Source organism: Phascolarctos cinereus, unplaced genomic scaffold, assembly GCF_003287225.1.
Source record: "Phascolarctos cinereus isolate Bilbo 61053 unplaced genomic scaffold, phaCin_HiC Scaffold_5;HRSCAF=322, whole genome shotgun sequence".
Lineage (NCBI taxonomy): Eukaryota > Metazoa > Chordata > Mammalia > Diprotodontia > Phascolarctidae > Phascolarctos > Phascolarctos cinereus.
The window spans coordinates 441,304,368-441,448,546 of NW_027555958.1; the positions used below are offsets into that span (position 1 = coordinate 441,304,368).

Here is a 144,179-nt window from a genome sequence, read left to right on the forward strand (position 1 = left end):
AGCAAAGAGGAAGAAAGGCTTTCCAAGTGTCTGTCGCACTTAATGTGTGCTCTCCACTCCAAATATTCACAGCCCGGACGTTGCTAGGGCGTCGGATAGCCAGAAGGTTAGACCTGGTTGTGCGGATAGTAAATGAGTGAATTCTCACAGCAACTTTAGGACGTGGGGATTCCTGCAGGAAAGCGACTGGCTCATCAAATAGAAATTTAGTAGCTCTCTCCCGGGGGCTACCTGGGAGTGGGGACTGTCGGGGGGTTGGGGGAGAGAGGTGGGCTGGCTGTTCAGGAAATTGCAGTTGTCCCCACCCCCTCCCATCCTGCTCCAACATCCCGGCCGACTGGGCCCTCCTTCTCTCGGGGTCGCGGACTCGGCCAGGAGAGAAGGGAAGGCAAAGGGTCGGGGGGATTATCACCATTCCCGACCCGGGAAAGTCCTAGGGGTTCCTACCATGGCCATTTATAGTCCCCGCTTCTCCCTTCCTTGCTTCTCCTTTGGATGGAGAGGTGGGGCGGGGGGTGGCCGCCCAAAGAAGCCCCCGGCTTTTCCTGGCATTGTTCGGGGATGTGGGATCTTGCACAGAGAGCAGCCGCCGCCTAATCACCCACACCCAAACGAGGGAGGGGAATTGGGGGGGGGGACTCCAGCTCGGGAAGGCCGGGAGGCTCGCGCCTAGCAGCCCTCCAGCACACATAGCTGCAGCCACCGCCTACTCCGCTTCCAGCTCGGTGCTGGGGGTGCTTGGACGAGCGGGAAGGATCCCCCTGGAACGCCTGCTTGCGTCACGACGGCCAAGGCGCAGGAGTGGGTCCCGCTGATTTCAGCGCGCCACCGCGGGTGGGCAGGGGGTGGGAGCCAAGACCCGCCCTCCCTGGGGGGCCGGGCGCTGGGCGGCGCTGGCCTCAGGAGCGGCGGCGGCGGCGGCGGCGGCAGCCCCAGCAGCAGCAGCAGCAGCAGGAGCAGCCACCGAATCAGAGCAGCAGCAGCAGCAGAGACGGCACGGGGCCAGGCGCCGGGTGACGCTGAAGGCAGCTTCATCAGCACCGGCAGCAGGAGAAGGAAGGAGGAGGAGGCAGGGGAGAGGGCTGTTAAGGGGTAGGGGCGTTAGCTGCGTCCTGCCTCGGAACCGGGAGGAGGAAGCAGCAGTTGCCGCCGTCCCCGCCGCCGCATTGCTACCACTGAGACAAGCCATGAACCGCGCTTCTCGGCGGCCTCCCGGTGGCCCCACCGACGACCCCCCCATCTTGGGAGTCTAGCTCGGAGCGCCCTCGCCTCGCCTAGTCTCATCAGCTCTCCCGCCCGCCCAAGGACCCAAAGGTAAAGGAGATGGGGCAGTCAGGGCCAGTGGAGGAGAGGATGGAGAGGAGTGCCAGTCCCAGCACCGCCCTCCTGGCCCTGGGGACTGGGAGGAGGAGGAGGGTGACTAGTCAGGCTCCGTTATAACGTATGACTACTACCAGAACTTACCACCACCGCCTTTTCCTTTTCCTCCTCCTTCCTTGCTCGCTCCTCTCGGCAGCAGCATGCCACCGCCTTCCTCTGCCCAGCCTCTCTGCTGTGACTGTGCCGCAGCTGCAGCCAGCCAGCCGCCTAGTGTGGCTGCTCCAAAAGCTGGCCTCAACCTCTTTGGCCTCGCCCCTTCGCTCTGCCTGAGCTGGCGCCCCCGGTTCCCCAACCTGCTGTGCACTCTGCTTGTGGGCTGCAGGTTCTGGGAACTGGAAGATGGAGGAGGAAGAAAGGCGGTGGTAGGGATGAGGAGAGGTTAGCATCGTTTTCGCTCACCTTGGGCACATTCCTCTGGGGGCACAGCAACTGCCTTCTCTCATCAGCTTTCCCCCACACCTAAGTCCGAAGTTGAAACTCATTAAAAGGAAGAGAAGGGAGTGGGAATTAAAGATTAGTGATGGCAAAGGGGTGTCTCAGAGGTGTCCATTCACCAGCTTCCCCAGCCGGCGGGAAGAAAGAGGTGATAGCCCGACCCTTGAGGACGGGGAGGCGCCCAGTGTTCGGAGGCAGAGGCTGCTCACCTCTTCCCACCAGATCCGCCAGGCTTGTGAGAGGGACCACTCTACCCCCCTCCTCCTGCTAACTTGTTCTTTCGGTAGCTTCTAAATCTTTGCTCTCTTTAAAGATTGCAAAAATAAAAAAGGGTGGTTACGAGGGGAGTTTGTACTTGCACCTTCCTTTTGTCACAGCCATCTCTTTTTTTTTAATCCATTTCCAAGTCACCCTCACGAAACCACACTCAATTTTAGAGCATCCCCATATATCTATCTCACATCCTCCCATGTGGGTCTTTCAGAATGTTGCTGCCAAACTTTACTTGGGTGTTGAAGAGTCCTTAGGCTTTTAAAATTTACAAGAGAGCTTGGGAGTATGAGAAAGGAATGATCTCTCATTTCTTTGCTTAAGCTTTTTTGGGGAATGGGAGTGGTCAGTTCAGATTTTGACAAGTTGAGGCTTTAATTAATGTATCACTGTCTCTTGTGAGTGTGGTTTCCCTAAAAGACCTCAGTCTAAGAAATCTACACCTTGCTGACCATCAGTGGTTCCTGCTAGATAACAAATGATTTCCAAAGCAATAAGGCCCCGGCAAGCCTATTTCTCTTAATGTGTAAACTAGCAGAAACTGGGGGTGTAATTAGGTCTAGGACCTCTGCCCTAGAAATAATATTGGTATCTGCAAAAGTTGTACTCTTGTTTAGGTATATTACAAAATACCCAAAATAAACCAAGTTAATGAATTCAAGTTTTTATGGGATTTGGGAGGTCACAAATAGGCTGCACTTCAGAAGTTTTGCTGAGGTCAGTACACCATACTGGAAACAGAAAAAAAATAGCAGATCAGATTTGTACTGTAAGAAGTGTTTTAGGTATTTTGCTTTAGATGATAGGAGGGTCCAAGATGAGAAGCTTATGGGTTTCTCTATGGTCAGTAGTTAAATTACATACCCTGCCTTAAATCTAATTTAGAGGAGAAAAACAAAAACCAAAAAACAAAAGTGTAGTTTTTCTAGAGTTGGTGTCCAGGCTGTTGCAAATGGCCTGAGCTATAATGTGTAGTATGCAAAGCAAACCGGTCTAACTCAAAATCTTTTTAACTGATACCAAGTCGATTGAACTAACACCTTACTAATAAAATGAACAAAGTCTTTTTGTTATTTGTAGGTGCCTCTTTTCTCCAGACCAGCTAAATATTTAGTGTAATATGTTTGACGATGAAAACACTTTCAGAGAGTTGCATAACCTATTAGTTACTATAATAGATCAGTTATTGATGTTTATGAGAAGCTCATCTTTAAAAAACAGACCCCCAAATCCCAAAGCTTTGAAAGAGTGGTCCATTGTGGTACAGAGGAGACAGCACTGAGCAGTCTGGAAACCATGGATTCAAATCCTGCCTCTGTTCCTTATTTACCTGTGTGACCTGTTCGAATGACTTGCCTAAAGTACCTTTCTGGTCCACACAGGCAGCATTTCACTGTTTACTTTACAAGTGATAGTATCACTTATATTAGCAACTACTGACTAATTTTGTGTGTAAATAGCAACTAGGGTCTTGGTTTTAGCACTGATTAGATGTTTGAGGTCCCTTCCAGCTTTAAAGCCACGATCCTAATGCAAAGCAGTTAAATTTCTAAGCTGTTCAAATTGTTGTTCAGTTGTATCTCATTGTGTCTGACTCTTCACGCCCCCATTTGGGGTTTTCATGGCAAAGATACTGGAGTGACTTGCCATTTCCTTCTCCAGCTCATTTTACAGGTGAGGCAACTGAGGCAAACTGGGTTAAGTGATTTGCCCAGGGTCACACAGCTATTAAGTGTCTTAGGCCAGATTTGAACTGTGAGGATGAGTATTCCTGATTCCAAATTGTGCCAAATATTTAAACAATCTGTCGCATTATGTGTGAAATTAGTTTTAAAATGTTGCTCTTGAAACTGACCTGCCATTTCTATTACATGTGTGACATGATCATATCACTGCTTACTATGTAACAGCAGATTGGCGGAGGCAGGATAGTGGATTGGTTCTGAGCTTGAAATCAGAAAGACCTAGGTTGGAATCCCACCTTACTTGCAACCCCATAAGACATCTGCTACATCACTCAAGAGTGTCCATCTGTGGAGGGAGTTTCCCCGAATTGATGAAATCAGAACTTCCTGTATTACTATATGCTATACGTGTGTGAATATATATTGTATATGTTCACAGCCTGATGAGTAATCAGTACAAACAGTGATTCACTTTTGGGACTGATGAATGATTAGGTCATTCTACAAAATCTAAGATGTTTCAAGTATTTTTCTCTGTTGATTTGAGCCTTGATTCCTGTTACTGAACAGTAACTCTGTACATGTCTCTGAAACCTTAAAAGTAATCTAAAAATTGTAAATTTTGCAACACCAGATTGTGCCAGCACCTGAGACCCATCTTCTTCAGCTGTTTGTTTAACTTTGTTTTTTTCTGTTTTTTCAGTTGATGATTGGATCATTTAATCCCTACTTCCATTGCCATATTTTGAGTCTACTTAATTCTTGAATTCATGTTAAATCATTTTAGTTCACAATTCCCTGAAAATCTCATTTGAGGAAATTAACTGCTTCTGAATATGAAATATTCTTACAGCAATTCAGTCTTCAGTTGCCATGTATGTTAAAAAAAAAGTCAGCAGTTGCTAAGATACATGATTCGTGAAAATAAGCAGAGAAATGCTGCCTTTTATGAGAGGCCAGAAAGACACTTCTGGCAAGTCACTTAAAAATTTAAAATTTACATAAAAATTAGTTAGCAGTTGCTAAGCTACTTGAAACTGTCGTTTATAAAAATGAGCAATGAATTGCTGCCCTTTATAAGAGCAGAAAGGTGCTTCTGGCAAGTCACTGAATGTTTTTCTGCCTCATTTCGCTCATCTGTAAAATGGGGATAATAATAGTACCTCCCTTACTGAATTATTGTAAGCATTAAATGAGGTACCACAATGATTATTGCCCGAGGGCACTCACCATTGGCCCATCCCTTCTCTTTTCTTTGTATATCTTCCCCAAGGTTTAGCACAGTGCCCAGCATTTAGAAAATTAATCTGTATTAACTGAATTGAATACCAGCACCCTATTATCTCTTTTCTGTACTAATGGCATGGTATACTAATTGGTCCCTGGTCCTTGGTATGCCCCACCTCTCCAACTATCCTGCATGTATCTGTGAGTTTAATTCAATAAACCTTTAATAGATACCTGTTATAGAGAGAACCTTGTGCTAGGTGGGGGGGGGGGGAAATAATTAGGTTCACTAAAGCACTGGCATTGTACTTGTAGAGTTTATTGTCTTCCAAGAGCATGTGATGGTAAAATGTAAGCTCTCTGAAGTCAGGGAATATTTTGTTTTTGTCTTTGTCTTGGCTTTAGCATAGTGCTAAATATAAATGGTAAGCACACACTTTTTTTTTAAAATTTCTAACTGAATTGCATTTAGTTACCTGCACAAGAAACTATAAAAAGTTAAGGTATATATAAACAAAGTGCTTTGTGAGATGACCTGAGGTGAATGGCCTTGGGGCAGGGTGTGTGGGGAGAGGTGTCAGGGAAGGTTTCTTGGAGGAGGTGAAATTTTCTGGGCTGTAACAGATGGGGTAGCACCTCTTGATAGAAGTGACGAAACTAAATGCAGAATGAAACATATTTTTGGACAGGACTAGTGTAAAAACCTATTTTTCCGGACTATGCATATTGGAAATAAGGATTTTGTTTTTCTTTTCATTTAGGGGTAGGAAGGGAAGGAAGACTAGAGAGAGTTGCCAAAAAAGAAAAAGACAAGAGATCATTGAAATATTTTTTTAATACATAGAAAAGAACAAAAGGAAAGTGAAGAAGAATCACTGACAAGCTGGACAGCTTTGAAAGTTACAAGATGAATGTGTCATATGCTTAAAAGGAAAAACAGCCTTTAGAGACATAGAGCTTCACTGGTGGCAGTGGGAATAGAAAGGAGGATACAAATGGGAAAGAAGCTGTCAGATATAGAATGTAGGAAGGGAGTGAAAATCCAGAGCTTCCAAGCATTTCTACTAGGTGAGTAGTGGTGGCCCTGATCAAAATACTGCGGTCAGAAGAGAGAAGGTAGTGTGGAAAAGCTGATGAGCTCAGAGGTGTTGGTGCCCTTTGGGAGAGTGGTGGGGATTGGAGTCAGGTTGTAGGTGCTTGAGGGGATAGTGGGAAGTGAGGGAGTAGGAGGATGGGCCATAGGCTACTTTTTCTGTGAATTTTGGAAGAGAAGAGGAGAGACATGGGACAGTAGCTGGAGGGGGCATCAGGAGTTAAGGAAAGGCCCTTATACTAGAACATATTTATAGGTGGCTGGGAGAGACGGAATACAGAGAAGGGGGTTAAGAGGGAGTGAACTAGCAGTGTTAAGGGCTGGAGGAGATGGGGTGAGGGGTGGGGAGGAGACAGGAAGAATTGGGTTTAGGAAGGTTCAGAGGGACAATCAATACCAACTACATGCCAGGCACCATGCTAGGACTGCAAAGACAAAAGCAATCTCAGCCTTCAGGGATTTTGCAACTCTGTGCCAATTCCCCCCCACCAAGGGGACTTAACTGGCCTATGAACTTTGTAATCCACAATGTGAAAATGATTTTTGTTGTGGTTTCGTCATTTTTTCAGTCATGTCCAACTCTTCATGATGCCATTTGGGGTTTTCTTGGCAAAGGTACTGGAGTGGTTTGCCATTTCCTTCTCCAGCTCATTGTACAGGTGAGGAACTGAGGCTAACAGGCTTAAATGACTTGCCCAGGGTCACACAGCTAGTAAGTATCTGAGGCTGGATTTGAACTCAGGTCTTCCTGACTCCCAGTCTAGCTCTCTATCATCTGTGTCACCTAGCAGTTATGACAGATTCCTCTGAGCGATAGGACAGACCCGGGTTGCCACCTAGAAGAGGGGAACTGAGAGAATTTAATTCAGAAAAGAGCTCATGATTATTTCTTAGTTAAATAAATTACAAATCATCATTTAACATTTTTGCACTCTTTGTATTTTGGCACCCTGGCACAAAGCTCCAGCTATCCTGCCCTAGTTACTGCTCAAGTGTATATTAAATCAAGTCACTCAAATAGATATTAAATGAACAAATAACTCATGAAAGAAAAAAGTAACTTCCATTTTTTCATCCCTATTTAACCTTATTATGAGGGGGAAAGAACACTAATCTCTATAAAGTGAGAATGTTGCTGGTCACATCTTGGGCTTTCCTTCCTCTGTATTTTGAGAATTGTTTCCTTCATTTGTGCTTCCTTCCCATTAATTTGAATGGAGCCACGAGCTTGTTTGGAACCTAAATTCCCCAATGTGTGGTTAGCCTGATGCCTGTGATTTTCATTTAAATGTCCTTGATAACCCAAGTCTTTCTCTCTAAGGTATACTCCCAAAGATTAATATGTATTTTGTTATTGTTAAGATGTTTAGCTCCTTTGGCAATATAGTATCCTCTGCAGGGTTACAGTATGAATGTATATTATTTATTTAGTAAGTTGATAGCATTCAGATGTTAGAGCATCCTTGGTAGGGAGTAATGTTTTAGGAGGAGCACCTGCTGCTTTGAGACCATATTTACTTTAGAGAGAATGGAATAATCTTAGCTTAGAATCTTAGCTTAGCAAAAGAAGTTTTGAATTAGAGAAGTTGAAACCAGGAAAGGACAGGGCCTGGAGGGAAGGTAAATGGGGCTTGTACAGAGCACTGAACTTGAAATCAGGGAGCTTTGAGTTCAGATCCTGCCTCAGACACTACTTGTATGACCCTAAGCAAGTCACTTAAGCTCTGCTTCAGTTTCCTTGTCTGTAAAATTGGGACAATAATATGAACTACCAAACAGTGTTGTCTGAGATAACACATATAAAGTGCTTTGTAAACCTTACTGTGCTATATAAATATTAGCTCTTCTTCTTCTTCTTCTTCTTCCTCCTCCTCCTCCTCTTCTTCTTCTTCTTCTTCTTCTTCTTCTTCTTCTTCTTCTTCTTCTTCTTCTTCTTCTTCACTATCTTGAAATATATCCACCTTCCCCTTCCCATGCCTGGAACACACCCCTTCCTTACCTCTGCCTCTTAGAAAGTTCTAGCTAAGGCTTGGGGAACCTGTGGCCTTGAGGTCACATGTGGCCCTCTAGGTCCTCAAGTATAGCCCTTTGACCAAATACAAATCCCATTAATAAAAGGATTTTGTTCTGTAAAACTTGGACTCGGTCAAAAGGTTGCACTTGAGGACCTAGAAGGCCCCATGTGGTCTCCAGGCCACAGATTCCCCACCCCTACTCTAGCTTGTTACAAAGCCCATCTCAAAGACTGATTTCGCCAAAAGAAAAACTAGAAAGAAAGATTTACATGAACTGATGCAAAGTGAAGTGAGCAAGAACATTGTACACAGTAACAGCAATTTTGGATAATGATCAGCTATGAGTGACTTAGCTCTTCTCAGCAATACAGTGATCCAAGACAGTCCCAAAGGACTCATGAAAAATGCTATCCACATCCAGAGAAACAACTGATGGTGACTGAATGTAAATCAAAGCATACCATTTTCCACTTTATTTTTTCATGGGGTTTTTTTCCCCCTTTTGGACTGTGTCTTTCACAACATGACTAATACAGAAATATGTTTTGCATTGATTACACATGTATAACCTATATCAAATTGCTTACCATCTCAGGGAGCGGAGAGAAGAGGGAAGAAGGAAGAAAAAATAGAACTCAAAGTTTTTTTAAATGCATGTTAAAATTATATTTACATATAACTGGGGGAAAAAATAAAATATTTTCTTAAAAAGTAAAAAAAAAAAAGCCCAGCCCAAATACTACCTCCTATGAGAAACCTTTCCTTGTCCCCTAGATAGTAGTGTTTTCTGTGCCCACCAAATATTCATCTCTACACTTCTCTGTTTACATGATGTAGGCCCTGCAATAGCATCATAAGCTCCCTGAGGGCAAGGACTATTTTATCGTTTGTCTTTGTGCCATCAGAGGAGTACAGCATCTTGTACCTAGTGAACACTAAATAAATGAGTGTTGGGTTGGATTGGATTCAATTTCATCGAAGTGCTCACTCCTTCCACGCCTTCCAGTGTGCAGAACAACCTCTCCACACCTTGTTAGCCTGTGAAATTCTTATTGTTTTGCCTCTGTAGAGAAGACTGTGTTACATAACCCAGTGGAGGCCTTCCTTGTTCTTGGAGCATTTGGGGGGGGGGGGGTCCCAGTGAGCTGACTATCTCTTCCTTCCCATTCTTGATACATGAACGGGCCCACCTTTGGCCACACTTACCTTTTGTTATCTAAGCTGATGTCATATGCCAGTCTGCTTGTGTCTGTCATGCCATGTCCTCTGGGTTATGTTTTCATTCATCATTAGCTCCTGGTGTGGTAAGATTCTAAGCCATAACATGGCACCGGGAGAATTTTAGTGTGAGAGACAGACTTCCCTGGAAGTAGTCAGCAGTTTAGACTTATTGAAAGCACAGCGCAATTTCCAAAAACATGCCAGCTGGCTTTCTCCTTGCCCTCCATTCCAGGACCTATTTGCCACTTATCTATAGCATTTGTCCAAGATAGCTTCACATGTTAACAAACCAAGGACCAATTTAACCCAGCTTCCCACTAAATTGTTCTATATCGTCGATTACTCAAGATGAACTTTCCACCCATTTTATTTTTTTCACCATTGATGGCTAAACCAGTCTCTTTCGTCCTTATGTACTTCTTGGAGTTATGGGGGCTTTCACAGATGACATCTCTACGATGGAAGGGCCCTTGTGAGCCATCTCATCCCAACCAGAACATGAAAAAAGAACCCCCCTCCCCACAACCACATACAATAGAAATGCATGTTATCTAGCCTTAGCTTGAAGACCTCCAGTGATGGTAAACTCACCATTTCTACAAGCAGCAAAGTATACTTTGGGAACAGCTCTAATTGTTAGGAAGCCTTTTCTTACAGACAATCAACTTCTGGCTCTGTGTAAATTCCACCCACTGCTCCTTATGCTGCCCTTTGGGACCTAGGAGAAAAACTCTAATCCCTCTTCTGTGTAGTATTGTTTCCCAGGCTTGATACAATTAAGTAAGACATGTCAGCAAATAGGAATGTTGGAGCACCTCTCATCAATAGGAAATCCTTCCTTTGTTTGTCTCTTGTGAAAGATCTCTTCCCCTACACAACACCTTTTCCTCTACCCTCTAATTTGGTCTGTGTGCTTAAACCTAAGAAATAGGAGGGCTAGAAAAACAGTTGAGTTAAGTGAATGATGAAAACTAAACAATTTTAAAAAGAAAAACAATTGCGTTTCTGAGTAGATGTAGGAGGACCTGAAAAAGAGACAGAGAAAGGAAGGAAAACAGAAGAACAAAACCTTGAACAATCTAATAATATAAATATTAATAAAGGTAGGAGTAAGAGGAAAGCTTTATGACTAATGTGGCATAACTGAGGCCAGCTGGAGAACTCCCTCATAGAATTAATAGGTCTTTAAAATTCCTTCCAGATTGACATATTACGATCCTAAACTGAGACTAGGCGTAGGTAGTGTGAGATGAAGAAAGTCACTGAGCAAAAAAATTGGTTGGGTAAGGAAAGGTGGGAGGTGTGTGGTCTTCAGCTTGAAGCATAAGAACAATCTACCTCATTCCTAAGGACACAACTCAGGGGCAGATGGGAAAGTGCTGAGTTAGAATGGAGAAGGGGACCTTCAGTAGGGAGTTATCTCAGGGGAGAATGCTAGTTGAGTGGTGTTTGAACATGGCCAAGGGAAGAGGGATAAGGGTGGGGAACCTGCAGCCTTAAGGCCACACATGGCCTTCTAGGTCCTTGGGTTCGGCCTTTTGACTGAGTCCAAGTTTATAGAATAAATGCTCTTATTAAGGAAATTTCTTCTGTGAAGTTTGGATTCAGTCCAAGGGCTGCACTTGAGGGCCTAGAGGGCCATATGTGGCCTGGAGGCTGCAGGTTCCCCACCCTTGGGCTATCCCCTGGAATGCTCTGCTCCCTCACCTTCCTGGCTTCCTTTAAGACTCATCTTAAAGCTTACCTTCTTTAGGAAACCTTTCCTGGTCCCCCTCAATGCCTTCTCCTCTCAGATTGCCTGCCACTTACTTTGTATATATCTTCTATGTACCTAGTTATTTACATGTTGTCTCCCCCAATTAGAATATAAGTGCTCCAAGGGTGGGAACCAAGGTCTTTTTCTTTCTTTGCATGCACATTGCCTGGCACAGCACAGCATTCTTAATTAATGCTTGGTGACTGAATAGTTTCCTTCAGGACTCAGCTCAGGGACTATCTTTTACATGGCACCTTTATTAATTCCCTCAACTGCTAATTCTCCCATCTTGTATCTCTCTTTCATGTATAATTTCTGTCTCTCTACATGTACATGTTGTCTTTGCTAATAGAAATCGTCCCATCTTGTATCTCTGTATATAATTTTTATCTCTTTACATGTATACGTTGTCTCTGCTGACTGAAATCCTCCCATCATGTATCTCTTCTTCATATATGATTTCTGTCTGTCTACATGAACACTTTGTCTCCCCTGATAGAATGTAAGGTTTTTAGGAGCAGAGACTGGTTCAGTTTTGTCTGCATATCCCCAGTGCTTTGCACACATAGTAGGTGCTTAAAAAATAAATGCTTGTTGATTAAATATCCAGAAAAGAAATAGGAAAGAGTTAATCAAAAAGTCAGTTTTAGCAAAGCATATTTCAAGAAGCTTAAGGGATTATCTAAAAGTCCCACAGGGTAGAAACGTTTGGGGTCAGAGGCATCCAAGAAAACTGCCTGTTCCTTATGGAACAGCACAGTAAGGGTCCCAAGAAAAGCTCCCTCTTACCCATGAGAAAGTGAGGATGACAGGAGGAAGCTGAGTTGGCTAAACCCAGAATTGTACCAGGACCTGAATCCCCACTAGCAATGTCTGAGAAGTTAGAGGCAGGCAGGGTTATTACATGGGAGAAGTGCAAAAGAATCCTGCAGTTAGGGTTGATAATCTCAAATGGGGAATATGAGACGTGATGGAAAGTTATGTAGCTGTATATATGTGCAGTTAGGGGGCAGGGAGTCCTTTAGACCTGTAATATCCACTGGCACCACTTGTCTCCCACTTGTAGTAATTACCAAGGGCATGGAGAAGTTGAACAATTTACCCGGGGTCGCATAGCTGGTATGTGTCCGAGGCAGAACTGAACCCAGATCTCTATCCCCTTAGCTATATTGCCTCCTGTATACATTCAGTGCACATGATGATTATTCCATTAACAATTCCTCTGAATTGATGAATTAAAAAGCTTTTAATTAAGGCTTCCCATGCTCAAAGTACTGGGGATACATATAGAAGAGTGGACATAGTCCCCGTTCTCGTTGGAGCTCATGTTGTCATGGAGATCACACATAGAAGAGGTAGCAGTTGCAAGTCAGATGGAAAGAGCTGTGGGATGCAGTGTCAAAGCAGAAGGTCCTGCCTCTTCTTTGATGTTATTTCCACTGATAAAATCGTATACATTTCTGATGCTGAAGAATTTGGCAGCACCAAGGACGTTAGTTAGAAGAGTTTTTTCTGAGCCTGGAGTAGCTGTGACTGCAAGCCCCTGCCAAGACAGTTGCCTGGTCTTAACTCCACAGGGACAGGGGCTGCTTTGGAAGGATGATGGTCTCAGGGATTGGGCTGGAAGCAGGTCCAATGGTCTGGAAGGCATGGGAGCTCTTGTGTTCACATTCCCTTTGATGAAATTTGGCCCTAGGTTGCTGTTGGTTGGTTAATTGTCCTTTGCTCTTGAAGAGGACCAAAATGATATCACTATGTTAGAGTCAAGTTACAACGTGTCCAACTGTGGCTGATCAGACCGACACGATCTAGGAATGCTCTACCACAGGTTGGGTGCACATAGTCCATGTGAACATTTGGAGTGGATTCTCTAAATTTGCTCATCTCATGTTTCTTTTGAGCTGCTTCAATTCTGCTTTGCTCATAGAGCACAGCACCTTCTCTGATGAGGGTACGCCATACTTGGTGTTCCTGTGCCAGTGTCTCCCATGTCACACAATCAATTCTGCAACTACGATGGGCTGGCCATTTTGTTCGAATGCCACGTTGTAGGCTTGCCTAAAAGAGTATTTTATGGAGAACTCAACACAGGGTAAGTGCCCACATGGTAGTCAGAAGAAGTGATACAAGGACACTCTTGGTGTTGGTAATACTGAGAAATGTAGAAACTCCAACTTCTGACCAGTCCCTTTATCTTTACCAGAGTTGGTATCTATCTTTAGCTACCCCAAAGTTGGCTGACCTGAAAAAAGAAGTCTTCAGAAATCTATGTATTTTTCTGACTTTTGGGAGACACTTCTGAAATCCAGGAAGTTTTTCTTCTACGTCACCAGCTTTTCCTTTGAGGAATAAGGGAGTTGGAGTTGAGGCCACATTGCTTCTTGTGTATGTACATGCACATCCTTTTTATTCCATTAATGAATCCTCTGAATGAAAATGAAGGAGTGAATTGAGTTGAATCAATGGATGAAAAAGCATGAATTAAGTCCATACTGTGTGCAAAGATACAAATAGAAAAGCAGAGAAAAGCCCTGTTCTCAACATTTCAGTGTGAGAGTCAACACATCTAAGAGGTTTCACTCTGAGGTCACTTTTAGCTCTAAATTTGTAATCCTTTGGCTCAAAAATCCCACTACACTTTAATGATGAATGCTAAAGTTCTCTTCTCTGGAAAATAGCATAATGAGGTTTCCTATATGACTTCATCGCTTTCTTGTTTCCTTCTTATTATGAGTTCCCTAAGAAACAGGGCTGTGGACATTTCGCAAAAATCGCCCATCTCCAATCTAGAACCTTATTCAGTACAGCAAGACAAGCCGGCTGGGGCCTGGCATATATTAGCTGCTTAATAAATGTTTGCTGATTCACTTATCAAGTGTCAACACGCTGTCCTGAAACCATGCTCTTTGTAGATTGAATTAGGGCAAAAGGACCATCACTAATAGATGTAAGCAATCAGAATGATGACAAACACCAGTTCTCAGGCATAGGGGACATTGACAACATCTGCTGTGCTCTTCTCCCTGTCTTCTAGGCACACTGGTTAGCTTTATTTCTCTCTCTAGTCTGGGGGTTTTAACCTGAGGTCATTGTCATTGTCCTCATCATCATCATAGTATTTTGATAACTGCATAGCATGTCCCAAAACTCTTAGTGCACTTTTGAGCTTCAATAACTTCAGAAGTAAGAAAAGCTACAAACTTACAAAAACAAATTTGTAAAGTTTATTATTTAAAATTTTAAACTATTGAAATATTTATTATTAAATTAGGAGAAAAAGGAATAGTTTACCTGTCAGATCAATGAAGAAGGGAAGAATTTAAGACCAATTTAAGACCAAACAAGAGAGCATCACAAAATGTAAAATGGAGCACCGGCCCTGAAGTCAGGAGAACCTGAGTTCAAATCCTACCTCAGACCAAACACTTGACACTTACTAGCTGTGTGACCCTGGGCAAGTCACTTAACCCCAATTGCCTAAAAAAAAAGGCAAAAAAAAAGTAAAATGGATAATTTTGATTGTATCAATTAAGAAGTTAAATTTTTGCACAAATGACAGTCATCATCACCACCATCTGAAACTATATATCACTAGCTGATTTTTGAATTTTGTAAAAACTTTCCTTAGTTACTACTACTCAGTGACTAAAAGGATTGCAGTGGTAATCCTAGCCTTAAGATCATACAGTGAAAAAGGTTTTGAAGTGTACATGACAGTTTTGATGTAACCCCACAAGAAAAAGTGTTAATGCAGATAGATCAGGTGCCTGAGGGGGCCAAGAGGAACCCATTCTACTGATCCACCAGTCTAAGAAAGTATCATCCAGAAAATTAAATTGGTTAAAAATTTATTCCTTAAAATCCACAAAAAATGCCCAAATGAAAAAAGAAATTTAAGTAATTAATCTTTTCAATAATGTTTTTGGAACTTTGTAGCATTTATTCTTCTGAAGTTATTAAAGCTTCAAACTGCACTAAGACTTTTGGGACGTGCTATATTTTCAACCTCCTTGGTTTCCTTTGCTATCCTACTTTTTTGTTTGAGGCACTCAAATGTTGTCCTGATAATATTCGATAGGCTGCCAGTAAGGACCCATGGCCCAAAAATGAGGTTGTCGCTTTCTCTAGGGACAAGCTCCCTTCTAACAACGCTGCCCTGCCTACTATAGGCAGCTATTCCCGCCATGTTTCCCAGGTGGTCTCTGAAATGTTAGGCCGCCGTCATGCTACTCTGACAGTAGTGTCATTGCAGCTCAGTTGGCATAAGTCAATTTGCAACAGCTGCAAAGGAAAGAAGGTGGGAAGAATGTTAGAAGTATTGCCAAGCTTGGAATGACCTTTTCCTGCTGAACTGAGTTGTTTGGCATTTAAGTGAATGGGACAGAGCTGAAGAGAGTTTGGAAACGGGCAATAGAAAGTGGGAGCCAGCTTGCCTTTGTTACAGGCACTCCAGGAGAGAGCAGGTAGCTGAGCACTGTTAGTGACCCACCTACTACTGTGCTGGGGTTGTTGTTTTTTCCCTCACATAATATAAGTTCTGGTAGATGTCAGAAATAATGTGGGGGACCAAGGAATGGTTTGTGTGGCAGGGTTATGCTTTGTCATAGATTGGCTGATTGTGAGATGGAGTTTATAAAAAACCAGAACCAGATATACATAATGAAAATGATGAGAGAAGCCTCAATTTCAGTGGTGTTAGGTTTTTTTTGGTTTTTTTTTTTTTTTGGCTAGGCAGTGGGATTAAGTGACTTGCCCAGGGTGACTAAGCTAGTAAGTGTCAAGTGTCTGAGGCCAAATTTAGATGTTAATTTTTTTAAGACAGAGATAAATACATTGCATATACTATCCGCCTTCAGTTTTGGCCAGTTTTCCAGAATCACTTTAAAAACAACATCTCTTATTCTTTGTAACAGAGCTGTCCCTCTGGGCAAGGGTGGAGTGGGAGGGATATGAATATTGGAATGAAGGCGATGTAAAAACAAAAGATATTCCCTCCAAATAACTGAATGAAATAGATTCAAGTAATAGAAATGATGGTAAACTGATTGATTTCTCTGATGTTAAATCTTCTCAGTCTCCCTTTCCTTCTGCTCTTTACTGCCCTAAATCCAATACCTGTCCCTAACTTCCTTATTTCTGTTGATGGCTCCATCATTCTTCTAGGCTCAGACCTCCCTTAGCTTTGGCTTCTCTCCATCCTACCCCCAACACACTCATCTGGTCAGTTACAGAGGGCTACTACTGCAAAATCTTTGATATTTCCACTGTCACTACCCTGGTTCAGAGACCTTCATTGCTTTTATTGTTATAGTAGTACCTTGAGCACTTCTGCTTTCTACCTTTATCATTCTTCACTCTCCCCCTGCCCTGCCATGCATGCACACACACACACACACACACACACACACACACACACACACACACACACACACACACCCCTTCACATTTCTGGAAGACCAGTTTTCTTCAAGTATAATATTAAAAGCATCAGAAAGTCTCTGCTCTTCTACAAACTAAATGTGTGATCTTAGATAAGTCACTGGAGTTCTCTAAGCCTCTGTTCTTCCATCAGCAAAGTAGGGGGCATTAGTATCTGCTTTCCTGTTAAGAGTTTTTTGTTCTTCTTTTTTTAAGGGCAAAGTGTTCTGTAAGGTACCAGCATATCACTGCCCTTTTCCAAAATTCCGGTCATTCTACATCACTGAATAAAGCCTGCCATTTTGGGCCTGATATTCAAGGCCCTTTGCAGTATAGCCAAGCCCTACCTTTCTAGCCTGAGGTCCCATGATCCTCCTAAATTTCAGTCAAAATAGATTACTTCCCTTCATAAGGCCTTGGACTAGATGCACTCTCTAAGGTCCCTTCTGACCCCTCCCTCTGTGATCTTGGGACTGTTCCTCCTACACAGTCTCTTTGTCCCTTGTACTTTTACTCGTACTGTTCCCTCATTCTTTATCTTGGAAAATCTTCAAAGCTCAGTTGAGCTCACACCTCCACTGTGAAGCCCTCTAGCATCTGCTCTCACCTCTGAAGCTTTTATGGCCTTTGTCATCTCCTCCCCCTAGTGGCGTTTAGCTACCCTACTCAACCCCTTAACCCATATTGCATGTTCCCAAAGGGTAGAAACTGCAGCTCATTGTACACCCCCCCACCAGCACCCAACAGAATGCATGAAAACATAGCATGAGCTCAGAAAACAAATTCTTAAATCCATAGACATCTTATTACATTTCTCCTCCAACTAAGTCCCATGTTCTTGTGTTTAAATAAATACCTTTTTAATGTTTCAATAATAACATCTGGCATTTACATAACCCTTTTAGGTTTGCAGATTGCTTTACAGATGTTATCTCATTTGATGCTGCAGCAATTCTGTGAAGGAGCTACTATTATTATCCCCATTTTACAGATAGGAAACTGAGATTTCCCCAGAGCCTCTCAGCTAGAGTCTGTTGACCACCTCCAGTTTATCCTGTATATACCTTGTTTGCACACAATGATTTGCTTGTTGTCTCCCTCTTTAGACTATAAGCTCCTTGAGAACAAGGATTGTCTTTTCCATTTCTTTATATCTCCAGCGCTTAGCACAGTGCCTGGCATAGAGTAGGTTTTTATCTTTATTTTTGGAGGTATTTGGGGTTAAGTGACTTGCCCAGGGTTACATAGCCAGTAAGTGTCTGAGGCTGGATTTGAACTCAAGTCCTCTTGCCTCCAGGATGAGTGCTCTATCCACTGTGCCACCTAGCTGTCCCACATGTAGTAGGCATTTAGTAAATGTGAGTTAGCCAACTGACTGAGGCAGGATTTGAACTGAGTCTTCCTAGCTCAACACTCAAACTACCCAATGTATTGCCAGCCTAAGAACTACAGCATGGGCTGCTGGCAGGATTCCCATGTAAAATGTATGGCTGATTCTTTCACTGAGGGCATTCCTTTAGGGCAGTAGCTGGGCTTTATTCATGTGTCTGGAGCACAGAACCTCTCCCAGATCAAGCACTCAGTAATGTTCGGGGAGGTTGCTTTGGCCCCAAATGGCGGAGGGTTTGGCCATCAGTTAGGGGAATCCATCTGAACCGCAGAGAGGATGATAGCAGCTAGTTGAGACCACTGTGGAGGTAAACTGTGTTCAGGCAAGTGCTTTGCTGTCCCAGGTACCCTGCTGGTCATTCTCAAATTCACTGTAGGGATTTCTTGAGAGGATGGGGGCTTTCCTTGGGGGCATGGGGCTGGGTGGCATTTTGAGGAGGGCTCTGGAAGGCTTGCAAAGCCCCTTCTGGCCATCATCATCTCACCTCATCCTCACAGCAGCTCTGGGAGGTAGGCATTCTTTTTTCAGGGGGTGAGATGGAGGGGACCATCCCTGTGGTGTTCCTAGCACAGGGAGCTTTCCAAGTTGTTCGCCAGCTCCAGCACCCGTTGGTTTAATGAGGGTTTCAGGCAATGGAATTGCTGGAGTCCAGAATGTGTTTGCCTCAAGCCTGGATGTTTGTGCCCATTTTCTTCTGGCTGCCCTATTTGAACTGAATCAACAGCGTTTGTTTTGAAGACCTCAGAATTCACCACAGCGGACGCTTAAAGTAGGCCAAGGAGTTGGTGTGGTAACAAATTGGTGATTTCCTGGGATCTCACAGAGACTTCAGAAACCAGCTCACCCCACCACTCCAACAGGAATCCCCCTCCATGACACAGCAAAGTGGGCTTCTGGTCCCTGTGGAGTGACCTCCAGGGAGGGAGATCCTCCCTTGCATTCCCCACCAGGCAGCCCATCTCACTACTGAAGAGCTGTGTTGAGAAGTTTTCTCTTATGTGAAGCCTATGTTTATCAGTGATAATCTCTACCCATTGCTTTTTTTTAAGGCAATTGAGGTTAAGTGACTTGCCCAGGGTCATACAGCTAGTAGGTGTCCAGTGTTTGGTCTGTGGCCGGATTTGAACTCAGGTCCTCCTGACTTCAGGGCTGGTGCTCTATCCACTGTGCCACCTAGCTGCCTTTACCCATTGCTCTTGAATAATAATAATAATAATAATAATGATAATAATAATAATAATAATAATAATAACAATAGCCAGCATCTACATAGCTCTCACTGCACGCCAGGGTACCGTGCTAAGTGCTTTACAAATATTATCTTATTTGATGTTCACCGCAACCCTGGGAGGTAGGTGCTATTATGGTCCCCATTTTACAGATGAAGAAACTGAGGCAAACAGTTTAAGTGACTTGCCCAGGGTTGTACAACTAGTTAAGTGTCTGAGGCTGGATTTGAACTCGGGTCTTCCTGGCCACAGGCCCAGCACTCTATCCACTGTGCCACCCAGCTCCCTCTTGGTTCAACTCTCAGGGGACTAACAGAAGACATTCAAAGCCTCTTTCTTAGGAGAATTTTTCAGATACTTGAAGATAGTTAACATGGTGCCCTGCCACCTGAAACACGTACTCTTGTAGCCTTCAGTTCTCCAGGTTAAACATCCTCAGTTCTCAGGAAGTGATTGTTGTTGTTCAGTTGTTTCAGTCCTGTCAGGCTCCTCGTGACCCCATCTGGGGTTTTCTTGGCAGAGATAGTGCAGTGGTTTGCCATTTCCTTCTCTAGCTCATTTTACAGATAAGGAAACTGAGACAAACAGGATGAAGTGACTTGTCCAGGGTCACACTGCTAGTCAGCGTCTGAGGCCAGATTTGAACTCAGGTCTTCCTGATTCTGGGCCCAGTGCTCTATCTACTCTACCACCTACCTGCTGGAAAAAGTGGTCCAAACAGGGTAAAGTAGTGTGGAGAAGGGCGATGGAGAATGAGGAGAAGGCCTTGATGTTTGGGTTTGGCAGCAACGTCTGCTGGTGACCCAGGAGAGAGAAATTTCAACAGAGGAGCAGAAGGGATGGAGCCAGATATCAATGGTTTGTGGAGTGAATGAGTCTTCACAATGTTCCCTGGTTTTCGTTTGGTTTGATTTTGGCTTAGCCTAGAAAGGAACAAAGCATCATCAAATGCAGAGGGAAAGAAGCCAGTCAGGGAGGAGATGGATGATGGTTGATAGATGGAGGAGGCCAGAGTCGATGGCTCCAAGAGGAAAGATTAGCCGTGGCAAGGCTGAGGGCTGCCTCTTCCAGTCAGTCAGTAAAGAGCACATTGTGGCTCAGGCACTGTGCCAAGCTCTGGGGATACAAAGAAAGGCAAAAGATGGTCCCTGCCCTTAAGCAGCTCACAATCTAATGGGGAGAAAACATGAAAACCACTACATACCAATAAGCTTTCTCTGCATAGGAGAAAGGTGGCCAGGTAGAGCTCCAGGCCTGGAGTCACAAAGATTCGTCTTCCTGAGTTCAAATCTGGCCTCAGACACTTATCTGTGTGGCTCTGGGCAAGTCACTTAACCCTGTTTGCTTCAGTTTCCTCATCTGTAAAATGATCTGACGCAGTGGATAGAACACCGGCCCTGAAGTCAGGAGGACCTGAGTTCAAATCCGGCCTCAGACCAAGCACTTGATACTTGCTAGCTGTGTGACCCTGGGCAAGTCACTTAACCCCAATTGCCTAAAAGTAAAAATAAAATAAAATGAGCTGGAGAAGGAAATGGCAAACCACTCCAGTATCTTTGTCAAGAAAATTCCAAATAGGGTAGAGAAGAGTGGGACAAGACTGAAAAACTCAACAACAACAATATATGTTAAACTGGAAATAATTAACAAAGGGAAGGCACTAGAATTAAGGAGAATCAGAAAAGATTGCTATACAAGGTGGGATTTTAGCTGAGACTTGATGGAAACCAGGAGGTGGAGATAAGAAGAGAGAACATTCCAGGCATGCAAATGGCCAGAGTTGGGAGATTAGACTAGAGACAAAGAAAAGCAGATGAGGAGGGATGTGGAGGGGAGGAAGGAGGTTACATGACCTCTGACTTCCCAGTATAGTAAATAGGAAGGTCATGCCCTGAGAAGGGTGGGGCTCTGAGAGATGTGGGTTGGAACCACTGTTGTGGGGGAAGTGCTAGGGAGACACTAAGAGATAATTAAATAAAGATTGACATACAAACACCTCGGGGAGGGTCCAGCTGGGTCGAATATTTATTTGTAGTCAGCACAGTTCCATGACTTCCTCCATAGCATTTGGCCAGATAGAGAAATAAGGGCTGAGGAAGTTCTTAAATTCTCAGAATTGAGATTTGCCCTGCAAGGATGGCATGTGGTCAACAACAAGAAGTCAAGGGAGGAGGAATCCCCTCCTTTCCCACGGCTGCCATATGCACAGTGATGCTAAGGATGTCCACTCTGGTCCTCTCCCCTCTGAAGTCCTCAGTGGCTCCCTCTTGCTTCAGCCTGACATTTAAAGTCTTTCCAAAGCCAGCTCCCAGTTTTATTTAATGTTATTCCCCTTCCCACACTCTCTGTTCTGTTCATCCTGGCTCAATAACTATGCCCCATAAATGGCCTTTTTCCCAGTACCTCTTGCCCAGATTATATGCCTTTCTTACCTCAGATTTGGGGAAGCCCCATTTCCTCCTCAGTGATAGTATGCTACCAGAGGTCAAGGCCTGGGAGAACTTAACCAGCAGGAAAGGCTTCAGGAACGGGCTGAGCAAGGGGCCATCCCAGCCAAATTCAGAACCCACTCATATGCTGCTTGGCCCCAGAGTGGTAAATCAAGTGGTCACAACAGCATTCGGAAGCCTCTTATTAAATTGGAATGAGGTCAGAGGCTACGATGTCTATGCACTGAGCCAGTACCCACACTGACAAAATCACAGAGTCTAAAGTGAGGGAAAAGTGGTAAAAGAGCTAGTTAATAACGATGACTTCATTTCAGGCCGCCACTAACAGAATACTCATCTCTTACCTCGTGAAGTATTAGGAGTAATTCTGCGAGTATCTTTATGTTTATTCTGCTGTATTGAGCAAATTTCTTAGAAAAATATGTTGATTTAGTGTAGTAAAACTGGCATTGGATAAGGACCTGGGTTCAAATTCTGGCTCTACTTTTTATTGCTTGCATGGCCTTGGGTGGGCTGCTAGGTGGTGCAGTGGATAGAGTGTCAGGCCTGGAGTCAGGAAGACCCAGGTTCAGTTTGGCCTCAGACGCTTACTAACTGTGTGACCCTGGGCTAGTCACACTTAATGCAATTTGCCTCAGTTACCTATCTGCAAAATGAGCTGGAGAAGGAAATGGCAAAACACTCGAGTTTCTTTGCCAAAAATCAAACAAACATACCCGAAGTGGGGCCACAAAGGGTCAGACACAACTGAAAACCAGATATCATGAACATGATCTTAGGCATCCATCTCATTTTCTGCATCTTTATGAGGAAGTTTGGAATAGATGCTGAGGTCCTATCCAGCTGAAAATCTGTGTTTGACCCCGGGGAGGAACGTCCCCTTTTTACAGATTAGGAAACTGAGCTTCAGAGAAGTCAAGTGATTTATTCACCTGTGGTCACACAGCTAGTAAGTATCAAAGGCAAGAACTCCAGTGGAAAAAACACTAGCTCTGGGATAGAGGACTTGATTTCATATCTTACCTCTTATACTTACTACCTGTGTGAAGTTTAAGTCATTTAATTCCCCTCCCCCACCTCAGTTTTCTCAGTCTCAAAATGAGGGCCTTGAATTTGTTGACCTCTGAGGTCACTTCTGGTTCTGATTTCTGATCCTGTGAGGAATTCAGATCTTCTGTCTCCAAAGGCAGCACTCCTAGCTAATTAATGTACTGTACAGGCACTTCCAAAGGTTAGTAACATCAAAGTGGACATGAATCCTTACAAAGATCAGCTTATGGAAAGGGCTTGCCCAAAACCCTAGACCAGAGGCTTTTTCTATCATGACTTCCTTTGGCAGCCCCTTCTCACAAACATGTTTTAAATAATTGAAGGAAATGCTAAGTTTCCATTAGTGGTTAATGAAAATAAAGATAGAATCTTTTCCCCATCCAAGTTCAAGGAACCCTGCAGTTCTCCATGGACTCCTTGGACAGGGGAACCCACACCTGCCCTCGAGAGTGAGACGTGTTTTGGGACCCCGGAATTTCTCCTCTCATCGGTACTAGTGAGAGACACAGAGTAATGTGGGAGCGAGGAGGGAAAAGGGGGAGGTGGAAGCTTCTTTTAGACTTCATGTCCATTTTTTTTTTAGCCATTAATGGGAAGGAGATGTATTTCAGCTATCTCATGGGTTAGATAGGCTTTTGTGGAAAAATATGTTAGACATTTTCAAATTAGCAATAAAACATGACCCATTTTAACTGGACATCTTCCTGACTTGGCTCCATTCTCCTGAAGCTCTTTATCGCAACCAGCTCTAATAGGTGTTTGAAACAAAGACTCAGCTCATTGCATGATGTAAGTTGGCTGAGTATTACCTGACAGCTTTTGGTTACAGTGACTTAGCACAATGCAGAAGCCAGGGATTGATTTTCTCTAGTACTTTGCTTTGATGTGTGTTTAGAATTTGCCTCATTACCAAATGAATTTTTAAAAAAATTTTTTTTAATATTTATTCATGTTGAACTTAAATACAAAAAGACAAAAAAAGAACATTTCCACATACACAGCATGACATAAAAAGAGGATTCAATATAAAACCATGAATTTCCATTTTATGCTGTTATGTGATAAATACTAAACACCATTTCCAAAGCTACCCTGCTTTTCTGTGTTTCCTTCTAAATTTTCTTTTGTTCTCTGCTTGTGTACTTTTTCTCCTTCCTTTTCCACCCTACCCTGGAGAAGGCTGCCATTAGACACTAACAGGTACACACGTGTAATTACATATATATGTGTGTGTATATATATGTGTGTATGTGTATATATACATATATGTATGTATGTGTGTATATATATACATATATACGTGTGTGTGTGTGTACACATAACACCATACTGTACATATTTCTATTTCTGGATGTTTAGAATTTCCTTCATAGGTCTTTTGCAGTTGACTTGAATATTTATAATACTCAAAAATGATTTAGTCGTTCAAAGTTGATTACAGCTTAACAAAGCTAACATAGGCTTAGGCTGCCCTAAGGGAGGTGGTGTGCCCAAGACCAGGGAAGGGATAGTCCTGCTTTCCTCTGCCCTGGTCACTCTGTAGTCTGATGCATTATGTTCAGTTCTGGGCGCCTCATTTTAGAAGCAACGTAGTCAAGCTGGAGAGCATACACATGAGCAAAACCTGATTGGTGAAAGTCTTCAAGGTGATGCCATATTGTCAGTTGAAGGAATAAAAAGAAGTGGGAGAGGGGGTGGTATAAAATGTGATAGATGTGTTAAGAATATTAAGAGCTGTCATGTGGAAGAAGGATTAGACTGTTCTATTTGGCCTTGGAGGGCAGATCAGTGGGTGAGTGCTATCAAGAAAAATTTTGTCTGCATGCCAATCAGATCCATCAAAGCACATTTATTAAGCACTTACCGTGTGCCAGGCACTGTGCTAAGCTCTGAGGATATAAAGAAAGGTAAAAACATTTCCCATCCTCAAGAAGCATACATTTTAATAGAGGAGACAATGTGTGAATAGCGAGATACATTCAAGATATAGAAAGGAAAACCCATGCTAATAATAACAGCTGTCAGGAGGTGGAATGTGCTACCTTGGGAGGTAAGGGGCTTCCCATCACTGAAGGCTTTTAAACAAAAGCTGGACGACCTTCAGGTATGCCATAGAAGGAATTGTTAGGTTGGCTGGGTACTGCTTGGATCAGATGGCTTCTGAGGTCCCTTTCTACTTATCCCTGAACTAGCTAGCTATACTCTCCTCCCTTCCCCATCATCTTAACCCCTCGGTGAACCAATTCAACTCTATACTGCCCTCTTTTCTCAAATTCCTTGCTGCCCCCCCCCCATCCTATCACCAATCTTACATTGCCAAGTCAGCCCTGGGTTATTCCCACCATCTACTGCCTTTGCTCCTATATACAATGATGCCGAATGAAACCATGCTGACTAGGTCCACTACAAATCCATGCTACAAAACTTCAATTGGCCCCTATTATGGCAAGGCAATCTTCACTGGTTCACTACACCACCCACCATGGCAGCTCTTCAAAATCTTTTCATCCCTCTCAAACCTCCCATGGCTCACCCTCTCCTGCCCTTTCAGCTCCGACCCTTGCCTCATATTTCACTGGAAAACTTGGGGCCATTCGCCAAGAGCTCCCCCTTCCCCTCTCCCATCACTGAGGTGCTTACTCTGTCTCTTGCACCTCTGGCTCCCATGAAGAAGCAGCCCTACTGTTGATCAAGGCAAACCCTTGCACTTTTGATCCCGTTCCACCTCAGTAGTTTGCCCTATCATCCTCACTCTCTCACTAACATTCAGTCTTCCCTTGGGTACTGGGAATATGCCTATGTCCTCTCATCCTTAAGAAATATCCAACATCCTTTAAATCTCAATGCTGCCTTTTGCAAGAAGTCTTTCCTAGTACTTTTTAATGCACTTGGTGCCTTCCCTCTGAGATTATCTTCAATTTACCCTGTTTATATCATCTATGTAAGGTTATTTGGATCCTCTCTCCCCCACTAGGACATGAGCTACTTAAAGGAAGAGTCCATGGTTTTTTTTTCCTTTCATTGTATTCCCAGTATTTAGCACAGTGCCTGACCATATAGTAAGTGCTTAATAAATGTTTTCTTTTCTTGACTGACTGAGCAGGAATTATAATAATCAGAAGGGCCATGAAGAATAACTGACAAATACAAATTAGAGAAAATGTTTTTAAGTGTCTCCAAAGTTTAACTGGCATTCCAATGGTCAATTTTAATTACACTGAACTTCATCTTTTCAGGAACACATCTGTTGTGAATTGCTTATTTTTATTGGGACCAACATTTAAGCTATTGAGCTAAGCAACAGCTCGACTGAATTCAGTGTCTATGAATGAAGGACGATTTAGGAAGGGCGTTGCTAACTTGGAGAACACACGGAGAAGAGCTTCTAGGGCCTCCAGCCATTGCCATGGGATAATTGATTGAAGGAACTAGAAGTGTTTAGCCTAGAGAAGAGGAGACTTTGGTTGGTGGAGTTTCTGTGACAGCAGTCATCAAGTATTCAAAGGATAGGGCTGTGTTGTGGAAGAAGGCATTAGACTCATTGTGTTTGTTGCAAGAGGGCAGAAGAACCAAGGGTGAAGGTTGCAGAAAGGGAGATTTAGCTGTTAGAAGCGGAAATATGTCCTAGCCATCATTTATTCCAAATGCCTAGAAATGTTTCAGGAGGCTATGGGTTATGGTCCTCATTGGGTCATCAAGCAGAATCTGAAGGGTAACACGACATGTTTGTTGTTGAGAGAATGCTTATGGGGGATGAGTTTGACTAAATGGCTGCTGAAATTCTCATTCTGATGGTGAGAGGGTCTTGAAGCTGTTAGCAAAGGCAGAGCTCCTAAGGCCATTTGGTAAGGAAAGCCATCAGTTACATTCAGCCCTGAATCAGGCACATTTCACATAAACCTGCATCTCAATGTCAGTACAGTCCTATGCACAGATTTGCAATTGCCATGTGAATTTAAAGAAAGACAAACATTTTCCCTCTAAAATAACTTAAGATTTTCCTCCCAAGATAACTAACTGTGCCTTCAAATAGACATTTCTTTGCTCTGCGGGCAGAAGAAAAGGCAATTTAGGGTTTTTCTCGATAGATCATTCTAAGGCACAGCTTTGACCCTTTACAAAGGATTAAGATACTTGGGAAAACAATGCATCTTTAAGTCCATGAACCCTGAATTTTGACCCCTTTCAGATGTTCTTTTAACTTTCACAGGCCTGGCTGGGCTCTGCTTCTATCAGTAACTATTTTCCCAGAAGGCATTTCATTTTGACTTATTTCTCTAGAAATCACCACACTCTTTCTCCTCTTACAATCTGCTAGGTTAATATCTATAGAAAAATGTGATCAGTTTCCATACCTCCTTTTGGTTTTCACATTCTAGGTAGGTCTTGACCTTCATAACAACACAATCAAGGCAGCCTGAGCAGGGATTAAAAAACCTCATGTTACAGGTAGAGAAAATGAGGCTCAGGGAAGTTGGGTGAGTGATTTGCTCAGGGTCACACTGCTATTAAGAGGCAGCAGAGTAAGGATTGTAAATAGACCTGTTGTACAGTCATTTCACTTGTATCTGACTCTTCTTCACTCCATTTTGAGGGCTTTCTTGGTGAGATACTGGAGTGGTTGGCCATTTCCTTCTCCAGCTCATTTTACAGATGAGGAAACTGAGGCAGAGTTAAGTGACTTGCCCACTCACACAGCTAGTAAGTGTCTGAGGCTGGATTTGAACTCGGGTCTTCCTGACTCTAGTCCCAGTACTCTATCCACCGCATCACCTAACTACCCACATCAATAATCTTCGTCTCCCAGTCTGGTATTCTGTCAGTTAAGATAACATAATCAGAGCCTTTCACAACCTTTAAAATATTGTACAAATACTAGTTATCGATTCGCTCTATGCTGTATGGCCGTAGGCTAGCTCTTCCAGGCAGTTAAGTACAGTCAGTGACTAAAGTGTAGTCACTAAACCATCCACAAGGGAAGACTCGGTCTTCTATTCTTAAAGTTGTCCACAGTTGGAGGTTACGCGCCTTCACTGAAATAGCTCGCTTAGTACTATTGTCACTTTGTGTTTTGCTTTTCGTGGCTTTTCCCTTTTGTTCTGTTTCTTCTTTCACAACATGACTAACGTGGAAACATATTTACATGATTGCACATGTATGGCCTATATCGGATTGCTCGCCATCTTGGGGAGTGGGGAGGGGAGTGAGGAAGGGAGAAAAAATTTGGAACTCGAAAGTTTATTTTAAAAAAAAGGAATGTTGACAACTGTCTTTACATGTAATGGGAAAAAAAGAAATTAAAAAAAGAAACGGCTTGTTTGGTCGATGCTTGTTGTTCCACGAATAGCAGCAACTAAAGACAGAGAATAATTTGATTGTTCTGCCCTGCTCTTTCTTCAGCTGGTCATTCATCTTGTTCCATTGGGGCGAGGGAATGCAGCACTAGGTCAGCATTTTATGGGGCTGCCTTTCAAGGAACCATGTCCCCCAGACTCTCGAAGGCACGCTGTTCTTCCCTCCGATTTACCCTCGACGTGTCTTGTGTGTACCATGGTTGTTTGTATGCTGTTTCCCCCATTAGACTGAGGTCTGGGAGGCCCAGGCTGTGTTGGTCTTTCTTTGTATCCCAGCTGCTAGCACAGTGCCAGTCGCTGAGAGGGCACTTAATCTGTACTCATTGACTGGCTAACAGTCATCAGTTCATTCTTAGAATCATAGATTCGGAAGTGGAAGGGATGTTAGGTATTTTCTAGTCCAGTCTTATCATCTCACAGATGAGGCATTTCAGCATCAGGCTAAATTAACCCAACGTATTTAACTTTTCCGTCTAGATTGTTTTCCACTCCTCTGTTAATTTGTTTTAAAATAGATGCTCATTGATGTTGTTGTTTTTTCCATCATTGGAGGTAGGGAGGAGAAGGGAGCAAGCATTTAATTAAACGCCTACTATGTGCCTTTACAAATATCATCTCCTTTGATCCTCACAACAATCCTGGGAGGTAGGTGCTATTATTATCTTCATTTAACAGTTGAGGAAACTGAGGCAAACAGAGGTTAAGTGACTTGTCCAACATCCCACAACTAATAAAGCGTATGAGGCCTAATTTGAACTCATGTGTACCCGATTCCTGGCCCAGTGCTCCATCTACAAGGCCACCAGCTGCCTTTATTAGGGTTCCATACTTAAAAGCAAAACTCTACTGATGATCTAAACTGTACTGAAGGGTTAACTTTAGGTTCCAGCATATTCCCCATTTCGGGGTCGGGTTCTCTTTTTAAAGAACAACAATGGGGCAGCTAGGTGGCATAATGGATAGAGCACCGGCCCTGGAATCAGAAGGACCTGAGTTCAAATTTGGCCTCAGGCACATTAACACTTACTAGCTGTGTGACTCTGGGCAAGTCACTTAACCCCAGTTGCCTTGCTAAGAAAAAAATAAAAGAACAACATTATATTGGTAATACATTCAAGGCCTGGCTCACTATAACCCATATCCATTACCACCCACCACCCCACCTCTACTCCTGCCTCTTTGTTGATTTGGTGATGGTAATACTGGAGTTGTGCTATTCATTCTCCAGATGGTAAATGAATGAGTATAGACATTCTCTTCTTTAGGGAGGGTTTGTGCTTCATTCTGCTTCCTCAGAATTGCCTATTAAATAAACACACACACACACACACACACACACACACACACACACGCCCACATGTATGTATGCATGTATATCACCCAGAAGATCCTAGGGTTTGGAGATAGAGACTTTAGAATCCGTTGATCCATTAATCTACAGATGAGTTCTATTCTTCCCAATCCAGAATGCCTTGGCCAAGGCTCCATGGTAGTAAAGCAGGGTTAGCTGAAATAGAGGGGACATAGAAGGACAGGGAAATTTTAGTATGTTTTATTCTGAAAGGGTAAAGTCACCCCATGAAAAAGGATGCTTGCATGTCATTCTCTTGGATATAGCTCTTTAAAACCTCCTCACTAACTATAGAGAATACTGTTCATCAGTTTTATCTACTACTGCTTTAGGTTTTTTTGTTGGATTTATTTTTAAATCCATGGCACACTGGGTGTAGAGTCAAGAAGACCTTTGTTCAAATCCTGGCTTAGACATTTATTACTGGGCAAGTCACTTAACCTCTCTCAGCCTTAGTTTCCCCATCTGTAAAATGGGGATAATAATAACACCTACCTCCCAGGGTCATTGTGCAGATTAAAAGAGGTAGTATTTATAAAGCAATAAAAGATAAACATTTATTAAGTGCCTACTGTGTGCCACCATGGAAACAAATAAGAAAACAACAGTTCCTGCCCTCAAGGAGCTTACAATCTAATGGGAGAAAATGATGCACAAAAAGCAGTTGAGAGAGGGAAGGGAGCGCCTCAGCTGGAGGGATGAAGACCCTGACAGAGTTGAAACTGAGCAGAGCAGCTGATGGCAAATGAAGAGCTGGCTGGCATTTTGAGCCCCTTGTGAAGGGAGACTATGGCAGGGACGTTTTACTCCACCTCCAGCCCTGCAAACAGAGAGGCTGAAGCAAAGGAGGTTACTGATGAAATGTGAGTGCTGAGGCTGAAGCAATTCCCATGGTGAGGATGATGAGTTTCTGGTGATGAGCTCATCCTGGGTGGGGCAAACCTTAAAGCACTACGCAAGTGCTATTATTATTGTTATTATCATTATTATTAATGTTACTCCAGAAATGCTTCAGGAAGCACACAGAAGCTGAGCTGACCTCCCAATAGTTTCCTTCAATTACAATAAGCTGTAATTCAATCCTAACTATATACAGTGGTCCACAGAGCAGGAAAGATAATAGAAAGACATAGTCAGAAAGCAATTTGTCCTTGGACTATCTCTATCTACTCCAATAAAAAAGAGAATAGCAGTGATAATAATAATAATAATAATATCTGACATTTTGTGGTGCTTTAATTAAGATTTGTGGCATTCTTTCCACATATCATCTCATTTGATCTTGACAACAGTCCTGTGAGGTAGGCACTACAAATACAGGGTGACCCCCCAAAACTCGTAGTGCTATCTTAAGACATTAAAGCTAAAAAGTGCACAAAGACTTTTGGGACACCCTATATCTATTTTTACAGTTTTCATTTCTAGATAAGGTACAAATCCCTCTTCTGACACACACACTGACAGTGTGTCCCTGAGATCCAAATTACAGATGTCTTGTTTCCATACTGAGATCTCCTTATATGGACAAAATCATGTCTGGACCCAACCCTGCCCCCCAAAACGCCCACACCCACACACAACAACAAACAAACTAAAAACCAGATGAGAAAACAGTCTGAAGAAGTGAAATGTGACATACTATGTCAAAGTAACTCTCCTACTATAGAATACGAGGAAGGTAATAATAACAGTGACTGGCATTTCTATGGTGTTATAAGGTTTGCAAAGAGTGTTATATGTATTATCTTACTGAATTCTCACAATGACTCTGTGGACAGTAGCTGTTCTTATGTCCATTTACAGATGAGGAAACTGAAGCACAGAGAGATTAATAGACTTGCCCCAGGCTCACACAGCTAGAAAGTGTCTAAGGCAGGATTAGGATTCAGGTATTCATGACTCTAAGTCCAGTATTCTTATCCATTCTGCCACCCCTTGAGGTAGGAAACTACTAATATAAATTACAGGAAAAAAATGTGCATATAGATATAGATATAGATATAGATATAGATATAGATATAGATATAGATATAGATATGTGTGTGTGTGTGTGTGTATTCCCTTATTTTAAATTATATCACCACTGAAGCATTTTTGCTTTTACAGTCTACAGAATGTGAGATCGTCTTGTCAGAGGTGATCTGATATATTTGCTCTTATTATGTATGTATTATATGTGGGTGCATATCTCCACTGAAAAGTCATCGTGTGATTTATTCTTGACACAGACTGCAGACTAGAAACAGCTAATAGTATAGTATCAAATTTCCTGTTCAGGTTGGAGGAGATAACTGGTCAGATTCTTACAGAGCCTGAAATGAGACTTTGGCTCTTTCAACTCCAAATCCAACGCCATTTCTGTACCACTGAGCTTCCTGAGGTCTTGAACCATTTATTCAATAGACTGGAGTCACAGGGCACTGGTCCCTGGGAGAAGAAAAGGATCCTGATTGCTTATACTAATGAAATCAAACCAAAATGGACCTGGGGCTCATATCTATGAAACTAGCCCATGAACTTCCCTACCTGGACCATCACCCAGACTAAGAGGTCTGATTTGTGCTTTTCTCTCCACATCTGTTATCAGTTATCCCCTGTCCAGATATTAACAGCCTCTCATTGATAAAGGGAACTCTATCAGCTAATTCAATTAATCAACAGATATTTGTTGTTAATAAGATTCTAGGATCATGGCTTTAAATCTGGAAAGCACTCCGAGGCCATCTAGTTTCCAAAGTTACCAATGATCTCTTAATTGCCAAATCTAATAACCTTTTCTCAATCCTCTTTCTCCTTGCCCACTCTGCAGTCTTTGACACTGTTGGTCACTCTCTCCCTGACACTCTCTTCTCTCTAGGTTTTTGAGATGTCCACTCTCCCTTGGTTCTCCTTCTGCCAAACTGACTATTCCTACTGAGTCTCCTCATCTAAATCACACCCTCTAACCTTAAGTGGCCCACTGGGTTTTGTCCTGGGCCCTCCTCTCTTCCTCCCCTTTGCTACTTCACTTGATGATCTCAGCAGCTCCCCTGGTTTTAACTATCATCTTTATGCTGATGATTCTCAAATTGCCTATCCTGCCCCAACCTCTCTGCTGACCTCCAATCTCACATCTCTTTTCAGACATCTCAAATTGGATGTCCAGTAGACATCTTAAACTGAAAATGTCCAAAATAAAACTTAGTATGCTTCCCCCTAAATCCTCCCCCATCTTCCCTTTTATTGTAAAAGGCAACACCATCCTCTTAGTCCCTCAGGCTGACAACCTAGTGTTATCCTTGACTCCTCCCAATCTCTCATTCCCATATCCAATCTATTGCCAAGGCAACTATTTCACATTTGCAATGTCTCTTAAATACACCCCTTCTCTCCCTTAATACTGCCAGGTGCAGGCCCTCATCACCTCACACCTGGATTGTTAAATACCATGTTGGTGGATCTGCCTGCCTTAAGTATCTCCCCAGTCCATCCAATCTCCATGTAGCCACTGAGGTGATTTCCCTAAAATGCAGGTCTGATAATGTCACCCTGCTACTGAATAAGCTTGAGTGCCTGCCAATTGCCTTCAGGATCAAATACAAAATCCTCTTTTTGGTGTTCAAAGTCCTTTATAATCTAGCCCCTCCTTCCATCTTTCCAGTCTTCTTCTGCCTTACTCCCCACTACATACTCTTTTTCCCTCATCTCCTGTTCATTTTCTGGTTTGGGGGTGTCATCTTTTCAGTATGAAAAAAAGCAAGTAAGTTCAACACAGAACAGAAACCTAGGAAGTGGGAGGGGGAAGAGCCCAAGATAGAAATTGCAGAAGTGAAAAGAATAAGAGAAAATGAAGGAAAGATTTGGTGATGGGAGTGGAAGTGTCCTGTTTACCCCTGCTCCCTTCTCTTGGAGGTAATTGATTTTGGGGGAGTGGGAGAGAATTGAAATCCTCCCCAAATGAGGGACTTCTCTGGAATTTTGGGAGTTGGAGCAATTCTCACTTCTCAGACTGGGCAAGGGTGGGTTGGTCCCAAAATGAGGGGGGGGAAGGGAAGCCCACCTCACTACATACTCTTCTGCTCCTGTGTATTCCACCAAAAAGACCCTCTATCTCTCAGCCCCAGGCATTTTTCTCTGGCTGTCCCCTATGCCTAGAATGCCCTCATCTGTACCTATTGCTTTCTGTGACTTCCTTCAAATTCCCACTAAAATCTTATATTCTACAGAAAGCTTTTCCCAACCTCTCTTAATTATAGTACCTTGCTTCTCTTAATTATTTCATATGTATCCTTTATTAATAAGTTGCCCCTTTGCCCCACTAAGCTATAAGTGCCTTGACAGTGTAAAGATTGTCTTTTGCTTCTTTTTGTACCCCCAGTGCTTAGCACACTGTACGTGCTTCATAAATGCTTATTGGACTGACTAGTTTGACATCCCTCATTTTACAGATGTGGAAACTAAGTGGCTTGCTCAATGTCACATATATGAAACTTAAGTTGCTTGCCTAACTTCACATGTATGCAAGTGAAAATAGGTAGAATTCAGACCCCCGAATCTAAATCAGCACTCCTACATCCCACTGCTGCCTCCTCTCCCCTTATTGGGGCCAGCAGAGAAGGGGCGAAGGTGTGTGAGAGAAGGTGAAATGAAATGAACACAAGACACAGACCTTGCCTTCAAGGAAGGGAACACAGAACAACAGAATCCAATCTTAGGCTTGAGAAGGCTGGGTAGTTCAAAATGTCTGGTCCCAAAGAGGCAGAACTAGGAAAGAAGCCTGGAAGGTACAAAGAAGTAAATTAAGATTTGAGGGGGATGGGGAGAAGGAAAACAAACAAAAACCAAACTTTCTAGCAATTAGAACTCTCTACAAAGCAACTGGTGGTTCAGCAGTTAGAGTGCTGGTTCTGGAGTCAGGAAGGCCTGAGTTCAAAGCTAGGCTTAGACACTGGGTGACCCCGGGCAAGTCACCCTCTGCCTCAATTTTCTCATCTGTAAAATGGGAATAATAATATTTTCACAACAATACTGTTGTGAGGATCAAAAGAGATAATAGTTGGAAAGCACTTAGCACCATGTCTGGCACATAGGAGGTGCTAAATAAAGTGTTAGCTATTGTTATCTATTCTTATAAGAGGAGTGGGCTGCCTGGGACAGCGATGAGTTCTTCTTCTCTGGAGGTCTCCAGACAAAGGATGGATGACCACTTACTGGAGATGTCACAGAGAGAAACCTTATTCAGAAGGTATGGGTTGGATTGGAGACTGCTGAAGACCTTTCCAAATCTGAATTTCTATGGCTCCGTGAAATCGTGACTATTCACATTTATGAATGAAAGAAGTTGGTGTACCTATCAAGTAAAAGCTAGTGAAACCAGTTTGCATTGGGTGTGGCCCAAAGAGACTTGTTTCTGGATCACCTTGGCATTGGTGTTTTATATAATCCAAGGAGAAACACTTGAAGTGTATTATAAAAGCCTAAATTTGAAAACTGGACTTCAGGACTCCGTGGTCCGTGTGCCTGCACAAGTCACAATGCTAGTGACTTGTCACATGAAACTTTGCTGAGCCGTGATCATGATAAACCTTATATGGTCTACCCTATGGGGGTGTAAAGCAACAATAAGGTAAATCTTACTGCAAGAATTCTCAACCTGGAGTCTGCAAACTTGTTTTAAAATGTAATTTTTGATGACTGTTTCAACGTAATTGTTTTCCTTGGCAATCCTATGTGTTTTATGTATTTAAAAGCATAATTCTGCGAAGAGGGTCCATAGACTTCAACAGAATGTCTAAAGGGCCTGTGGCACAAAAAATGTATGAGAAAGAAAGAAACAAGCATTTATTAAGCACCTACTATGTGCCAGGCACTGTGATAAGTGCTTTACAAATATTGTCTCACCAGGACAAACAACCTTGCGGAGTAGGTGCTATTATTATCCATAATATATAGTAATATTTTACAGTTGAGGAAACTGAGGCAAACTATTATTACATAATAATAATATACAGTTGACGAAACTGAGGCAAACAGAGGTCAAATGACTTTCCCAGGGTCACACAGCTTCTATGTGTTCTGAGGCTGGTTTTCAACTGAGGTCTTTCTTATTCCAGGCCCAGTGTGCCACTTACCTGCCTAATACATGCAACCGGTAAATGTCAAGGGTGCAGGATTTGAACCCCCTTCCTTCTGCTTCTAAGTCCAGACCTCTATTCACTATGTCATGGAGAGGATCTGTAATATGCCTTCCCAGCCCCAAAGCTAGGTAATTCTGTGAGGGACTGCACTCAGGGAATGACAAGGGTGGGGATCCTAGTGTTTGGCTTTGCCATTAACTAGCTGAGTGACTTTGGGTGAGTAGCTTAAAGGCCTCTCTCCACCTCAGTTTCTTCATCTGTAAAATGAGGAGGTGGCCTCTCTTGACTCCCATTCTCTACAAAGTCCGATATGTAGTTCACTGAAATGAAGCCAGATGCTTCATGAGGGCGTGAAGGGCATTCTGTCCTCTCCCCTCTGCTCTCTGCGCCAGTCTGGCCTCCTCCCTGGAGGAGGAGACAGCACATCCTCTCGTTGTGGTGCAGTGTGATTGGATGCAGACCCGAAGCTTTCAAATCCACTCCCTACCTTGGGAGAATAAATAAATGAAGTCAAAGATGTTTATGTAACAACAGATTTGCTGAATAGACAAGATATAGCATTACAAGAGTGAAATGCCAATATCATCTTTGTTTGCCTTGGCTCTGCTTTACACAATTTCAAGGTTTCACCAGCCCCTCACACAATGCTGGCAGCTTGCATCTACTCTTTCTGGCATTTTAAGCAATGTACTTGGGTATGTCGATGGAACTGTGATCTCACCTATGTGTGACTGGTGGGTGGCTTGCTATCTGCCTTGTTGGAGATAGCATACATCCTGTGGGGTCAGTCAGCCTGTCAACTAACATTATTAGGCATTTACTGTATGCCAGGCACAGCTAGTCCCTTGGGAATACAAAGAAAGCCCCTCAAGAAGAGTATATTCTTTTTTTTTTTTTTGCTGGGCAATGGGGTTAAGTGACTTGCCCAGGGTCACATAGCTAGTAAGTGTTATTATGTGCCTGAGGACTGATTTGAACTTGGGTCCTTCTGAATCCAGGGCCAGTGCTTTATCCATTGCACCACCTAGCTGCCCCAAGAAGAGTATATTCTAATGGGAGAAGATGGTCACTTGGTCAGGATGATCTTGTTTTATGGAATGTTCTGGGCTGGACTTGAATCAGACCAGTCTCCTGAGAGTTAAGGTTCCACACTGGAACCAAATGAGAGACCCTTATAGGTCATTCAAAAGTTAAGATTTATTTAGCCATTAGTAGGAGCAGAAAATTTAAAAAGGACATACACTGAGGGCAGTTGTAGTTAATTCAGCTGATTAAAGTAATCCCTTACCTGAGTTCCCCACCACCAAGCTGGAAAGCTCCTGGAACTCTTCATGGCTGTTTGTATTCAGGTGATGAGGAAAACAGTGACAGTAACCTGAGCCCACCAAGTGTTCATAATGCCTTTTAAGGGAAAAATAGCCTAACTTGCGTGGGGGCAGGGGCTAGGATTTCCCTACCACGGATTACATTGTTTCTTCAATTCAATAAGCATTGCTTAATTAAGGGCTCTCTATTTGCCAGGCACTGTGCTAGGCACTAGGGACCAAAAACAGAAATGAAAGGCTATGTCTTCAAGTAGTTAACATTCTGCAGGGGGACAGGGACTACAACACATGCACAGATAAATAAATCCAGAGTATATGTGAGGTGAAAGTGGCAGGAACCGGGAAAATATGCTTATGGAGAAGGTGGATAGCAGTTGAACTGACCCTGGAAGTCCTGTAGGTTAATAGCCTTCCTACTCAGCCTCTAATAGTGTTTTGCAAGGTGTAGTTTCATTAATTTCTCTATTTACTCCCAAAACATTGTAGTAGCTGGGGCTGCCATAAGGATCAACTGAGAGGTGCTATATAGACTTTTTAACAGCGCTCCAAGGAAAATATACCAGCTATTGTTGTTGTTACTGTTGTAACTGTTTGGAGTTCCTCTGCCTGACAAATACACCTCTGGTCAATCTGGGCTCTTTTCAAGCAATGAGACACGGGAGTCCTCTCCTGGGCGGTGTGAATGACTCTCAGAAAAGAGAAGGAAAGGCCTTGATGGTGGTGGTGGGAGGTGGAAGCAGGGAGTTGAGGCTGGAAAACAGCTGGAGAGCCACGTTGGCAGGTTGTAAGGATTCTGATGCCTTCTTAGGTGTCCCCACCTTTTTATGAGCATGAGCATTTCCAGTCTCTTGAGCATTCTTTTACCCCCTCATCTTAAAGTTGAAACAGAAAGTCAGAGGCAGTTATCCCCCTGAGCCTAGAGGAATGCATAGTCATGTGATGGCTCACTTCTTTCCCCCTCTCCAAAATACCACATTATGGACTCAGGGACCTGGGAGATTGTGGGAGATCATCTTATCTCCACTTTAGCATCCCCCCCCACTCCCTGCCCCCCTCACTTTGCTCTTTGTTCTGGCCTTTCTTTCATCATCTTCAGTCTCCTGGATCGTTATCCACAGCTGGCGCCACTGCATCGGTCTGAAAAGAGCCTCAGTCCCAATAGGTTGTGAGGACTTTTCGCTTCCTTTCTGCTAGATTTTAAACCATAGTTTTCAGATGGCAGCTTCCCTTTGTCTGTTATGGCCCACAGATAACTAATGCCCCTCTATGATGTGTCCATAGCGACTAAGGATCTCATCACAATCATGATGGGAGCCTCAAAAGTTATTTCCTTTTCTCCCCAGGGCCACTAGAAATACTCAGGCATAGGAGTCCTACTGATTACTGAGTGATAGATTATTTCATCTCTTGGCCCAGTGTCCAACGCTCCCTCCCAGAATCAGTACCTGCTGCTCCCAGCACTGAAGAGTTTATATTCTAAATGTGAAACACCACCATGTCATTTAAATGTCATCATCTTCCTTGGAAATGAGTTAATGTTCCTTTTGCCATAGACATTCTCTTATCTATTCCCCCCAGGAAGAGGATAGATGAGAGCTCTAGGAAAATAATACCAAGGCCTATTTCTGTTCTTTCTGTCAGATGGTCTTTGTACTCTTGTTTTTTCCTGTAAAATAACCAGCCCTAAGGCATGGGTAGAGGTAATAGCTTAATTTTAAAAATAATTTCTGAGTTCACCAAACCAAGCCAATTCTCCTCCATCCCTTGCTGAGGCAACAATCTCCTCTACTTCCTCCCCCACCCATTTCTTTCTGTAAGTTACACAAGGAACCTTTATTAGACTAAAGTATTTAGTAGACAGATTATGTTTATTATTTTTTAGACATATATGTTAGTATTTGACCCTCCCTATTGTGATAGTTTTTTCTCCCTAGAATGCTTTATTTAATGCTTCATTTGCTCTATGTTTTTGAGTGAACTTTGTAAGTGGTCTTTGGATAGCATGTTCTGAGTATGGAGTTTTTTAATTTTAAGGAAAGTTTTCCTGGCCTTCATTCATTCTGCATTATCATGTTCTTATTTTGTCCAAACATAACACTGTGGTCAGTTCTAAGTAATTTCACTTCCTTCTTGAAGTTATACCCGAAGGGACTTGAGCGGTTTATGTTTTTTCCTCCTCATGCTGATTCATGACCATTTTGAAAAACCCACAAATTTCTCTTTTTAGTTTAATTTCTTTCAACCACTTGTTTTCTTCTTAATTCTTTGATATCCTTTCACCATTTTTCTGTGTATCAGGACAAGAGTGCTGAATTATGTAGTAGATTCCATGTAGAAGACCTTGGAAGAAGGAAATTCTTTTTACCTTTGTATACACATTCTGTCTAGCCCTAACCTGAGCCAGACTAGATAGGGTAGGACCCAGGACCTTGCCTGGACAGGGAGGGAAGGGAAGAAGGGAAAGAAAAAGCATACAAGTACTTATTAAGCTCCTACTATGTGCCAGGCTCAGTTACAAATATCTCATTTGGTCCTTACAACAACCCTGGGAAATAGGTGCTATTATTATCCCCATTTTTCAGTGAAGGAAACTGAGGTGACTTGTCTAGGGTCACATAGCTACTAAGTAAGTGTCCGTGGCTGAGTTTGAACTCAATTCCTCCTGATTCCAGATTCAATGATCTATCTGCTCCCACACTGACTTGCCTCCAAGTGGGTAAGGGATTTGTATCATTGTCAGACACAGAAACGATACTAAAAAACAGCAAGGGTAAAGATGGCAGTTAATAGGAGGCATATTTTAGGCTTCAAGTGTGTAATTCTGGATTATAGTCAGGGAGTTGAGCTAGATGGATTTGATTTTTCACCTTAAGAGCCTCATGAGTCCCAGCAAAGCAAACTCTTCTCCTCGTCTGCCCCCAAAGCGTCTTTTAAAGTCCTTTCAGCTGGAGAGCTCTTCATGCCAAGGCCTTCATTAAACTCCACGGGATAGTGGCCAGACTGGGGTGTAACACAAATCTATAATTTATGGTATAATTGGGTTTCTTAAAAGAAAAGCTCATTTTCAGGAGGGAGAGTGAATGAAGGCTTCATTGGAGACACATCTGAGTTGGGCCTTGGGTCAGGATGGGCAGGGCTTCAACAAGTCAGAGATATGGGGGAAGCTTTCATTCCAGCCAGAGGAAATGCCACAAACAAGGGCACTTAGGTGAAAAAACCTCAGGCCTTGTTTGGGAACTGCAAGTAATCTCATTTGGCTTGAGTAGAGAAGAATGGGGCAGATAAGTGTGTAAACAGTGAGACCGAGTTTGGGCCATTCTCTGGAAAACCAGACTGAGGAGTTGGAATTTACAAGAAAATGAAGAATTAAAGATTTAGAGTTAGAAAGTACCTTGGGTCATCAATTTCAGTTTCTTCATTTGGATCTTGAGTGCGAGAGAGCTGCTGGCCTAGGGTCACACAGGTAGTAAGTAAGCGGCAGGGTCGGAATTTGAATTCTGTCCTCTTGACTCCAAAGCAAGCGCCCTTTCCTCTGTTAATCTTTAGGAAACCATTGAAGGCTTCTAAGCAGGGGAATGACATGAATGGGAAAATGTTATATAATAAAGGAAAAAAAATTGGGGAAAAAAATCCAAGTAACTGTTGTTAATTATTGTTGTTTTAGCTTTTTCTTACTTTTTGGGGTTTTTTTATTATTCTCAGCACTTCCCAATAATTAACTTCTTTATCAATGAATATGTGCACTTTTATCTTCATTCAGTAGTCTTAGATTAGTCTAGAGTGTCAAACACGGAATCCTTAGGGCTAAACCAGATTAAAATGTAACTGGGAAATAGTTAACAAAATAAAAAAATACTACAGTATTTTTTTGTATCTTACAAGACATAGGTAATATTAATATGTAGTTTTCTAAGTCAATGTGTGGCCCTTCTGGATCTTTATGTACAGCTTTAGTTCAGTCATTTTTCAGCTGTATTTGACTATCTGTGACCCCATTTGGGGTTTTCTTGCAGAGATACTGGAGTGGTTTACCATTTCTTTCTCCAACTCATTTGACAGATGAGGAAACTGAGGCAAACAGGGTTAAGTGACTTGCCCAGGGTCACAGAGCTGGTAAGTGTCTGAGGTTAGATTTGAACTCAGGTCTTCCTGACTCTAGATCAAGCACTCTATCTACTGTGCCACCTAGCTGCCCTTAAGTACAGTTTAGTGGCCCCTTTTTCTATTTAACAAGTGACTTGCCCAGGGTCATACAGACCATGGTGTGTCAGTACGCATGAGACTTGGACCCAGGAGTCCCTGACTCTATCCAATACCCCATCCCTATATCCCACGATTATTAGACATTGCCCGGGACTTGTGCCTAAATTTGAACAACTAGATTTTTTGGATTCAGAATCAACCTCAGCTGTGGGTTTGTTTGCCCGCTTCTAAACCCCAAGCTTTCCAGCTTTGATTCTGTGAAGCAAGATGAATTGTAAAGGATTAAAGAATGAACAATCTTGAACAAATCAAGGTTGGCTCAGGCATTTCAAAGACCAGGAAGCTCTGGGAGACATCACCGGTATGCAGTGCTTAGCAGTTCCAGACTCAGTCTTCCTTAAGCAGAGTTATCTTGAGTTGACTTTGACAGCCATCTATAAAGAGACTTTTAGGGAGGCTTAGGATCGTTTGATGGGTTTTTGAGAAACAGCTCAGTTGATATCCCCTTTGTTGCCTTCTTTTTGATTTTTTTTTCTGCCTGTCTCATTGTAAATTTCCCTGTAACAAGCTGGAGCATTAGAGATTAGTTTGTTGGACTTTCTGTATTTGATAAAAGGATCTTTTTTTTTTCTGGCTGCAGTCCATAAATCATTTTCTTACAGAACCATTGATTGGCCTCAAGTCTCCATGGTCCCAGCAAAGTGCTTCCTTCACTTTGTTTTGTCATGATAAAACAAGGCAGAAACAAAACCCAAACCCCACTTGTCCCCCACCCCAAAGCTTCTTCCCAAGGCCATCCGAAGGGTCCCTTTTCTACCATCCAGAAGGTTTCCCTCAATTCCTAAATGTTCTTTTTTGCCTGACTTTTCAAAGATTTTCTTCTCTTTTTAAATTTTAGCACATAGTTCTGCCCAGTTTCCAACCTTTTTAGGTGACTTTACACTTTGAAGAAATTGCTATTAAGTGTATTTGACACCTCCCAATATAACACACTTGACACTTATCACCACACATCCTTCTGTGCACCTCCTCACCTGCCGGCTTATTGATGAAGTTAGCAAATAAAGCTAACTTAAATAAAGTTAAATAAAGTCATAATGCTGATTGTTGAGTATCTGGATGCTACCTTTAATTCTACATATGTATTAGAAATATGAAAAACTGATTTTATAGCTCCATAATAAAGCTGATTATAAATAATAAGTGAATAGTAAAACAGTGACATAGTTATATATGCTTAAATATATTATGAATATTGTAGAAATATATCATAAATACATGTTATATCATAAATTATGTAATCATAAATACATTTATATTTGTATGAGTACACATATACATTTCACATATATATATATATTATGTAAAGTCACTGCTTTCATTATTTTATTTAGTCTGTTTAACCAAAAAAAGCCTGCAGGAAGTACCTGGTGTTCCCAGGCATTCTTCTAAGTACTAACCAGTCCCTATTTAGGAAAGTAAAGCTTAAAGCCATATATTGACGTGAATTGTTGCAGATGGGTTTAGTGGATTGAGCACTGGACTTGAAATCAAGAAAGGTTCTAATCTGGGCTTAGACACTTACTACCTTGGGCAAGTTACTTAACTTCTCAGTGACTCAGTTTCCCCATCTGTAAAATGAAGGGGTTAGACTGGATGACTGCTAAGGTGCCTTCATCACTTCTAAATCTCTCAATCTATGGACACTACTTCAAGTGGTTTCTTCTAGGAAGTGAGTCCACTCTGTTACTGATATATGGTCCAATTTGTTGGACCATACACTCATCTATATGCTATCTTGTTAGAGATTGTTGTTGCTAAGTTGGCACCTTGGCTCTTCCTCTCCCTTTCCCAGTGACTTTTCAGAGTCCACATCACCTCATTAATATCTTGCAATTTAAGAAAGCTGCTTCCTGATATTGACATGCTCAAGCCCCCAAGCCCTAATGAACTCTGTTCTAGGGCTCTGAGAGAGCCTTAACAAAACCAGCAGATTGGCAAAGATTACAAAAGATGGGAATCATCAGCATTGGAAGGGTTCTGGGAGAAGCTGGAGGCAATGTTGGGAATCAGTACAACCATTTAGGAAAGCCATTTGGAATTATGCAAAGAAAATGACCAGAATACTCATGCCCTTTGACCCAGAAATTCCACTTGCTTTGTCGTTGAAAAAAAAGGAAACTAAATATAAACCAAAATATTTATAGCAGCACTTTTTGTGGTAGCACTGATTTGAAAGCAAAGTTGATGCCCACAGATTGGGGAGAGGCTAAACAGAGTGTGGTCCATGGATGTCATGGAATGTTGCTGTGCTACATGAAATGACGAATCTATGATGAACACAGAAAATCATGGAAAGGCGTAGGTGAAATAGAGCAACCTGAAGTAAGCAGAGCCAAGAAAACAATCCAGTAAATGAATTCGAGATCGCAGATAAAAGAGCAAACATCCCAAAGCAATTGAAAGGGAATGTTGCAAAATGATTAAGAACAGCTGGGCCCCGGAGAAGAGACATGAAAAGATGTCCCCTCCCCACTTTTGTGCAAAAGGTAGGAGGTCCACAGGTGTGCAACACTGGTTGGTTTTGAGACTTTTTCATTGTATTGATTGGTTGATTATTTCTTCCTCTTATTTAATAATATTCTTTGTTAATTGAGATAGCTCTCTGAGAGGAGGAATACTAGGAGAAACTTAGGTGGTGTAAAGATAAAGATGAACAATAAAATCTACACTAATTTTTTTTTTGAAAAAATAAGAAAGACAGTGGGGCAGCTAGGTGACTCAGTGGATAGAGTACCAGCCCTAGATTCAGGAGGACCTGAGTTCACATCTGGCCTCAGATGCATAATACTTTGCTGTGTGACCCTGGGCAAGTCACTTAACCCCATTGCCTAGCCAAAAAACAAAAAAGAAGAAGAAGAAGAAGAAAGACTGAGAGGAAAAAAGAACTGATAGGTGTGATGGATTTTTAAACCACTGCCAGTGGTCTTTAAAAGATCATTGTGGCTGCTAGATGGTGCAGTGGATAGAGTATTGGACCTGGAGTCAGGAAGACCAGAGTTCAAATCCTGTCTCTGACACTTACTAGCTGGTTGACTCTGGGCCAGTCACTTAACCTCTGTCTGCCTCAGTTTCCTCAACTGTAAAATGGAGATAATAATAGGACCTAACTCCCAGGGTTGTTATGATGATGGAATGAATAATATTTGGAAAGTGCTTAGAACAAGGTCTGGTATCGTACGAAGCGCCTACCACATGCCAGGGAACTAAGTGGCGCACAGTGGATGGATCACGGGGCTTGGAATCAGGAGTCATGAATTCAAATTTCACCTCAGACACTTCCTAGCTGTGTGACCTTGGGCAAGTCACTTAACCCTGTTTGCCTCGGTTTCCTCGCCTGTAAAATGAGCTGGAGAAGGAAATGGCAAACCACTCCAATATCTCTGCCCAGAAAACCCCCCAAAAGGGGTCAGCAAGAGTCAGACGTGACTAAAACGAACAAATCAGCACCACCATGTGCCAGACCTCGTGTTGTATAAATATGACCTCACTTGAACATCGCAACAACAGGATTACAGAAGGGCAAATGATCTGTTTTTTTGTTTGTTTTTAAGAAAGAAAGTAGAGTCTGCAGATTATGAGCCAGTAAGCTTGACTTTGGTTACTGGGGAAATTTAAAAATATGCCACTGGAGTAGAGGTCCTTCATCTGGGGCTGGAGAATTTGTTTTCAATTTTGATTAGCATGTTTTAATCACAATCGGTTTCCTTTTTATCCTACAGATTTTATTTTATGCATTTAAAACATTCTGAGAAGTGGTCCATAAGCTTTCTGAGACTGCCAACAGGGCTTATGACACAAAAAAAGATTAAGAACCCCTGAACCAGAGGGGTGGTTAGTGAATCAGTGATGACCAGTAGCTATCATGGCTTCCTCAAGTCCAAAATGCCTGTCTAACCCTATTTCTTTTTGAGCAGGATTACTAGACTCAAATCTATGCTGTAGCTGTAGCTTACCTAGATTTTAGAAAAGTATTTGACCCAATCGTTCATACCATTCTTATGGATAAGAGGAAACAACTGACTAGTATGGTGAGGTGGATTTGAAACTGGTTGAATGGTGACACATAAATAGTATTTCATTTTATTTTTTTAGTATTTTATTTTCTCCATTTACATATAAAAACAATTTAACCTTCTTTTTTTTCAATTTGAGTTCCAAATTCTTTCCCTTTCTTCCATCCCTCCTCCCTGAAACAGTAAGCAATTTTATATAGATTATACATGGGCAATCATGCAAAACATATTTCCATATTGGTCATGTTGTAAAAGAAAACACAGATCGTTACAGATAATACTTGTTGATGGTTTTGAATAAATACTGCTTATCATTTTAAGGATCATTTATTCCTATGCTTTCTAGTTGATTTTTTAAAAATAGGGATGGATTGTCAAAAGCATTTTCTGCATCTATCGAGGTAATCATGATTTCTGTTGGTTTTGTTATTGACACGCTCAATTATGCTGATAGTTTTCCTAGTATTGAACCAGTCTTGCATTCCTGGTATAAATACCACCTGGCCATAGTGTATGATCTTTGTGATATGATGTATATTGTAATCTCCTTGCTAATATTTTATTTAAAATTTTTGCATCAGTGTTCATTAGGGAAATTTGCCTATACTTTTCTTTTTCCATTTTTGCTTTTCCTGATTTAGATGTCAGCACCATATTTGTGTCATAAAAAGAATTTGGAAGGACTCCTTCTTCGCCTACTTTTCCAGATACTTTATTTTGGAATTAGTCATTCTTTAAATGTTTGATAAAATTCACTTGTGAATCCATCTGGTCCTGAGGATGTCTTTCTTAGGAAGCTCAGTGATGGCTTCTTCAATTTCTTTTTCTAAGATAGGGTCATATAAGTATTCTATTTCCTCTTCTGTTAATCTGGACACGTTATATTTTTGCAAATATTCATCCATTTCACTTAGATTTATTGGCATATAATTGGGCAAAATAGCTCCTAATACTTGCTTTAATTTCCTCTTCATCAGGGGCAAATTCACCCTTTTCGGGGGTTTTTTGGTAGTAATCGGAAGCTTTATTTAACACAAATGAAAATGTGCAAAGTATTTTACTCATTTTCTCCACTCCTCAGTCTAGTGTTTGGATTGGTAATTTTGATGGCTAGCTGAGCTGCTCTCTCAACAATGACTTTCCGTTCTTGGAGGGCACGTTGTGAGCAATCTCGGCACAGTAAGATTTGTTGCACATCAGAAGCACTCCTGGCTCTTTGACATTGTGTACCAAAACCTTCCTGAATCCGCTTGGTAACATGTGTTTGATCTTCTTATTGCTTCCATAACCAATATTGGGCATCAAGATCTGGCCCTTGAATCACCCTCACACCCTGTTGTCAGTGCCTCTTGGTTTACGCCAGTTTCTCTTGACCTTGACTTATCTGTCGGAGTGGTGTCGCCTGAACTTCTTGATCCACTTCTTGACGATTTTAGGCTTTACGAGAAGTCTGAGGGCAGGCGTGGCGCCAGTGAAGAGACAGCGGCCCCTCCTCGGGAAGCGCTGACAGAAAGCCCCCCCTTTTCACTTTTGATACTGGTAATTCGGTTTTCTTTTTTAAAAATCAAGTTAATCAATGGATTGTTTTTTTTTCTTCATAAAAACAGCTCCTGGCTTTATTAGTTCAATAATTTTCTTACAATTTTATTAATCTGTCTTTTGATTTTTAGGATTTCCAATTTGGTGTTAACTAGGGATTTTTAATTTGTTTTTTTTCTGGTTTTTTTAGTTGCATGCCCAATTCATTGATCTATTCTTTCTCTCTTTTATTGACGTAAGTGTTTGGAGATATAAATTTTCCCCTAAGTACTGCTTTGGCTGCATCCCATGTATTTTGGTATGTCGTCTCATTGTTGTCATTCTTTAATGAAATTATTAAGTTTGTTCTTTGATCCACTCATTCTTTAGTATTAGATTATTTAGTTTCACATTAATTTTTAATTTTTCCTTTCAAGGCCTTTTATTGAATGCAACTTTTATTGCATTATAACATGAAGAGGATGCATTTAATATTTCTGCTTTTCTGCATTTGGTTGTGAGGTTTATATGCCCTATTATAAGGTCAGATTTTTTGTAGGTGCCATGTACTGCTGAGAAAAAGGTATATTCCTTTCTATTCCCCCTTTTTTAAAAAAATTAAATTTTATTTTCAGTTCCAAATTCTCTCCCTTCTTCTCCCTCTCCCCTACCCATTGAGAAGGCATGAAAAATAGAACCCATTACAAATAAACATAATCATGCAAAACAAATTTCGACATTAGCCAGACACCTAAATAGTATTAAAGGGGTTCCATGTCAGGTTGGCAGTATATCTCTGGAGGAGTGCCCCAGGGATCTGTGCTTAGCCCTGTGCCACTTAATATTTTCATCAGTGCCTTGGCTCAAAGCATATGTAGTATGCTCCCCAAATGTTCAGATAACAAAGCTAGAAGGGATACCTAAAGCTAGCATTTATATAGTGCTTTAAAAGGTTTAGAAAGCACTTTGTAAATATCCTAGTTTTTATCCTTGCAACATACCTGGGAGGTGTAGGTATTATTAGAATCTCCGTTTTACAGTTGTCTGAGACAGACAAAGTGACTTGGTCACACAACTAGTGAGTGTCTTAGATCAGACTTAAACCGGGATCTTTGTGACTCCAGGTCCAGGACTCTATGCACTGCCTTACCTAGCTGCCTCCTGACAGAATCAGGAACCCAAAAGATTTCAACAGGCCAAAATATTGGGCAGAATCTAGTTTAAAAAATGGGATAGAGTCTTAAATATATGAAGTTGATTTTGTGAATCCAGATGGCTACCAGGGGTGCCAGGGGTACCCCACCCCAGAAAATTTTCTGAAAAAAATCTTTTAGTGAATGGCAAGCTTTGACTGAGTCTTCTGTGTAATCTACCTGTGGACATGGAAGCTAATGTAATTGTCATGACCAGGCCTAGGGTGATAGTAAGCCTGGTGTGCTCTGCCCTTGGCAGCCATTCAATCAGGCAATCAGTACCTGGAGCTCAGACATCAGGAAGGACAATGAGGAGTGGGGCCATGTGCAAAGAAGGGTAACAAGGATGACTATGGGCAGTAATGGAAACCTGTGGTGTGACAACTACTTGACATCAACTCAACATGTATTTATTAAGCACCTACTGTGTTCGAAGCATTGTACTAAGTGTTAGGCATACAAAGAAAGTCCAAAGACTTGTCCTCACTCTCAAGGATCTCACAGTCTAATGAGGGAGACAACAGGTAGAAACAAGATATATACAGGATATATTGGGGATGGCCAACGGAGGGGAGCATTATGGGGAATCAGGAAAGGCTTCTTGCAGAAGGTGGGGTTTTAGTTGGAACTTGAAGGAAACCAGGAGGTGGCACGGGGAAGGAAGAGCCCCCCTGGGATAGAATGTGAAGGAACCTGGAATTTGTTTACTGTAGGAAAGGAAAGAAAAAAAGACTCAGTGGGGGCATGATACATAATAGTCTTTAATATTGAAAGGGCTACTCATAAAGGGATAAGAATGGTTCTGCTTGGGCCCAGAGGGCAGAGTCAGCATCCATGAGTACAGCTTGCAGAGAAGTTGATTTAGGAACCTTAGAAGTTTCCAAAAGTGCAGGCTGTAGTGGGGTGCCTCATGGAAGGGCTCAAGGTGGAAACTGGATGATCTCATGTGGATTAGTGATGTTGTAAAGGGAATATGTAGAGGAGATTTCTGTTCAGAAAGGAGTTGGGCCTCTGTGGTCTCTTTTAGCAGTGAAATTGTACTCCTGTGAAGATAATGAACACAGTGCTCCCCAAAGGGAACATTTGACTCCCTTCAACACTGGTCCCTGGAGTGAATCATTTGATATAAGCACCAGATGTGATTAAAATGTATTCAGCTTCATAATGACAAAATAATGACTTGAGGAAATCAAATCTTGCCATCTAATGATTCATTTGGAAGAAAGATTCCATTAAATTAATATCAGGTTTGGAACCTGTTTTTGGTTTTGGGTTTTGCTTCCTTTTTTTGCCTCTCCAAAATAATTTGTTGAATGAATATTTATCCCAAGAGTCTTGGGTTTTTTCCTTTTTTTCCTCCAAATGAGGAAATACATGATAGGGAGAGAAAAGAAATGCTTATTAGTTATTTAAAATTGTTATTTAAAAAATGGCACATTTTCCTGATGCTTCTTTTTCTTCTAACATCGGTAGCAGTGTCCCCTAGAAAGGGAGAACCAGGTGTCAGTGATTTTCTCATTATCACTAGCTGGGGGTAGCTATGTGCTAGAGCCAAAGCATCCTCATTTGGTTTTACTTGTCATGTCCAAAAGAGAAAAAAAATCTAAAGCAAAAAATGTTATTGATGGCAACACTTCCTTTGACTTCCTTAAAAAAAAAATCCAAAGGCGTTTTTTTCATTGGTCCCAGTTTCTCTGTTGCTTTTAAGAATGCCAGCAGAGTATATCTCTTAGTCTTGAGTCTTAAATAAAACTGAAAAATTAACAAGTAGCCATTGAGGCTAGATTGATGATGGAGGAGAGAAAAACAGCTGTACTTTAAAACACCGCCTTTCAATCCCATGGCAATCGTGATTAGTCTTGTGTGCTCCGGTCATGCTACGGTTTGTCTTTTTGGCCAAGTCACCTTTGCTTATCAGAATCATGCTCGTTTTTTATTTCCCCAATTACTTCTTCGTGGCTGAATGGTGGTCATTTTTTTTTCTCAACTTGCTTTTATGTTTGCTTAATATAGAAGAAATGGATTCCTTTAAGAGAAGGTGTAATAGCAGAAAATGTTTCAGTTGTGAGTTTCAGATGCTTTAGAAATAAAACTGCATTCTGGGCTTTGGTTAAGCCACATACAAAACAAACCAGATTTCCTAGGGGGAAAAGAGAAGATGAAGCTTTTCCCCTAGGAATCAGCAAATATTTTCCTTGTGCTCTGTTGTTGTTCTTTTTTTTTTCTTTCTTTTTTGCCTTTCACAAGAATTCTACAATCCAGAAGTTGTAAACAATTTTATAACTGATACTTTGTCCTTCCTTTCCACTGGGGCCAGGATTACCAGTGTACAAGATAACCCTAATGGACTTGTTGCTTCAGTGATGTGGTCATTACCTCCAGCAGGGCCCATCCGTGACCACCTAGCCTTTCTGAATCTCCTCTGGCCTTCCTCAACGGGGATCTACCCAGTGTGCCAGCGGGCTTTTTCCACATTCTCTTGAAGTTGTATGGATTCAGATAAACGAGAGGATTGGCTATCACTTATCCTGCACTCCCACTATGGGATAGGCTCACCTTTGTCTTTTTCAGTTAACATACGCATTTGGGATCTTTACACTCTGTCTTCTATGCAATTGGTACCTTGGATAGACTACTAGCTCTAAAGTCAGAAGAGCAGGATTTCAGTCACACCTCTGATAGTGGATAGAATTCTAGACCTGGGGGCAGGAAGACTTGAGTTCAAGTCTGGCCTCAGTTTCCTTATCTGTAAAATGGAACTAATAATAGCACCTACCTCCCAGGATTGTTGTAAGGATGAAATGAGGTCATAATTCTAGTGCTTAGACACAAAGCACAGTGCCTGGCATACAGTAGGTGCTCTATAAGTGTTAGCTACTATTATTATTACTACTGTCATTGTTATTTCTACTATCACTATTGCTACTACTGTTACTGCTATTACTGCTGCTGCTGCTACTACTACTTCTATTACTGTTACTACTACCACCACTCTCTACTGCAGAGAGCACAACTCCAATGGGCTGGCCACATTGTTGGAACTCACACCAGGCAAGTGCTCACATGGTGGTCGGGAAAAGCAATACAAGGCCACTTTTAAGGTTTCTCTTCAGAACTTTGGAATTGATTCCAAATTGTGTGACATGGGAGACACTGACCCAGGACCACCCAGCATAGCATGCCCTCATCAGAGAAGGTGCTGTGCTCTGTGAGCAAAGCAGAATTGAAGTGGCTCAAAAGTCATGCAAGATGCACAAATTTAGAGAAGCCATCCCAAATGTTCACATGGATTATTTGTACCTGACCTGTGGTAGAGCATTGCGAGCTCAGCCGCAGTTGGACGCATTGTAACTTGACTCTAGTATGGTGATTTCATTTTGGTCCTCTTCAAGAACGAAGGACAACAACCAGACAATGAACCAACCACCACCACCACTAGTGCTGTTGTTGTTGCTACTGCTACTACTACTACTACGACCACTATGAGACAATGACTCTATCTCCTGGCTTCTTTCAAGTCCCAATTAAAATCCTACCTTCTACAAGAAGTTTTACCCAATGCTCCTTAATTAATTGATTAGTGCCCCTTAATGCTAGCTCCTTTCCTCTGTCATCTCCAATTCATGCCATCTATATCTTATTTTTAAGTAGTTATTTCTGAGGTGCCTCTCCCATTAGACTGAGCTCCTTGGGACTGTTTCTTGCCTCTCTTTGTATCCTCAGGACTTGGCACGGTGCCTGATACATAGGAGGCACTCCACAATTTCTTGTTGTTATTTCACCTAACTTCCCAAGAGTTCTGAAAGGTCCCTTCAGGGCAGCTAGGTGGCTCAGTGGATAGAGCACCGGCCCTGAAGTCAGAAGGACCTGAGTGCATATCTGACCTCAGACCAAACACTTGACACTTACTAGCTGTGTGACCCTGGGCAAGTCACTTAACCCCAATCGCCTAAAAATTAAAAAAGAAAGAAAAAAAGGTCCCTTCAGGCTTCAATCTATGATCCTTATTTGTTACTTATTGTTTGTCGATGAATTTTCCATCCTGGCCTATGTGAGTAATTCTTGTAGCCTGGCACAGTAATGGAGAGCTCTGGGATTTGCAGGGTTAAAGCTAGATTGGAAGTAAACTTTAATCCCTTTTGCCTCCAAAGAATGGCATCTAAGCAATGCCTCGGTGATGACCGATGAGCTGCTCTCTGTTCTAGCTGTTTACCTCGCTGATGATAACATACATTTGTGTAGTACTTTTAAGATACACAAGTTCCTTTGTTCACAATTAACACTGTTTGGACAGGTATTATTGTTCCCATTTTACAGATGAGCAAATTGGGGCTCAGAGTAGTTAAAAGACTTCACCAGAGTCCCACTGCTAGTGAGTGTCAAAGCTAAGACATGAAACTAGGTCTTCTCATCCGAAGTGCAGAATTCTTATCATTGCAGTGTGCTGTCCAGTTGACACAGCTGAGAATGAAGCCCTATATGAATGGTAATTGGAAATTACCAGAACAAACAAAAAGTTTTTGAAAGATATTCCTACTGGATGAAAACATAGGCTCACTGACATCTCCAGAGAACAGAACAATTCTCCTGGAAGAGGAAGATTTAGATTTTTTTAAAAATTGATGTTGATGAATCATTTTTCAGTCACATTCAACTCTTCGTGCCCCGATTTGGTGTTTTCTTGGCAAAGATACTAGAGTGATCTGCCATTTCCTTTTCCAGCTCATTTTTTTTACAGAGGAGGAAACCGAGGCAAACAGAGTGAAGTGACTTGGCCAGGGTGGCACAGCTGGTAATTGTCTGAAGCAAGATTCAAACTCAGGAAGTGAGTCTTCCTGACTTCAGGCTGAGTACTCTATGCACTGTGCCACCTCTCAGTTGTTCATTTAATTTTATTCTGATTTTGTTAATTAACGAATTTAAACCGTATAATCAGATGAGGAGGAGGAAGAAAAAACGATTAACACCCAACAGATGCCTGCAGTTCCTAAACTGGGAGTTCAAAGCCCTGCAGAGCCTGGTTTCTCTTTATATTCTCTTCCAAGCCTATCTCTTGCCTTTCCCCTCCCATATATTTCATCATTCAGTCAAACTGATAAGGTTCACCATTCTTTCAGAGGGTCTCCCTTTCCCCCATCATGCCTTTCTTCATACCATTCCCTCTGTTTGAAATGCCCCCCACTCACTAAATGTAAGTATCTGTTGAAAACTTCTCTACCTATCAAGATGCAGGTCAAATGTCACCCCTTTCATGGAGCCTTCAATGTAAGAAACACTTATTCAGGCCTTCATGTGTGCAAGGTTCAGTGCTGAGGTGGATGGAAAGTGGTTATAACCCGCACAGATTTACAAGGAGCTTAGCTGATGCTCTACTGGGATGAATTTGATTTACCCATAGATATATATTATAAGGAAAGATAATGAACCAGAGACCATCCATAGGAGGGAGAACAAGATAGTGAAGGACCTTGGGGTCATGCCTATGGCAATTGGTTGAAGGAAGTGGGAATGAAGAGCAGTACTGGAGAGAAATACACTTAGGAAGGGCCATAATTATCTGTCTTCCAAGTATCCAAAGGGCTTCCATCAGAAGAGAGGTTAGATTTGTTCATGTTGGCCCCAGCAGGAAGGACCAGGAGTGGCAGATGAAAGTCCCCCAAAGGCTGTCACAGTGTGCCATAAGTGCGCTTGATACAAAAAGAGGGTTCGTTTTGGGGGTGAAGTGCAGTCTGACTTATTCAGGAGTGCCCAAATGGTTTCCCACTTCTGGAGTCACATGGAGGAAGACACTAATCAGGGGAGATTGCTGGAGAGATAGAAGTGTCTAGCCTAGAAGGTCCTAGGCATAGATGATTCTAGATGTTTGGGTTCCAGAGAAGGGGAGAGAGAAAGAGAGGGAGGGTGGAAAGGAAGGAAGAAAAAGGAGATGTCTCTGGAGCAGAGATAGCTTTCCAGAGAAAAATTAGGGCCAGAAAATTAGAGGTTGTTTTCTAGGCTAGTACTCAGATGTTGTTGTTTATTATTATTATTATTATTATTATTGTTGTTGTTGTTGTTGTTGTTTTGTTGTCGTTGTTGTTGTTGAGTTGTTCAGTTGTGTCTGACTGTTCATGCCCCTATTTGGGGTTTTCTTGGCAAAATCACTGGAGTGGTTTGCCGTTTCCTTCTCCAGTTCATTTGACAGATGAGGAAACTGAGGCAAACAAGTTTAGGGACTTGCCCAGGGTCACACAGAAGTATCTGAGGCCAGATTTGAACTCAGGAAGATGAGTCCTCTTGATTCCAAGCCCACCACTCTATGCACTATGGTGCCACCTAGCTGCCACTACTCAGATACTTCCTTATAATTAGAACTATCCCAAAATCGTATGGACGGCCTCAGGGAATTACTCATTCCCAACCATGTCTCTTCCGGCAAAGCCTGGACTGCCACTTATCAGCAATGTGATGGAAGAGATGCTTGCTCAGGTAGATAAGAGGACCCTTGAGGGGCCCTTCCAGCTCTGAAATTGTGCCATGCGAGGTAAAGCGTGACCCAAGCCGTAAAAGTGTCAGCTCTGATTCTCTAAAGTCCGAAGTAATGATTCCTTCCTCCCACATAACATACTGCTTCCTTGGTATCTCTCAAGTGGTTCAGAAGCATTGAGAGTGCTGGACTGAGAGCCAGGGAGACCTTGGTTCAAGGCCCACCCCTGACACCTCCTGGTTGTGTGACCTTGGTCAAATCTATTCTCGGTGTCTTGGGCTACTCTCAAGGACTGTATGGTGCAGAGAATATCAGAGATGTGCTGCTAACACTTCTAGTACAATGTTGAATAATAGTGGTGATAAAATGGACATCCTTGCTTTACACCCTTGATCTTATTGGGAAGACTTCTAGCTTATGCCCATTGCACGTAATGCCTGCTGATGGTTTTAGATAGATACTATTTATTTTAAGAAAGGTTCCATTGGGGCAGCTGGATAGAGCTCTGGCCTTGGAGTCAGGAGAACCTGAGTTCAAATGTGGCCTCAGTCACTTGACACTTACTAGCTGTGTGACCTGGGCAAGTCATTTAACCCCGATTGCTTCACCAAAAAAAGGGGGGGGGGTCCATTTATTCCTGTGGTTTCTAGTGTTTTTAATAGGAATGAGTGTTGTATTTTGTCAAAAGCTTTTTCTGCATCTATTGAGTTAATCATATGGTTTTTGTTACTCATATACTCAGTTATGCTGATAGCTTTCCTAATGTTGAACTAGCCCTACATTCCTGGTATAAATCTCACCTGGTCACAGTGTATGATTCCGGCGACAAACTGATGTCATCTCCTTGCTAATTTTATTTTAAATTTTTACATCAATATTCATTAAGAAAACTGGTCTGTAGTTTTCTTTCTCTGTTTTTGCTCTTCATGGTTTAGGTCTCAAAACCATATTTGTGTCGTATAAGGATTTTGGTAGGACTCCTTCTTTACCCATTTTCCCAAATAGTTTAATATAGTATTGGAATTAATTGTCCTTTAAATGTTTGGTAGAATTCACTTGGAAATCCATCTGGCCCTGGAGATTTTTTCTTAGGGAGTTCATTGATGGCTTATTCAATTTCTTTTTCTAAAATGGGGTTATTTAAGCATTTTATTTCCTCTTCTGTTAATGTAGGCAATTTATATTTTTGTAGATATTCATCCATTTCACTTAGCTTGGACACCATTGCATAAAAGGAATTCTAGGAACAAGTCAAATATGGATGTGAGAGGAAAAAAAGAACATGAGGTCATACTCCTTTTCATTAGAAAAATGCTTATTTCAGATTAGACTAATAGGAAGTGACTTAACCTCATCTTACCCATTCCTTCTGAATCCAAATGGTAGAAGCTGTCATCTTACATAAAGGATCCAGGATGAAGGTGCAGTATTTGTAGGAAGGGAGCCATGCATAGTCTTGAAGCTTTTTTATACACACACAAAAAAAGGAAAAACTTTTTCTGACCTCTCACCATATTCAAGAAAGAAACATCCCTGCCCATTATTTTGCGTGTAATACTTTGATTTTTGAATCTGTTTTCTGTCCATCACTTCTTAATAGGGTGTTGCTTCTGACCTGGGAAGCAGTTATAATTTGTTTTTCTTCTTAGTTCCTGAGCTGAGACATAAAACATGTATTGATCGGCATGCTTATTTCATGACTGTGGCAGAATGCTTTGTTTCAAATATCAGTGAATCTTAAAATTGAAATGATAAATAATTACTGATTTTCTTCCATCTATTCCTCAATTGCTTTTGGGGGATGTTGTTTGTATTGTTATAATGGATCATCGTCCAGCTGCAACGGAATAGATATTTTATTTTATTTGTCAGCGTCAAGAAATGGAGAATTACTACTAGTAAGGAAAGCTTTGGGCCTTGGGCCGCTTGTATCTTTTGTATTTTGTTTCTTATATTCTGTATTTTGTACCTTAAATCTTATTTTTTTAAAAAACCACATTTCCTGCTTCACTTGAAAAACAAACTGTCATTCATCCATAAGTCCAGCAACTGGTTTTTCAAACAAGCGTGGTGATGTCAAGAATGAAATATCACATCGTCCTTAAAGACTTTGAAAGTGTTTACAGGAAGTACTATGATAAATATTCTCTCAAAAATTTTGAGGGGGATAGGAAAGAAATGAGATGAAGAATACCAACATAGGACAAACTAGAGGGTAAATTTTCACCAAAGGATGACCAGAATGACGAGGGGTGTGGAAGCCTCATCTTACTAGGCTCCGTTGTTGGAGCTGAGGACAGCAAAGACTTAAGACTTAGTCATTCAGTCAAATATTCAGTTTGGGAAGAGGGGTCCTTTCAGATGTTTGAAGAAGAAAAGGGAATCTGTGTTGGTTCAGTGGGCAGAAAGAGAACCCAAGAGTAAGTTTATGGAAGGCAGATTTCAGCTCAGTTCAGCATAAGAAAGAACATGTCAAACATTGAAAATGGGTTATTTTGTAGGTAATGACTTCCATGTTATTGGATGTGGTATACCTGTGAGGGTGCCCATCACACCTTGCTTATCATGTCTTAAGACAGATATTTAGTGGAAGGTTGAATTTGATGACCTCAAAGGCCCCTTCAAACTCTAAAATTGTACTTTTCTGTGGTTTTAAGGTTATTATGCCTTAAGAGTTATTTAAATCTGATGTTAACTTACTAATGACAGAGTGCTGTCCCTCTAAACCTAATAAAAGAAATGGGCAAAAATATCTATGAAGATACATAATTGGAAGTGATGGTTTTGTAGATCTAAAGTGTCCAAGTATATAGTATTATGATATAGTTAAATGAGTCCTACATAGAGTTAGGAGACCAGGTGGTAGGCCTGGCTCTGCTGTGAACTAGCTGTTAAGACTCTTAATTCTCTGGACCTCAGTTTGTCTCACCTATCAAATGGTGGGATTAGATGGTTATCTCTGGGTCTTTTCTACCTCTAAATGCCTCTGTGATCTGTTCACCATTTTCACTTCTAATACAATGATTAATAGTTATGTTAGTCTCAGGAAGATATCTAAAAAAAACCCCAACTGCCATGTGAATGGCATCCAAATTCAAATACGTATTTGTATATGCAAATATATACATATTGGGATACACCCATGATTCTAGGGATATGAGCGTTGCTTGAACTCCCATGATTCCCTAATAGACGGTTGGTTGTGATCTGATTGGAAAAGTGGACTGATGTATCAGTTAGTCGGTGGCCAGCCCTCTGGAGAGGGAGCCTTCATGAATTTAGCTAGGCTGGTACCACCTCAGATGACAAGTAGTATGGTCTGTCACTCAGCTAGTACTGAAAACTTCTCCCAGTCCTAAGGAGCCAACAGGATTTGTGCTTTGCTGATAGAGGAGCCCTGGGACAGCTCCACCCTAGGATGAAGCACTGGACAAGAGACTTTGGAAGGGGCTGATTATGTATTTATGTGTGCTTTTTTGTGATTAGGATAAGATGGAGTCATTTTTCTTCAAATGAGAATAGTTTGTTCTTAGGTAAAGCAGTTTGTATCTAGAGAGGCAGTGTGGTGTAATGGATAGAGAATTGGCCTCAGAACTGGGAAGGCTCAAGTCTGGCCTCTGGTATATACTGGCTGTGTGACCCTTAACCTCTCACTGCTTTAGGCAATTCACTAAGGCTGTTGTTATTTGTCCTTCATTCTCCAACGGTGGGGGGGGGGGGGACCATGACATTCAGGAGGTGATGCCATGACATGCAGGTGAATTGAATTTAAGTGAGGGAGGGCTATGCAAAGTCACTAGCCTCACTTTCTCCTCTGGAGCCATCTGTTAAGCTGTAGAGAAGGTGCAAGCCTGCATTGGTGGAGAGAGTTACCTGACCTGGGAGTTCCCAAATCAATGCAATCACAGATCCATATTCCTTGTCTCTACAAGGTATTCCTTTGCCTTCTTGGTTGGTGAGTTGGGGGTGACACTTGGCCCCTTTTGTAAATAGATGCTATTGTGTGCCTGTCTTTAGTTTTGTATTCTGATTGATGAAGCATTTGGGACAAATTGAGGGGAAGAGCAGCCACTTCTTCAGTCTCCCCTTTCCACTCCCTTCCCCATTCCCTTAACCTCCCTCTAATTTCAGCTTTAGGACTTGAAGTAGCCTCTTAAAGGGTCCCTTTCTGCTGAGAGACACAGAGGTGGTCAGAGGTCAGTGTGTCCTGCGTGGGCAATGCTGCCTCCCTGGGGTGGAATATGGTAGCAGAGCTTCTCCAGAATTGCAGCATCTGAGAGCTACTAATGAGATGGTGGGCGTGAAAATATTTTGCAGACTTTAAAGTGCTATCTGAACATCAGCGGTTGTTTGGTTATTACTATGACTACTCTCAAACAACCAGCCTCCAAATCAGGAACATCTGAGTTCAAGTCCCTCTGACACAAGCTGGCTGTGTGATCCTGCTCAGCTACATAATCTCTTCAGCGGCCCCAGGCAACTCCCTGAGACTTCGGGTTGTGTAAACTGGTGCAACTTTTTGTAAATAATTGGTGTAGCTCATTGGGAGAAAGCACAGATCTAGTCCCCGAAAGGACACACCACCTACTACTGTGTATGGATGGTGATCTTTCAAGTGGAAATAGAATGACCCAGTCAGAAGAATCTGGATTCTAGGTTTGGAATTGGAAGGGATTTTAGATATCATTTAATGTAGCCCTCTCATTCTACAGATGAGGAAACCAAGGCTGAAGCTGAGAAGTAAAGTGACTTGCTTAGGGTCACTGAGCTGAGAAGTGCTGACATGTGAGCCTGAATCCCTCTCTTAGGTGGAAGTTCCTTCTACCCCATGATTCTGCTTCACGTTCAACTCTCTTCTTGAGACACTGAGATTTAAATGACTTGTCCGAGGTCAAATAGGCAGAGCTGAGATTTGAACCTCGAACCTTTGGCTCCACATCCAGTGATAGTTTCACTGTGTCACACTATCCCTTCATCCCCATCTTGGGCTCTTCTTTAAGTAAAGCGTCCTTCTCTTTACCTCTCACGGCCAATCAGATCCTGTCGATCCTGTGTGCAGCCTCACATCTGTCCCACTGCCAGCCTCATTACTTCATTACATGAAGTCTCATTACCACCTACCTAGACTTTTGCAAACGTTTCTTTAAAAGCCCTCCAGACTCCTTTCCCTGCCTCCTCCAGTATGTCCTTCTTACTACTGTCAGAAGAATTTCTCTTCTTTTATAGATACAATCATGTTATATTGATATAGTTGTTACATATATTATATATATAATATGTTTTTTATATATAATTATGTCATATTTATATACCAAATTTATTTCTAGATTAATAGAGCTAATTACTTTTCTGTTCTAAAATCTTCAGTGGATCCTTAATAGCTCCAGATTAAGGAACACATACCTTCCCTAGCATTCACAGACTTCCCCAACCTGACACTCGTCTACACATTACAGACATTTCTCACATTATCCACATGCTCTGTGGTCCGGCCGAAGCATATTACAACTGCCCTGGCACATGCATTGTACTCTCATACCTGGAGAAGTTCAGTAGGTTAAATGTAAAGTCACTCATTTGAGTTCAGGATCTCAGTTGCTCACCCTGCCCCCAAATAGATGGGGAAGACCTGCTTTACCTAGTCTGTGTATGTCTGGGCTTCATGCCTGTGGAAGATCAATTACATATGCCCATAGACTGTTCCTCTACATTCTTTTTTGTTTTCTATAACTGACCACTTAAACTATTGGTAACTTTTCGTTAAGAAATTTATCACGTGCTGATCTCTTGACCTGTATGTATATGATTGAGCTACAAAAATAATAGTAATAACATTTATATACTTCTTTAAGGTTTGAAAAGAACTTTACATATATTATCTCATTTGATGCTTGCAAATTTGAGGTAGGTGTTATTATTAACCCCACTTTACAGCTGAGGAAACTGAGGCTGAGAGTGGGTAAGTGATTTTCCCAGGGTTTGCCCAACTAATAAATGTTTGAAGCAGAATTCAAACTCAAAGTCTTCCTGCCTACAAGACCAGCACTATACCCACTGCACCACCTCATTGAATAATGTCTCTGGCTCACAGCAACACGTGGAAAACTTCTTGAAAATGGATATGGAATCATTCATAAATAAGTTAGAAGTTCAGAGATGCAAGAAGGTTGGGCCTTCCATGAAGCCCAACCGTCTTTTAGCATTAGCATTGGTGATGGAAAGTTATGTGTAGAAACTCGATAAGTAAAAAGAGGGTAGAAGTCTTCTTGTCACAGGGAGTAGAAATTGTCTAAAGGAGAGCTGTGTGGGGAGAGAGCTTTAACAGTGACCTTAGCTCTTAAAAGTTTCTTTAACAAAATGTTATTACTTCTTTACCTTCTATTATGCTTAATAGAAGAAAATGAGTTGTATATACATAATGACATTTTGTAGTGACAAACATTTTAGACTGAAAGAGGAAATGTGGTTCATTTCCTTTCTGAGAAAGCTTAGTGGGGACAGAGAAAGTAGATTAAGTGATGAAGTCTTGTTGATCTTAAATAAGCATCTACCTGGATTCCTTTCACTGTCTTTTGAGAGACCCCCTTTCTAAGAGCCCTCACAGAAGTCCTACTTTGATGCCTACTCATGGCATGGATTTTACCATGGATTATTGAAAACTCTGCCAGAGGGAGGGTAAACTCCCTGGAAAGGGAACTGGAAAGGCAAGTATGGGCCTAATATGTGGATCATGTGAGGACCAGGGTGGGTAAATTAGGAAAAGCACACCACCAGGTTGGTCACAGCCTGAGAAATGTTTTTTCTGGAGCAATTCTCAAATATCAATCAATCAACAAGTTTTTTTATTAAATGCCTTCTGTATACAAGATCCTGGGATTACCCAGATAAAAATCAAACAGTCTGCCCTCAAAGAGCTTATATTCTATCAGGAAAAACAAGTCCATAAGTAAGTAAATACAATTTAGAAACAAAATAATAATAAGTTTAAAGAAATTTTATAGAACTCTCAAACACTATCAATAAATCAGCCCACAAGCATTTATTATGCATCTACTATGTACTAGGCACTGTTCTAGGCATTGTGATTACGGAAACAAGAAATTAACCAGTCCTTGCCCTCAAGAAGCTTACTGTCTATCTGGAAAGATAACATGCACACAAATAAGTAAATATAGACAAGATACCAAGAAATGGAGGGCTCATCCTATAGGATCATAAATTTGAAATCACCTAGGGAGAGACCCTAGAGGCCATGCTTTACAGATAAGGAAAGTTAGGGAGGGGAGAAGGAAGGTACTAGCAACTGGGGAAATCAGAAAAGGATTATGTAACCTCTTTTTTGCAGTCTGTTGAAGCCTATGGACATCTTCTCAGAATAATGTTTTGAAATGCACAAAGTAAAATATAAATCATTGCAATGGAAAATAATTATGCTTGAAAAAATCACGTTTATAATCTGAAGGTTAAGAACCCTTGTTATAGAAGGTAATGCTTAAGCTGAGCCTGGAAAGAAGTGAGGGATTTAAGAGGTATTGTGAGGTTGGAGGGCATCTTACAACCCATGGGAGGCAGCTGTCTACTAGCTACTCAGTTGTACAGAGGATGCTATCTGTGTCTGGGGAGGGAATTCCCAAGGCCTGTAAAATTACAAGAGCATAAAGGAGCTAATATTCCTCAGAGAGCATTGGGTAAACAAGGCTGAGATAAAGGAAAAAGGGGAAAAAACCACAATCATTTATACTTGTGATGAAGGGGAATTTTCAAGAAGATACAGAACCTGAAATGGAGGGAAAGACTATTTAGATCCTAGTTGACTCAAAGTGAAATGATGACCTAAAATTGAGCTAAATCATTTGCTTCCCACTGAGTAGTGATTAAAAAGCAATAAATTGTAGCTGTAATGGCCCTGCAAGGCATATGTGAATATGTAGAAAACGACTCAGGAGTGAGTACGAGTAATCTAGTCCCTGGAGCAAACAGAGGCTCCATGTTCTGCCTAGGGTTCTATGGTTTCTGGGTTGGCTGACTTTGTACAGTCTTGAGGTTTGCTTTTTCGGTTTTTGTTTTTCTACTTCCCAGTCTACTTAAAGGCTGGCATCCACACTATGTTGTTGTGAAGGGCTGTAAATACCCCACAGAGGAGTTTTCATTTTCTCTTGAAGGTCGTCAAGGAGCCACTGCATTTTCTTGGGCAGAAAGTGACGTGGTTGGGTCTGCCATCTTTTTTTTCCTGAAGAGTTTGACACTCAAGAGAAGCAGTGTTAGAGAACTTTATAAAGGCATTGACTTGTTTCTACCAGCGGAGTGTAACGTCTAGCTTAAATAGGCAGTTCCAGAGCTTCGAGACAGGTGAGAATTTAGGTTGGTTTCAAGACTCACTAAGTTGTAATTATTTCTTGGTCTGAGAGGGTAGTCCTTGATGTTGTTGTTTGGCCATAACTGACTCTTCATGATTCCACAGACTGTGGAATCATGCTGCCCATGGGGTTTTCTTGGCAAAGATACTGGAGGAGTTTGCCATTTGTTTCTTCACCTGGGGATGTCAGCATTAGTTGTGAGGAGACTGACTGGGATAGGTAATTTTGGTGGAACCTGACCACTCACTTTGGTGATTACTTCTGAACCATCTCTAACTTATTAATTGAAGACAAGGATAAGCATTTGACTCCTTGTGAAGATGAAAAGAAGTCAGTATGGGCCTCAGGGGAAAACTGAATGGAAATAAATCTAATCTGAACTTTTTGGTGACATTGGGAACGTGGACAGTCCTTGGAGATCACTAACAGGAGAATAAAAGCAAATCAAAACCCATCATGCCACATAATATAAGATAAAACTAAAGTAGTCTCTGAAACTCCCTGTATTTCTTTAAAGCTTTCTACCTTCATATCTCCCCCAGCTCCCTTTGGTTGGAGAGGGTACGATCCTGGTGGACATCTGGGAACTAATCCTCTACCATTTAAGGAGAATAGCCATGGAATTCTCCTCAACTGTTCTCACCTGGCTGCTTTCCTGAACTTCATCATCTCCAGAGACTCATCATTCTGCAAAATAAGATCAACCCTGAAACTCTCACTTCCTTAGCTCACTTCCCATGCTGACTTCATCATTCCTTCCTCTTACTTGGGGGAACCTCCCCTCCCTTTCCCTTTTCAGTTTCTTTTTATGTATTGTCTCCCCATTTCAGTTGTAATCTCCTTGAGGTCAGGGACTTTCTTTTGATTTACTTTATATTGCTGGCAGTAGGCACCATGCCTGGCACACAGCAGGCACCTGACAAATGCTTAATGATTCTGATTCTGTCTCTCAGTGTCTAGTGCAGTGCATTGTGTGCTGCACAGCAGAAGTATCAAACTTGCTGCCTATGCAAAACTCCTAAGTGGGGCCTGAACCAGATTAAAATGTAATTGGAAAATGTGTAACAATTAAAAATACATTGCAATATGTTATTTTGTGTTGACGCAACAGCTATACAGTATCAATAATGTCCAATCAATTCATTCATTTATTCAAAAAAGTGGCATTTTCTTCCAAAGCTATAAGTGCTGGCTGTGCCAGGCACTAAACTAGGTACCCATAACAGACGGTCCCTGCCCTCAAAGAACTTATATTCTGTTGAAGGGAAACAAAAATTTATATAGAGAAGTCAATATAAAATGTGTTTGTTATTATTGTTCAGTTGTTTCAGTCACGTCCAGCTCTTTGTGACTCTTTTTGGGATTTTCTTGGTAAAGATACTGGAGTGGTTTGCCATGTTCTTCTCCAGGTCATTTTACAGATGAGGAAACTGAGGCAAACAGGGTTAAGTTTGTATACAAGATAAATATAAATATCATGGAGGTGAGGAATTGAGCCTTAATAGAGATTCTAAGAAGTGAGAGGAGAGAGCACATTCTAGGCCTGGGGAGGAGCCTGTGCAAAGTCTAGAAACCGAAAGTAGAATGACTAAAAGTCGTCACCTTTGGCAGCACAATAGTGCATGAAAGAAAAGTGATGTGAAATAAGCTTGGAAAGGTAGGCTGGAGTCAGACGGTGAGAAGCTTTACTCAAATAATGAAAATAAGAGATTGTTTTATATCTTAAAGGTTTTAGAAAAATGCATAAGTGCTTCTTGAGGTCAGGATGGATAGACTTTCTAAGTCTATGAAGGACAGAAACTCTTGGTGGCAGAAGAGAAAATTGATTTTTGTTCATTGAAAAATGTTTTAATTAAAGAACCAATGATAAGTGTTTATAGGTCCAAATGAAATAATGTGTGGAGTAATGTGGAAAGAACAGTGTATTGGGAAGTTAGGAGATATCTTGAGTTCAAATCTTGGCCCTGAACCTCCATAGCAGTGTGACCACTGGCATCAAGCTTGTGTCTTCATTTGTAAAAGGAGAGTAGTAGAACGTGTAGTACTTGCCTTACTCCAGGCTTTTGTAAAGACCAAATAAGCTAGTGTGTGTAAAGCACTTTGTGAACCGGAAGGGACCACATAGGTGTCAGCAATTACTACCCAGTGTCTTTACTAATATAACGTTATTGAATATTTTTGAACATCAGTTTTCTGGATCTGTGTGACCCCAGGCAAATTACAACTTCTCAGTTTCTAAGACAGCTAAGACTATAGATTGTGAGACTGCATTGGTAAAAAAAAAAATTGTTTCCAGGAATTCCTTATACCAGTGAAAGTATAGGACCTCCCTCTCTCCCTCATTTTGAACAATAGATCTACGTGACCAAGTTCACCAGAAAATTAACTGATCTAACTGCATGTCTTATACAAAATAGATATAACAGATGTTTAATAAATGTAAGCTTTTAATTGAATCTACATATTACATGAATATGACCTTTACAAAACTTAATTTTCATCACTAATGAATGAAAAACATCAGAGTTACCTATTTGTTGTTGTTCAATCATTCAGTTGTGCCCAGACCCATGGACCCTAGCATCCCAGACTCTTCTACTCTCTACTATCTCTTAAAGTCTGTCCAAGTTCATGTTCATTGTTTCCATGACACTATCCATCCATCTCACCCTCTGCCATCCCCTTTTCCTTTTGCCTTCAATCTTTCCCAACATCAGGGTCTTTTCCAACGAGTCCTGTCTTCTCATTATGTGGCCAAAGGATTTAAGCTTAGCTTCAGTATTTGACCTGCCAGTGAATAGTCTGAATTAATTTCTTTAAGTATGGACTGATTTGATCTCCTTGTTGTCCAAGGAACTCTCAAAAGTCTTCTTCAGCACCACTATTCAAAAGCATGAATTCTGCAGCGCTCAGCTTTCCTTACCTATGTGGAAATGGATTCACTGGTTAAACTCATCTGTATTTCTCCTTCTTTTTCAGAATCATGATTCCGGTAACGGAATTCAGGCAATTTTCTGAACAGCAGCCTGCATTCAGAGTACTCAAACCTTGGTGGGATGTGTTTACAGAATATCTCTCTGTGGTCATGCTAATGATTGGTGTGTTTGGCTGTACGTTACAAGTAAGTAAATAAAACCATAACATAAATCCAGGGATGGGAGACACGTTAACAAAGGAAACTTTCTTTTCTTTTAAATACGTTTTATTGGTGCCTTATATTTTTATATCATTTCCAGAAATATTATCTCTCTACCACTCTCCCTGTCTGAAAATTGAACCCTTTCTTTTAACAAATACAGTTAAGCAAAAACTCCATACAGTGAGCACAACCCACAATGAAATGATAACACCATACCCCAGTAGTTTCCCTTCTTCTCCGCTTATTCCCCTCTAAGCACTCTGCTTTCTAGTAACACTGGCCCCTTTGCAATTTTTCACATGTTCCTGGCTGAGTGTTTTCACTGGCTGTGCCACCTGCCTGGAACACTCTCCCTTCTCATCTCCAGCTCCTGGCTTCCCTGGCTTCACATCTCAGCTAAATTCCTACTTTCTGCAAGAATCCTCTTCTGGGACTTCTTAATGTTAGCACCTCCCCTCTTGGACTCTTGTACATATTTGTTTGTACGTAGTTGTCAACATGTTGCCTCCCTCCTTAGACTGAGTCAACCCCTTGGGAGCAGGGGCTGTTCTGTTTGCCTTTCTCTGTATGTACAGTGCTTAGCACATAGTAGACACTTAATGCTAGTTGACTGAATAAAAGGGGGGGAGGCATAATTCATGATCTGCAATCCAAGATCATCTTTAGTGATCCTTCACATTGTTGCCATCATTTGTGCATGTCACTCTTTGGGTTCTGCTCATTTCTCCTTGCATCTCCCCATATTTCTCTGAAATGAAAAGAAAGCATTTCAAAGAATTACCAGAGTCCCATTTTACATGTTTCCTTTAGCTCTTGCTCCTTACCTAGTTCCTGTTTGTTGCATGGCGGGGAGCTGAGCCTTTCTTGATGAGCCTCCTTGGAGCCCTGGCACTGAGATCATTAATAAATGTTCTTATACACTTTCACTGAAACTGAAAGAGGTTTTCTTTTTTGTTTTGCTCTTAAAACAAACATCAAAAACCTCCCTGATCTTAAGAATTGTTGAATGATGAAATTAAAATAATTCGCTTCTTGAATTTAGACCATAGAATCATGAGATCATAAATTTAGAGTTGGGACAACCTTAGATGCGCTACCTGGTATAACCATCCTCCCCACCCCCTTCTGGTAGAGCAAGAGTTTGAGCTCGCATCCCTTAACTTCAAATCCAGCCACTTCCTCCTATGCCACACTCCTTCTTTCAAATGGGATACTTTTCTTTTGCTTTCTTTCTTTTTTCTAAAGGTGATCAGGGTTAAGTGACTTTCCTAGGGTCACACAGTTAGTGTTTGAGGCCGGATTTGAACTCAAGTCCTCCTGACTTCAGGGCCAGTGCTCTATCTACTGCACCACCTGGCTGCTCAGATGAATGCCTTTCTGCCCAATGTGAATTCTAAGCTCTGACTTTCAAAGTAGCCTTCTATGCTGTACTATTGCAGTACTAACTCGAGCGCTCCCACACTCAAGTGGCACTGTGACCTCATCCATGTATAGACACTTCCTCTGGCAGCACAGATCGACTCCTGTCTGCTCCTTGGAACTATGAGTCTTGTGTCCTTGTTTTCTCACAAATCCTGGGATCACAGATGCAGAGCTTGAAGGGTCCTCAGAGGCCATATAGTCCAACCCCCTCATTGTACAAATGAGGAGACATCAGAGAGGTGGAGTCACTTGTTCAGGCTCACACAGCAAGTCAGCATCAGAGTCTGCACTCTCTCTCCTTTATCACATCTCCATAGGGATGAGAGTGGGATAAAGGCCTTCCTTGGGTGCCAGTACAACACTAGACCTCATTAAGTGCTCGTGAGATACAAAGATGAAAAAAGTAGCTGTCCCTGCCCTGAGAGAGCTTATGTACCATCCGTGTGCCAACAGCACCACCTGTAAATACCTTTGTCACTGTGTCACTCTGCCAGGAATATGTGACAACCCACAGAACTTGCTTAAGATGCGATGGAGTCATTGAACTTTAGATGTAAAAACAATCTTAGCAGTCACCTCATCCAGATCTCTCCTTTTACAGATGAGTATACCAAGGCCCAGAGATGGTTACGGTCAGGCAGTTAGAGGGGAGTTTGGGATTAGAAAATAAGTCTCATATGTCCAAGTCCAGGATTCTTTCCAGGTCATCCCCTATTATTTGCTTTTCCGATGACAAGATGAAATGGAGCCTAGGGAGGCTCTGTAGAAACCCTATAAATAAGAAAGAACTCGTTTATTGGGGGAAACACTGAAATTCAAGGAGATTACCTAGGAAAATAGAGTGTCAAACACAAGGTCAGCTAAGTGACACAGTGGATAGATTGCCAGGCCTGGAATCAGGAAGATTCATCTTCCTGATTTCAAATCTGGCCTCAGACACTTACTAGCTATGTTATCCTGGACAAGTCACTTAACCCTATTTGCCTCCATTTCCTCATCTATAAAACAAGATGAAGAAGGAAATGGCAAACTACTCCAATATCTCTGCCAAATGGGGTCACAAAGAGTCAGACACAACTGAACATAAGGCAGTTGCTGCCCTCAACACCAGATTAAAATATAATTGGGAAACGTTTGACAAAATAAATTAAAAATACAATAAAACATAGATATTGTTAACATTTTAAAAGTAAGCCGGTATGCACCCTCGGGAATCCTTAGTATGGGCCTGTTTCTATTTGAAGTCTACAGCATTGATTTAAAGAACAGATCTCCCTTGGGTCCAGAAGTACCTTCAAATCCTGCAGATTTGGCCTCCTTAGAACGCCCTCTAATTATCCACATTACCACAGGGGAGAGGGGAGGGAGACGATGCAGTCTCTGTGAGTCCCTGAGCTCATATGGGGGCACCTCTAGTGTGCTCTGCACTCAGGTCGAAGACTGCGGTCTTTGCTATTTTGCAATGATGGGGCTCTAGTGATGCCCTTGGGAGTCAGATGTCTCCAGATGTTTGTTGAGTTGAAGGCACTGTGCTAGATAGAAATGATAGAAGGAGCTAGTGTTAAGGAAGTAGTATAGACAACAGCAGGTAAAAATGAGTCACTTCTGCTAATTAGTTTCATGAAGGTGAGAACTCTGAGCCTCCCTTTCCTCCTCTCTTTTTAGCCAGCTGGGAGGCAGGCAGATATACACAAAAGGAACTCATTGATGATAACAGGGATCAGCTGAATGTATGTGTGCAGTTCCCATTGGTTCTTTTTGACCTTGCCCAGGGTTATGTCAAAGTGTTGTCCTGTCTGAGTATTTACTGACCTTGTCCTGTCCTCTGTGGTCTGTTCCGGCTCAGCAGACCAGTTGCCATCATTTTTCCTATAGGTCTGGAATTGTTTATGTAAGCCAACAAATGCTGGCAACGGTGTGCTGATTTGGACCAGTGTGTGGACATTTGCAAGCATGCTCTATTAGAATGAAGCTGCAGAGGAAACAACAAATCGTGTCCTCTTTATGAACGATCCCAGTGGTATACTGGGTCACACATATTATACTGTATTTATAACATGAAGATAAGGAAGGTTTAGTAGTGAGAATGGCCTTGGGCCAATTCATAGTGCATTAGATTTAGTGTCAACCCAATACATGAAAGCTGATGATGGGACCAAGAAGGATAGCTTCCCAATGACACTTGGATAAATGAATAAAGTCAAAATGAATACAAAATTACTAAGGAAAATAAAACTACCCACAATGCTTACAGGAGGAATCAGTGCCACTTGGGGAGATATATAATAGAGGCTTTTAATTTTAGTTCTGCCGAAATCATCCTATAAAATTGGACTTAATGATGATGCCTTCCTAGCCAACAAAGTCTTTTTAAGGCCATGACTTGGACCAGTAGACTTCTGTTCCCATTTCTGGTTGGCATTTATTGAACAAGTCAGAGCTGTTCCCTAGAACTCAATTTTTCCATCTGTAAAAATAGAAATACTGCAATACTTTGGCTTATTTGTAAAGTTGGTTAAAACACAAGGTGATATAGTGAATAAAGTGCTGGATTTGGATAGAAAGACTTGGTTCAAATCAAACCTCTGAAACTTAGCTATATGACCATGGGCAAGCCCTTTAGCCTCTCTGAGACTGCATTTCCCCTCTGAAGAGTTGGGATGATAATAATAATAATATCTGTTGAACCTGCCTCACTGGGGCGTTGTGAATACCAGTGAGATAATGTATGTAAAATGATTTCCACATATTAGAGCACTATGTAAATGTCAATTACTATTATTACATTTATTAAATAGAAGCTTGGTAAAGACATTTAATTATTGATTGGCAAAATGTTTCAGTAATGGAATGCTCACCTGCTAATTCATATAGGATACCATTTGATAAATTACACCTTCCAGGGCAGTATTGGTAAATCGATAATAACAACAAAATTAATAACAATAATAGCTAACATCTGTATAGAGCTTTATGGTTTGCAATGGGCCTTACATGCATTATCTAATTAAAGCCTCAAAACCCTGTGAGATAAGCAGCACAATGATTATCCTTGTTTTATGAGTCCATTTGCTTTTTTTATACTTAAATGTTTATGTATTATTTCCCTCCAGAGAATGTAAGTTTCTTAAGAGTAGGTGCTAGTTTCTTGTGTTTTGTTTTTGTATTTTTCATGCCTAGCACAGCGGCTAGGATATGATGGGTGCTTGATGAATGTTTTATAATAATATTCTAGTAGTAACACATGCTTTAGAACATTATAATAATGATACGTTTTATGATAACATTAGAATGTTATAATAAGGATTCATGTTTATAATATTAGAATATTATAATAATAATACATGTTTTCTGATAACATTAGAATGTTGTGATAATGATATATGTTTTCTGATAACATTAGAATGTTACCATAATGATACATGTTTTCTGATAACATTAGAATGTTATGATAATGGTAGCTGTTTATGGTAACATTAGAATGTTACGATAATGATACATGTTTTCTGATAACATTAGAATGTTCTTATATAACTAATAAATCAAATGTTGTTGATTGATTGATGAGGTGGCAAGCTCTAAGACATGACCTACCTTCAGGATCACATCTTGTGTCAAGGGTAGGCTTTGAAGTCACAAAAGTGACAGCCAGCACTTTGCATAGTAACTGGCAAACAGTAGGCACTTACTCATTGCTTATTGACTTGACTTTCCTACTCTGATACTTCTTATCATTATAGTTTTCATTTTTGCCAGCTGAGGCATTGCATCTATGGGCTATTTCACGAACTTTCAGATCTTAATTTCAGAGGCCAATCTAGTCCAACCCATCTCTGAACAAGAGGCCTTCTACAGTACACTCAACAATTGGTCCCATCTAATCTTTGCTAGAGGACCTCCAGTGAGACGGAGCTCACTACCTTCTGAGGCAACCTGTTCTACTATTGATTATTTCTAGTTGTTAGGAGATCTTTTTTACATAAAGCCTAAATTGGCTTCCTGGAAACCTCAACTCACTGCTCCTAATTCTGCTCTCTACAGGACCAGTAGAAAAAATCTACTCTGAACTCTTTTTCGCTGATTTATTTCTAAACAAGTGATTCTTTTCAAAGTTGCTGTAGAAAACACTGTTCCCAGCATCACACTAATTTTAAGTCAAAAACTTCTTATTCATGTAAAAGTAGACAAGCATGCAGCATAGTTCAGAGAGGCTAAGAGACCAATTGGCTAAACACCCAGATCTGTGATATAAACATTCAAAACTAATCACAATCCATGTCATAGATGCAATCCTAAGAGGTCAGCCTGTTGCTTTCTGGGAAAATGTTAGCTTTTTTAAAAAAAATTATTTATTTTGTTCTGAACTTAAGAAATAAAACAAGCATTTCCATGACAAAGTGGGGTAGAAAAACAGCATTGCACCTGAAATTGCAGATTTATTATTTACAACTTGCTATTCCTTTAAAATATATAACAGAGCTATCATGTCACTTTCTTTTTTTTCTCTCCCTACTCCCATCCCAAACTTTGAGATCCCTTCCATTGGACATAAATCTGTATGTATGCATATGTGTATTTACACACAGAGATACATATAGATATATGTGTATATATACATATGCATGTATACATATATACATACACATGTGTGAGTTCTTTTTCTGAATTCAGACAGCATCTTCTTTCATAGGATCTTTGTAATTAATTTGGATATTTATAATAGAATGACATGGTTACTCAAAGTTGTTCTTAAAACAGTACTGCTGTTACTGTATCCAATGCTCTCTAGGTTCTGTTCATTTCGCTCTTCATTATTTCATGAAGGTTTCTCCATGCTTTTCTAAGATCATTGAGCTCATCATTTCTTATAGCAGAGTAATACCATCATTAACATATACTACAATTTCTTTATCCATTTCCCCAATTGATGAGCATCCCCACAATTTCTAGTTCTTTGCCACCACAAAGAGAGCTGCTATGTTTTAGAACATGTAGGTTCTTTTCCATTTTCCCTAATCATCTTGGGAAATAGACCTAATAGTGGTATTGCTGGCTGAAAGGGTACAGGCAGTTTAATAACTCTGGGCATAATTTCAAATCTCTCTCCAAAATGGTTGGATCAGCTCACAGATCCACCAGCAATGAATTAAGGCCCCAATTTTTCCACATCTCCAACAACATTTGTCACTTTCCCCTTCTATCATTTTAGCCAATGTGATAGATGTAAAATGATATCTCAAGGTTGTTTTAAGTTGCATCTCTCTAATCAATAATTTATTGATTTAGAGCATATTTTTATATGGCTATAAATTGTTTTGATTTCCTCATTGGAAAACTGCCTATTCATATCCTTTAACCATTTATCAATTGGGGAATGACTCACGTTCTCACAGATTTGACAAAATTCTTTATATATTTGAGATATGAGACCTTTATCTGAGGAGCCGACTATAAATTTTTTCCCTCAGTTTTCTGCTTTCCTTCTGATCTTGGCCACATTTGTTTTATTTGTACAAACCCTTTTTAATTTAATGTAATCAAAATTATCCATTTTACATCTCACAACACTGTCTCTCATTTGTTCATAAATTTTTCACCTATCCATAAGTCTGATTTGTAATATGTTCCGCAGTCTTCAAATTTTCTTGTAATATTTCCCTTTATATCTAGATCATGTATCCATTTTGACCTCATCTTGGTAAGTGCTGTAAGATTATCACTCTATGCCCAGTTTCTGCCAGACTACTTTCCAGCTTTCCCAACAATTTTTACCAAATAATTAATTCTTATCCTCAAAACTTAAGCCTTTATATTTGTCCAGCACTGAGTTACTATATTCATTTGCTGCTGTAGATTTATGTCTGCTCTGTTCCACTGATCTACCTTTCTCTTTCTTAGCCAGTACCAGGTAGTTTTGATAATTACTGTCTTATAATAGAGTTTAAGATCTGGTACTGCTAGATCTCCTTCCTTTACATTTTTTCTATTAGTTCCTTTGATATTCTTGACCTTTTGTTCTTCCAAATGAATCCATTATGATTTTTTCTGGCTCCATAGAATAATTTTTTGATAATTTGATTGGGATATCATTGAACATATAGATTAATTTTGGTAAAAATGTCATTTTTATCATATTGGCCCTGCTTATTCACAAACAATTAATATTTCTCCATTTATTTAAATCTGATTTTGTGTGCAAAGTTTTTTTTATGGTTTTATTCCTATCGATCCTGGGTTTATTATGGTAGGTATATTCTCAGGTATTTTATACTGTCTAGACTAGTGTTATTATAAATGCAGTATCTCTAGCTATCTCTTCCTGGAGGATCCTGTTGGTGAGAGAGAGAGAGAGAGAGAGAGAGAGAGAGAGAGAGAGAGAGAGAGATGAATGCTGATGATTTATGTGGGTTTACTTTATATCCTGCTACTTTGCTGAAATTGTTAATTATTGCAATTAACTTTTTTAGTTGAGTCAGTAGGATTTTTCAAGTATATTATCATATCACTGCAAAAAGAAATATTTTATTACCTCATTCCTTATTCTGATTCCTTTTATTTCTTCTTCTCTTATTGCTATTGCTAGGATTTCCAATACAATATTGAATAATGATGATAATGGGCATCCTTGTTTCACACCTGATCTTACTGGAAAGGCCTCTAGCTTATCCCCATTACAAATGCTTGCTAATGGTTTTAGGTAAATGCTTCTTATCAGTTTAAAGAAAGGTCCATTTATGCCAGACCTGTACAACTTGGCAACAGGTAGGGGCCAAAATTAAAATAGACTAAAGTGCTTCAGGGCGCAGATAGGTTGGACTAGAGACAGACTGATGAAGGTTGGTTGCTGCAGGTCATGTGACAAACAGGAGTGTGCAGTGGCAACCGTACTTTGGTGGATCCCAAGTTGCCTGTGGGCCATCTGTTGTGTAGGCCTGATTTATGCCTATACTATCAAGTATTTTTAATAGAAATGAGTGTTGTACCTTATCAAATGCCTTTTCTGCATCTATTGATATTATCATATGATTTTTGTTACCTTTATTATTTGTATAATCAATTATGTTAATAGTTTTCCTTATGTTAAACCATCTCTGCATTCCTGGTATGAATCCTGCTTGGTCATAATGTATAATTTTTGTGATATATTGTTGTAATCTTTTAGCTAATATTTTATTTAGGATTTTTGGATCCATATTCATTAATGAAATTAGTCTATAATTTTTTTTCTCTGTTTTTACATTTCCTGGTTTAGGTGTCAGTATCATATTTGTTTTATAAAAGGAGTTTGGTAGGATCCCTTTTTTGCCTATTATTCCAAATAATTTATTTAATATTGGAATTTGTTGGTTTTTAAATGTTTGATAGAATTCACTTGTAAATCCATCTTGTCTTGGTACATTTTTCTTAGAAAGCTCATTTATAGCCTGTTCAATTTCTTTCTCTAGATCTATTTTTCCTGGTTTTGTGTTTTTTTTTGTTTGTTTTGCAAAGCAGTTGGGGTTCAGTGACTTGCCCAGTGTTACACAGCTAGTAAGTCTTATGTGTCTGAGTCTGGATTTCAACTGTCTCCAGGGCCAGTGCTGTATCCACTGCGCCACCTATCTGCCCTTTTAATTTCTTTTTCTAAAATAGGTGTATTTAGATCTTTTATTTCCTCTTTTGCTAAGCTAGGCAGTGTGTTTTTGTAAATATTCTTTCATTTCACTTAAGTTGTTAGATTTATTAGCATATAATTGGGCAGACTAACTCCTTATAATTGCTTTGATTTCATCTTCTTTAGTGGTATATTCATCTTTTTTATTTTTGATTTTAGTGATTTGATTTCTCTTTTTTTAATCATATTAACCAATGGTTTATCTGTTTTACTGATTTTTTTCATAATACCAACTCCTAGTTTTGTCTATTAATTCAATAGTTTTCTTACACTCAGTTTTATTGATTTTACCCTTAATTTTTAGGATTTCCAATTTAGTGTTTAAGTGGGAATTTTTAATTTGTTCTTTTCTAACTTTTTAAAAAATTGCCTACCCAATTCATTGGTCTGCTCTTTTTCTTTTCTATTGATATAAGCCCTCAGAGAGAAAAATTTTCCTTTGATTACTGCTTTTGCTGTATCCTGTAGGTTTTGATATGTTGTCTCATTATTGTCATTTTCTTTAATAAAATTATTGTTTATTTCTATTATTTGTTCTGTAACCCATACATTCATTAAGATTAGGCTATTTAATCTCCAATTAGTTTTTTTTCCTATATTTCCATGGTCTCTTATTAAATATAATTTTTATTGCATTGTGGTCTGTAAAGGAAGAATTTAATATTTCTGCTTTTCTGCTTTTAGCTATAAAATTTTTGTGCCCTAATAAATGATCAGTCTTTGTAAAGGTACCATGTACCACTGAGGAAAAGGTGTATTACTTTCTATTTCCATTCAGTTCTCTCCAAATGTCTATCATATCTAGCTTATCTAAAATTCTGTTCATTTCCTTAACTCCTTTCTTACTTATTTTGTGGTTAGATTTGTCTAGTTCTGAGAAGGGGAGGTTAAAGTCCCCCACAAATATAGTACTACTATCTCTTTCTACCTGTAATTTGTTTAATGTTTCTTTTTAAAAATGTAGATGCTATGGTATTGGATGCACATAAGTTTAGTATTGCTATTGTTTCATTATCTATGGTACCTTTTATCATAATGTAGTTTCCCCTGTTTATCACTTTTAATTAGATCTATTTTAGCTTTAACTTTGTCTGATATCATGATTACTATACCTGATTTTTTTTTTTGCATCATCTGAGGCACAATACATTCTACTCCAGCCCTTTATTTTAATATTTAAATGTTACTTGTTAGCAGCATATTGTCAGATTCTGAATTTTAACGCATTCTGCTGTTTCCATTTTATGAGTGAATTCATCCCGTTCACATTCACAGTTATAATTACTATTTGTGTATTTCCCTCCACCCTATTTTTTTCCACTATTGCCCTTCTCAGCCTCTCTTTTTACCCTATCCCTCCTCTAGTTTACTTCTAACCACTACCTCCCTATTCCACACCCTTTTAAAGAATCTCTTATCCTCTCCCCTAATCCTCCTTTTCCTCGTTCTGTCCACACCTGTAAGAGTCCCTCCCTTTTCTTCTCCCCCTACCCTCCCACATCTTAATCTATACACCTTCTAAGCCCTCCTCCTTATCCTGTACCCTCACCTTCTTATTTCTTTATTAATTTAGAAGACTTTTATACCCTTCTAGATGTATATGTTGTTTCCTTTTTAACCCAGATCTGATGAGAGTAGGGTTCCAGTATTATCAGCCCTCCACCCCTACCTGATTCTTCTGTATCAGTTCTTCCTCTCCCACCTCATTTGTATTGAGATAATTGCTCTTTTTTCCTTTTCTAACACTATCTTGCTTTTTAAAATCACCACATCATACTCAGCTTGTCCCCAATCTTCCTTTAGAACTACCCAATTACTAATGACAGTTTGTTTTTTGTTTCAGTGGAGATATCCTGAAGGTGTTTGCACTCCACTCAGGCTGAGCCTCTATCCCTGGGGGGTCTTTCCTCAGGTCTTCTCCAGTTGTTCTGGAGTATCACTGCTCTGCCCCAACTTTTGTTTATTTTTGCCCTTCTGTTTTTACTCTGAGGCACTGTTTTGTCTTGTTTGTGGAGGAAATCTGGAGAGCTTGGAATGTTTTGACCTATTCCTCCATTTTCCCAGAGATTTCAGGTTATCTTCTTACAACCAATTCAAAACAACCCAGACTCTTACCAAATATAGCTAGATGTTCTAAAATGGAAATAGGAACTAGGACACGTCCACCCTAACAGAGCCCCAAAGGGCCTACCCTTATGAATTCAACAGAAGAAAGGTATTTCCTGCTCTCTTCATTAAAAAAAAAGTCATTGAAATAATTCAAGGCTACCTTAGATGATTTGGCCCTCACAGGCTTCAGATGGTCCCTGTCACAATTTATTCCAGAAAGTTATTCTGAGATCCTGATTCCTGACATAGATTCTCATGCAAATCCAGGTCAGCTTCTACGTCTCTGTCAGAGAAGTCACCATAGACCCTCAGAAGCCCTGGGATCTAAAGCCCTGGAATTTGGGAGTGAGAGGAAGTATCAGGCCATTGGTGAGCTCTTGAGTAATTCAAAAGAGATGATATTAGAAACTAGTGTTGCACACTGAAGATAGTTGGCTCCCACATTTTACCCTTCTGCCAGATCAGATTTGGCCTCATGAAAGGATGCTCAGAAATTTTCACTTGCATGGGCATATTTTATACATTGGAATTCAGAGTGTGGATGAAATTGCAAAGGGTGCTAATGGGGATGCTTAAAATAAAACCTGAATTAGGACAGGTTTATACATATGCTGATAAAATCTCTCTGGGCCCAGGATAATTCAGCATTCTGCTCAAGTCTTGGGAAAGAAGTAGGCTAGGACATTTGAATATAAATGTTAAGAGAGGCAAATTTTTTAAAATTTTTATTAATATCTCTTTAAATGAATATACCCACAGGTTGGACCTGGGTTCAAAACTCTGATAGGCCAATTACCTATTGTGGGACAGTAGACAAGAAACAACCATCTCTAAACTGGGAATGGTAATACTGGCTCTATGAACGTCTCCAGGTCATAGGCTCATAGAGCTGGAAGGGACCTCAGAGGCCCATCTAGTCCAACTTGATCAGTTTACAGATGAGAAAACTGAGGCGCAGAGAAGTGGAGGCAGGTCATGCAAGTGGTAAGTGTCAGAGGCAGGATTTGAACCTAGCTCCTTTGACTTGAGCCAGTGTTCTTCCCACTGACTCATGCTACTGGTTACACTTTGCAAACTGTAAAAACACTGTATGAGTTTACTACCATTATCATTATGTGCTAATTCTCATTTTTTGTCTAGACCTGTGATTTCACCCATATGGGATCTCTTTCTACCAAAGTGTATGGGCAGTCCTCTGTAACCTAGCAAAGCTGTTCTCACATTTTTTGATCTCAGGACCCCTTTACACTCTTAAGAATCATTGATGACTACCCAAAGAGCTTTTGTTTATGTGGATTACCAATGTTTACCATATTAGAAACTAAAACATCTTAGTATTACTGTGAAAACAGGACCACACTTTGAGAAGCTCTGACTTAGAGAATTGCCAAAGACACTGGATGATTAAATGACTTGCCCAGGATTACATGGCTACTTTATACCAGAGACAAAAAGTCTTGGACCTAAGTCTTCCTGGCTGTAGAGTCAGCCCTCCATCCATAATCCTACTAAACCACCTCTAAGGCAGCTAGGTGGTTCAGTGGATAGAGCAGTGGGCCTGGCATCAGGAAGACCTGAGCTCAAATGTGTCATCATATACTAGCTGTGTCACTTCAACTTTTGCCTCAGTTTTCTCACCTGTAAGATGGGGACAATTATATTAGTGCCTACATTCTAGGGTTATTCTGAAGATCAAAAGAGAAAATTTATAAAGGGCTTTGTAAATCTTAAATTGCTATATAAATGGTAGCTGTTATTAGCTATTATACTATTATATATTAGCTATTACTATAATTATATGTAATATTATATATATACTATTACTAATAAATAACATTATTCTTAGGGTGATGATGCCTGGACCAAACCATTTACTTTTCATCTTCCTAGAACTTTTCATGGTGGTTCATCATTCTTTGCACTATTTTCATGTAAAGAATAGCAGTTCTTGAAGAGAATGAATAAGTTTTTCTTTTTTTTCCTCCGATCTTTGTGATTCTGCAATATGGTTCTTGAAAAGACTTCTCTTAGATCATCTGGTGACACCATTTCAATACTATGGGCAATTAACAGGAAACACATTTGTTCTCTCAGATCATTATTATGGATTTTCTGCACTACTCTTGTTGACATTATAGATTTTAGCAACACATAGCTTCCCCTTCAAATTAATAATGTAAGGCATTGCTATACAATATTGAGAATTTTCTTTGTCAATCCAATGAGAGTTCTCTGTTCTGTTGACAAAAGAGTGTGAATACTTCAAAACCTGTAGCTCAGGGTCCCTATGGTACCGAGACACCAAGTAGAGCAGAAACTGGATTTTATATACAATTATAGCTCCTGATCTTGGAATTTTCTACAACCCTAGGATCTCATCAAGAGAGGCTAGTTTTAGCAACACCTTTTCTTCTCAGTCTCCTTCTCCCTCAACCCTTCTGTGCATTCATAGGTTCCTTGTAGTGCTAAGAGTTGATAGGGACTTGTGAGAAGCTAGGCTCATTCTCTCTCTCTTCATTCATTCACTCGTTTGTTTCTGTCTTTCCTTCTTTCTTTTGAAGAAACAATAAATTCCCTATAGGTCATGAATTCTTAACTCTTTTCATGTCATGGAGCCCTTTGGTGCTCTGAGGACTATAACCTTTGCAGAATAACATTTTATTTATTTTGTTAAATATTTCCCGGTTACACTTTAGAAACTTTTAAACATTGATTTTTTTAAAATTTTGAGTTCCAAATTCTCTTCCTCCCTCTCATCCAACACCTTCCCTTTGAGAAGGCAGGCAACATGATACTGATTAAACATGTGAAGTCATGCAAAACATATTTCCATATTTGCCATGTTGCAAAAGAAAACACACACACACACACACACACAAAAGGAATATAAAGAAAATTAATAGGGTATGTTTCACTCTGTTCTCAGAGTTCATCATTTCTCTCTTGAGATAGACAGCATTTTTCATCACGGATCCTTTGGACTTGTCTTAGATCATTGTCTCAATCAGAGTAGCAAGGTCTTTCACAGTTGATTATTCTTAAAACATTGCTGTTACTATGTACAATGTTCTCCTAGTTCTGCTCACTTCACTTCTTGTCAGTTCACGTAAGTCTTCTTAGATTTTTCTAAAACCATCCTGCTTGTCATTTCTTATAGCACTAGTAGTATTCCATCACAATCATATACCACAACTTGTTCAGCCATTTCCCCATTGAGGGACACCCCATCAATTTCCAATTCTTTGCCACCACAAAAAGAGTTGCTATACATATTTTTGTACAAATAAGTTATTTTCCTTTTTCAGAATAATGTTTTTAAATACTTGAAAGAAATTTTAAATTTTATTTAGAGGTTGGTGAAAATAAAGTTGCAGGGTTTTTTCTATCCAGTTTCATGGATCTTCTGAAATCTATCCATGGATCCCAGGTTAATAACCCCTGTTCCAGGTGATTGATAGGTTAAGGTTTTTTTGTCTGTCAAGAAAAAGCTAGAATGCTAAAGCTGGAATGTTGCTGCCCCCTGTACCTCCTAACTGAAGGAAATGTAACTCCCATAGAATTTCCTAGCCTCTCCCCCATTTTCTTTAGCAGAATTTCTGGGAATAGCAATTCTGCCTTTTTACTCTTGGCTCAACATTCTAACTAAATGTGCAAATTGAAATTGATTTTCAAGTCATGTTTCATACTGTTTGAAATTTCTGGTTCTCATTTCAAAGTACTTAACTTCCTCTTTCCCCCCCAAAAAAATAAACATGAGGACTGTATCAAACACCCCATTGCATGGACTAACACTTACGATATAGTTTTTTTCTCTTTTTTTCCTTCCTGGAATCTTACTCAGTTGCTCCATTAATATTCAGGTGTCTTCCCAGCTACTGCATATACTCCTATAGAAAAGTTTCTATTGCATTTTGATGGATGTTGGGGAGAAAAAACCTGAGTTCCATAATAATAATAATAATAATTACAATAACAATAACTAACCTTTATATAGGAATTTTATAGTTTATAAAACTCTTTACAGACATTGTCTTATGATTTTCACAACAGCCCTGTGAGATAGGTGTCATTATTCTTCCCATGGCCTTATTCCCTAAGGAGACTATTGTTAAGAAGAGAGCTCTCATCTATGTCAATATATTTATAGCAGCTTTTTTTTTCTGGTAGCAAAGAATTGGAAACAAAATGGATGCCTATCAATTGGGGAATGGCTAAACAAATTATGATATGTGAATGTAATGGAATATCATTGAAATGATGAATGTGATGAACACAGAAGCATGGAAAGACTTGCATAAACTGATGCAGAGTGAAGAAAGCAGAGCCTAGGGGGGAAAAAAAAAATATATATATATATATATATAATAACAATAATGTCAGTGGAAAGAACAACCACACAGAGAGACATAAAAAGTAATTTTTGCAAATTTAAAAGAATAAGCAAGGCTCAAAAGAAGAGACGTGAGAAGACACTCCCAATTCCCACCCTTTTGCAAAAGTGTTGCACACTGTCCATATTTTTAGATTTTTTTAAAATTCTACATTATGAAAATCAGATTTTTCCTCTTTTCCTTTTCTTTTTTCTTTAAAAATATGATTTGTCATATGGGGTAGCTCTCTGGTGAGGGAAAGATACTGTGATATAAAGGATACTCGTGATATAAAAAATGAAATTTATTAGGAAATAATGTAGCAAAGAAGACCTGCTTCAGATAGTTGTATACAAAGTCTTGTGAGACAAAAGTGAACCATGTCTTCTTTCCTCCTTCATATTCCTCATGCTTATACCTGTCTCCTAACAATTTGGAGTCCAGCCCCTTTGGTGCCATACTAGACTAAGTGTGGGGCAGAGCATAATCAAGTGACTGGAATTCTAGACAGAAAAACAAGAGCCCTGAACAGCCCTGACTTGTCTCAGTTAGGATAATGGTATTTAACCTTTAGTTGCCTCTCCTTGTAATTTGCAGGGCAACTGGATGGTGCAATGGATAGAGTCCCTAGCCAGGACTTAAGATGACCTGAGTTCAAATTTGGCCTCAGACACTTAGTAGTTGTGTGGCCCTGGGCAAGTCACTTAACCCTGTTCGCCTCAGTTTCCTCATCTGTAAAATGAGCTGGAGAAGGAAATGGCAAACCTCTGTAGTGTCTTTGCGGGAAAACCCTATGGACAAGTCTATGGGGTCACAAAGAATCGAACACAATCGAATGATTGAACAACAACACATTAGGAAACGCTGCAAAAACTACACAGAAATAAATAATCATATAGCTATGAGAGAGGAACCAAAACCCAATATGCTGGTGGAGGAATAAAGCTGAGGATGTCTCTTAAACATCATACATACTTAATGGTTGTTGAGACAAATCATTACTATAATTAAAGCTAGCTATCTCAGCAAATGAATTTGTTTGTGGTGCAGTAGAAAAAGCACTAATCTTAGAGTCACAGAGCCTGGGTTCAAAGTCCAACTTTGCCACTGACTCTTAGGGGGTAGCTTGATGGCTCTGCCTCAGTTTTCTCATTTATAAAATGAGAATCAGACTAGATAAGCTCTGAGGGCCCTTTCATCTCTAAATCTATGGTTTCCCTATGTCAGCTGATTCAGATAGAAGTGGAAAATTATATGGTAAAATCTCAGTTAGCTGGTGTCAGCTGAAGAATGGAATTCTGCTCACTGAAATTTTGGGTAAGCTGAGGGTTAATTTCATGTATGCAATGAAACTACATAGCATCAACCAATGAATACCCTTTAAACATCTGCCTCCCCAGAACTTCAGTAAGCACCATAGAAGATAAAAAAGAACGTAAGACTTGGAATATGTTTCTCAAGATGTCAATAGCCTAGCTGGGAAGAGAAGACAAACACACAGGGAAATAATTAAGAATTAAACCAGGTGGTGGTGAAGCCTTCTAATTTTCCCATATCTGTGAGGGACACCAACACTCCTTTAGTCACCCAGATTTGTAACCTCGGAGGCAGCCTTAATTCTTCCTTCTCCTTCACCCCCACTCCCTTATCCAATCAGTTACCAGGTCTTTTCAATTCTGCTTCAACCACTTCTTCCAAACTCTACTCTTTCTTCTCCCTCAGCTGCCAAACCTCATTCAAACCCTTGCCACCTCTTGCCTGAACTACTGGGATAGCTGACTAGCTGATCTCATTGCCAATGTGATGTTCCTGAATCTGACCGTGCCCTGCATCCCTTTGCACTGACTGATACCCATGCCCGGAATGTTCTCCCTCCTTAGCTTCGCTGTTTGGAATCCCTAGATTCCTTCAAGACTTACTGAGATGCTGCCTTGTGCAGGAGGCGTCTCCTGGTCCCCCAACTGCTAATGCCTTCTTTGCATCCTTGCATCTACTTTATATGTAACGTGTAAGTAGGCATTTTTTTAACATGTTGTCTCACCCATTAAAATGGAGCCTTTTTGAGGTAAAGCATCCATTTTGCCTTTCTTTGTATCTTCAGTGCTTAGCTGGCACATGGTAAGCACTTAAGAAATTCTTGATTGATTACTCGGGATCTCCTGTTGTTCCTTCCTGCCCTCTGCTATTTATTAGACTGTAAGCTCCTCAAGGGCAGGACCTGTTTTTGCCTTTCTTTGTATCCCTAGAATGTAGCACAATGCCTGGCACAGGGTGGGTACTTTATAAATTCTTGTTGACTTGACAGACTTCTAGACTTTATATTTAGAGCCCTTCCCATCCAGCCCATCCTATACATGAGTAGGAATCCACTCTGCAACACATTCTCCTGACTTCTATGGCAGCCAAATATTGGCTCACTGACCTTACCGCCGATGAAAATTTTCTACCCATCATTTCACCCTGCTAAATCCCAAGTCTAAGGGTGAGCAGGACCAGCAACTTTTATCATCTGTTTTCTTGACTCTTCTCAAGTATTCACCAAGTATTGCTGGAGGAAATCATGAAATCAGACTGACTAATAGAGTTTTAATATTTTTCCATAACATAGTATAATAAAAAAGAAGATTGCATGAAACTGCAAATCTGCTATATACAACTTGCTATTCCTTTTAAATGTACAACAAAGTTAACACGGAAATTTCTTTCTTTCTTTTCTTTTTCTTCCCTCTCCCCACCCTGCCCTAGAGAGAGCTGCCATTAAATACAAATAGGTATGTGTATATATATTCATGTGTGTGTATACACACATATATATGTGTGTGTGTGTGTAAAATTATTCTATTGTGACATTTTAAAAGATTTGAGAGATATAGTTTCTGGGTGATTTAATCTTTTATTAATAAGTCTGACAGGTAATTAATAAAAGGATGCTCATTTGGCTGTCTCTCTCAGACCAAAGACTCCTAATGGAGGTGGGGTCATAGTTTATATGTCCTTCAGAGAGAGATGTTCCTGAGGGGTAGCAATCGACTTGGACTGGTTAACACAAAGACAGGTGTGGACTATATTAAAATGAAGGTCTTGGGGTACATGACTTGGGTCACTCAAATCTTGGTCAAAGAGACATCAATTTCCATATCACCTGTCCTGAGAATAGGGAGAATCCACCTTTCCGAAGGCCTGTCTGAACCAACACAATGAGCAGTAATATACCTATTAGCCCATACTTAGAATTTCTTTTACTGTCTGATTAGATCTTGGCCAGGGTAAATCTTTAAGAGAGATTTCCCACACAAGTTGATTTCTGGATGAGGAAGCAGAAAGGGCAGAAAACCTTGATTCTAATTCAATGATTAGTTATTAAATATAAGAGAGAAATATTCATTTCTCACACCATACATACTTCTAGACAGCATCTTACATCCTGCTTCCTCCATTTAGGTATTAGGATTATACGAGTCTCATAAAAGGGGTCTCATAGGCTGTTTCCTAATTTTTGTGAATGATTTGCATAGTGTAGGTATTAATTATTTTTTTAAAACCTTGATTGAATTCTACTGTTAACAACATCAATCAGGCATTTTGCATTTTTCCTTTATGCCTAGTTTAATTTACATTGAGTTATTTAAGATTTCTACATGGTGTTCTGTTAGTTAAGGCTTTCTAGAGGCAGTAAGACCTCTGTTTCTTCTAAATTCTGATTTGCTACATATAACTGTGCACAGTTAATTACAGATAATTCTTCTAGCATTCTTCTCTGTTGTTGAATTGCCTTTGATAAAGCATTGTGCTCAGCCACAAATTCATACACTGTGCAGATGGTTGGCAACACCCCCTTGTATTATCCTTTAAGCTTGCTTTGTTCCATTTTCTTAATTAAGATGACCGCCACTTACTATCTGTGTAAACTCACTTTTGGTAGCTCACTTTGCCTTTTGGGAAGCCTCAGTTTCTTCATCTGTAAAATAAAGAGGTGACCTACATGTCCTCTGAGGTCTCTAAATCTCTAATCCCATTAATCCTTTTGTCTTAAAGCTTTATGGAAGCTCTTTGGGTTGCAGGTGATTGTGGTTCATCCCAAGAGATGTCTAGTAGGTGAATGTTGGCCTGGAGATCAGGAAAGAGATGAGGCCTGGATACGTCTGCCCAAGACCATTGGTGGAGCTTGAAGCTGCTGAAGAGATAGATCACCTCTGAGAACAGTCTTGACTATAGGCTAACCCCAGCCTCTGCCTTGTCCGTCCAAGTTTGCTCTGGTACATGTTGTTCCGGCTTAAATGTGGTGTGATACAATACATCTAAAAACTCTCAGGAAATTCTGCCCCAACAATAGACTCTTGTCATGTATTTGGCTATGGGACTAGGGAGTTTTATAATGACTTTTTGCTAGAGTAATTAAAAAGACAATATGTTAGTGGCCTGGGCGTTACTGCCCTGGAAATGAGTCCTCGCTCTGACGTGGGTACTGAGGGGAAGATCTGTTAACCTCACTTCATACTTTTTACCCCCCAAAATAGGTAAAATACTGCATTGCCACCTACTACACGAGGCTGTAAGGAAAGTGGTTTGTAAGCCTTTAGTAATTTAAGCCTATAATATTATATTTAGTAATACAAACCTGTAGTATTTTATAAAGTTATCTGAGTTTTCATAATATGAGTCGTCCCACTTTATGTCCTTTGTTGAAAACTAAGTTTCTAGAGAATGGAAATTGTGACTTTTGTGTTGATCCTAGAAGGCACAGGTATCTCGCACAATTAAGTCCTTAATAATTGCTGATGAGTTTTTAGAATTCTCTCTGCTAGAAAGCAAAGGAAGCAAGGTTTCCCGAGTTTGCCACAGTGTTCTGTTACTTTACCACTTCCTGCTCACCATGAACTTCCTGTCAGACATTGGCTATCTAAAATGGAATGGGCCATCTGGACAGGTAATGTGCTCCCCTCCTTGGGGGTCTTCAGGCTCTGAGGCTGGAATACCCTTTTGGGGTGTGTTTTGGTAGAGACTCCTTTCAGATTTGGATTGGATTTGGTGGCCACAGGAGTCCCTTCCATTTCTCAGATTATGTGATTTAATAAATTCAATTCAATAAGCATTTATTAAGTGCCTACTGTGTGCTGGGGACTGAGTAAACAGACAAAAGCATGATAGAAAAGCTTACATTTGGAATAGGTATGGGAAGCAGAAGTGTACAACACGTATACACATAAGTAAATACAAAATATAAACAAAAATCAATATAAAGTAATTTTGAGAGGGAGAAGACATCGGAAGCTTGATGAATCAGGAAAGTGGGTTCCAGGGGGTTGTGGGAGGGGGTGAGGAGAGGAAAAGGCCTGGGGGACAGGAAGGAGATGGCCATCACTTACTCAGAACAACAAGCAGATCTGTTTGGTTAGAATGTAGAATGTGTGTTCAGAGAGAGAAGCAATGTGTAATTACCCTAGAAAGATAGTTTGGAACCAGTTTATGATGAGTTTTAAGTATCAAACAAATGAGTTTGTATTTTAATCTAGAGGTAAGAAGGAATCACTGGAGCTTCTGAGGCAGCAGGGTGGCACAGTACACAAAGCACTGTAGTTGGGAAGACCTGAGTTCGAATCTGCCTTCAAACACTGACTGTGTGACCCTGGGCAAGTCACTTAACCTCTTGATGTCTCAGTTTCCCCAAATGTAAAATGAAGATAATAATTGTGCCTGCCTCCCAGCATTGTGAAATTAAATGAGATTTCTTTGTAAAACAGTTGCCTAATACAGACTTGTTTACTTCCTTCCTTCCTTCCTTTCCTTCCTTCCTTCCTTCCTTTCTTTGCAGGACAGTGACACAGGCAGACTTGTGCTTAAAGGAATATCATTTGGTTGGGAAAGCATAGACACTGGAGGCAGGAACCAATAAGGAGGTTCTCAAAATCATCTAGGAGAGATGTGACAAGGACCTTAAATAGGGCAGCAACCATGTCAATGGAGAAAAGCAGACAGATATGAGAGATGATGTAGGGGTAGAGTCAATAAGTCTTAACCACTGATTGAACATGGGGGTGAGTAAGAGTAAAGAGTCAAGGATGACAGCCAGTTGGGAACTTGGGTGACCGGAGGAATGAATGGCAGTGCCCTTGACAGAACAAGGGAAGTTAGGATGGGAGAGTTTGGGTGGAAAGATAATGAGTTTTGTTTTGGAAATGTTGAATTTAAGATGCCTATGGGCTATCCAGATGGAGATGCTGAATGGAGAGTGGATCTATAGATTTGGGAGTCATCTCCATAGGGCTGATGGTGAAACCCGTGGTAGCTATTGAGATTACCAAATGAGAGCATAGAGAAAGAAGAGAAAAGAGCCCAGACATTCACTCTCGTGTGAGGGAGGGAACACATGGGTATTGAGCCTTCGAGGGAGACTCAGAAGGATTGGTTAGGCTGGTAGGAGAGCCCAAGGTGAAGAAAGGATCCAGAAGGAGTGGAGCCAACAGAGAGACCAAGATGCATTGTGTAGTGTTGAGTTCCTCCATCATATCTCCCATAGAACCATTCAAACACAGTGTGGATAACCACCTGTTAAGGATGTTGTGGGGGTAGGGGACATGAGTCATCCCTCAGGCAGGGGTGATCTCACCAACTCAATGATTCTATGATTCTATGGCAAAGCTGTTAGCTGCAGGCAGTGACTGCAGTGGCCACACCCTCAATGCCAGGAACTACAGGCAGGAAGGGTGGCTTCCATTTTCTAGAGTTCTAGAGTTGGGGAGAACATCTGTACCATCTCCCCTCATACTATGCGCCAAGCACATAGTAAGTGCTTAATAAATGCTTGTTGATTGATTTGATTTCGTCTTCTTTCGCTCTTTCTGCCTTCTGTTTCCCACCTGCCCCTCGATCCCACCAACCAACCGTGTTGCTTGCTTAGCTTTCTCCACAGCAGGGACTGGCCAAAAGCAGCAGATCACTGCATCAAGCTACCTCAGCTATTCAATATAATATCTCAAAATCCCTATCTCCTCCTCAGGCCGATTAGGTATAGCCTGGGGTCGTTGCCTAATTCTACAATAATCTGGGGATGTTGGCTCAACCAGGGTAAATTTATCTGAAATTTGCCAGAGTTTTAGTCATTGTCCCAAATCTTTCGTTTCATAAAATGAATGCTTGCTGTTCCCCTTCGGACTTTCACCCCGGCTATGCTTGCCTTTCTCGTGTTTGCAGAAACTATCACCATCATTTCTGGATCCTGCTGCTAAGTATTTCAGGAGGTTCTTAGGGCACCGCTTATATTCTGGGCTGACATCTCAATCCCTCTTTTCTTGCTTGAACGGATTACTATAAATTCCATTATTTTGAAACCATCATTACAGAAATGTATTTCAGAATCTCCAGATGACTTGTATGTGGCAACCCTGCTCAGGTTCATAAGCACTTTTGAAAAAAAAATCTTTGGGGCAGCTAGGTGGCACAGTGGATACAAGCACCAGCCCTAGAGTCAAGAGGACCTGAGTTCAAATCCAATCTCAGAGCAGACACTTGACACTCACTAGCTGTGTGACCCTGGGCAAGTCACTTAACCCCATTGCCTAGCCAAAAAAAAGAAGAAAAAAATTTTTACTTCTCTGTTGCCATTGAAAAGTCTATAATTTGGAATTTTGAAACTGGTTCTCCTAACCAAGAAAGCTTTTAAACCTCATAGGACCAACAATTCACTTGGTTGATGAGAGGGGCCATGAGCCTGGGGGTGGAGATGATTCTTTAGAAATATATCTTATTCTGTTAAGTGGTTCTTTTTCTATGTTCCTCCTAGTCTACCTTCTCCTAAGCGGGGAGCATACTCCATGACTATAATCTATTTTCAGCAAGATCATAGTTGCTGGGCCTTTTACTGACTGGAAATCATTCCACTGAACAGAACTGAAGCAAAAAATTAAAATTGACAAGTCTATTCATATTCAGTTCCCAAGATCCCCCTCCCTGAAGTCAGGTTGCTGAGAATCATTTTGACAACAGAATAAGAGACAGCCATAGGGCAGGATATCCCTTCCAGTAAACGTAGCCATTATTTCATCTTTCTTTGGAATCCAAAAGGAGTGGCAAGGTCCTCCCTACTCCTCCCTCTGTGTCTTCCTGAGTCAAACAGCTTTCTGTTTGAAAAATTATCAGGCTCCTATCACTTGGACAGATGGGGGGGTGGGAGTGGAGAATGAGTGTTGGGAGAAAAGAATTTCCTTTATCTCCTAGGAAGCTGGAGTGGCTCAAGATAAAATATTGCCCAAGCCATGCTGACATCTGTGGCCAAGTCTGTGTTTTCGATTTTCAAATATTCTTTAACTCTTCACAACTTGCAAGATTTACTTGTAGCTATGTTAAGTAACTGATGAACTCCCTTGATTTTTCTAGAATCTGTGAACCTGATCTTTTTTTTTTTTTGAGGTTGGGGGATTTTGTTTTTTATTTTTGTTAACTTTTTTTTCTGTTAACTGCATTTTAACATAACGTTTCCTGTGTGATCTTATATATTTTATTTTATGCATGTAGAAGCATTAGTCTGAGAAAGGGTTCACATTTTTCCCCTTGAGAATTATACCTTTGTTGGATAAACAATTATAGCAGTTTGCTTTGATGGGAGGGAGGGGGGAAGAAACATGTCTTTCAATATTTAGTCACAGTTTCTGTTCACACCCTCTGTTATTTTCAGACAGAAACATAGTTCTGAACTTTATTATTGAAAGCAACAACTCTGCCCACAACAGACAGGAAACTGTGCCAATAACAACTCTTTGCAGGAGCACTTGTGCAGGAGGCTGCTTTTCCTTCCGTGCTGAAGGCAGGATCCTTGCTTGTACCATGGTGACAGAGGCAGCTTGTGGAGGTCAGAGTGATTTAGTCTTTGCCTTAGCATGATGGCAGCCGCCCTCCTCACGTGAGCAGAGATGGAAGCACTGATTCTGATAAAGCAAGACTCACTTCCCATAAACAAAAACATATGATATACAGCTCCCCCTGTGCTATCTTTGCCATCCCCTTTACAGCTTCATTGCTTCTTTACTGGATCTGAACATGCCTGAAAGTGCTGGACCGAAAACAAAACCCATACTTACTGGAGCTCAATCTTACCATCCAAGAGAAGAAATTTCTCACCTGTTGAAGTTACATATAACTTAGGACAATAAATTTAGAGATCAAATCAGACCACTGAGCACAGCAGCCTCATTTTCCAGATAAAGAGCTAAGGCCCAGAGACATTAAGAGAGTTGCCCAAGGTTCTCCAACTGCACAGCAGAGTGGGAGTTTGAACTCAGGTCTTTTATCTTCAAAACCCCACGATTTGAAAGCTGAGAGTAGATAATAAGAACTAAAGATAACGATTTGGGGTCAGCTGCCTAGCGGTTATAGTTGTCATGGCAAGAGTGCATTCTGTTGCTAAGGAAAAGGGATGAGAGAGAGAGAGAGAGAGAGAGAGGAGAGAGAGAGAGAGAGAGAGAGAGAGAGAGAGGAATCTTGGAGCTCATTGACCATCAAGGGTTTGATAGATGATGAGCTAATGAAGCAAAGAAGAGAGAGAGAGAGAGAGGAGGGAGGGAGGGAGGAGAGAGAGAGAGAGAGAGAGAGAGAGAGAGAGAGAGAGAGAGAGAGAGAGAGAGAGAGAATCTTGGAGCTCATTGACCATCAAGGGTTTGATAGATGATGAGCTAATGAAGCAAAGAAGGAAGGGTTAAAGAGGTAGGAGAACCAGGAGAATGGGGCAGGCATCATGTCCATTTTTCAAGTACAAAATGTTTGTTCAAGCCTGAATCTTGAGTCCCTTCTAGCTCAAATCTGCAGCCCTGGAATAGCCATGTTACTATTTTGAACTATTGTTTTTGCCCTTGTTTTGTGCCATAAACAAGGCAGCTTCCTCCTAGATATCACTTCCAGATAATAACTCATAAAGCTGTGCTACAAGAACCCAACTGGAGCCTTGCTGATATTGTCCCTTCTGCCCTTCATAATTCCATTGAGTCACATTTCCATAATCCTTTATTTTTTGCAAAAAGTTTCTATCACAGCACTGTGAGGTAGGTATTATAAGCATTCCCAATTTTACAGAAGAGGAAACTGAGGCTCAGAGGAATTAGTGACTTACCTAGGGTATAACCGGGACAGAAATTGAACCTAGGTCCTCTGACTGCACGCTTGGCATTTTTTTCAGCACCCCCACCCCTCCCACGCACATACGCCTCAACCCAAGGTGTGTATTTGTCACAGAATCAAATGTAGTGTTTGGTTTATTGTGCTACACAAAAATGTTGGTGAGCTACAAAGTGTGAATGGAGAGTCTTAGATACTGGAGAGAAGGGCCTGGCAACTGGAAGGGAAAAGGAGGAGCAGACGACAGAGGCTTTCCTCAAGTGTCCACAAGTCTCCCAGAGACTTTGTCTGACTGCTTCTTTCTGAAGAAACAATCGGACCTTGCCTGTCTTGACATTCCATTCCCTGACTTAGGGTAGCTGTATCTCTGGCATACAGCCAGATAGGTTGACATACTTTCATGTTGTCCTAATCTATATTTCAGGCTATTCCTCTGATGTTCTTTTTTTTTTTTGAACACAGCCCATTAACATCTCATTTGAGCAAATTTCTTGATTTTTCAACTTGGTACTTACACTCAATTCTTGCCTCTTTTTTTTTGGGGGGGGGCATGACAGTTTCCTGGAAAGCACAACATAAAGGAGATTTTATTTTGGATTGTTGTGATTGTGCCTCTCATTCTTGACCAAATGAAACATAGATACAGTGGGTCCTAATAATATATAATAATAATGATATCATTTCTATAGTGCTTTAAGATTTACAAAGCACTTTACAGATATCTCATTTTATTGTCACAACAACCCTAGGAGGCTGGTATTGTTATTATTCTCACTTTGCAATTGAGGAAACTGAGGCAGACAGAGTTTAAGTGACTTGCCCAGGGTCAAACAGCTTGTCAGTGTCTGAGGCCAAATTTGAACTCAGATATTCCTGACTCCAGGCCTAGCACTCTATCCTTTGCACCACAACTCATGAAGACTATATAATAAAATCTAGAGTGAGGATGGCAAGAGACCCACTCTAGAGAAAACACAGCTCTTTGTGTCATGATAAATGACTAAATATATGTATAGTAAATTTATATATACATATATATATACACACACACACTCTAAATAAAATATATAAATGACTAAATATATGTACGTGTGTGTATATGTGTACATGTATGTATATATATGTGTATACACACACACACACACACACACACACATATATATATATATCTTCTTGCTGAGGTGGTCGGGGGGCAAGAGTGTATCTGATCCACTGTACTTATTTTCAGCCTGGGTTGATATGTTAGCTGGTTTTCTTGTATCTCTGGTATGTAACCAGATATGTTGCTTCATTTTTGTTCAGATCCTTTGTTGTGCAGGGTAGATTTCTTGGTAGAGGAAGAGGAGCAAGAGATTTGGAAATGTCAGTGATATAAAAACAGAAGCTATCGATCAAAATTTAAAATTTTTTAAATCAAAAGGTTGGTAAGAGAGGGGCAGCTAGGTTGCACAGTGGATAGAGCTCCGGCCTTGGAGTCAGGAGGACCTGAGTTCAAATCCAGCTTCAAACACTTGACACTTATTAGCTGTATGACCCTGGGCAAGTCACTTAACCCCGATTGCCTCACCAAAAAGACAAAAAAAAAGGTTAGTAAGAGAAGTGTAATTACATATAACAAAAAACAAAACTGAAACTATAAGCCCCAGCAATTATTCAAAGGCCTATAAAATGTACATACCTGTGTTGTGTAACTCTACCTTGCTTATACAAGGTGACCCAATTTACTGTAAAAAGATAGAGCATCCTTCAGTATTACAGAAATCTGTGATCTCATCAGTATAGATTCTTCCTTCAGGGATGCAGATCATAATGCTTCAGTGCTTTAGTAGATGGTCTTCAGAAGTTAGTACTTACAAACAAACCTCCACTCGCTAGTTTCCATATTACCATTGAGGGCACCACCAACCCCCCCACCCCAGTCACCCCAACCTACAGCCTAGGTGTCATCCTGGACTCCTCACTCTTTCACTGCCCTCCCCCATCTGTTGCCAAGTCCTCTTAATTATACCTTTATCCCATCTCCCATATACATCCCCTTCTGTCCTCCAACGCCGCCTCATCTCTTTACATGTAAACTTGCAACAGCTTTCTGATTGTTCTTCCCACCCCAAATCTCTCTCCACTCCAGTCTGTCCTCTACTCAGTTGTCAAATTGCAAGGGTGACCATGCCACTCCCCTACTGAAGAAATCCCGGTGGCTCCCCATTACCTCCAGAATCAAATATAAAATCCTGTTTGGCTTTTAAAGCCCTTCATCACCTACCTCCTTCCTACCTTTCCAGACTCCATACACCTTCTTCCTTCTCATGTACTCTGTGATCTAGGGACACGGGCTTCCTGGCTGTTCTTTGCACAAGACGTTCAAGCTCCAGACTCCATGCATTTTCACTGACTGCCTCCCATGCCTGGAATTTCTTCCCTCTTCACCTCCACGTTTTTGCTTCACCAGCTTTTTTCAGGTCCCAGGTAAAATCTACCTCGTAAAGCGTTTCCCCAGTCCCCCTTAGCTGGCGCCTTTCCTCTGTGGATAATCTCCAGTTCACCTTGTATGTAGCTTGTTTGTACGTAGCCGTTACACTGGAAGCTCCATGAAAGCAGGAACTTTTATTGTTGTTGTTGTTGTTTTGAGGGGGGAAGAGGGCGCAGTGTGGAGAGGTGTTTTTGTTTTTTTATTACTGCTCTCGTTCAGTCACTTCAGTTGTGCCAGCCCTTTGTGACCCCATTTGGGGTCTTCTCGGCAAAGATACTGGAGTGGCTTGCCATTTCTTCTTCAGCTCATTTTACTGATGAGGAAACAGGCAAACCTGGTTAAGTGACTTGCCCAGGGTCACGCAGCTATTTGAACTCAGGTCTTCCTGACTCTAGACCCGGCACTCTATCCACTGTGCCATCTAGCTGCCCCACTCTTTATATCACCAGCACTTAGTAAAGTGCTTAATAAAATGTTGTCTAGTCGACTTTATTACCAACCCTTTGAGGATGAACCTATCTGAACCAGCACATACATTTGTACATTGTCACAGTCGTTCCAATTTTGTAGGGCCTTCTAGGGCTTGTGAGACAAGCTTTGAGAATATAGGGCCGACTGTCTCCCCAGCATGAAGGAGGAATCAGGGTAGGACTTTGGTGTGGAGCAAAATATACGAAGAGCTCATCAAAATAACTGCTCCAGCCTGACTGTAACACACCTTCATTGGACATTTTGTTTTCCGTGTTAGAATTGTAAGAGAGGCAGTGTGGACTAGTGGACAAAGAGTCAGAAATATCTGGGTTCAAGTCCCACCTTGGCTGTGTTACCTTGGGCAAACCACCAAAACCCTCAGTGATCTAGACAACTCTGTAAGAGTCTCAGTTGCAAAGATGGTGCCAACTTCCATTGATAGGTGGAGTTTCTTTATCCAGAAGTCACCTATGCCAATGAAATCTCAAGTCTAGTCCCCTATTGCTATCCCATCTTGGCATTTAGAATGGCCATGTGTGTGTATGAATGAATGTATATAGGACTGGGAGAGACTTAGATGGCCATCTCTCTTTAAAAGTTATCCAGATGAGCTCCGTTCTTTTTTTTTCCTCAGTTAAGTTGGTTCAAAAAAATTTTTTTGTTGAATTTATGAAATAAACCTGACTGAGGCTGAAGAATTTGTTGAAATTATCATATGTGCATGTTTTTATTATTTATAATTATGTCAGAAGCATATCTTCAGGCTCTACCTTTGGGCTTAAGGACCCAAATATGGACCATGACTCATCATTAAACAAGGAAGGATTTGAAGTTGGGCACTACAAAGGGGAGAAGGGTAACCATTGGCCATAAGGTGTTACTTTCAACTGAACTCGTATAATGAGGAGGGAGGGTGGAACGCAAAGGGTTTTGGAATTAAAAAGAGATAAATTCAGTCCAGAATGGAAAGCCATGTTATGAACAGGTTGTGGGGGCCCAAGGCCGAAAGACCTAGTGGATCAGACCACAGGAACTGAGGCCTAGTTGAAAAGAGAGATTTAATCATCAAAGACTGAAATGGCCTAGAGGGTCCAGCAAGTCAAATTTGATTCAGCTACACTTGCCTAAATAGAAAACAGGAGGAAAGACAAGAAACACTTGATGGTATCCAAGCTTAGATACCCATTGGAGTAAGGCTGAGGTGACTTGAGGTCTAAAATCTAAAGTAGGGGGATAGCTTTGGAATCCTTTAGAGAAAAGTCTTCTTTGACTGGAGCTGGTTGGTGGGGGTGGCATGAAGTAAGATAAGGGTGAACTGCCATGAGATAGGACTGAGCTGGGGGTGGGGAAGAGAATAGAGAACCTGGCTCAGGCAGGCATTCCCACACCCCAAATTTAGATCAAGAGAAGCAGACACAGGAGGAGTGGAGAGGCGGATTCCTAAAGGCTAAGACAACAATAGCCTAGCTAGAAAAATCAGTGACAAAGGAAAGAGAAGGAGTTAATGTTGGGACTAAGCAGGAGATTAGGCAGGAGTGAGTCAAAGAAGATTGGACCCCTAACGTTCCTTCTGTGGCGCTTCATGTTGCATTAAGCTGTAAGAAACATGACAGATATTTCCTTTCACCTCTCCCATTGTCTACTATGAGCTCTCCCCATCCCTTGTATGCTTCCTGTATAGCATGTCTGAAGCTAGAGCTTCCTTTTAAAATGTGGGAGGTAGTATGTGTGTTCTTATCAGGGACTGTCCAAAAAAGAAAAGTCACTCCTTTAGTGGGCTGTATTCTAGAGATTTATTAAAAGTACAGGACAAGTTTTAAGAAGTGAGAGACTAAAGGGAGAGAAAGGGGGTAAAAAAGGGCAAGGCAAGTTGATATAGCAGATGGGGGCAGCTTTGGAGTCAGGGTGGTGGTGTTCAATTGTGACCAACTCTTCATGACCCTGTGTGGGGTTTTCCTGGCAAAGATACTGGAGTGATTTTGCCATTTCCTTCTCCAGTGGATTAAGGCAAACAGAGGTTAAGTGACTTTCCCAGGGTCACACAGCTAATAAGTGTCTAAACCTGGATTGGAACTTCAGTCTTTCTGACTTCAGGTGCAGCACTCTGTCCACTGAGCCATGTAGATATCTCTAAAAGATGTCCGGATGATCTGAGTTCAGATTCCACCTAGGGCATATACTGGTTATGTGGCCCTGAGCATGACTGCTCCAGGCAACAAAGACCCTAAATTACAGAACAGTTGGGGGAGGGAGCTTCCTTACCAGAAGCTCTCCCCATTTATTACATCATTAGTCTTGAAAAAAGATGGGAGGAGTCAGAGGGGAACCCCTTTCCCCCACGCACATACTTTATAGACATGCATGTTTACACACACACATATACAGCAGTCAGGGATCAAATGAATGCAAAAGGGTTAATTATAATAATATGTTTATGTTATAAACTGATTGCTTTGTCAGGTAGGTCAGCTTTCAAATACTGGCTGGACTGTGCAGCCTCTGAGGCAGTCCCCGTCCCTGTCCCTGTCCAACTCTGAGATACCACGCTTCAATAATGACCACAGTCCAGCATTCCCTTTTCTCACCCCGATAAGTGGAGAGCAAACATGGATGATAGAACTGGATGTGTGCCTCCAGGGAGAGTCAGGGAAAAAGTAGCTAGGCCCTGCATAATAGAGGCGATGGTGGCATTCTGGATAGAGCCCTGGACTTAGAGTCGGGATGGCTTTAAATCCCAGCTCAGACACATAGCTTTGTGACTCTAGTCAAGTCATCTAACCACTCTATACCTCAGTTTCCTCATCTGTAAAATGAGGGGGTTGTTTTTGATGGCCTCTGTAAGGTTCCTCCTAGATCCAATTCTGTGATCCTTTAAGCAGTGATAATTTCCCAGCTTTAACAACACAGACAAGTCCATGGGGCAGCATAATTTGAAAATATCATTTCTATGTTTCAGGTTATGCAAGACAAGATAATCTGCCTCCCAAAAACCACGCAGCCTTCTCAGAACCACTCATCCGTCCCTAACACATCTCACGCCATCGACACTTCAACGCCACTGCCTCCACCACAGCCATCTGCCAGCCCTGCCACTGTGGAAATGAAGGGGCGGAAGACTGACTTGGACCTTCAGCAGTACAGTTTTATCAACCAGATATGTTATGAGAAGGCCCTCCACTGGTATGCCAAGTACTTCCCTTACCTCGTCCTCATCCACACCCTCATCTTCATGCTCTGCAGTAACTTTTGGTTCAAGTTCCCTGGCTCCAGTTCGAAGATAGAACACTTCATTTCCATCCTGGGGAAGTGTTTCGACTCTCCTTGGACCACCAGGGCTTTGTCCGAGGTGTCCGGGGAGGATTCTGAAGAAAAAGACAACAGGAAGAACAACTTACAGAAAGCAACTTATCCCTCCCAGTCAACTGCCGATAACAACCTGGTCCAGTCTCAGTCATTGAAGTCCATACCTGAGAAGTTTGTGGTCGACAAGGCCTCTGCTGGGGCACTGGATAAGAAGGAAGGCGAGCAAGCTAAGGCCCTCTTTGAAAAGGTGAAGAAGTTCAGGATGCATGTGGAGGAGGGCGACATTCTCTACAGTATGTATGTCCGCCAGACTGTCCTCAAAGTACTCAAATTCCTGATCATCATTGGTTATAATAGCGCCCTGGTTCCCAAAGTTCAGTTTACAGTCAGCTGTGACATTGACATTCAGGACATGACTGGGTATAAACACTTCTCCTGCAATCACACCATGGCACACTTATTCTCAAAACTTTCCTTTTGCTACTTATGTTTTGTAAGCATCTACGGACTAACGTGCCTTTACACTTTATATTGGCTGTTCTACCGGTCCCTAAAGGAGTATTCTTTTGAGTATGTTAGGCAGGAGACGGGAATTGATGATATACCAGATGTGAAAAATGATTTTGCTTTTCTGCTACATATGATTGATCAATATGACCCTCTTTACTCTAAGAGATTTGCCGTGTTCCTATCTGAAGTCAGCGAAAATAAATTGAAACAGTTGAACTTAAATAATGAGTGGACAGTTGATAAACTGAGGCAGAAGCTGCAGGTGAATGCCCAGAACCGCCTGGAGTTGCCGTTGATCATGCTCTCTGGCCTTCCAGACACCGTCTTCGATATCACTGAGCTGCAGTCTTTGAAACTTGAAATCATCCAGAATGTCATGATCCCAGCCACCATTGCCCAGCTCAGCAACCTGCAGGAGCTCTCTTTGCACCAATGCTCTGTCAAAATCCACAGCGCTGCTTTGAGCTTCCTAAAGGAAAACCTGAAGATCTTGAGTGTCAAATTCGACGACTTACGGGAATTGCCGCCCTGGATGTACAGCCTCAGGAATCTGGAGGAGCTCTACTTGTACGGTTCTCTGGGCCACGATATCTCTAGGAACATCACTCTTGAATCTCTGCGGGAACTTAAAAACCTGAAGGTTCTCTTACTCAAGAGCAACATCTCCAAAGTCCCTCAAGCGGTGGTTGATGTTTCCAGCCACCTCCAGAAAATGTACATCCATAACAATGGTACCAAGCTCGTCATGCTTAACAACCTGAAGAAGATGACCAACCTGACAGAGCTGGAGCTGGTCCACTGCGATCTGGAGCGCATCCCCCACGCCATCTTCAGCCTGCTCAGCCTCCAGGAGCTGGACCTGAAGGAAAACAACCTCAAGTCGATAGAGGAAATCATGAGCTTTCAGCATTTGCGGAAGCTGACGGTTCTTAAACTGTGGCATAACAGCATCACCTACATCCCAGAGCACATCAAAAAGCTCACCAGCCTGGAGCGCCTGACTTTTAGTTACAATAAAATAGAGGTGCTGCCTTCTCACCTCTTTCTATGCAACAAAATCAGACACTTAGATCTGTCTTTCAATGACATTCGGTTTATACCACCGGAAATAGGAGTGCTGCAGAGTTTACAGTATTTTTCCATCACCTCTAACAAAGTGGAGAGCCTCCCCGATGAACTGTATTTCTGTAAGAAACTGAAAACTTTGAAGATTGGGAAAAATAACTTATCGGTCCTTTCACCAAAAATCGGGAACTTACTATTCCTCACCTCTTTGGAGGTCAAAGGCAATCAGTTAGAGGTCCTCCCTCCGGAACTGGGTGACTGCCGGGCGCTGAAGCGATCGGGCTTTATTGTGGAAGATGTACTGTTTGAAACGCTGCCTTCTGATATTCGGGAGCAAATGAAAGCAGAATGACTTAACTTTCTTCAAAGTTTGACTGAAACATGCTTCTACCAAATACATTATAAATAACTAGGTAGTCTAATGCCTTTACTTTTTTTTTCTTTTTTCACACAAAACAAAATGTACAGACAGATTTGAAGTAAGGAGTACATATATTTTTAATAAAAATTTACTTGTATTTTTTCAATGTTAATATTTTAAAATTTTATTTGTCCTGGAAACTAATGTCCCCTTATTATTCTTTTGTATTGGCAAAAACAGCTAGTTCCATCTGCTGGCTTTGTTTTGTTTTGTTTTAAGTTCATTTTATTCTCAAGAAAAGGACGAAGTCTGGAAATGCACCATGTTGTGGATTGTTTGTAATAGATGAAGGTATTTTGCTGAGAGCAAATGTGGGTCCAAGGTCTTTCTGTTGTTTGATGTACCAAGTGGTCTTGCGAGGGATGAAGGTCATTTTCCTCTTACCATCTGGCTTTTCCATTGACGGGATTCATTGGTTCTCCTTCTTTAAGGAATTAGAAAGAATTAAATTTCATTAGAATGAAAGGACCAAATTCATTGGTTCTCTTTCTGCTCAGATGAAACTGAAGTCAATGAGCACAGTAACAAGAGGCACACAGATATAAGGTTGCCATTAAGTACTCACTGTACTCTGCAACCCCAGACAGTGTTGGTGGGATCATGGGAGAGTTGCAATGGCCTTGGAATGGTGGAGGATTGTTAGTGAAAGAAGAGAGCCGCCTTACCTTATTGGTGTCACGGGGTGAAGAGAGAGTTGAATGGATTTGCACTTTTTGATAATTATTTTTAGAAATCAGATTTTCAAATGAAATTCTCAGTGGTTTGTTTATCCTTTGAATCTTGATACTGCTATGTAGCACTGGTAAACAACCTTTGACAGACTCGATTTATTTTAATATTCTAACTGGTAATGGAATTAAAAATCATGAAATTAGAAGCCTGCTTTTTCAGTAACTCAATCATCTGCAAAATCTTAATATGTGGGTGCATTCGATAGGAAATTTTACCTACTAAAACTATGCTCAGTAGCCGGTGAACTCTGCTGTTTTTTTCCTTCCTTTTGGGCAGTGTGGCAGTTGTAATCTATTTAAGGTTTGCCACTTGCCCCCAAATAAACAAAAGGCTATAAAATAATCTGTTTATATATTAATCAATTTCTCTCCAAGCCTTTCTTTTCTGTGAACATACTGATGGCTGCTGGTTGTTCAAGCACAAGGTTGTTAAACCTCTCTGCTATGCTTGACTTAAAAGTAGGGTCTCATCCTAAATGATTCAGTTATGTTTTTTCTTTTAAGTGTGAACAAAATTGTTAAGTGGTTTTCACTTAGCAGGTTTTCCTTGATAGTCAATATTGGCCCTATCTACTCTTGCACTTAGCAATGCAGAAATATTTGGATCTCTGCACGAAAAGTGTCCATGGACTCTTAAGCTTTGAGACAAGAAGATACAAAAATGATGTTTGCATATATTGGGATTGATCATAAGACCTTTGTCATAGTACCAAATTTTCATTGCACTGAGCACCTCCTAGTTCAATGGAGCTTCTCTGACTTACAGCGAAGTCAGAGTGATGGAAGGCCTCAAAAGCCTTGCTTTAAAAATGAATTGTTCAACAAAGAATTCAGTGGCTTAATGTTAATCTGCTGCAGACTGCATCGATAGGAACTGTTCAACATGCATTTGTATCTCACTGCTTCCACTTTCCAGTAGGCTGCCATATTGAAGAAACACTTCGCATTATTCTAGTCACCTAATGATATAACCAAAGTGATGTTACAGGGCCTGCTGAACATTCTGTGTTTCCAAGTGCCAACTGGCCAACTCACTCATGTGAGACTGGGAATGAGGGTTAAAAACCCTGTGTGTTTGAAGTGCTCTTGTGGTTACATTTGCTCCCCAATTAACCATTCGTTTCCAGAATGTTGTTGTGGTCCCTGTCGACACTGGTTGTGAAGATGATGTGTTCTATTTAGAAATGTGGTGTACTCTAATTTGAATATTTTTAAACTTTCCGAAAAGATTTTTTTTTTGCCACCAGGAAGAACAAATGAACCGTATTCCAGAAGTCTGGACCCCAGGGGAACCCGGGAAGGGGGTGCTGTATTTTTCTGAATTCTAGGCATAGGTTTGCTTTTACACGCAGCCCTTAAAGAAAAAAAAGTGCCATCGAGATTAAAAGCTTATTTAAGCAACTATTCAGCTTTCTAAGTCTATAAGCATTTATTAAGCACTTGCTTTGTGCGTGAGGCATTTCCATCACTTATGCCAATGTTGGCAGAATTGCAAGGCCAAATCAGCCTAGCTTATTTTTTATTTGTAATAGAGCTATTCCGAGCTTCCTTATCTGCCAAAATGAGGCTGATAATAATAATAATGATAATCTTTAAACTAGTTTTAAAAATGAAACAGCACGAAACCTTTCAGCTTTGGCTTAAAAAGTAAATGTATAGACATTTCTCTGGGGACAGGGGAAAGGGGCCTGCCCCACCCGAGGACATACAATGCACAGACTTAGGTATTTCCTGGTTTTCTCTTTTTTAGCTTTCTAATTTCCCAGTTCACATTTGTTGAAAAAAAAAAAGTTTGGCCTTTATTAAAGAAAACTCAGGTAAATAAGTAGCTTGGCTTTCCTAAGGCCATTTTAGTCATCTGTGGGGTCTGTTTATGTCCCCATTTTCAGCATTTTAGAAGTGCTCTTGATAGAAGTGTTTCCCCTCAATAGGACCTATAGGAGGCTACCTATGTAAATATACAGGCACCCCATGTTTTCAGCTGTTTAAAGCTTGATACTCACAATGGTGAACCGTTTTTGTTATGTAGAGTAACTCTCCAAGAGCAGACATCCCTTTCATTGATGAACTGATTGAGACAGCACATACACTGCATTTCCAAGTGAAGCCTGTCTATGAATTAGCTCGCCAGTGGCTCTGCAAATGTTTGATGTTCTTGACCCCATGACCTCTGACTGCAAGATTTGGGGGGATCATTAGTAAAGCTCTTGGATCACACGAACACAATTTCCCCCCCTGCCATTTGCGGCATGGTTTCTAGCCCATTAAATCACCTATGGTGCTAATCTAGACTGGTCTTCACAATCTGTGCTGTTGTACACTCATCACAAAGAAAAAAAAATGTTATTGTAAATATCTCGTCGTCTAATTCCTTGATAGGAAGTGGGGTTCAGTGGAAAGAACCCTGGCTGTGTACTCATTCAAATGATGCCTCTGATATTTAATACCTGAACAGCCTGGGAGAAATCATTTCACCTCCCCAGTTCTCAGTATCATTGTCTGGAAAACGAGGGGATTAGACTAGATGTCCTCAGAGGTCATGACCTTCCAGTTCTAGATCTCCGAATTATGAGCATAGTAGACCAGCCTTGGGGAATCGAAGACCTGGGTTCAAGTCCTTCCTCTGATAACACCCTAGCTTGGCAGCTACAGGCAAGCCACCTTAACATCTCAGTGCCTCCAGGAGACTCTTAATATGATATGATAAGATGAGTTGTCAACAGGCATCTGGGGGGGGGGGATGTCTCCACACTGAGAGAGTCTGACCAGAAAGACTCCAAAAAGTGACCTTTCTTTTGTACCTCTTGGGTCAGGGCCCCAGCTAACCTGAGGAAGGGGTATAAAATATCCCAGAAGGCCTAGAGCAGAAAAGAGATGCTTGCAGAGGGACATCATAGTTGCCTTCAGGGCTGTCATGCAAGAGAGATTAGACTGATTCTACCTGGCCCCAAAAGACAGGATTAAGAACAACGGGTAGGAGCTGCTTAGGGACAGATTTAGGTTTTGTGTAAGTAAGGAAAAAACTTTCCCACAATCAGCTCTCCAAAAATGTAATGGGTCACCTCAATAGGTAGTGAATGAATGGACTCTTCCTCTTTGGAGATCTTCCGGGAGACGCTGGAAGACCACTTGTTGGCCATGGTGTCAAGGGGATTCTTGTTCATGGATTAGCTGGCCTCTTGGATTCCTTCCAGCAACAAGAGTCTGCAACTGAGTCTGTGGATTGCTTGGGATGAGGCAAATAGAGAAAGACCACTTGGCCCTTGTCTTACTCCTAGGATTTGTCATTATTGCTAATATGAAAGAACCAGAAATAGATTGGCTGATTTATGGATGTCCTTTTAGCAACATTTTCTGCCACTCCCTAAAAAAGTGCACAAAATGGGTATTACTATACTTCATTTGCCAAAAATTATGGTAAGAAAATATAGGCTTTTATATAGCTTCCTTCCATGGAAATGATTTCTCCTAAACACATCTCTGTATTCATCACCTATCAAGCACTCATTCAATTCAATGACCACTTATTAATAAGCATTACATATTAGACACTGTACAAGGCAAAAAACGAGATAAGAATGAAGTATTCCCTGACCTCAAGGAGCTTACATTCTAACTGAAATGAAGTGACCAGTCAACATCTACTGATACGAACCATCTACAAACCATACATCATTACAAAGAATTTTACCAATACTCCGGAGTAGTCAATAGAGCATATATTTCACCATAAATGCATGCTTTTTGAAGCCCCATTTAAAGTTCATAGTAAATCTGAAATGTTATTCCCCATCAGTGATCCTATTAATGGTAAAATTTGGCCTCTCAAATTAACATTTCATAATGGGATTGCCAAATTGGCATCACAAGGTAATTAAATGGCTAGCTAGGTGGTTGTGTCTTGGAAGACCTAGTGTCCCTAAATCCTTGGTACTGGGAATTACTTTGTACTGAGAGAAACTAGGGAAGAACTGTTGAGCAACCTTAGACTGGATCTCCTTTTGGTTGTTCAGGATGGATAAACCTCACTGGTAGAAGGTGAGTACCTCTTTAGATTGTGAGCTCCTTGAGGGCACGGGCTGTCTTTTGCATCTTTGTATCTCCAGCACATAGCACAGTGCCTGAGACAGAGTAGGTGCTTAATAAATATTAAGTGACTGACTGGAAACCTAAGCATACCATATCTGCCCAGCACCATCATCCCTTTCCCTAGTAGTCCCTAGGTACCAAGTGTCCACTGGTCCTTGGACTTCCCAGCAAAGTTCAGATGACACTGCTTGGCAGTATAAAAAATAAACATTTTTAAGAAGGCTTTTTATGTCAAGTCTGTGTAAAAGAATAAAAGAGAATGGAGATGGTGTGGTCTTGGTTTTATGTGATTGGCAGCTATTTAATAAGTAATGTCCTATGAATTCACCTGCTTCCTCTGTATCCATCTTCTCCCACCCAGTCTCTCCTTTAAGGGGATATTTTTGTTGTTGAAGTGCTACATCTTGAGAGCTCAGTCCTTTGCATTCTCCAGACATCAGTGTGTGTGCTCATATTGTCAGATCCTAAAAAGATCTCCAAGACTGTCAAGAAAAGTTGGAAAGTTGACATAATGGAGAATCATCTTAAACCGACGGCAAAAAGTGTCTTAATATCATTGGCCGTGTTGTATTATATTGTAGTACAGTTCCAACAATCTTAAGTGAAATAAAACTTTTTTCTAATTTAAAATGGAGAGCTATCTTTTTCAGGGTGGGGTGGGAAGGTGGGGGAGATTTGTGTTTTCTGTATCTGTAGTTCCCAAAGGTGAGGAGAGGGGAAGGTTAGTAGGTAATCTGAGAAGGGAACACCCACTTGTGGCTGGAACATGGGGGACCGTTTTGAAAATTTCATAACAAGAGGCAATGTAATATAGTATGAAGAGTCTTGGACTTGAAGTCAGAAGAGACCTAGGTCCACAGCATTGCCAGATTTCTGAGTTAGAGGAGGCCTCAGTGGCCATGCAGCACGATGCTGATCTGAAAACAGAATCCTCACTACAGTATATCCAACCAGTGGTCGTCCAGCTTAGGCTGAAGACAATCTTTCCAGGCAGCTGGTTCTATCTTGGAGGGTTCTAATGGTCAGTTTTTCCTTATATCAAGTCAAAATTTGTCTCTTGGCAACTCCTACCTATTGCTGCTAGTTGTGCCTTCAGGGCCAGATGGAACAAACCCTAATTCCACTCCTAACTGATGACAATTACCACGTGTGTCACCCTTGAGCCTCCTTTTCTCAGGCTAAACATGCCCAGTTTGTTAGGTTGTTTTTTTAACTTGTCCTCAGATGACTTGAACTTGAGGCCCTACACCATCTTATTTGCTTGCCTCTGGATGCTTTCCAGCTTAGCCATTTCCTTCCTAATCCCTAGAACTAACAGATTGGCTGAAGAGGTGGGTCAGCTAGGGCAGGGTACAGGAGAGCTGTCACCACTTTATTCCTGAAAGCAATACTTCTTTTAATGCAGCCCAAGTTTGCATTTTTTTTTCTTTATTTTGAAGGCAATGGGGGATAAGTGACTTGCCTAGAGTCACACAGCTAGCTAGTAAGTGTCTGAGGCAAGATTTGAACTCAAATCCTGACTCCAGGGCTGGTGCTCTATCCACTGCCCTGCCTAGCTGCCTCTGCATTTGTTTTTTAATCATACAGTTGAGACATACTGTGTCGGCAGCACAAAAACTTCCTATAACCCATGATGCAGAATGCCAAATTGGGGGCTTACCCCTAAACTATCTCTTTTTGATTTGTTCCAGCTCAGAATTGCTTCTAGGAATTCTCTGAATATAGCTCAGGTCTAGGACTCCACAGATGCTGGTTTTTGTTTTTTGTTTTTTTGACTCACATAAATTAAACTTAAGTGAGGCAAAGTTTCATGAAGGTCAATCTCTTCCAGAGTCATTGGAGTCCAGTGGCAAGACAAACGTCAAGAGGACTAGCAATGGCTCAGGATGCAGTGGATGACCTTGGCATCTTCAATGTCTAACCAAGCTCTAAGCATTCCACAGTGCCTGCTTTTCCCATCTTCATGGCCTGTTGGAACAAATTGTTCACATCTGCCTATTCCACCAGGAATTCTTCACATGCTTGGGGTAGACGCCCCACCCCAACTTACCTATGGGTTTGAGGCCTTCAGTTATCCTCAACCTGGTTTAGCCCAGTCTGCCAAGGTGGTTTTATTGGCGTGTAGCTGCTGTGCATGCTACGGTTTCTTGGAGCACAAGAGAGAGTTGGGTGGCAGCTAGACACTGTGAGAAATGAAAAGTCAAGTTTCCACATAAGTAGATAAGAAATCAGCACAGACAGGCTAACTTCTCCATCCGGGGGGGAGTGATAACATAATTCTAGGCACATAATGTATGTTAGGGGTGGGGCATATAAGGAAGATTGTAACCCGGAAGGATTAGGACCAATCCTGATCCAGAAAGAAGGAGTTAGGCAATTTCTAACTATAAAGCTTCTCCTGGCTTCTTTTACCATGAGCATTTCTCTCCTTCCAAGGAGGTGCACCCGCTTCTCTCAAGAATCGAAAGGATGCACGTCAACCTCTTTGATAAAAAGTCTTTGAGACACCAGTCTTCAGAATTGAGTCTAGGGTCATCTTTATAACAGACATCAAAGTTGGAAAGCATTCCTAAAAAAGCTCAGGAAGCCTTCACACCAGAGGTTCTAGTCTTCCCTAAACACCCATATACAGCAGATGTTGGTAAAAGGATCTCTAGATCCTATACAAGCTGTCCTATACAAGGTCCTATTCAAGGCAACAGTGCATATGCTGGGCAAAAGAAAGCCTTTATTCTACCTCTCACCAAAATGCAAAAAAAGGAAAAAAAATATGTATATATATATATATGTATAAAGAACCTATCATAGCCAGTGAGCCATCAATATACTTATCCTCCCTCTCTAGAACTTCTCCAGAGCCCAATACCAGCCCCTGCCCTTTATGTTACAAACCTGAGGGCTTAGATTTCTCCCAAAGAGAATCAAAGAGTTTCCATCAAGGCAATTCTCAACATTCTAGTGAATTCCAATTTGCTCTAAAGACCCCTATGTTCACTGAGCCTTAGTATATATATCACTCAGGGCTTGGACTTCCACAGAACAGCAATGAACAAGACAGGCTACCCTCTTTGCCCTCAGATGTGTACTATCAAAATAATTTACAATAATAGTGGAGGGCAAAATCTAGATCTTTGGCTTAACTATATTGTGACTTTAGTCTCTTGCTTTTCATGGGGTAAGGATGGGGAGGGAGAGTAGGAAGAAATATGATATGTGTTATCATCCTCTGTAAGAAGTTGGTGATGCCTCTCTCTGTAGAAGGATTCTCATATTAAAGGTTGCTAGAGGGACAAAGCTGATGTTGCACAGGATATCCCCTTTCTCTTTCTAGAATACTGGATTATGGGATCAAGCTGCCCTGAAAGTTCCCTGTTCTCAATCCAGGAGGTTGAGGTTCAGTAATTCTCACCATTCGATTCGCGTGGTTTCTATTTCCTTGGCTGTCATGTGACTGACAGCGTAGATACCTCAGCCACTGGATCTCCTGGGCTTGATCCCTTGGTCCCTTGGTTCCCAGAGACTACTGGGTCAGGAACCGTACCTTGGAATTACATGGATGAAGATGCACGAAACTCCAGTGTATTTCTACCCCAGCATAATCATTACTGGCTTTGGAGTGTGGGGAAGGGTTAAGAATGGTATCCTTGGGGTTCAGATATACCTTATTTCCACTGTCTCTAGTCCTACAAAAAAGAGAAAAGAGCAAAAAAGCAAAAATGGGCCATATGTACTCATTTATTTACGCCTCCTATATTTATCTGCCCATTACTCACAATGGGGAAACATTTCTCTTATCTCTAATTGTCTAACAAGAGTAGAGGGTTCTTTGGTTGCTGATCTGGTTGTGATGATGTACAGATTGCATTTCCAAGTGAATCCTAAGAAGCTCACCAGCTGCTTCACAGATGTTTGATGTTCTTGACTGGTAGGGTCCTCATTGAAAATTTGTTTCTAATTTAGAAGAAAAAAAAACGTTGCTCACATGAATTCAAATTTCTTGGCCCATTGTATTCCCTAAGGGGCTAATGTCCTGGATCTCCCTCCCCCCAACTTATTCTTTGTTCTATACTCATTCTTCAGAAAAATGTTAGTAAATATCCCCACAAATAAGCCTTTGGCAATGAGTCCCTTTTACAGGTCAGCACAGAGGTGTGGCTTCTCCTACAACAGGAGTTCCAGCAAAATCCTAACCAACCAAGTAAAGCCTAGTCACTGACCTATCTTCCATGAGGTGCCAAGTGGTATGTCTGAACCTTTCAAAGGAAGATACAGAGTCCCAAACAAAGGCTGGCCTCCTTGTAAGCTCGCCAAGCTGATCAGAAAACTCCTCTAATCATCTCCCTACCCCCAAGGTTTTTTTTTAGATAAACTTCTCTATGCTACTTGAACTAATGAAATTGATATTTTTAACCCAAAAGTAATATTTTACATGTTATTATATTTCTTCTTATTCTATTCAGCCTAAAGTCTTAGGTTTGGATCCTGACTCTATCATCCACTGCGTTACCTAGCCCTCCCAGCTCTGGGTCATCTGAAAAATTGATGATGCTACCCATGTCGTTAATTCAACTCATTGTTAAAAAGGTTACACAACACTGTCAAAATGCAGCTCTCTGGGGCATTCAGCTGGGAGTCTTCCAAGTTGGTATTAAACTATTAATAGCTATTCTTTGAATCTACCATGTAACAATGATCAAATCCATCTAACTGTACCATTATCTAGCCTAGGGCTTCTTAAACTTTTTCCACTCACGACACTTTCAGTGCTTCTTAAATTATGGGACCCTGTATTCTAGCCTACCTATCTTCATCTTTTCCATAAGAATCTAATGAAAGACTTTATCAAACACTTTACTAAAATTTAAGTATGTTGTCATTTTTCAGTTGGCGTCTGACTCTTCATGACCCCATTTGGACTTTTCTTGGCAAAGATGCTGAAGGATTTGGCCATTTCCTTCTGCAGTTCATTTTACAGATGAGGAAACTAAAGCAACAAGGTTAATTTGCCCAGGGTAACACAACTAGTAAATGTCTGAGGCCATATCTGAACTCAGGAAGATGAGTCTTCCTGACTCTATCCACTGTGCTACCCAGCTGCCCCTAAAATTTAAGTACATATGTATTTAAATATGTATGTATGTGTGTATGTGTGTATATGCACATACACTTTTGTATATGTGTATATGTATCTATTTAAAATGCACTCAGGTACATATACCATTCCTTTGATCTCACAGCTGGGTAACCATGTCAAAAAATGAAAATTTAGTCTAGTCTGACCTGTTCTTGAAGATATGCTAGCTCTTTTAAAGCACTCTTTCCTTTTCTAGATATCATTAGCCACCTCTTTAATAATAAATTCCAGAGAAAAGCAATTTGAAATCGAGCTAAAAATGTCCATGTGCTCTGATACAAACATTCCCCTGGTCGGTGTACACTATACTTCAGAGGAGCCCATTTTTTTTCAGATCTCATAGACACCAACATATCTACAGCTGCACTTTTTGGGGCAGCAAAGAACTGGAAACTAAACAAATGCCCTTTGATTGAAAAATGGCTGGAAAAAAAGTTGTATAAAATAAGTGTCACATTTCTGTGCTGTAAGAAATTCTGAATATGATGAATTCAGGGAATCACGGGAAGATTTAGATAAACTAGTACAAAGTGAAGTAGTCAGAACCAGGAAAACAATATGCCCAGTGACTACAGCGATGTCAATGGAAAGAATAAAGATTACAAAACAATTGAAACTGGATACTATGAGATGATAATTATGGAGCTTGGTCTCAAAGAGAAAAAAGTTACTTCCCTCCCTTTTCTGCAAAGGTGGGACACTATGGGTGTGGAACACTACAACTGATGTCCCACTTTTCCAATTTGATATTCAGTCCACAAGAATTTATTAAGTGCTTATTATATATTATAGTTTTTAATTTATTAAGTCAGTTGGTTTTATTGAACTGGTCCCCTGCCCCCTCTTCCTGTAGGGTTAGGGGTAGGGATATGTTGGGAAATGTAAGTGACGTAGAAGTAAAATATATCAATAAATACTGAATCAGAACCATTTATACAATGACTTCAGCCTTCTAAAGAAAAAAAATTGTGAAAGACTTAACCGTCATCAACACAATGGCCATTTATGACTCTAGAACTGTGGTGTTAAATAGAAATGGAGCATCACTCATCCTCCCTTTAGGTTTCATATTGACTTAGTTTTCAAAAATAATGTCATCTAGATTGTATTGTATTTTTATTTTATTTTGTTATTTATTTTGTTTTCCCAATTACATTTTAATTTCCTTTGCTGCACTTGTGAGTATAACCGGGCTTGCACTCATTTGACTGCTCTTCTCCAGAAGACTGATACTGTTGAATCATGTTTCCCAGCTCTTGAAAATGCATTAGAGGTAAAGTAGAAATTCATTTTCAGATGAAGTCAAATGTATAAACTGTGTTGCATAACTATGCTTATTTGTTACAAGGAAGAACTTTTATTTTTATTTTTTTGGAGGGGGAGTGAATTGGGGAAATAATAGTGATACTAAAAAAGCCAAGAAGAGAATGCCAATAAATCATTAAAAATAAACAAAAGAGAGCAGAAGCAAATTCAGAAGGAACTGCAGGCAATGTTAGAACTATGTTCATTTCTAATTGTATCCCCCAAAAGTGCGTGTCTACGGGGACTGAGTTTTATTGGATTTGGTGTGGTAGTATCTGAGGGTGATTGATTCAATTCAACAATGAAATGGCTGCCACTACTGTGCATTACAGTAGTCTTGGAACATGAAGAGATGTCCAGTAGAAGAGAGATCAAACTGATTTTTTCTGGCCTTTGAGTAGAATCAGAAGCCATGGATTTACACAGAACTGAATTTAGACTTGATGTAAGGAAAATGCTTCCTATGTATTAGAGCTATCTAAAGGTAGGGAGGGTTGGAGATGGATGTAAGGGATCCAGCTCCCCTCCCCCCAGCCTGCCCTTCTATATGAGATATTCAAGAAGAAAGAAGATGACTACTTTTTAAATATATTGCGCTGGGTTTTTTGGGGGGGGTATGCAGGAGTGTAAATTGGGCTAGATGTTTACAGAGTTCCCTTCTAGCTAAAATTCTGTTATTCTGTCCCCCCAAAAACCTCCCAATGAATAGCTATTACAAGAAAAAAAACTACGTATGTTCACAGTTACGTACGCAATCTACCTTTTCGTCATTCTTTGTATATTGAAATGTTCACTTGCTGATGTTTATTCAAGTTCATAATTTTTAAAAAGGTTTTAAAAATAAACTTAAGTGCCTAGTGCATGGTAGGTACTTGATAAATTCTTGTTGAATAAAGGGCTTGGATTAAAAGATTTCCTTGGAGACGTTGCCTGCCCTTTGTTGTCCTAGGCTTTCTTCCTTCTTTTACTTTTGATGACTCCTTTGCCTTTTGCCGGCCCCTCCTATTCTCCCATCCCCTTTCTTCTTTCTCAGCTGCTTCCTAGGATTTTGCCAACAACCAAGTCCCTAATCCCTGCTCCTCACTGTCAGGGGGATGAGTATTTGATTCCCACCTTTCTTAACAGTTGATGTATTCACAGAAATCAAAGGGCATATAACAGAGGGAATGAAGTGTTACTATATTAACAAAGTGAAAAATTATGCTAACACTGTCGTCTTTTTATTAAGTATGAAAGAACATTCCTAGATAGAATAGAAAGGAGTACCATCGTTGACTGGAGATTGGTGGCCCCTTGAAAAGCTGAGCCCACCAGCGGTTGGAAAACAGCTTTAGGGAACAGGACCTCTGGCATCAAGGAAGAAAGGTGAATATGGATTGGAGAGAGAACCAGCCCTAGCAATCAAGAGACAAGCTGCAGACAGCCCTGAGTTCAAATCTTTACTCTAATACTGTTTAGATGACCTTGGAGGAGTCATTTAATGAAAATCTTCCTAAAATGTTTTTAATCCTTCCTGTCTTGCTGATAAGTATAATAAAAACCATTTAACTTTAACAAAAAAAGTCATTTAAGCTCTGTGGGCCTTAGTTCCCTCTTCTTAAAATGACAGGCCAAGATAAGATGAGCATCTAGGTCATTTTCCAGCTCTAGGTCTGTAATCCACTTATCCTATAATGTCTAAATTTCCTTCTAGCTATAAATCTATGAGCTAGCTATTACCCATTCCCCCTTAATGCTAGAACCTTCTCTCTGAGACTAACTCCAATTTATCCTGAGTATATCTGTTTGTACACAGTGGTTTCCATGTTTTCTGCCCCTTTAGATTGTAAGCTCCATGAGGGCAGGAGCTATTTTTGCCTTTCTTCGTATCCCCAGTGCTTATCAAACAGTGCCTGGCATGTAATAAGTGCATAATAACTGTTTGTTGGCTTGATTTTATATAGATATGCTATAAGGCAGTAGGTACTTCTGGAGATGACTAATTTATGAGGCAGCTATCACCATTATCATCATCATTATATTATGTGGTGGTTATCATCATTAGCAGCCTACACAAAGCCATCTCTAAGATGGAACTCCCAATACTCTTTCCCATAGTTATGTTAAGACAGAGTGTTTAGGTTCTAAAGTACCCTTTTTTATTGACAATTTGGTCAGTAACTCATACTCTTAGGGCACTGAGAGCTAAAATGACTTGCCCAGGGCCACACAGCAAATTTGCCAAAATTGAACCTGGCTCCTCCTACCTGCAAAGCCAGTCCACTATTCCAGGTTGCCTCTCTTAGAGACCTCTTAGTACATGACTGTATCACATGGTGGACAGCTAGGTGGTGCAGTGGATGGAGTTCTGGGCTTGGAGTCAAGAAGACTTTTATCACCCTGAGTTCAAATCTGGCCTCAGATACTTGCCAGCTATGTGATCCTAGATAAGTCACTTAACCCTGTTTGCCTCAGTTTCCTCATCTGTAAAATGAACTGGAGAAGGAAATGGCAAACGACTCCAGTATCTTTGCCAAGAAAACCCCAAATGGAGTCATGAAGATTTGGACACGACTGAAACAATTGAACAATATCACATGTAATTTGTAGGCTGGATAGGCTCTTGTGAGCAGGCTTAGGAACCTAATTCCCGCTGTGTAGCATTGTTTCTCTGGGAGTTCCAAGTTACAATGAATTTATTTTAAAATGAGCTTTTGTAACATAGCCCCAGCTGAGTTGTACATGCAATGCAAATGACATAATTGTGATGCATAAGCTGATTCACTGGGAGTTTCCTTTTTGTTTATTCAAGACCTGAAGGGCAGAGGGAAAAACCCAATAATAGTTCATGAGAAGTTGAACTTGAAGCTGAGGGAGATTGTAAAGAAGCAAATTTGGCTTCCCTTGATGAATTCTAGTCATTGAGCCTAGATGAACAGAAAAGTGCTTTTCATTTTGTGTTTTTATCTTGTCTCCCCTAAACACACACATTCAGAACAGTACTTTACACATAGTAGGCAATTAATGTTTGATTAATTGAACTGATTTGTCAACAACTGGAAAAGCTGCTGGAGGGCCAAGAAAAGCCATATATTGTCCTGCTTTTCAAAGAAAAAAAGGGGAGAGGGTATTGGAGATGAGGATGGAATCTGAACACCATGGATTAGTGAGCTTGATTTAAATTCCTGGCAAGAAGAATATTAAAAAGGGATGGTTAGTCAATAGGAAGTGGTGATCACAAAAAGCCTGCCTGGCTTTATCAAGTACTAATCGTGCCAGACTGACCTCATTTCCTTTTTTGACAGGGTTACTGATCAAGGGAGTTTGGGAGATACAGTTTAACTTGATTTCAACAAAGCAAAAGATAAGCTTTTCATGCTACTGCTAGGCAGAAGAAATGTCAGGGAGACAGCAGAATAGTTAGGGAGCATTTGGAACTGTTTAAATGGCCAACACCAAAGAATAATTTAATATGTTAATGTCAATGTGGAGAGGGGTACTTAACAATATGCCCCAGGGATCTCGGCTTGGCTCTATCCTGATTAATAATTTGGGTACAGGCACAAAAGCTGTGTTTATCAAGTTCACAAATGATGCAAAACTAAAGAGGATTGCTAACCCTTCTAATGAAAGGCTGGTTCCTAAAAAAAAAAATTTTTGATAGGTTGAAACAACGCACAGAATCTTATAAAAATATTTAATAGTGAATGGGATGTCCCAGTGAAGACTTCTCGGTGTAATTAAGGTAATGAGTTCAGAAGGTAGCTTGAGAAATGAACTCTCAGAAGTGAAGGCTCCTCAAAGGGTCAAATAATTCTTGATATTATTACTTTCAAAATCCTCCCCCACTTAGACCCTGTTTTTAAGCACTTAACAGAAAGAATAAGCCCTGCCCCACCCCCAACCTGAGCTTCCGGCCTCTTTCCTTGTCTTTGAATTTCGGGCCTAGAATGTAAGCCTCACCTCCCAGTTAAGAGGATAGGAAGAAACTTTCGAGCTTAGAATGTAAGCCCACCCCCAGGTAAGGGGGTAAGGGATAGTGGTGGGTGGAAACTTGTTTGCGTGGTGTGGGTGGAGGCTTGTTTGCGTGGTGGGCTGAGATTTGCTTTCATAAGGCGGCCCCTGTTACTCTGTCTCTCTCTCTCTCTCCACATGTATCGAAGGAGCAGACAGCCATCTCGCGAGATTGTAATAAAGGTAACCTTTACTTTCCACCATGACGTCTCTGAGTTTCATTTGGGTTGGGGTCGCTGTCCCACACACTAGGGGTAAATGCACAGTGTTTCACTTGTGTAGGTGTGACTGTAGAGGCATTCATATTAAAAATCTGGGGGTTTTAATGGATTATAATCTCAATCAATTGATCAACAAGCATTTATTAGGCATCTAGCATATCCTGGGGATTCAAAGATGAAAATGAAACAAATCCTGTCCTCAAAGATACGCTATTTATATTTATATGCTATTAGAAGACAATATCTGTAATAATCCTTATGGCAAGGCTTGGACAGGCTGCCTCAAAAGGGGCCCTAAGTCATTAAGGACTCTGGAAGTTGTATTTTTTCCCATTGTGGGAAGACAGGAAGCTAGTATGAAATCAGAGAATGGGATCAGCAATTTACAGTGAGTTTTACGGTTCTATTGAAAGAGGATAGGAATTGGAGTGGAGAGAAGGGAGGTGGCAGGCTTCCCCAACACATGGCTGTAGGAGCAATCTGGTGACATTGCCCATATTGAGAGATAAGAGAGGTAAATTTTATAACACTGTTGGGTTTTTATTTCCATCCCTCAGAAGGCTGGAGTGCTGAGGGATAAAAAGTAGATATGCAAGAACTGGCATGCCTTGTTCTGTCCCCAACCCTTACTTAAGATGGGTGCAACTGGCACTCATTTTGAGGCATGCACCCATTTGTAGGCATAGTACCTCATTCTGTAAAGACTGTGTCTGATGGATCTAATTTTATTTCTCATTAACACCTGTGGTTGAACCTGTTTTTTGCCGTTCGTTGTGTCTCTTTGTTCATGGAATGAGGAAAGATCTTTCCTAGTGAAAGACCAGGATCCCAACCCCTGGTCCATTGTGGGAGAATTTCCTCCTATTTGGGCTGTATATCATCACTTCATAACTGTACTTTTAAAGACAGAATTACCACAAAGTTGGACCTCTTAAATCTGCCTCATCAGACTGTGAAAGCCTGCTGTAGTCACCCCTACAGTTACATAAGTATATACAAATAAATACAAGGTAATTTGGGAAGAGAGCATTAGCTTGGGGGGGGGGAGTGCTCAAGGGAACCATCATTCATCTTCATGAGTCAACACTATGACATGTCAGTCAATGAAGCTAATGACTTCTGGACCAGGTAAAGGCAATGTGAGATTCAGAATGAGACAGCTCGTAGGTCTTCTATCATCTTGCCTTCCATCTCTATGATCTTGTGATGATTTTGATCGTGTTTAGTTCTGGCTTCCACATTTTAAGAAGGACGTTGACAAATTCCTCTACAAAGTCCTCTTCTGCAACCTCATTGTGGCATGGAGATGAGCCTGGGTTAGCAAAGGCTACACCAGGGTAGTCCAAGTTCTGGTAAGTTCCACAAAGCTGAAAAGTATGGTTGGAAGTATAGTCCCAGCAACGTAGATAGTTTGCTGAGGATCAGTTGAGCTAAGTATGGAAAAGCTCATTACCAGTAAACTGGTCACATGGTGGTGAATTTCTTTAACTATGGCAACCCACAAAACAAAAATACGAGATGGTGTTCATGAAGCTCCCTTCCATTTCTGCAGTTACTGGGCGTAAGGATACTATGAATCCTGCCATTTTTAGGTAGTCTATAAACACTAATAGCTATTGGCACTCTAGACAAGACATCCTTGTCCTAGGGACCAAAGAATTAAAGGTGAGGAACCTTTAGCTCAGGGCCATACATGGTCCCCTAGATCCTCAAGTGCAACCCTTTGACTGAATCCAAACTTCACAGAACAAACCCTTTTATTAAGGGCCAGGTTCACCCAGATATACTACTGAAGGAGTTGAATCAGATCAAATTTGACATTTTTCTTTTAAAAATTTTTATTTATTTCATTAAATATTTCCCAAGTAGATGTAAAAAAAAATAAACATTCATTTTTGAAAATTCTGAGTTCCAAATTCTCTCCTTCTGTCCCACCCATTGAGCAGGAAAGCAATATGATATCAATTATACATGTGAGGTCATGCAAACCATTTCCATATTTGCTATGTTACAAAAGGAAACACACACACACACACACACACACACACACACACACACACACAGAAAAGTGAAGAAAGTTAAAAAAAAAGCGTGCTTCAATCTGCCCTTAGAGTTCATCAGTTCTCTCCATAGGTAAGTAAAATTGTTTAGTATCAGTCCTTTGGAATTGTATTGGTTGATTGTCTTGATCAAAGTAGCTAAGTCTTTCACAGTTGATCATTGCTACAATATTGTTTTCACTGTGAACAGTGTTCTCCTGGTTCTGCTCACTTCACTTGGCATCAATTCATATAAATTTTCCCTCCCAACAAAATTGACATTCTTGCTAGAAGTACAACCAGAAAGCAAATGGAACTTGCAGCTAAAAAGAAGGATGAGGCACAAAATCTCTTTGTAAAAACAAATAAAAAAGTTGGTTGAATTGGTTTTGCTAGGTAACCAAAGGCAACACAAGACATCACTTCTCAGCTATTGCACTGGTTCTGATCAGTGTTTTTAAACAGACCACCACGAAGATCATTCTATCTTCTGTGCTGACATCTGTTGCCAAGGATGAGAAGGTAGATAACTCATGCAAAGAACTTAATTGATAAGATCTCCCAATTTAAATTAGCATATACTTTAATGACAATGAAAAGGTGGCCATAGGAGAGTATGTTGAGAAATATGTAAAAAAGCATAGTCATAGGAATGAAAATGAGGGAACAAAAGCTTATAGATAATACAAAAGTCTCATACCTATGCATCATGAATACATATTTTTTCTTCAGTAATAAAATCAAGTGGCCTAGACAGGAAATGACAGTTTAGCCAGATGACTATTCTCTTTGAATCAACTGTCTATATGTAGTCAGATTACAAACATGTTGGAGATCAAAATCAGTATGAGGTTAGAAAAGAATTTTTAAAGGGAGGATGAAAGGGTGTACAGCTGAGACAATTCTAATGTGACCTATGTAGGGAAGCTGATTCCAAAAAAAAAAATGGGAAACAGTTAAAGAACAGAGATTGTCACAGATGTCTCTATTTCCTAAGGAGCTTTAATCAATTTAAATCAGTGATACAATGAGGTGACCCAAAAAGCCTAGAAACCACCTTAGCCAGCTAATGCTTGAGCTCCTTGCCAACTAGGGTGATATGGTAGCCATGGTTACCAGTGGTTTGAAATATAAGCTGGTTTGTAAAATCTTGCAGTGACTGTTGGACGAGTTTGAGCAGTATTACCTCATAAAATAATAAGATATGGAGAGAAAAGAAAATTTGTAGAATACCTGGTGACAGACTCATATGAGCTGAATTATCCTAAGGAGATTTAAGTGTGAAAGTTAAGAAGACAACTAGCAGACGAAAAGGGAAAAGAACCCATTAAGATTCCTATAGCAAAATATTTTTTTATCAGCAATGACAACGGAGGTCCCCCACATTAGGACTCTAACATCACAATCTTTAATGTGCAGCAAATTGGAAATTATACTGAAGAAAACAAAGGTGGGAAGAACAGGGGGACCAGATCCAGTAAACACAGAGGGAGGAAGTATGTGCTGGAGGCAACACAATTTGAAATTTATTTTCAAGATATCTAAAAGGGAGAGGATGCCAAACACTTGGGGAAAAAGTCATAGAACTTATTAAAAAATGAAAAGATAATTGAGAAAATATTACCATATGCCTAATTCCCATTTCTATTAGAATCTTAAATTTCTATTTCCATTTCATTAGAATCTTCATGAAAGCAACATGCACCGCATACATCAAGTACCTCCTTTTTTTTTTTTTTGGTAAGGCAGTTGGGTTTAAGTGACTTGCCCAGGGTCATACAGCTAGTAAGTGTCAAGTGTCTGAGGCTGGATTTGAACTCAGGTCCTCCTGACTCCAAGGCTGGAGCTCTATCCACTGCACTACCTAGCTGCCCCCATCAAGTACCTCCTTGATGAAAGCATGATGGGCAGGCTTTCATAAATTATTTTCTATAGCAGACCCCATTTTGATAGACTCACAATTGGCTGAAACATACAGAAGACATAAGACCAATTGTAATTATTATGGTGATCACAAAGAGCCAGACAGCCTCATGATGCTCAGGTCATGCCAGGCTAATTTGATTTCCTTTTATGATAGGGTTACTAAACTAATACATTAAAGGGCATGATTCACCCAGATTTTAGCAAAGTGTTTGATAAATTGTCTCATGCCGTTTTTATGGAAAAGATGTGGGCTAAATAATAGTAGAGTTAGATGGTTTCAGAGCTGATTAAATGGCCAGACTTGACTTGGAAGGCGATCTCCAATGGAGTGTTCCAGTGATCTCTGTTTGACCCTGTCTTGCCTAATATTTTTAACAAAGATAGATAAAAGCATAGATGGTGTATTTGTTAAATTTGTGGATAACACAGATTGTAGAGGGTTAGCCACCATGGTGGATGACTGAACAGGTCTTGACAGGCTACATGGCACTGAATCCAAAAAGATAAATTTTCACCCGAATAAGTGAGAAGTCATACAATTGGATTTGATAAATTAAGTTCATACAGACAAAATAAAGGGATACATGGTTAGCCAGCTGCCGTTCTTCTGACAAAGATTTAAAGCTTTAGTGGATTGCAAACTCACTATGAGTCAGTAATGTGATATGGGTATCAAAAAAGCTAATGCCATCTTGGGCAGCATTAAAAGAGTTTTAGATTCCAGCACTAGGAATGTTATTCCTCTGGATTCTACCCCAGATTCAACCACATCTTGAGTATTGTGTTCAATTCTGATACCACATTTTAAAAGGACATTGATAACCTGGAGTGCGCAGTTTGGTAAAAAGTCTAGCTCTAGACTTGGAAGATCTGGGTTCAAATCCTGTCTCTGATGCTTCCTACCCATGTGATCTTGGGCAAGTCGCTTAACCCCTGGGCCTCAGTTTCCTCATCTGTGGAATGAAGGACTTGGATTGGATGGCCTGTAAGGGCTCTTCTAACCCTAGATACTGTGATCCTGTAGGTCCTTCCCATGCTAAATTCTATAACTGAGTGAAACTTTCAGAGCTATTCATTTTTTATCTCCATAGAAAGCTTTTGTTGTTATTCAGTCTTTCAGTTGTGTCTGACTCTTCATGAATCCATTTGGGGTTTTCTCGGCAAAGATACTAGAATGGTTTGCCATTTCCTTCTCCAGCTCATTCTACAGATGAGGAAACTGAGGCAAACAGGGTTAAGTGACTGGCCCAGTGTCACACAGGTAGTAAATGAGGCTGGATTGAACTCAGGAAGGCGAGTCTTCCTGACTCCTGGCCAGGCACTCTATCCACTGCAACACCTAGCTTCCCTACGTAGGAAACTTTAATTTGGCTGTAAATTTGTAACGGTAATGAGCAATATGGATCTGAAAAGCCATACCATGTTTTGTTCTGTGAGCAGGGGGTGGGAGAAGGGTTGGTGCCAAAGCATAGAATGGTCATTTGTTTTAGATTAGGAAAATAAATATTTATTTCTTAACCCTCACCAGGTCCTTGCCTCCAGCATACCCAAGGATGATTCATGGGCTTCCTCGTGTTTACTTTCTAAGTTCCCAATTTGACAATAGTAGCACGCTAATATGGTTACTGTGCATTCTTAAGCATCTAGAAAGAGAGATGTTGTTATTCATGAGAGAGTTTTTAGCGTGCTTAGATAAGAGCTCCACAAAATCCAGTGTTCTCCACTTCAGTCTAAACACTCAATCTAAACATTTCATCACTAAAAAGGGAAAAGAACATCTCTTTCTTCTTTTCATCTCATCTACTCTTCTCCAGGTGGAGGCCAAGGCCAAGGTCTTAGTTGTCAAACATCAGATAGAAGGATGCCTGGGACATGAAGTAACCAGGGTTGATTTTTCCACTGGGCAACTAGAGCAGTTATTCCTATATAACAGGGGCACCTCCCCTGCCAACGATAGCTTCAACCTACAGTAAATTTGCTTTATTTTTCTTAATCTTATGAACATGTTTTAAGCAGTCAAATGCTTCCCACAGTGTATAATGTTCAGATAATTCTTCTATCAATTAGGAAATATGCAACAAAAAACAATAGTGACAAAATTGTCAAACCCTGTGACCCCTTAGCCCCACTACTGGGCATATGCTCCCGAATAAGTAAAAGATGGAAACAAAATGTTTATAAAAGGATTTATTGTGGTAGCAAGAAACTGGAAAAAAAAAAGTGGATGCCCATCGACTGGGAAATAACTGATGATATAAATGATATGTGAATATGTGTGATATTACTGGGCAGCTAGGTGGCACTGTGGATAGAGCATCAAGCCTGGAGTCAGAAAGACCAGGTTCAAATCCTGCCTCAGACACTTACTAGCTGGGAGATCCTGGACAAGTCACTTCGCTCTGTTTACCTCAGTTTCCTCATCTGTAAAATGAATCTGAGGAGGAAATAGCAAACCAGTCCAGTATCTTTGTCAAGAAAACCCCAAACGGGGTCATGGAGAGTCAGACACAACTGAAAGATAATGAGAAAGAAATGATGAACATGAGAAATTCAGAGAAAATGTGAAGATGTGTGTGAACTGATGCAGTATGATGTATGATCGCATGATGCAGAGTGAAAAAAACAATTAGCAATATAGGCAATGACTATAACCACATGAATGAAAAGGTCCTGACTTTGCTCTCACACTTTCTCTCTTACCTACTGGCTTCCAATCAGAGCAAATACTACCATGCACTCTTCCTACCACCTTTCTGTCTCCCCTTCTCCTCTTGGCTTCTCTCCCACTCTTCCTTTGCTTCCATTTTTTCTTCCTTTCCCAAATTAAGCAGAAGAGTTAAGACCAGATACTGCTTTCCTCATGCTCTCCCTCTTGGTCTGGCTCTTTCTCTGCCTCATTCCTTTCTCTCTCTGTGTCTCTGTCTCTGTCTTTGTCTCTCTCTGTCTCTCTGTCTCTGTCTCTCTCTCTTTTTCCTTTACCCTTCTCTCCATCTCTGTCTCTTTCTTCTTCCCCTTCTCTCACTCTTTCTCTCCTCTCTCTCATTTCCCCCTCTCTGTTTCTGTATTTGTCTGTTCTCTTCTCTGTTTCTTTCCCATCTCTCTTCCCTTTCTCTTCCCTCTCCCACCTCTCTCTCTCTCTCTCTCTCTCTCTCTCTCTCTCTTCTCTCTCTCTCTCTCTCTCTCTCTCTTTCTCACTGTCTTTCTCTGTGTGTGTGTCTCTCTCTCTTTGTCTCTCTGTCTTTCATTCAGCCAGGCACCTGTGGTGTCAGACAGCTGTATATAAGAAGCTATAGACATAGCTGTGCACCTTGTATACTTATTACTACTACTAATGGCCACCATTTTTATACTATTTCAAGGTTTGCAAAGCACTCTACATGTGTCAAGATTTCTGTCTCTATTGTATAGACATTGCTATTAATAGAGTCACGTGCTGTGGAACTAATGATTCCCTCAAGGTCCTTATGCTCCAACTGAACTAAGAAGTCCCCAGTAATCTATATTCTGATGATCCATAATAATTACCTCTCTAGAGAAAAGCTGTGAAGTTATTTTGTTGGATTTAGCTTTGCAAGCACTTGAAGACTGAGGCTCAACATCCCAGGAATCCTAGCACCCCAATGTATTTCACGGTATAACGGACTCCGTCGTTGATGGCAGTTGGGGGTCTGCCCTCTTTTTGCAGTCCTGTGAACATTTTCTAGCATCTTTTCCCTTGCATTATTCCCTCTCCTCTTTAATCTCTCTTTGTCCACTGGATCCTTCTCTGCTGCCTACAAATAAGCCCAAGGGTCATCAATCCTGTAAACACCCTTCACTTGACCTTGGCTTTTCCCCAAGCTCTCTCTCCTCACTTTTATAACCAAACTCCTAGGGAAAAAAATCATCTATTATTGTTGGCTCCATTTCCCCACCGCCCACTCACTACTTGACCCCATTCAGTGTGTCCAAACCCCGCCCCCAATTCATTGGCAACTCCAAGGTTACTGTGATTTAATGGCTAAACCCCAATGCCTTTATTCAGTCCTGATCTTTTTTGACTTTTCTATGGTTTTTGACAAGGTCTACACCATCTCCCACCCCCTTCTTCCAGCCTGGCTTCTGTAATACTACTTTCTCCCAATTCTCCTGGGGAAGAGGGGGAAGGGAACAAATATTTATTAATGTATTAAGTAATTTACATATATGATCTTATTTTCTTCTAGTACTATTTTATTTTTCTCTAGTCCTATCTGTGCCTTCTCCATCTTGTTTGTAGGATTATTACCCACAAAGCACTCCCTAGACATCAGTGTCTCTCAAGGATCTATCTTGGGCCTTCCTATCCTCTTTTTCTATATTCTCTTGATGTTCTCATTGGCTCCTACGGACTCAATGATCAACTCTATGCTAACAATTCCCAGGCCTATAGAAAAGGCCCACTGTCTTGGTCCTTCCAGTTTTCTTTTTCTACATTGTCTTGGAGTTCTCACTGGTTCCCATGTGCCCAATTGCCAATTATGTGCCAAAGATTCCCTGGCTTATAGACATAGCTCTCATCTCTCTCCTAAGTTCCAGCCCTGTATTGGCAACTACATCTGTTGGACATTTCCATCTGGATGTCCCATTATCATTTCAAAATGGGACTTCTTATCTTTCCTGCTAAACCCTATTCTTCTTCCCAACTTTTGATTTTTATTGAGGATACTGCCATTTTTCAGTCACCCAAATTTCCAACCTCAAAGTCATTCTCAATTCTTCACTCTTCCTCACACCCCATAACTAATCAATTACTAAATTTTATTAATTAAAATATTTTATTAATTAAAAATAAATTTTATCAATAAAAAAATAAATGTTATTAGTTATATTGCCACAATTTCTCTTATATCTTTTCCCTCTTCTCTGATCGAATGGCCACCACACCCACCTATGCCCTTATCACCTCTCAGCTATGCTATTTGCAAAAGCCTCCTGATTGGTCTTCGTACTTCTATTTTCTTCCTTCTCCAATCCATGGTCCATACAGCTGTCCAATTGATCTTCCCACAGCCTAGGCCAGTCAGGTAAAGCTTCTTCCAGAAAGTGAGACTTTAAGGAAGCCATGAGCTAAAGATGATGGAGAGAAGTCCAGTTATAGGAGGGGCAGCCTGGGAAAATTCCCAGAGTCCAGCAATAGAATGTCTTATGAGAATATTGAGGAACACCAAGGAGGCCAATGTCACTGGACTGCAGATTATGTGGTAGAGAAGGTTGAGTAAAGTGTAAGAAGATTAGAAAGATAGCAAGAGGCCAGGTTACAAAGAGCTTTCAAAGCCAGATGGAAGATTTTCTATTTGATTCTGGAGCTAATAGGGAGCGACTAGAGTTTATTGAGTGTGTGGGGCCGGGGGGAAGGTGATACGCTCAGACCTATGCTTAAGACTTTAAGACTTAAGACCTGTGCTAATCACTTTGACTTGGAGGAGAGACTACAGAGGGAAGAGACTTAAGCTAGGGAGACGTACCAACAGATTTTTGCAATAGTCCAGGCATGAAGTGATGAGGACTAGACCAAGGTAGTGCCAATGTCAAAGAACTGAAGTGGGCATATACTAAATACGTTATAAAGGTAAACAAATTGGGACTTGGCAACTGACTGGATATGTGAGGTGAGGGAGATTAAAAAGTCAAAGATGAGACCTAAATTAGGAGTCTGGGTGAGTGGGAAGATGGTGGCATCATCCACAATAGTAGGAAAGTTGAAAGGAAAGGAGAGCTTGGAAGAAAACTATTGAGTTCAGTTTTGGACATGTTGAATATAAGATGTCTATGAGATATCCAGGTGTTTGGAGATGCTTGACTGGAGGTCAGCAGAGAGGTTAGGGCTGGACAAATAGATCTGAGAATCATTTATATAGAAATGATCACTGAATCCAAATGAGCCAATCAAATCAAGTAAAATAGAAGTGAAGAAGAGAAAAGGGCCTAGGAGAGTCCTAGTGTCCCTTGCAGTTAACAAGTATGGCCTGGATGAAGATCCAACAAAGGAGACTGAGAAGGAACAGTCAGGTAGAAGGAGAACCAGGAGAGGGTCAGGAAAACCTAAATAGACAAGATATCAAAGAGAAGACGGTGGTCAATGGTGTCAAAGGCTGCAGTGTGGTCAAGAAGGGTGAGGATTAAGAAAAGTCCATTAGATTTGGCAATTAAGAAATCACTAGTAATGGCAGCTAGGTGGCACAGTGGATAGAGCACTGGCCCTGGTGTCAGGAGGATCTGAGTTCAAACCTGGCCTCAGACACTCGCTAGCTGTGTGACCCTGGGCAAGTCACTTAACCCCAGGGTTAGAAAAATCTGAAACAAAAATCTACTACAGGAGTGAGTGAAGGAAAGCTTTATTATGCTTCTCACGAGAAGCGGATATACTGCACCCTAGTGGCATGTGCACACTGGTACAGAGGTAGAATCAACTTTTAAATGGTTAGTAAAATCCATACTCTTTCCATCTGAGCCTCGGATTGGACCAGCTCATCTGAGTTACACTCTTCCTGGACAGCCCATCCCATGCTCCTCCATGTTCTGTTACCTCCTCCCAGTTCATGCATCCCATGTTCAAAAATGGTGGCTATCTCCACCCTCGGGTGTGTCAGTTAATATTCAATAAGCTTATTAAGCAAGCACAGTGGAAAAAAGCCTTTGCCCCATCTTTGACCCCAACGGGCTGCAAGCAGTTTAGCCTCCAGGGCTGTTTCATGAGGAACTAGTTGTTTTATAGAATGTTTGGGGCACTTTCTGATTGGTTGAGGAACTGTCCCCAAGATCTTGGAAGTCCTTCTCAAAATTCTCTTGTTCTGCTGTGGAAACCTAACTTCTAATCCTTTCCCACACCAATGAAAGAAAGAAAGAGAGAGAGAGAGAGAGAGAGAGAGAAGAGAGAGAGAGAGAGAGAGAGAAAGGAAGGAAGGAAGGAAGGAAGGAAGGAAGGAAGGAAGGAAGGAAGGAAGCAAGGAAGGAAGGAAGGAAGGAGTCATTGGTAACTTGAGAGAGAGAGAGAGAATAGTTTAGATTCAATGACGTCTTTGGAAGCCAGATCAAAGAGAGGAAATAAAGGCACCAGTGTAGACGCTCTTCTTAAAGGGTATAGTTGCAAAAAGAAGACGTTATTGAAAGATTTCCCACGTCTTTCTATTGCCTCTAGAAGAAAATATAAACTTCTCAGCCAGTCACAGAAAGCCCTCTCCGATCTGGTTCTAACATACCTTCCCTGATGCATCTCACACTAGTCCCCATCACTCATGCACTCTGAAATCCAGCCATCCCCAAACTCAGGATTCCTTCAGCCATCCCAATGCCCCATTCCCAGAATGCATTGCCTCCTCCTAGAATCCCTGGCTTCCCTTTAGCCTCATCTCTGGAGCCCCTGAATCTTTTGTATTCCCTCCAAGTCAAGTCATCGTGTAGTTACTTGCATGTACATCCTGCACACCCCCAGTACTTGACTGTTTTTGGTTTTTAATCTTTGAATTACCCAGCACCTAGCATGGGGCCTTGCACATAGGAGGTGCTTAAAATAGGCATTTGTTGAATTGAATTGAACAGACAGCCTCAAATCTCTCCTTTCCTTCTTTCCTACCAGCTTATTTTCTAGTTAACTAAATAGTCTTATCATCTTTACTTTTCTGATGGTCTTAGGCAGCCAGGTGGTTCAGTAGATAGAGCTGGAGTCAAGAAGACCCGAGTTCAAATGTGGCTTCGGACCCTTACTATCTGGGAGAGCCTAGGCAAGTCATTTAATTATTGTTTGCCTCAGTTTCCACAAATAGAAAATGGGATCGTGCCTACCTCCCAGGATTATTTTGGGGATCAAATGAGACATATTTGTAAAGCACCTAGTACAGTGACTAGCATATAGTAAGTGCTAGATAAATGTTTATTCCCTTCAGAGCTGTGAGCATTTCCAGCTGTTTGCTAGAGTATCTGGGGGTTCATATTTCCAACCAACCAAATAGAGAGTGGCAAAAACAAAACAAAACACAACCAAGGGTCAGTTGGGGGGGGGGGTTGGGGAAGAAAAGGCAATTCTGATTCCTTTGTTCTCCAAAGCCTTTGCCCTCTCCTCTTACCACAGCCTTAGATGGCTTCTTGGTAATTCACAAAGAAAGTTACCCCACTTCACAGTTTGTCTGCACCTACATGCAGGTTCAGGATGACCTAGGCCACTCCTTAGATCACCCATCCACCCCATACAGGATGTCCTCACCAACATCTGTCACCATTCATTCAAGTTCAAGGCCAAAATTAGGCAGGGCTAGAGGGAGCTGGCTAATCCTCACTGCAGACAGAAGTGTGCTTCCTATAAAAACATGAGGAAAACCTGCTTTAAAGTATCCTGTGGCTGTGGCTTTCACTGGGCATCAGGTGACTTCATCCACAGCCTCACCCTCCTTTACTTGTTGTCTGCCAGCTCCTCATCCTTCCTGATGTTGTCTACATTGCTAAGATGCCAACACCTTCATGCCTGGCATAGCCTCAAGGACTCTCACATTCTCTCACATTCTCTCACACACACACACACACACACACACACACACACACACACACACACACACACTGTGTGTGATTTCTCCCTCCCTCCCCCTCTTCCTCCCACTCCAGGCTGACAAACAACTGCTCTCACCCCACTCCCAAGCAGAGAGCCAGGGCTTCCGGGCACTGGGGTCTGAGTCATTGCACAGAGTAGGGTACAGACCCCGCAGACAGGAGGAAATGCTGCTTAGCCTAGCCTGGTGTCCTTGCCTGACCTCCTGATTCTCTTCCTCCCTGGAGGAAAGGTGGGCCTTTCCTTCTGCCGGAACTTTTCTTTTCTCACATCCTCTCCTTTCTAACAACTATATTCCTTTTCCAACATGTCATGTAGTGGGGGCCTTAGGATTTCTTCCAGACTGGATTATGCAACAAGTCCTTTGTTCTCTGATCTGGGAACTCCTCCGGGACAGACAGCAGCCCTCAGCTGGGAAGGCGAGGCATGCCCTGCCTCTGAGGGCACATTTTCTGAAATATAATTTGTGAGCCCAGCCAAGCTTCCACCTCCCCAGGAGGTCTGGCTTACTGAGCAAAGGATTGTACTTTTAACCCATCAAGATTCAGAGCTGGAAGGAAGCTGATCTAGTCCCATCCCCCTGCTGCCATGTTACAGATGAAGAAACTGAGGCAAAGATGATAAAGTGATATGTCCAAGGTAATAGATGGCAAAATGAAGGTTAGAAAAATTCCAAAATACTTGGAAATCCAGTATTCTTTCCTCTGTACCATGCTGACATCCTGGGGCATCTCAGAAGTCTGGAATAACTTTTGTCCTACAAATCAACAAGTCAAGAAGAATTTATGAAGTGCTTACTGTGTGCTAGGCAATGTTCTAAAGATACAAACAAAGACTGAAAACAATCCCTGCTCCTTCGGAGCTCACAGTCTAATGGGTGAGACAACATGCTAAAAACTATGTGTGAACACAATATATATGGAATAAATTGGAGGAAATCTCAGAGGGAAGGCACTAGCCTTAGAGATGAAGGATTAGGGCTTCCTATCCTGCCAAGACCTGACAGAGAGTGAGAAGTATTAATCTTGCAGTCCCAAGCCCTGAGTTTGAATTCTGGCCCTGGCATTGGCTTTGAGATGCTCAGCCAGACACATCTTCTTGCTGAATCTGTTTCCTCATCTGTCAATAAGGGTAATATTCACATTCTCTTGCAGGGCTGCCATGAGGAGAGTGCTTTTTCAACCTCAACACTGTAGACAAGGAGGCCTCATAGGAAGCAATCGGTAGAAAACCAACCTCGGTGTAAGAAGAGCCAGGGTTCAAATCCCTCCACAGACATAGGCTGCTTGTGTGACCCTGGGCAGGTCACCTCACCTCTTGGTGTCCTGGCAGACTCTCAAAATTGTAAACTGCTGAGCTGTTGCCCATCTGCATTAGTGGGAGGAATTTTCTCACTGGGTAGGGGGAGAGAGATGATCAGTCCTGACAGAAGAAACAAGTTGGGGAAAATAGGCAGAAATTGGGACATTGATGAAATTTCCTTTTAACCTCTCTTGCCTGGGAGCCCAGAGTTAAATGTGCCCCCCAATATGTAGAATTCAATCAATTACCCTCCAATACAGTACCTAGGTAACTTTACAACTTTGTCCCCCCCCATCCTTATCCTCCACTAGCCACCATGTAACCAAGGAAGAAGAAAGAAGAAGCCACATGGCCAGAAGTGAATCCACTTGAACTGTCTCTTGACAGAATAACTCATTTTCAGAATCTACACCCAAGCCATTGGAGATCTTAAGGGACTGGAAAAAAAAACTGGAAGTGGCAAACAGAAGAACTAAGGAGTATTGACAAATTATCATTAGGTCACTGAGGATTTTAAAATGTGTATTTATTTGTGAGCTATTGTTCATGTTTGTCCTAATATAACTTTTCTTGATTAATGTGCAGAAATCTACACATTCGTATACGTGTATACATATATGGGCAGCTAAGTGGCACAGTAGATAGGCCTGGGGTCAGGAATACTCATCTCCCTGTTTTCAAATCTGGCCTCAGACACTTACCAGCCATGTGACCCTGAGCAAGTCACTTTACCCTTTTGGCATCAGTTTTCTCATCTGTAAAATGAGCTGGAGAAGAAAATGGCAAACCACTCCAGTATTTCCGCCAAGAAAACCCCAAATGGGGTCACAAAGAGTTGGATACAACTGAAATGATTGAATAATATATGTATGTCTGTGTATGTATATAGATATATGTAAATATATATACTGATCTGCACATACATATATATCCACATGTTTATATGTATAGACACATATTTGTTTTGGGGTTTTTTGTTCCATGCTGTGGATGGCCAAAGATTTCTCTACACTGGGGCCAGTCTGACAGTGATAATCAACTCCACACTCAGCTGGGCTGATCCTGGGACAAACAAAAATACAGCCTATCATCCCGTTTGTGGTCTTTCCAACTTCACAGAAGGTGGCAGAACTTTCACAGCCTGGAGTTTCCCATCCTCTCTCCCAATGAGTATGGGTGTAGGACTTTCCTGGCCCTCAGTCCTGTGCGGTCCCGTTAGCTCCCAAAGCCACCGTGATTAGATAGAGAGAATCCAGAGGTGGAAAATGGGGTTGATGAAGGCCTAACGATCACCCCATGGGGAGCACAGATTGATAGAAATGGGAATGTTTAATTCAGGGACAAAATGGCAGCTGGCTTTAAGCACTTGAAGGAGCATCACGGAGGGCTTCAAACTGGCTCTGCTTGGCCCCAGAGGGCAGAATGGGAATGGAAGTTTCAGAGAAGGGTGTTTAGGTTCCATGTCAAGAAGACTTCCCTAGGAAGTAGACCTACTTCAAAGTAGAGTGGGCCGGCTTGGAGTAGGAGAGGGTCCCTCTCCCTAGAGGTCTTCCAGCAAAGAATCAGTGACAACTCGGGTCTCTTTTAGGAAGGATTCTTATTTGGATATGGTTTGGATTAGGGGACCTCTGAGGTACCTTTCAAGCCTAATGATATTGCGTTGATTACTGAACATCTCTTAGCTCTGTGCCTTGGCAGGGGCCGTCTGCCATGCCTGGAAATCACCTTCTCTTCACATCTGGCTCATAGAATCAGTTCAAGCACTGAACTTGTAAATGAAATGTTTCCTTATCCCCCCAACTATTATTGTCCTCCCTCCCAAGCTATCTTGTATTTAACTATGTGTTTGCATTTATTCTCTTTGTATTCATTCTGTTTCTGTATTTTATGCATGTTGTTGTCTCGCTTATTAGAATACAAGCTCCTTCAGAGTAAGGATTGTTTCATTCATCGAATTATCATCCAAATTGCCTGGAACATATTAATAAATGCTTATTGTTTGGTCAATAGATAAAACCCTAGAATACTATGAAAACTTCTCAGTGAAATTCGCAACCGCGAAAAAGCTTGAAGTCAGATCAGGCTATAATGGCATTCTGTTGCTGTTGGGTCAGACTCCGGATCTGCCTTCCAAGTCACAAGAGGACTGACTTTTGATCTCCATGCTGCGCTGAGCAGGTCTGCTGGTCACAGGCCCCAGACTGGCCTTTGAGTAAATGAGGACAGGAGAGCTCTTCAAAACGTGAAGGGCCCTAAGAAGTCTTTCCAGAAAGCAGTCCCTGATAACAGCAGCCAAAGTGATTGAATTAATCAGCATAGCATGTCTTTAAGCAGAGCAAATGATATAAATGAAGACAAGTTTGCACTCAGAAGCAGAGAACAGGCATTTCCAACTTGGCTTAAAGAAATTAGATTTATTTTTCTCCTTCATCAGATTCTTGCTAATCAACTTCTTCTGCCTGGACCGCTGAGTGGACAGCACAGAATCTCAAAAAGGGAGGAAGAGTATTGCAAGAAGAGAGTACCATTGAGTTTTTAGAGCCGATAAGGACACCTAACACAATTGAAGGTGTGAAATAATAATTCTAGCTTGCACAGCCAGGTGGTACAGGGGAGAAAATGCTGGGCCTAGGGTCAGGAAGACTTGTGTTCAAAATTGACCTTAGGCCCTTATTAGCTGTGTGACCTAGGCAAGTCACTTCACTCTGCCTCAATTTCTTCAGCTGCAAAATGGGCATAATATAGTAAGTACCTCCCAGGGTTGTTGTGAGGATTAAATGAGATAATAATTGTAAAGTGTGGTTGGGGTGGGTTTTTGAGGATAAACACACTATTTTATAACAGTACTACAGAAAGCAAAATATCACTTGATATAGCTTCAAGCTGTTATAAATCTAATCTGGTATAAAACTATAAATAAAGTCAATAGCCCAAAACAAAACAAAATTTCAACACAATGCCTGGCACACAGTAAATGCTACACATAAATGTGTGTATGTTAGGTATTATTACTATTACATGATGTTTTTAAGTTTGCAAAGTGTTTTCTTAATGATGTCCCTGGGAAAGATAGATGGCGCAAGTCCTATTATCCCATTTTACAGATGAGGAGATGTTAACGATGATTATTATTCAATAGCATTGTTTTGTAACTTCAATGCACTTTGTATGTAATATGTATTATATCTATCTGTGTTGGTATCCCATCTCCCTACCAGACTGGCAACTCCATGAGGGCAGGGACCACATCTTACCTACACTTTGTATCTTCCGTCCAGTCCTCCACCTTCCCCTGTGTTAAATATAGCACCTGCACACACCAAGTGCTTATGTTATGTCCTTTAATTTCATCAATATTCTCACTAGACTCTGTTGCTTGTTCAGACATTTCAGTTCTGTCTCATTCTTTGTAACCCATTTGAGGTTTTCTTGGCAAAGATAATAGAGTGATTTGTCATTTCCTTCTCCAGCTCATTTTACAGATGAGGAAACTGAGGCAAACGGGGTGAAATGACTTGCCCAGAGTTGCAGAGCTAGCAAGTCTGAAGATAAATTTGAACTCAGGTCTTCCTGACTCCAGGCCTGGTGCTCTATCCACTGCACCACCTAGCTAAGGTTCGAAAGTGAATATTTGATAATGATTTTCTGAAGCCAGGATTTGACTAAAAAGGGGGTTAGTTGTAACAAACCTTACTAGAACCTCCTGTCCCCTACATACCCTGGTTTAGACAAGGATTTCATGGATAACAAGAGCCTGCCAAACAGACAACTGGTTGCAATGGAAATTCCCTGCCTTCAAAGATTTAGGAGAGATTAAATCAGGACGTGGGAACTGGTTATCAAGTGACTGTGTTGTCAGGGAGACCATTTGGCCTGGAAAACAAGGAGAGCATTTTTTGGAGGAGAAAATAACAAAAATGACTCTGTGTGCACATCTGAAAGCTCCCAGCACATAGTAGGCACTAAATAAATGTTTATCGGATTAAATTAAATTGGAAAGAAAAAAAAAACAAGGATATTTCACCTTCCCCAGGCTTTTCCCAGGGAAAGCTGGGAGAAAACTTTCTAACTTTCTGTCTGAATAGAGTAGAGTAGGTTTTGGTTTGCTCTGGGTTTTGTTAGTAGACAAGATAAATGTCACAGAGAAGGGGACTTATTTGTCTCAATAATGAAGAGTGAGTCATTACGCCATCTTCCTAGAAAACTTCACGCCATCAGTCAGTCAATAAGCATTTATCAAGCACCTACTATGTGTCAGGCACTGTGCTAAATACTAGGGATATAAAGAAAGGCAAAAGGCAGTCCCCGCTCCCAAGGAGTTCACCATCTAATGGGAGAGACACTGTGGACCTTTGTGGCTCATTGGGATGCAGAATGCGGACTGGAAGGCCATTAACTTTTGTACTGGTTCTGCTCTGCTGCCAGCCAAATGTGGGACAATGTTACGAAGACTGAATGTGACTTTGAATGAATCAGGGCCATTCTAGTCCTCAGATCGCTGGCAGAAAGAGGCGCTGTGGTGCTTCATGAATGTAACAAGAACTCAGAGCTGACCTTGGTTTTTGTTGACTGGGTGGGAGTTGGGGGGATGGGCAGCTTCCAACCATCTACAACTCAGGTATAAAGGGCTTGTACTCTAAGATGACACTGAGTCTTCATATGGGCTCCCAAGCCAGAGAAGCTAATGACTCAACCTACTGGTCAACATGCGTTTATTAAGCACCGACTACATGCCAGGCATTGCGCTGACAATACTTTGCATCTGCTGCTCTGCCTGGTTTCAATTCCATGAAACAAGATGCCTCTGTACTGGGTTTCCCCCTAATGTCCCTCCCCCTTTCCGGCCTGCTTTTGCATATTGTCTTCCTCTTTTGACTGTAAGCTCCTTGAAGCGAACCAAGCCTTCAGCACAGTACCTGGCACATAGAAGGCACTTCATAAATGTCCAGGCAGCTAGGCAGCACAGAGGGTAGAGTGCTGGACTTAGAGTCAAGAGGACTTAAATTCGAATCTGGCCTCAGACATTGACTAATTGTGTGACCCTGGGCAAGTAACTTTACCCTGTTTGCCTCAGTTTCCTCATCTGTAAAATGAAAATGTTCTTTGCCAAGAAAACCCCCAAAATGGGGGTCACAAAGAGTTGGACTGAAACAATTGACCCACAACAACAGCTATAAGTGTTTATTGGTTTGGATTGCTAAACACTGCAGATACAAAGAAAGGCAAAAAAGTCTCTATTCTCAGGGAGCTCATAGTCCAATGAGCGAGATGCCATGCAAACAACTATGTACAAATGAGACAAGTTGTCGTTATTGAGTTGTTTCAGTCACGACCAACTCTTTGTGACTCCATGGTGGGAGTATTCTTGGCAAAGAACATTCCTTTTCTGACTCATTTTAGAGATGAGAAACTGAGGCAACCAGGGTTAAATGACTTGCCCAGGATCACATAGCTGGTTAGTATCTGAGGCTGGATTTGAACTCCTGAAGATGAGTCTTCCTGGTTCCAAGTCCAACGCCGTATCCACTGCGCCACCCAGCTGCCTCACAAACAAGATATAGACAGTATAAATTGGAGATAACAGAGGGAAGACATTAGTGTTAAGGGGGATCAGACCAACTTCTTATAGAAGAGGGGATTTTAGCAGGACCTATTTTTTTTTTCAGCAGACCTTTTGAGGGAGGAGATAGCTTCCATTTGGGCCCCTCTTAGCTGTGACTCTTTACACAGCTCATCTCGACTCCAGTGAGTGGTGGGAAAAGATGAGTCCTTCTCCATCCCAGTATTATGATGACTCTGAGGCCTCTTCCCATGGGCAGCATGGACTCAAGTGGGTGAACTTTAACCTGGGCCCCTGGTAGCTTCTGCCTGTTTTATGGTTCCCTTTACTGAGTAGATTATGGAAGAAGCAACTTCCAGATGAACATGACCACGTAAGAGTGTAATGGCAGTGACTGGAACGGCCAATAAGACCATGAGCAGTAGTCAATTTGATGAAATCATCAGATGGACTTTGGAGCTTGCACAGATGTTCTGTAATTGGTTCTGGCCCATTGACCATGTGGTAAAGAAATTGACTTTTTTTATTGGCTCCTCAGCTAGAACTGGGGTGCATTTAGGAGGCACTAATTGCCCAATGCAAGACCTTTACTATTATCTTCCTAGATGCATTGAAGTAGGAGACCAGGCTATAAGCCTCTGGATGGGAGAGGCCTTGAGCCCTCCCCAAATGGGGCCAACACGTGGTCCATGAATAAAAGCCTTTGTTTTTTAACTTCCATTTTTGTTCTTTCCTGAGTTCAGGTGGAGTGTTGGTGACATCTATGACCTTGGAAGTTTTAATGGTTGGAATGGTGAGCTGTGAGAAGTCTGGGAGCTGGAGTTCAAGCTCAATACTGTGACCAGTCATAAGAAACAAAGTCCTTGGTGACCTGTTTGACCCAGTGTAGATCAAAGACAGCCAAGACCGAAGAATAGCGATTCTTCTATTGGCCATATTTGGAAGTGAACTTGATGGGAATGAAGCCACGCTAAGTTGACCCCCTGCCCTCATGATGAAAAACACCATCCTCCTCCAGATAGAGAACTGATGGACTCAGTGCAGGCTAGAACAGATTTTTTTCTCTTTGTTTTCCTTGCTTCTTTTTCTCCCCCCACCAACATGGCCAATGTGGAAATGTGTTTTGCATGACTTCATATGAATAATGGGTACTGTATTTCTTGTCTTCTCAATGGATCGGGGAGAGGGTGAGGAGAGTGGAGAGAAAAAGAGAATTTGCAACTAAAAATAAAAATTAAATTAAGAAAGTTTGATTCAATGCTCTCCAAGGATCAAGGTGGTATAAATGAAGGTGTGCCCCCTAGGTATTAGGGGAAAATATTTGTACTTCTGTCTTTAATATAGCTTCTCAGTAAATATCCCTTTGTAAAAACTAATTGGTGTTAATTAGTTAAGTAAAATTGGGATGTTAATCACTGGTGGTTAACATTGAGGAGAACAGACTAAAATAGATTCAAATCAATAGCATTAGATAAATGCATCCCCGACTTCAGGTATCCCTAGTAGCCTGAGGGAATAGACATCCAGTCTTTCTTTGGGGATCTGACTCATCAGTTTGAGTATGAGCTGGAATAAGAATGCTGAAGAGCTTTATACCGGCTGTGTAAGTTTGAAAGGTCTGCAAGAACAGTGGCCACAGAAATAACACTAGCAGTCAGGTGCAGAGAAGCTTGACTGTGGCAGCAACTGAGCACAAAGTTCAGAGGAGGCTCCGACTGGAAGTGGAGCGACAGTGCAGAGCCAAGGTGAACTGAAAACGGCCTGATCGTCAGTACTGCGAAATTGCTTTATTAACTGATGAGGTTTAGGTGGTACCTTCCCACTGGATTGTAACCTCAGTGAAAGTTGTTACTGAAATCTCTTCTAATCATTCTATTGATGCCTATGGTGATTCCTTTGCAGCAAGGAATAAGTTACCTGTCCCATATCTCTTTTCATATTGTTCACTGAATAACTTTTTTTATTTATTTGTCCCTTCTTTTGGGGAACTTAGACTTATAAGTCACAATTTAATTTACTATAATTCAAATCATCCCCAAGAGCCCAGATGGAGACCTAAGGGGCTGAAGAATACGAGAAAAGGGAGTCTAAACTGCCCTAATTAGACTGACTTTCCCCAGAACTGAACTTTATCTAAACCACGTGCCTGCACACAGAGCAGGGAGTAGCTCAGTATTCCACCCTCTGTGTCCCCAGGGGTGACCTCCCAATGCCAGGTATATAAGCACTAATGTGCTGTTACTCAGTGGATTTAACACAATGCCCTCTAGACTATCCACAAAGCCAGCAGAATGGGGAAGAATTTTACTTTTTCTCCAGCAATGAATTTTCTCCTGCCCTGATCCAACAGCATACAATGCATGGTCAGAGTTTCAGAACTGTGGAAGCAAAGTGCTAAGTGAGGTTTTAAGAGCAAGGTCATTATAGACAGTGGTATGGGGAAGGCATCCCAGAATAGGAAGCCTTTGAGCTGAAATGTAAAAGGTGGGACTTTGACCCCAGCAATACCACTTCTAGGTCTATATCCCAAAGAGATCATAAAAAGGGGAAAAGAGACAAAAATATTTACAGCAGCTCTTTTTGTGGTGGCAAAGAATTGGAAATTGAGGGGATGCTCATAGATTGAGGAATGGCCAAACAAGTTGTGGTATATGAATGTAATGGAGTACTGTTGTGCTATAAGAAATGATGAGCAGGCGGACTTCAGAAAAACCTGGAAAGACTTATATGAACTGATGCTGAGTGAAATGAGCAGAACCAGGAGAACATTGTACACAGTAACAGCTACGTTGTGCGATGACTGACTTGGACAGATTTAGCTCTTCTCAGCAATGCAAGGATCTAAAACTCCAAAGGACTCAAGATGGAAAATGCTATCCACATCCAGAGAAAGAACTATGGGGTCCAAATGCAGATGGAAGCATACTATTTGCTCTCCTTTTCTTTTATTGTTTTATTTTGTTTGTTCTTTCTCACGGTTCCTCCCATTAGTTCTATTTCTTCTTTACATCATGACTAATGGAAAATATGCTTAATATGAATGTATTAAGTAGAACCTATATCAGATTGCATGCTATCTTGGGGAGAGAGGAGGAGAGTGAGGAGGAGAAAATTTAAAACTCAAAATCTTATGGAAGTGAATGTGGAAAACTGAAAATTAATTAATTAATAATAAAAAAAGAAAAGTTAAAAACATCCCCCCGCCCAAAAAAAAGGTGGGAAAGAATTCAATAGCAGGGGAAGGAGGCTTGGACATTCCAGGCAGAGAATACATGAAGGCATGAAAATTAGGAGGAGCTGAAAGCAAACCAGTTTCAAGCATTATGAGGAGAAGATTGATAATATACAACTGAAAAGGTAAAATTACATCAGTTTGTGGAGGACTTTGAATGCCAGGCTAAGAACTTTGAATCTTACTCAATCGATAATGGGGAACCACCAGAGAGTTTTAAGTAGAAGAATGACATGATCAGATCTATGCATAAGGAAGATTAGTTTGGCATTGGTGTGAAAGATGGATTGGAGTGGAAGTGAGAAGTCTACCTTTTAGCAGACTATTGGAATAGATCCATAAGTGGTAGTAAGGGCCTATCTTTGGGTATTGGGCATCAGGAATACAGAGAAAGCTAATTAAAAGTGACCTTGCAGAAATAGGATAGAAATTCATAGAATCCTAGATTGAGGGGCTGAGATCCTTCATTCCCATCCCTTCTTGGCTTACAGCTTGCTGTGTTTCACTGGGAGAATGGCTTAGCCTCTCTGAGCTTCATGGTCAAAATAAATAAATGGTTTTTGATTTAAGAACCTTTTGGGATAATTTGCTTAAGGTATTTGGTGGTGTAGGAGAAGAAGCACCAGACAGGATCCAAGAGATCTGACTGTAGATAACTGTTTGTCAAATTTCAACAAAACATTCAACAAATTCACTATCATTGTATAAGAAAAGAGACTTATACTTGAAAACAAGATCATTGGGTGGGTTCAATACTGTTTGAATGGCTGGCTCTAAAGAGCAGCCATTAACAGACTGGTGAAGACTTTGAAGCAGGTCTCTGGTGATGTATGTGTGCCCAGAGATCTAGGCTTGCTCTAGGGTTGTTTAACATCCTTATTGATGACGTGGTTAAAGGCATCCATGTTCGTGCAGACGACAGAAAGCTGGCAAGTTTAGACAGGAACTCAGGGGAAATTCCCTAACAATAAAAGCTACCCAAAAGGCTAGGCTAATGGGTTCCCCCACAGAAGAAGAGAACCTAGATGACCACTCATCAGCTGTGTTTCCTGTTCCAGTAAAAATTGGACCAAATGACCTCTGAAGTCCCCCCTTCCAACTCTGAGACTGTTAATTTTGGGTTACATTGAGATTAGAATCCTCACCCTACTGAGGTCATAGGGGAAGTCCTGTGTATTATTTATATTGGATATTGGAACTCTGATAATTTGGATTATTGCTAAGGGGCAAAGCTACATTTATAACATGTTTGGTAGGAGTTTTCTCACCTTAGAGTTCCCTGTGCTAGGGATATCAGAGGCCTAGGCCCTGTCCCTAAATGATGTTTACAAAGCACTCTTCTCACAACAAATCTGGCCAGTAAATAGGGAAAATATTTTGTCCCCATTTTACAGGGGAGAAAACTGAGGCCCAGAAAGGCTAAGTGATTTGCTTAGAGTCGCACAGCTAGTAAGTGTCAGAGCTGGGCCAGTTTTCTAACTCCAAGTACTCTTTGCACTATACACTGTCAACTGTGTTGATAGCAGCCAACCGGCATTGGGAGGACCCTGGAAGGAAGGAAGGAAGCCACCATGTTCTCTAATTAATTATTATCGGTGGGTTTTGAGTGACTGTCCTCTAACTCCAGAGTTAGGGTCTTTCCATTATTCCACATACATTTCCTGAAAAGGGGAAGCTTCAGGAGCACCCCAACAGGCAGGATTCTGAGTGTACAGGGCACGTTCAACCAACTGTTAGAATGGCCCTTTGGGTGTGAGGGAAGATGGAGGTTAAGCCCAGTGAAAGAGTGCCCTACAGCCAACTAGCCTGTAGCAACAGGCCAATACATCATGCATATACTGAGGGGAAAGAACGTTGGCTAAAGGAGATCTGAAGCCCATAATAAAGGCCATGAGTAGCATAGGCCACAGCTGGCCAATTAATGGTGTGCTGGCCTGGCCAGGCAGGAAAATCAATTGAAGATGAAGGCAGCAGCACAGCCCGCCTTGCAGAAATGGGACTGGTCACTGGCATCTGCATCCCTCAACCAGATAATTGAGTTGCCCAGCAAGGTCTGGGACTCTCCAGTTTGGGAGGAGGAGAGAGGATAGGGGAAGGAAGGCCTTAGAAGGGTCAGGAGAGTTGGGAGCACAGGTATGGACATTTGTGCCTGCATTTTCCTCCCACACACAGGTGCTGCCCACAGCCAGTGGTTTTAAGCAGAAGAAGCATGTTTTTTGTGGTTTGCTATGTTTTTTTCTTTGTTCACTTGCCAGACTGTGTGAGACTATGTAAGACAAAGCCCTACTGTTCTTGGGCAATGAATCTCAGGAATGAAAGAGTCAGGTAAGACTCAGGTAAGGCTCAGAAGAGAAAATGGCGGCGGGCACCTTGCCGGCAGGGGTATTTTTCCCCATTGATGTCATGTGCACTCTAATAGGTTGCTAAGTCCCTAAGAAGAGGGCTGTTTTCTCATCTCTTGGCTGTCTTGTGCCCCGAGTCAGGTTTGGTACTTAACATCCAACAGTCCATCTAGATAGCGCTGGGGATGAGTTTCTAATCAGATTCAGCTACTTTCTGCTTATTTGATTAAGTACCTTGGGTCTCCTCCCCTCTTTTCTAAGTGCCCACCGGATTTGTTCTCAGACTTGACACTCATTCCCTTGAAGTTGTTTTGACTGGTGATGTCATTCTCCATGCTTCCTGGAATCTGTTTACTGACCTCTGAAGATCTGTTTTGACTCCTAGAGAATTCTCCTCAGTCATCCTCATCATCTTTCTCATAGCTAACATTTATATAGCACATACCGTGCGCCAGGCTTTACAATTGTTATCTCATTTGATGCACACAACAACGCTGCCTGGCGAGTGGGATTATCATCCTCATTTTACAAGTGAAGAAACTGAGGCCAAAACTTGCACATAATCATACATCCAGTGAGTGTCCGAGGCCAGATTTAAACCCTGGTCTTCCTGACTCCAACCTAGCCCAACTTTCAGCTTCATAACTAGCTCAGTTCCTTCCATCCTCCTCACATGACAAGGACTAACAGTCCTTCACCTCCTTGCTTGACCTCCTCTATATCCTCTCCCCTTTATTAACGTCCTAAGACTTGAGAGATAAAGCAATTTGTCCAAGGTCACCCAGGGAAATAAGCCACAGAGTAAGGATCTGGATGAAAATCCTCCCTGTCCAGATCCCTTTCATTATTCCGTGTTGTCTCATGGTCCTTGAACTTTAGTGGGAAAGTGTAGCTACAATTCAGTATATTTACATGCAATAATAATAATAATACTAATGTCGTTTTGATACAGTGATTTCTTCCCAACAGTCCTTCGAGGTAAGGTAATGCAAGCATCACCCCCATTTTACAGATGAGCAAACTGAGAATCAGGGAAGTTATGCAGTTTATCCCCAGCCACACAGCTAGTGTGGCATTTCAGAACTGCTGTGTCTGATTCTAAAGCCAAGGTTCTTTCAGCTTGCCATTTTAGCTTCCTGGGGAATATTCACTGAAGCTCAGACCCATCTCAAAGGCCCAGAGGTGACCCAGATTTCAGATTTGATTCTTCCCTGAGGAAAACCCTACTGTACCTCGGAGGAAGAGGACGGCAAAGAAAACTTCCTGACAAACTGACTTGAAAGTGCATTTTTTTAAATCCAGTAAATATTCTCATTTCTCCCTCTTTCCTTCATCACTCATCACCATGTGATAGAGGAATCTACCATCAAAGGACCCAAGTTCAAACTTTAGTTCTGCTGCATCTGCTTGTATGGCCTTGAATAAGTTACTAAATCTCCTTTGAGTGCCTCAGTTTCCCTCAGCTGTAACATGAGGAGGTCAGACTAGAAGGCTGCTGAGGTCTCTTCCAGCCCTCCATGGATGACCCCCTGACCCCAACATTTACCATCCTGACTTCAAAGCAGAAAAAAAATCCCAGTTGCTGACTCTCCCTTGGCAGGATTTCTGGGGGGAGCTGCCTGACAGGCCTGGATAAGGCAGCTCTGCACACACTCAGCTTCCTATGGTTGGTGAGTTGATTGAACTGTTTGGTTTCTCTTTGGGAAATTTTATTAATAAACAGCCACTTCCCTCCTTTCTCCCATTGGGAATGACTGATAGCTTCAGGAGAAAGGAAACAAAATAAGTTATTTCCTCTGTTTCTGAATTGACTGGAAGAGAGGGACAATTTGATTGAGCATAGCTCAAGAAACATTTGTAAAATTCTGGATACATGCAAGGCACTGTACTAGCTGGGGATACACAGAAAAAAGAGGAAATAGTCCTGGCACTTAGAGGATTTTATATTCCATTGGATGGGGAGTTAAATAGTCTATCAATCAACATTAATTAAACACCAGCTACTGTGCTGGGCACTGAGGTGGGAGAGGGCAAGTTGGATTCCGGGGTAAAAAAGCAAGGGGCAGATAATGAGATATTAATATGCTTTGTTCCTTTTAAAGGTACAAAGGAGTCCTCCGATTGAATTTCAAGCATAGCTGGCCATTGTCTTGGGAAGATTGACCTTATCCCTGAGAAGAGGGGATTAAATAAACTAAGTCTACCAAGCCCTGGGAATATTCAGTTGAACAGTTCAAGAATTGGAGGCACAGTTGAGATGTGTCCAGCACGGAACAGAGACAGATCACTTTCTGTGGAGCCACAGACAGAGAAACAGTAGATGCCAAGTAGGATGCATCTTCGAGGAGCATGACCTCTGGCAGCAGAGAAGAGGCAGTCACAAGTTCAAGAGACAATTAGCCCTCCTAATCAAGATTCAGGTGTAGAGAAGAGGATGCCAGCTGAGCAATCAGCCCAACATTGGCTGACTACTAAAGGTAAGCTCCCCAGTTGGGCCTCCTGAACTATAGACATAGGATTTCAGAATCCACAGAATAGTGTCTTTGAACCAGGAGTAGGAGTTGTACCCCCTGGGACCCAACCTGAAAAATCTGTAAATTCTGAGTTGGGGAGGTAGCCCAGAGGCTACAGTATATTATATATATTATTGTATATATCTTTGCATATTGCATATATATCATATATATTATATGTTATTGTATATATACAGTATATTAAAGACAGATCCCATAGGCAGAGGCAATGTAAAGTGCTATGGAGAGGTAATTTGAGCACTTCTGTCCTTACCTCATTTAGAGACAGGGTATACCAATAGATCTTTAATCTCCCTCTGGCTATCATCAGCACTTGTAGGCTCAGAAGCAGCTATACCTAACAATGAATATATACTTGGATAAAAAGCAATCACCCTAGTTCTGTCCCTCATCACATCTGCCTGGGCTATTGGCTTTGGGATAGCCAGTAAAAATGCTGGACATTGGGAAATGGAGTGTTGGTATGAGGAACAGCCGAAGGAGGCCAGTGTCACTAGATCACAGAGTAGGTGGAGGAGAGCAAAGTGTAAGGAGACTGGAAAGGTAGAAAAGGACCAAGTTATGAAGAGCTTTAAAAACAGAAGATTTTATATTTGATATTGGGGGTGATAGGAAGCCACTGAATCTTACTGAATTGGAGCGGGGAGTGGGATGGGGAGAGATATGGCCAGAACTGCACTTTAGGAAGATCCTTTGACAGCTGAGTGGAGGATAGATTGGAATGAGACAGGGAGACAAACCAGCAGTCTATTGCAATAGTCCAGGCATGAGGTGATGAAGGCCAGAATCAGGTTGGGGGCAGTGTCAGAGGAAAGAAGGAAGACTACATGAGAGATATTACAAAGGTAATAAGACAGGCTGTGGTAACTGATAAGTATGGGGGATGAGGGGCAGTAAGGAGTCAAGGATGACACCTGGGTTAAAGCCTAGGTGATAGAGATGGTGGTACCTTCAACAGTAAGAAAGTGAGGAAGGTGAGAGGTGGGTTTTTTTTTTTGGTTGGGGGAGATAATGACTTCAGTTTTGGACATGTTAAGATTGAGATGCCAATGGGCCATCCAGTTCATGATATCTAATAGGCAGCTGGAGATGTGAAACTGGAGGTTAGGAGGCTAGACAAGTAGACCGGAGAATCATCTGCTTGTAGAGATGATAACTGATACCATAGGAGGCTGATCAGATCACCAAGTGAAATAGGATAGAGGGAGAGGAGGGCCCAGGACAGAGCCTTGAGAGACCTCCCTACTAGCAGGTGTGACCTAGATGAAGATCCAGCAAAGGAGACTTGAGAAGGAGCAGTCTGACAGGTAGAAGAAGAACCAGGAAAGAGCAGAGTCATGAAAACTCTGAGAGAAAATAGTATCTAAAAGAGGGTGACAAACACAGGTGACCATGAACTGAGTGAAGCTGACCTTATCTCCCGTCCCAGGCCAATGAATTGCCTGGGGCTGACCAGACATTGTCACTCCCAGTCTCCAGATTATTTTGTATGTCTCCCACCTGCAGCCAGTCCCTCTGCCGACCCCTCCTACCTACAGCCTGGTGAGTCCTTCTGCCTTAGTACCCTATAAGCCCTGTCCCCAGTCCCCTCCTGG

At 41.2% G+C, this 144,179-nt stretch overlaps 1 protein-coding gene and 1 pseudogene across 2 annotated transcripts; one reads left to right on the plus strand and one right to left on the minus strand.

Annotated features, from left to right (window-relative positions):
• Positions 1-1,230: 1,230 nt before the first annotated feature.
• On the plus strand, positions 1,231-105,066 carry LRRC8C (leucine rich repeat containing 8 VRAC subunit C). Of its 2 annotated transcripts, none has more exons than XM_020988781.2 (3): positions 1,231-1,314; positions 65,558-65,699; positions 97,274-105,066. In XM_020988781.2, exons 2-3 carry the CDS (start codon positions 65,562-65,564, stop codon positions 99,545-99,547), a joined length of 2,412 nt encoding a protein of 803 aa, XP_020844440.1. In that variant the 5' UTR covers positions 1,231-1,314; positions 65,558-65,561; the 3' UTR covers positions 99,548-105,066. The 2 variants fall into 2 exon arrangements, with proteins under 2 accessions (XP_020844440.1, XP_020844438.1); XM_020988779.2 differs by lacking the exon at positions 1,231-1,314 and adding an exon at positions 93,701-93,842 and having other exon boundaries at positions 65,609-65,699.
• Positions 46,102-50,230, minus strand: LOC110210010 (large ribosomal subunit protein eL32 pseudogene; annotated as a pseudogene).
• Positions 105,067-144,179: the final 39,113 nt, after the last annotated feature.

Bases quoted from the DNA above. Each gene is read 5' to 3' on its own strand.
- LRRC8C (XM_020988781.2), top strand. From the start codon at position 65,562: ATGATTCCGGTAACGGAATTCAGGCAATTTTCTGAACAGCAGCCTGCA. The intron at 65,700-97,273 runs GTAAGTAAATAA...TCTATGTTTCAG, and splicing joins TGTTTGGCTGTACGTTACAA to GTTATGCAAGACAAGATAAT.